General features: G+C 40.8%; 8 protein-coding genes and 2 long non-coding RNA genes across 15 annotated transcripts; 4 read left to right on the top strand and 6 right to left on the bottom strand.

The window, feature by feature from the left end:
- Window positions 1-12,084: 12,084 nt before the first annotated feature.
- LOC113463064 lies at window positions 12,085-14,430 on the bottom strand. Its single transcript, XM_026806705.2, has 5 exons — window positions 14,230-14,430; window positions 13,928-14,153; window positions 13,667-13,832; window positions 12,782-13,163; window positions 12,085-12,666 (listed from the first exon to the last, which is right to left on the bottom strand). Exons 1-5 carry the CDS (start codon window positions 14,428-14,430, stop codon window positions 12,085-12,087), a joined length of 1,557 nt encoding a protein of 518 aa, XP_026662506.2.
- A 4,518-nt stretch (window positions 14,431-18,948) lies between these two features.
- LOC103712421 (importin subunit alpha-1b-like) lies at window positions 18,949-24,235 on the top strand. The gene is made up of 11 exons (XM_008798938.4): window positions 18,949-19,333; window positions 19,486-19,582; window positions 19,722-19,813; window positions 19,906-20,037; window positions 20,169-20,354; window positions 20,446-20,609; window positions 20,696-20,774; window positions 22,577-22,705; window positions 22,982-23,109; window positions 23,215-23,593; window positions 23,693-24,235. Exons 1-10 carry the CDS (start codon window positions 19,121-19,123, stop codon window positions 23,588-23,590), a joined length of 1,596 nt encoding a protein of 531 aa, XP_008797160.1. The 5' UTR covers window positions 18,949-19,120; the 3' UTR covers window positions 23,591-23,593; window positions 23,693-24,235.
- Window positions 24,236-43,839: 19,604 nt separating this feature from the next.
- On the top strand, window positions 43,840-45,096 carry LOC103712422 (GATA transcription factor 15-like). The gene is made up of 4 exons (XM_008798939.4): window positions 43,840-44,088; window positions 44,219-44,271; window positions 44,374-44,490; window positions 44,614-45,096. Exons 1-4 carry the CDS (start codon window positions 44,022-44,024, stop codon window positions 44,911-44,913), a joined length of 537 nt encoding a protein of 178 aa, XP_008797161.1. The 5' UTR covers window positions 43,840-44,021; the 3' UTR covers window positions 44,914-45,096.
- A 1,729-nt stretch (window positions 45,097-46,825) lies between these two features.
- Window positions 46,826-55,922, bottom strand: LOC120105590. Its single transcript, XR_005507942.1, has 2 exons — window positions 55,735-55,922; window positions 46,826-47,628 (listed from the first exon to the last, which is right to left on the bottom strand). It is a non-coding gene; the product is annotated as an uncharacterized LOC120105590 (long non-coding RNA).
- Window positions 55,923-57,332: 1,410 nt separating this feature from the next.
- LOC103712475 (branchpoint-bridging protein-like) lies at window positions 57,333-57,845 on the bottom strand. Its single transcript, XM_008799006.1, has one exon. The coding sequence runs from the start codon at window positions 57,843-57,845 to the stop codon at window positions 57,333-57,335; it is 513 nt and encodes a 170-aa protein (XP_008797228.1).
- A 1,739-nt stretch (window positions 57,846-59,584) lies between these two features.
- Window positions 59,585-66,546, bottom strand: LOC120105589 (agamous-like MADS-box protein AGL65). Of its 3 annotated transcripts, none has more exons than XM_039118174.1 (11): window positions 65,820-66,546; window positions 65,309-65,368; window positions 65,193-65,211; window positions 64,965-65,029; window positions 64,871-64,886; window positions 64,707-64,768; window positions 64,004-64,100; window positions 61,930-61,974; window positions 61,651-61,805; window positions 60,766-61,123; window positions 59,585-60,105 (listed from the first exon to the last, which is right to left on the bottom strand). In XM_039118174.1, exons 1-11 carry the CDS (start codon window positions 66,002-66,004, stop codon window positions 60,085-60,087), a joined length of 1,083 nt encoding a protein of 360 aa, XP_038974102.1. In that variant the 5' UTR covers window positions 66,005-66,546; the 3' UTR covers window positions 59,585-60,084. The 3 variants fall into 3 exon arrangements, with proteins under 3 accessions (XP_038974102.1, XP_038974105.1, XP_038974103.1); XM_039118177.1 differs by having other exon boundaries at window positions 61,678-61,805; XM_039118175.1 differs by having other exon boundaries at window positions 64,871-64,883.
- Window positions 66,547-70,771: 4,225 nt separating this feature from the next.
- LOC113463063 lies at window positions 70,772-80,185 on the top strand. The gene is made up of 3 exons (XR_003386665.2): window positions 70,772-70,784; window positions 71,425-71,427; window positions 80,126-80,185. It is a non-coding gene; the product is annotated as an uncharacterized LOC113463063 (long non-coding RNA).
- Window positions 80,186-81,571: 1,386 nt separating this feature from the next.
- LOC103712425 (protein DEHYDRATION-INDUCED 19 homolog 2-like) lies at window positions 81,572-91,192 on the top strand. 2 transcript variants are annotated; one of them, XM_008798943.3, is made up of 6 exons: window positions 81,572-81,690; window positions 81,858-81,977; window positions 82,065-82,210; window positions 84,191-84,268; window positions 84,481-84,749; window positions 90,662-91,192. In XM_008798943.3, the coding sequence occupies exons 2-6, from the start codon at window positions 81,905-81,907 to the stop codon at window positions 90,762-90,764; spliced, it is 669 nt and encodes a 222-aa protein (XP_008797165.2). In that variant the 5' UTR covers window positions 81,572-81,690; window positions 81,858-81,904; the 3' UTR covers window positions 90,765-91,192. The 2 variants fall into 2 exon arrangements, with proteins under 2 accessions (XP_008797165.2, XP_017699610.2); XM_017844121.3 differs by having other exon boundaries at window positions 81,583-81,683.
- A 1,632-nt stretch (window positions 91,193-92,824) lies between these two features.
- LOC103712426 (kinesin-like protein KIN-14Q) lies at window positions 92,825-101,991 on the bottom strand. 2 transcript variants are annotated; one of them, XM_026806686.2, is made up of 21 exons: window positions 101,727-101,989; window positions 101,422-101,559; window positions 100,902-101,071; window positions 100,552-100,695; window positions 99,947-100,204; window positions 99,792-99,863; window positions 99,617-99,685; window positions 99,383-99,487; window positions 99,205-99,294; window positions 98,891-98,998; window positions 98,719-98,800; window positions 98,537-98,632; window positions 98,277-98,453; window positions 98,087-98,193; window positions 97,809-97,987; window positions 97,448-97,609; window positions 97,107-97,360; window positions 96,857-97,020; window positions 96,588-96,743; window positions 95,125-95,594; window positions 92,825-93,322 (listed from the first exon to the last, which is right to left on the bottom strand). In XM_026806686.2, the coding sequence occupies exons 2-21, from the start codon at window positions 101,537-101,539 to the stop codon at window positions 93,172-93,174; spliced, it is 3,132 nt and encodes a 1,043-aa protein (XP_026662487.2). In that variant the 5' UTR covers window positions 101,540-101,559; window positions 101,727-101,989; the 3' UTR covers window positions 92,825-93,171. The 2 variants fall into 2 exon arrangements, with proteins under 2 accessions (XP_026662487.2, XP_008797166.2); XM_008798944.4 differs by having other exon boundaries at window positions 101,422-101,991.
- A 12,313-nt stretch (window positions 101,992-114,304) lies between these two features.
- LOC103712427 lies at window positions 114,305-119,798 on the bottom strand. Of its 2 annotated transcripts, none has more exons than XM_008798946.3 (5): window positions 119,455-119,798; window positions 119,296-119,380; window positions 115,761-117,453; window positions 115,205-115,580; window positions 114,305-115,108 (listed from the first exon to the last, which is right to left on the bottom strand). In XM_008798946.3, the coding sequence occupies exons 3-5, from the start codon at window positions 117,448-117,450 to the stop codon at window positions 114,778-114,780; spliced, it is 2,397 nt and encodes a 798-aa protein (XP_008797168.2). In that variant the 5' UTR covers window positions 117,451-117,453; window positions 119,296-119,380; window positions 119,455-119,798; the 3' UTR covers window positions 114,305-114,777. The 2 variants fall into 2 exon arrangements, with proteins under 2 accessions (XP_008797168.2, XP_008797169.2); XM_008798947.3 differs by having other exon boundaries at window positions 114,305-115,023.
- Between the last annotated feature and the right edge of the window lie 137 nt (window positions 119,799-119,935).

Raw genomic sequence — 119,935 nt, 5'->3', positions numbered from 1 at the left:
TCTTGCAGGTTGAGAGCGAGTTTCACCATCTTGGTCCTTAAGATCGCATCAGCTTGGAGGACGAGTTTCAGAAAGGGTGATATATATTCCTTTTAAGGAGAAATTGATTCGGCGCCCTTGGTTTTATGGGGTGCTTGTTACGTACAATTGGTCCCCTGCACACAGCTGTATATCTTGTTTTCATGCATGTTTATGTGCTTCTTTAGAAATATTGTTCTCAAGGTGGACATCAAAATCCAAGAGAGAAAATATAAAATTGCTTGCAGTTTCTAAATGTAAAATAACAGTCAAATAAATTTTTTTTTTTTTCAAATAAAAATGGTTATGCCACCATCTTGAGTTTAAATTTAAGCTCTCTCTCTCTCTCTCTCTCTCTCTCTCTCTCTCTCTCTCTCTCTCTTCCTGTTAAGTAACTCTAAGACCTCTTCAAGATGCCTATTGGTTGGGAGAAGTCAGGTTAGCAATATGTTTTTCATTTAAAAAAATGACTAAATAAGGTTCTAGTTTTTTGCAAAGTAGATAACTTCGTATTATTTGCGAGAGAAGTGTTCAAATGGCTATGATAGTCTTAATCATACCAGAACTCAACCATAAGTTGCATTTTCTATCAGAAAGACAAAAAATAAATTGCATTGGTCACATAATAATGCTCCTATCTATCTTAAACCACCAGAGCAAAAATATTACTTTCATTTACTGAATGAAAGTGATTAGGCTGTGACCTAATCTTTCCACCAACAAAAAAAAAATGAGAGAAAATGGACAAACATTTATCCATTATACAGGGCATATCAAGTAAAAATGCATTGAATGCAATAATGAAAGGAACATCCTAAACTCATGAGGCATGACAACACCCCTACAATTAAATAGGAAAAATTAATTATTTATATATTAATAAATTAATTGATAAAGAATTTACCTATACTATATATTGAAGAAGAGTTTGTAACTTTTCAGCACAGACCAAAGTATCAAGCTCTGAAGGGAGCAGCATTTTTTTTTTTTTTTGGCTTCGAACCCGACGGTTAAGTGGACCATCCCCGCTTCAAGAGACGGCTTGGTTGCCTAACTTCCATGTGGCTCTGCATCATGGCATGTCTGCGTCTGGGTTCTCCAAATTAAATTCCGGATTAGATATTCCATATGCGCCGTCCAGTCGAGTGGGAGAGGTTAGGAAAAATCTTTCTTCTCCCCCCTTTAATGTGGCTCTAAATTAATTTGCAGTCAGGTGTCCCATGTACTCCATTCATCCGTACATCCTCCGATCTGCTGCAGAGTTATTGTGGAAGCTGCTCGGTGAGGTCACATCAGCTATTTGCTGGATAGATCTTAAGTTCTTATACAGAATCAAAAAATCTAAATCATACCTTCTAGCTAGTTATTTTGAGTGAGATCTTACATTGTTATAAATAGTATCAGGGTGGACCCGGCTTCTAACCTATATGGACTAGAAGACACTACAGCACAGATCTACTGGGACTGACTATGGGCTATTTATGGTATTTGTGATTAGATTTAAATGGATTTGATCTCTTAGCTTGACAAAGACATCAGAGTTTAAACAGGAAAAGTATGTGAAGTCCATATTGGTTATTCGCTAGGTAAATCTTGAGTACTTATATAGGATCAAAAAATCCAAATCATATCTTCTAACTAGCTATTTTGGATGAACTTCTGGATTGTTACACCCTCCTTTGTCTCCTCATAGGGATTTATCCTGAGTGGGCAGCCTTCGTTTCTTCCCACAGCTTTTCTTGTGTTAAAAAGAGGGTAGGGGGACTCATTGATCTGTATGTGGTGGTTGCTGCCTGGAAGTAGCCTTACTCTTTCCACGGCCCCTCATGCGGAGAAGGGAGGGTGATGTGGTTGAAATTTGGCCTGAAGGTGACCACGCTGGAGGAAGCCGAGAAGCCGCCGGCCGGGACGAAGAAAGAGAGTCACCTCCTGCGCTCCGATATACTTGCACAAAGTCTTGGTCGGAGATTCCGGCGAAGCCCCTCCAATGGCTAAGCTAGCAAAGTTTTTAGAGAGATTTCTGAGTGCCTTTCATAGCCTCTAATGACTTCTAATCGCTAAAAAATGTCTTATCAAAGGCCTTTTCCTATCCTCTTTTCATAGGATGAGGGTCTCGGCCGTTACCTGAAGTCTCAGGCCGAGCTGTGATCAGCTGGCCATTAGCCGTTACATGAAATCTCAGGCCGAGTTGTGATTAGCTGGCCATTAACTGGAGGTGACGCGAATCACGGAGATCAATCCCACGGACGGAGGATTCGGGAGATATCTTTCTAGATTTGTTTGAATATGAATTCTGAGGATCTGCGGAATCTTCAACGAGATCAAGGTTGATAGGGCCGAGGTCTGCTTGCCTCTTAGCGGGATCGAGGTCTAGCCTGCTTGGCTCTGAGGTTTACTCGGCTGAAATTGGGTAACTCCACACTGGAGTAGGACGATCCATTTTGTCTTCCATCATTTGCCCCCTGACTTACAAGTTTGACCCGTTCTTTGGCTTGAGCAAAAGAAGTAATCGAGTTGTCGATTGTTTTGTACTATAGCCACATATTTGTGAAGGCGTATGTGTTGAGTGGGGTGCACTTCTCGTATCATTGGAGCTAATGGCTTCAGGCCGAGCTTCCCAAGCCGAACTTGGGTGGTTTAAGTTGCCACGTCATTCCAAACGAAAGTAGTTAAGGGAGCTCTTCAATGCGTTGTGTGTGCGCTCCCTCTCGAGGCGTTACTTAATGGTATGTGAAGGGCCAATCATCAATGCCCTGCCCCCCGAGGCAGCCATCATAATGACTGGCTTTTAACATTGTGATCCAGGAAGATCTACTTAGAAAGCTTCTGGGTCTGCCACATGGCATGATTTGGCCGCTCGGCCATCTGGCAGGCCAATCAGAACCGTTGAGATAGTCTATATAAGGCTTTAGGGATGCCCTAGGGCCCCCATTTGACCTCCATCGCTCTCATTCTTCTTCTTTCCGGCCATCATCATCGTCGTCCTCAAGCTTTTCTTCGAGCATTCTTGGTACTTTCTGGCGAGTTTCGCAGCAGACTTCTCTCCTTCATCTTCTGTTTTCGGCGATCCTCTTTTTCCAGCTGTCTTCTCCGGTGAAGTCTTAGGTAGGTGTCTTCTTCCTTCTCGGTCGCTTGGAGAGTTATTCCTCTTTTCCATCTTTTCTATTCTTTTGTCTTCTCCTCCTCTTTCTTTGGTTTTCTATGAGCGAGGATAAGTCCTTGATGTCAGACGCAATGGGCTCGCCTGCGAGAGCTCCTGAGCCTAGTGCAAGTTCATCTCGAGCTCAGGTTTCTTTGGATGCGGAAGAGGTCAAGCTTGAGTTGGACCATGGTCCGAGCAGGATTGGCTCAAGTTTGACTAAGGAGGAGCTAGGCCTGGTTCGGTCCCGATTCTTCTTTTCGTGCGAGTTCACTCTTGAGCTCTCGGGGCCTGGAGCTTGAGTCACTGACCCTCCTCGAGGTCGAATCGGAGTGTATGTGGAGATGCTCTGAGCCGGACTGAGATTCTCTCTTTATGGATTCGTGAACGAGCTTCTAGCGACTTATCGCCTCGTTCCTGCGCAGCTCGCTCTGGATTCATGGAGCATGATCCTCGGCTTCCTCTCCCTCACCTCGGTAAACGTCTTCCATGGTTGTTTTATGTTAAAGGCTAGTCCTGCAGACAAAGGATGGTGGTACTTTTCTTTTTGGAGAGGCCATATACTCTTCCGAGGTGCTCCTTCCTCCATTCACAGGTGGAAAGATAGATTTTTCTTCCTTACCTCTGAGCGGTCATGGGGGTTCAACCCGACCCGGGGCTCGCCGCTGACCATGGTGAACAACAAAGCTTCCAAGTTGTCACAGTCCGAGCAGGAGACTCTAGACAGGCTGCTCGACCTAAGAGAAACTTCGAGGCTTCCTGACCTGCTCAGCGAGGAGGCCTTGTTAAACATCAGCCTGAGCTTGGCTCATCCCAAGGGTAAAGGCGATGCGATCATTTTTCTTTCTTTTCTTTTGCTCCTTTCTCATACTCGATTTTCATTAAGGTTCCTGCTATCAGAAATTGCAGGAATGGTCTTCAACGACGAGACCTTAATGGCCAAATATAAAAAGAGGGTAGCCACCTCGGGTGGAGCTCGGCCTGAGCCGAGGTTGAAGAAACCAAGGGCTGCATCTCCCTCCGGTGCTGCGCGGGGCGAGCCCACTCATGTCGATGCAACCAGACCTACTCGGCCAAAGAAAAAGAAGTCTCGAGGGCCCAGGGCAATGAGGCATCGCCGACCAGGGCCGAGGAGCCCTCATCACCTGGGACCGAACAGACCCTACCAACTAAGGCCGAGCAACCCACACTGACTGAAGAAGGAGCTCAAGGAGGGGCCACGATGGAACAGGCGGTCGCAGCGCCTGGCGGCAGAACTCGGAGGGCCTGCAAGGTTATTCGATTGCGTAGATCGGGTCCTGAGCCGGCGAATGGGCTCGGAGTCCCGGCTTCCTCTAGGGTCTCGACCTTTTCCGGGGTCCCGAGCTCATCAAGAGCTGACCCTGCTCCCTCCAAGCCTGAGAGGACACCATTCCTACTCGGGAATCATCTGTTCGTGGATGATTCGGCCCTTGAATCTGGCGACATCACTCGCAAGGTCGTCCGTTGCGCCCTGCTTCCGTCCGACCAGGCACAGCTGGAGCAGTGGGGATCGGCGAGTTCATCGATCAAGCATTGTCCTGGTGAGTGTGTCATACTCTCGTCTTTATATTTTTTCTAAGTGCTCAACCTCAGCTAATGCTTTGTCTCTTGTGCCAGCACCTTCACGTGGTCGACATGTTGGTGACAGCGGCGTCCAACTACTAGGAATGGGCGAGTCATATCAATCGAGAATGGAGGCTGTTGAGCGATGGAGGGAGGAGCCCGAGGACCAAGCAACGGCTGCCGAGCAACGATAGCAAGAGGCCGAGGAAAAGGCAGTAGCTGTCGAGCAGCGGCAGTAAGGAGCTGAGGAGAGGGTGAAGTCGGTCGTAGCTCAGATCACGGCTGGGCTCGCCCGGATTCAAGAGGTGGAGTTCGAGCATGACTAAACTCGCTCGGCGCTCCGAACCGCAGAAGGTCGCATCTCCGAGCTTGAAACTGCACTGGCCAGCCAGAAGTACGAGGCCGGAGTTCTAAGGCTGAAGGCCGAGCAGCTTGAGAGGTTGGTCGAGAAGCGGGTCTGAAAAGCCATCCATAGCTACTGCCAGTCCGAGGATCACCAGGACGAGCTGGCGGAGGAGGCAACTGACGGCCTAATCCAAGGTTTCGAGAACTGCCGCGATCAGGCCTAGCAACTCTGTCCCGAGGTCGACTTCAGCGGTCTTCGTTCACTTCTGTCTGGAGCCGTCGAGGCAGCAATTGTGATTGAAGTGAGTGAGCTGGTTGAGGCATGTGAGCTCGTCACCGACGTGGTGGGTGGAGATGCTACTGAGGTTGCTGCTGAGGTTGGAACTGAAGTCGTTGCCGAGGTTGGGACCGAGGCTACCCAAGCCACCTGAGCTTTACACATTTTACTTGTTTTTTCTTTCTTTTCTTCCCATACTTGTGAGGTTGGGCACTTAGGTCATTCTGTAGTCGACCATTTTCGTATTCAATCCGACCTCAAGGTCGGCACCTTTTGTACTCGGCCTTTGGCCTTTTAATATCAATAAAGCACACTTTTCTTGGCGCTTTGTGTTTTAAAGTTTTGCTAAGTATTTGAGCTCGTCTTGCTTTGTATCTTTTAGGCAGAAGGTCGTAGTGAGTTTTGATACCTTTTGGCCTTGTAGATCTTTTTAAACTTTAACTTGAGCGCTCGAACTAAAGTTGAGGCGCCCTCAAATTTTTCTTCAGATCGAGGGAGCCTCTTCAGCTCGCGGTCGACATAGTAGGGTGCCCCGAGCTCGGGCCGAGGCATCATTGCATGTTCCTACAGTCAAGGGAGCCTTTTCGACTCACGGACGACATTGCAGGATGCCCTGAGCTCAGGTTGGGGCATCATTTTTTCTGCGGTCGAGACAGCCTCATCGGCTTGCGGTCGACATTGCAGGGCACCTCGGGCTCAGGCCGAGGCATCATTGTTCCTGCGGTTGAGGAAGCCTCTTCGGCTCGCGATCGACACTGTAGAGCCCCGAGCTTGGGTCGAGGCGTCATTTTTCTTGCGGTCGAGGGAGCCTCTTTGACTCGCGGTCTACACTGCAGGGTGCCCCGAGCTCGGACCGGAGCATCATTATTTTTGCGGTCGAGGGAGCTTCTTTGGCTCGCGGTCGACACTGCAGAGTGCCCCGAGCTCAGGCCGGGGCGTCATTATGGCGTAGTTGTGGGCTCATGCCGTGAAATCAACCGAAGTGTGTCAAACCAATCAAGGCATTTCAAAAAAGTCGTCGAGGACTGTTTTCATTGATAATTTTACATCCTGAGATTTCTAGAATTCCAACTTCAAGGGACTAAAGTTCCATCCAAAGATTCCAATTTGTAAGCCCCAGGCCGCTGGACCCAGGCGACTCGATACAGTCCTTCCTAGTTCGGGGCGAGTTTCTTTTGTTCCAGAGGTCGGGAGGCTTCAGTCTTTCTCAAGACGAGATCGCCGACTTTGAATAACTTAACCTTAACTCTAGAGTTGTAGTATTGCGCTGCTTTTCGCTGGTACCTCGCCATTCGGATCTGAGTAGCTTTTTTTGTTTCTTCAAGGAGGTCCAGGTTGCTCCGGAGACATGTCGAATTGGTCGTGGCATCGAAGCCTTCAACCTGGGGCGAGGGTAACCCGACCTCAAGGGGGAACCTCCGTACCATAAGATAGGTTAAAGGGGGTCTCCCCAGTGGGAACTTGAAAGGTCATCCGATACGCTCACAAAATATTGTAAAGGTCATCGGCCCATTGCCCCTTCGCTCGGTCCAATCTGGGTTTTAGTCCTTGCAAGCTAGCAGCAAAATGATTGCAAACTGCCTGTCCCAGCTGCTCGAAAGATGAAACCGAGCCAGGCTTTAGCCCGAAAAACCAAAACGAGCTGCCTGACGAAGATTTGTCGGAAAGGCCTTGTAGAGCAGGGCATCTGTGGCCCTTTGGAGTATCATGAGGGCTTTGTAGCTTTCCAAATGATCCAGAGGGTCGGACGAGCCATCATACAGCTTGATTTGCGGCATCTTGAACCTCGAGGGGATTGGCTCGTCAACAATCCATTGAAGGAATGGGGACTTAGTTGTAAATTCGAGCTCGGTGTCGCGTTTTGGGCCTTGGTCGAGAGTGCCTGGATCTGCCGCTCCAACTCTTCAACTTTCTTGTCGAGCTCGGTGATGGGTGGGGCTCCTGTTGCAGCTTGGCATGGGGTGGACCCCACCTCCGATGGTTGTTTCCGAGCTCGGGGCTTCAGACTTCGACGTAGGCTCTCAGGGTGATGGCTGCGCGGCAAGCCCTTCGGGCTTAGGGATCGAGCTCGGTGGGATGTTCGGCAGTGGTGATGCTCCCTTTTGTCGGCCATCGTGTGCTACTTGGCAGGGGAATGACATCGCGAGCGTCCTATGGACTCGCGCCTGCGAGGAGGGGGTGCAGGCTGGGCTCCTGCCTGTTGCAGGCCTTGAACGGTCACGGTGAGTGTTTGGTCTTGTTGGATGAGCAGACTAAACTGTTATGGCAGGACCTGAGTAATTTGATCCGTCGGTGCCACAGAGGGTGGGCTTTGGAGCGAGTTGTCGAAAGTTGGTGCTCGGGGCCTTAATGCATTCAAAGCTCCTCAATCCTCAACTTCATGATCACGACTTAGGCCTTTCTTCTAGCGCCAAATATTATGGTTGAAATTTGGCCTGAGGGTGACCCTGCCAAAGGAAGCTGAGAAGCCGCCGGTTGGGACGAAGAAAGGGAGCCACCTCCTGCACTTCGGTGTACCTGCACAAAGCCTTAGACAGAGATTCCGATGAAGGCTCTCCGATGGCTAAGTTAGCAAAGTTTTTGGAGAGATTTTTGAGTGCCTTTTTATGGCCTCTAATGGCTTCTTATCGCTAAAAATGCCTTACCGAAGGCCTTTTCCTACCGCCTTTTTATAAAGTGAGGGTCTTGGGCGTTACCTGAAGTCTCGGATCGAGCTATGATCAACTGGCCATTAGTCGTTACCTAAAATCTCGGATCGAGCTATGATCAGCTGGCCATAGCTGGAGGTGGTGCGAATCACAGAGATCAATCCCGCGGGCGGAAGATTCGGAAGATATCTTTCCAGATTTGTTTGAATATCGATTTTGATGACCTGTGGGATCTTCAACGGGATCAATGTTGATAGGGTTGAGGTTGGCTCGGCCTTCGGTGGGGTCCGAGGTCAGCCTGGCCTCTGGCCGAGGTTGGCTCAGCTTTCAGTAGGGTCCGAGGTCTGCTTGGCTCTTAGTGGGACCGAGGTCTGGCCTGCTCGGTTCTGAGGTCTACTCGGCCGGAATTGGGTGGCTCCACACTAGAGTAGGATGATCCATTTTGTCTCCCATCAGAGGAGGTGGAGTGTAAAGTGGTAGAGGAAAAGAGGAAAGAGGTTGGACAGTGTATGGCGAGAAAAAAAAATGGCTAGAATTAACTAATTTTTTTCAAGGTGGGGGGGGGGGGGGGGGCGGACATGCGCCTAACGGGAGATTGCACTATATATATATATATATATATATATATATATATATATATATATATATATATATATGTTTGAACTGCTAAAATATGTTTGTGTGATTTTAGAGATTATGTAAAAATATGTATCAACTCATAATATTTCTTTTTATTAATATGATCATGTATTAACCTATATTATTTTTTTTTGTTAGTATAATTTTGCTAGAGTGATTCAGAAATTACTTAACAATCTGTATTTGCCTGTAATATTTTTCTTTGTTAGTGTGATCCTATATTCAACCTGTATTTTTTTTTTGTATAGAGTTTGTATACTAATATATACAACCCTTGAGATGTACTGAATGCGAGGAAAACAAAAAATATAAATTTCTCTTTCTCTCTCTTTTTCTCTTGTTTTTCTTTTGTTCTACATATATTCTAGTAAGATGAAAAGTGTATATATTAACTTGAACTAATTATGGGTCGAGCATAGGTACAAAAAGTATTAAATTTTAAATAAAGCTAGCCCGAAGTCCAACTTAAAATGAATAAAGTTTAGTCTCGAGGCTCAGCCAATAATTAGGTCTAGTTTTAACAATAAAAATAAGAGACGGTAATCACTTCTAATATATGATAATCGGCTAAATCATTCATTTGTTGAGAGGGATTATTTTGTCATAGTAAACAAAAAAAATTTGTTACACATATATGTTTGGAAAAATAGGATCATTTGGGAATTAAGTTGGAAAAAAAGAGTAATATATCAAAATCTCTTTTCTCCTTTGTTTTGTTTTTCGAAAACAAAAATAGCACCTTCCAAACAGGCCCTTGAGTGTTGATGAAAGTACATTTGGTGGGTGGATAAGAAGCATTCGGATAAAACACATTTCAACCAAGTACGCGATAAAAGAAATAAAAATAAAGATTATACTAATGTAGTAGATGTAACATTTCGTATTTTCATGTTTCGGTCTGTCTTCGAGTAGCCGTACTGCTTATCAACTTATAAAAACAAAGAAAATAGAAAATGAAGGCTATGGCATCCCATATTTCTTTATTGAAGAAAAGGAAAAAAATGGCAGTCTAATAAGCATGGCAAAATGTACCATTACCCCCCTTATATCAACAATATGAGGTAATATAATTTATGTGACGCCCGAGTGAGGTCACTGCAATTATTATTATTATTATTATTATTATTATTATTATTATTATTATTATTATTATTATTATTATTATTATTATTATTATTATTATTATTATTATTATTATTATTATTATTATTATTATTATTATTATTATTATTGGGAGGGGTGGGGTTATAAGGAGCGATATAATCACTATAATTGAAGGAAAGAAACACGTGCAACATTTGCTTGAAAAAGATGAGCTAGATGAGGAGAAAGAATGAGATCAATGCTTGCTTGGACGTGGCTTTAGTTACCTGGAATTAATTTGTTCTGTCCAATTTAAATTATACCTAAAGCCATGCAATCTTTATTGAGGGGGACTTTGGTAACCCCAACAGGATCATCATGGTGATCTAAGATCTCCGGTGATCCGAATACTGAGGTGATTTGATCCCCAGTGATCTAAGATCACTATGTTTGGTTGGCCATGGTCCAGTGATTAAAAATTTCTAGGTATCCATGAGTAACTTGTTTGGTATGGTACGGAGATCCAAGATCATCGATCACATAATACCACAAATACCCCTAAGATATCTTAGTTAGATTTTTTATGTGTTTTTAATTCTCATAAATCAAAAATGTAAGTCAATATGCTAATTCCTATAATAGCTCCATAATTTTGTCACATATTCTATTTTTAGTAGCCCTTAATAAGTTTCTTATGCTTATTCCCCTATAAAAATTCTTTTTGATTCTTTGACGACCATTCATGCTAATAAAATTTACTATAGAGACATGGACTGACCCCTTGAGAAAGAGAATGTAGAGACGAGGTGTGGCGGGAACGGATATGTAAATGTTTCCTTTCATCTCGTTTAAATACCAACATATGAAATGGATTAAGTAGCTCTTCAAGGCGTTGGAAGGAATGTAACAACTTCTCTTGTGCTCTTACGAAAAAAACCCGTTTCATGCCCTTGTCGGAATCTATCTAATAAATGATCCATGTTGGGGTGTATGCATGCATGTGAATTTGGAAGTAGAGATAGATTCAACAGAAGCCATGTTTGATCAAACAGCCTGAGTCGAAGCTATTGCACCATATAGTTCTGATAGCAACTTTAAAACTTTCTATAACCAAGACCATCAAGCCATGTCCTAATTTTTAAAATTATTTTTGTAAATTCTGAACAATGAAGCATTAGCATGTGAGCCACCTCCGTTTATACACCCCCATTGTTTCAATAGCACTTTTTCTTCATTATCAGAGGCCAACTTATTGTATAACAACATGATTGTCCTTTTTAAAAAGAAAAAAATCAATAAGTCAGTTTGAATTTTTCAGTTAAGATACCTCAAAAAGGCAGGAAGATCAAGCGGCGAATTTAGGTAAGTTATGCTCATGAAGGCTGAGATCAGATGGTCACATTTCCTCGAAAGTTGGAAGGACTTTTGGCAAAACAGAAGAACCTGCAGCAGTTGTAACTCCCTATTTGAATTTTTAAGGATCTTCTAACTATGCTCAACTACATTTGGCATGACGAAAGACCCCATCATGCAATGACTCTATTAGAACCAAAAGAGTTACAGCACCATGTTAATTGAATTAACAAAACAGGAAAGCCAAAAGTGTCAAATATTTGCTATTTTATTTTTTTCCAATCTCCCACCTTCATTTCTCTCTGCAGCCTCTCCAGTCAAGAATTTCACTGATAAGTATACAGAAGCTGCTTGACAAACTAGTGTATTAATGTAATACTAGAAAATTCAGCTAACTCCATGTAATGGAATATGTATAGTTTTGCGCATCAGCAATCAGCTCGAGTACTAATGGATGCAGAAGCTTTTCTCAAGGTAAGACAAAGCTGGTACACAAGATGGACATATTAGTTTGGAGCTATACCATGTTGTAGAGAGTTTCTTCCAACACGAACGGAATGTTCGGAAAGAGGGCAAGAATGCAGAATTGGCAATGACCAAAAGAGATAAATTACTTATGGACAATCAGCAATGTCCAAGCGATCTAGCGAAATGCCACACATTTCCAGTATGACCAATTATCCTTAATGCAATATGCCGCCAATTTTGGTACTGCAAAATTTCAAAATGAGCTATTGCAGCATATAATTTCCATTTGATCATAAGAAAAGAGAGGGGAATGGTTCAATGTCTTGGATATAATTTAGATAGAAAAGGCAAAACAACAGCATATATACTAAAAACACTAAGAATTGTAACACCCGAATCATTAAAAAGCCATAAACATCAAAACTTCACCAAATCCACAAACATCTAAAGTATAACTGTAAGGAGGTCTAGGTAGCATCACATTGGATCAAAGTCAAATGAGGGTCTATATGGACCGCCCTCTAACTGCTTTAGCACATATCTTCTCTTGAACTATTGAGGCAGGGTAAAAAAGAAGTCAATTTTGGACTTATCTTTGCTAATGACCCGCCAGCAATCAATATATCATCCTTACTCAAATCTTCAATCTTCATAATCTCCTCAAACAGAGCCATACGCCTCTCATCACTTTGCCCCTTCTTCTCAAAAAAGTTTGCAATTTTCTTGAAGTCTTCCCTATTCCCTTCACATGCACTGCTTATCCTTCCCATCTCAGTGACCAAGTTCTCTATGATAGTATCATTGTGCTTTCTCTTTTTACCAACTAAGCCTCCTTTCTTCTTGCCAATTATTGCAGTACTAGTACCAACGTCTGTAGGTTGGCAAATAGATGGTGGTGAATCTATTGCATTCGAAGAACCTCCCTTAGCATCCATATCATCTCCCAAACTTAAAGTATCACCTAAAGCTTCCTCCTCTTTCTCAATTTGTTCACAAGCATCAACTGGATTCTCTGCACCCTCCCCATTTGCTCTATCCTTACCAAACACAATTGACAAGTCTTCATAATAGGGGAAAGGCTTGTTTCTCAGGCCAGCTGCATGGGGATGACTCTGTCAACACAAAACAAAAATTATTAAACAATTTTAGAAATACAAACAAGGGAAGAATAATATTGAAAAGGCATAAGTTGAAAGCAAACTTAGAAAGCATATATTTATGTAATACCTTCATCCATAGGTCATAAACATCTTTGTCTGCCACCACACATTTATCTCTATCATTCCATCCAAATTCCAAGCAGTTTGGTCCTAACATTTCTGCAATTGCATTGTATTGCTTTTTTAGTAACTTCACATGATTTTCAACGTGTGGATTTCCTCTCAGTCGACAACCAGGAAGCTTTTTTTCCATCATTCTCTCCAAATGCTGGTGAAATCCTGGCCTAAATATGCCATTATCACCCTTCCAACCACCAGCATTCACTACCTTAATAAGGCACTCAACCAGCTTTGCATCTTCAGTCTTTGTCCAAATTCTTTTCAAGAAAGTAGTTCTGTCTGCCCTTGAGTTTGCTTTTTTATTTTCTTGAAGAAGTTGTTCTTCCATCCTAAAAATTAGACAGAAAGAATAATATATTGCACACATTGGACATAAGTAATTGTACATATTTAATTGAATAAAAGAAGTGACAAATAAATCATTGAATATTATATAGCAAACATAATAGATAAAACAACAGCAAAATAGATGATGACATTACAAAAATAACAGAAAAAAATTGTTCAAGTACAAATAGAAATTTCATTAAACATATTAGCTTATGCATTTCGACTATTCATCCATTGCTCGAACATATCATTCGCCAAATTCTTCCTGAAAGCAGCCCAAGCATCACTTGTCTCTACATAGGTTATTCTATCACTAACTTTTTCCTCTTATGAGCTAGTGACATCCTCAACAACCTCAATGTCCATTGGGTCAATAGGCATTTCTTCTTTGATAAAGTTGTGAAGAAGACAACAAGCACTTATGATTCTATATTGGGTTTTTACAGAGTAAAATGACTTAGACCTTAGAATTGCCCATCTTCCTTTTAGCAACCCAAAGCACCTCTCTATAACATTCCTAGCCCGAGAGTGCTTCATGTTAAAGAACTCATGAGCATTTGTGGGTTGTTGACTCTGTCTCCACTCATTCAAATGGTATCTTTGTCCTCTATAAGGAGCCAAAAAGCCTTCAGTATTTGCGTATCCAGCATTACATAGATAATAATAATCTATATATTGTAAAATACGATAATTACTTTCAAAATAAGTAATGCATCACTTGGTATGAGAATTTGGCTATTCTATTTATCATTTTTTTACTTACCTTGGGGCACCTTTAAGCCATTTCTCCTCAAAATGGCATCTCGAAGCAATCGAAAATCAGTAGCTGATCCCTCCCACCTAGGCAATATATAAATAAATTGCATGTCTCGAGTGCAAACACCAAGGACATTAGTAGCAATCTCACCCTTGCGGCATCGATACCTAGGCTTGTTGACCTCCTCTACATTGACCTTTATGTATGTTCCATCAAGTGCTCCGAGGCAGTTCTGCATTTATAAGATAGTTTATTTAGTTTAGTAGTATAATTTAATTGATACAACTAAAAGTAGTGGTAAAGCGTACCTTGAACAACTTCCACCTCTCATCTGTATAGTTCCCTGTCACAGCTTCAGGTTTTCGTAACAACATGGAATGGAGACATAGCACAAAGTTGAGAACAACATGAAATTGTCTACTTATTGTCTCGCTAGAACGGACGACTTGTCTCTTAATTATCCTATTCTTCACATCATGTGAAATTATATGTAAAAATATAGCAACCATTTCCTCTAATCCATGTTTTTAGAGGATTTGAGTCTTCCTTGTGCTTTTAGTAAATGACATAATTTGTGAAAGGCTCTCCTATCCATCCGTATATTTTCAATAGAGGCTAAGTCACTATCAAACACAATTTTACCCAAATTCATAGACCTTATGTACTGCCTACTAACTAAATCCATTTTCCATCTTAATCTCCAATTAGATTGATTCCTAAATATGAGAGTAGTAAGCAATTGTATGCTGAAGTATATGTGCTCCATCATTTTCATTCGAAAAAGTAAGACACCAAATAACTGCAAATGCCTTGACTTTGGAAATCAAGCCATTACTGTAAACAATAATGCAAACAATTTAATTTTATATGGCAAGCTTTCTTTTAATCTCAAAAGAAAAGTGTAAAATCTTTACTAGTTTAGTTTGGGCCTAGAATCATTGACAGAGCAAATGATAGAGCAACATCCTCCATTGGATGTTGAAGTGAAATTGTTCCTTGTCGCAATGGTTATATAGGTAAAGAAGAAAAAAGATTAATTAATAAAAGTGCTCACTACAAGGGGGAGGAAAACCTGCTAGCAACAAATAATAAAGCTTATAGAACGGTAAGAAGAAGGGGCCATATGTCCCCTTAGGCCTGCATGTATATGGCAGGCCAACATGTCATAGTGTCGCATATTATAGTGTGCTATATATCAGCATGCACCAACAAAAGAGCAAACATCTACATTATTCATATATTGTATGGGATACACAGATATGTGCTAATTAACCATGATATATGCACTTCGCTCATACTAAACTTAGATTATTGTTGGATTGCATCCCATTAAAGTAATACTAGGAGTTTTGGTTAAGTTGAAAATCATATTATGGTGGATTAATCTTACCTAAATTAATTTCAAATAATACTGAAAAGACTATCCATGAGCTATGAGAATAGTTTATACCTTAATGAAGGATACATCCAAAAGATTGGAAATTAAAGAACATATGAAAATTTCTCTCGCCTCTCCATAAATTATAGAAGATCAATGTTAGTTATGGTCCTTCTTAGCCTCCTAATAATATGTCTTTAGATGATGGTGGGCTACTACATGCTTGCGTACATAAGTATGTATTACATACATGTGAACGTACATAATATGTAACCTTCCTAAAGACATCAACGGCATTATGAGATGGCAACAATATTATTTGGAATCTTTGATTTATCCTAAAGTATGACACTTCAAAATGGGCCCACAAGAAGAAATTCTTAAATATTAGAGGGATCTAACATTGAGACACATATTTGCACTTGACATTCATACCCAAGTCCATGTAAATATCTGTACCTATGATAATCTAGTAAACCACATAAGGAACTTATTTATGAACTTATCTTTACCATGTCAAGCAAGAGCAGAATAGGAATAGGTTATCCCATGGCACTTCATGGTCAAGGTGAAGGAAAGAATTTGTTTAGAAAGGGACAAATTCACTAGAGAAGGCAAGGGCATTATGAGAAATTCACTCCATCTAACTAATAAAAATCTCATCCCACCATCTTCCCTTCGAGTACCCAAGCAGCAACTGCAACATTACAGCACAGCAACCATTCAACCCCTCAACCAGAAGGAAACTCTTTACCTCCCTTCCATCAAGGGGGAAGACTCGTAGCCAGCTCCTGTTCCTATTTTATATGGGCCCTTTGCTTCCTTTTGGTCACGGTCAGACACAGAAAACAGGGCAAGGAGCCTCCCTCTCCTCCCTCCCTTCCCCTCTGCACGCCAGAAAACTCTCCACCTCCCTTCCATCAAGGGGGAAGACTCGTAACCAACTCCTGTTCCCGTTTTATATGGGGCCTTTGCTTCCTTTTGGTCACGGTCAGTCACAGAAAACAGGGCAAGAAACCTTCCGACCTCTCTCTCTCTCTCAATCTCTTTCTCTCCTCTCTCTTTATTTCATCGTAAGTCGGTGCCTTTTTGCCTTCTGTGGTTATCTTCTCTTTGCCTCCCGAAAGATTTTTTTTGGGCGGAGGCCTTTCTTTTTTACAGATCAATTCAGTCAAAAAAAAAGATAAACAAGAACACGATGGAGAGCAGAGAGTACATGCCTGAATCTTTGAGACCTCTCAGATCCCCGCCAGAAGTCGCTGCCGACAGCCGCTTGTCGCCTTTGGACTCCTTTTGCGCTCGCTGGAAAGGAAAGCAGAGAGATGGGAGAGATCGGAGCGAAGATAGGGAAGAGGTAACGACTCGAGATAAAAAAAAAAAGATTGAGGGGTATTTGAATCTATAATTTTTAACTTAGGATCATTGCTATGGAGTGATCTTGGATTTCCGACCTCAAGGATGGATATCCTATCACCGGGTTGGGGGTGACTTGAGGAGTGGAGGTAATTTAGGATCACTGCCACGTAGGATCACCGTGGTGCAACCAAATATGGTGATCTCATCACCTCCACCCCCATCACCCTTGATCCTGGGCCGATCACCCCATACCAAACGTCCCTTGAGAGTTGTGACCTTGATCGGACTAATTAGCTTAAGCCATAAATAGATAAAAACTATATGTATATTTGATATTTGATCCAGTAACTACATATTTCGATTAATAGAGATTGAGAAAGGCAGGCACTAGTAATCCAAAACAGTGCAACCAGCGTTTTTTAAAAAACAATGAATACCATGAAAGACAAAAATCCAAAGTGGGCTTGAGCTACTTAAATGGGTCAGGTTCAGGTTGCTAGGTGGACCTTGGGATGGACCGATTATGCACAGAATTGGGTATGGCTTTGACCCAACTCAAACCCAGCCCACTTGACTCATTGGCATCTGAGACTGGAGTTGCCTCTAGTACCTACAGCCCGTTATCTTAACAAATTGGACTTTCAAGATTTTTTTGTTAAGTTAATATCCAATTTGATATAAGATTTTTGTTTTATTTTACAAAAAAGCACTGGAAAAAACATAACATGGAATAATAACCAAGATTCAGAATAGTTAACATGATTTGATAACAATTTCATTGTGACTTTTCTTGGTGCATCTAGTAACTTGATGTTGTTAATTTCAAGATCTAGTCTTGGTCCTAAAATCTAAGGCTAGGGTATTTGTCCAAGCGGCCTTCTTGCTTTGTTGGATTGGATCAAACTCTAGTTTTCATCCAAGTGAAAAACTATTATATGTTTTAGGCTTATACTTTTCCTAGGATATTAATGGGTTAATCATATAAAAGATGCCAAGGATGCAAATGGCATGATCTTTTTATTTTCTTTTTTCTTTTTATTTTATGATCGAACATAGCCGGCCTTATTAAATCAAAATATGGAGAAATGGGGTCAAGCCGATTATATCCTTTTAAACAATATGATATTATGCAAGCATGGAAATCGACATTCGCTTGTTCCAAACAGCATGATCATGTAATTTGGGAAGATGCATCTACTTTATAATTACTTGAATCTACATTTTGGAAATGTATGAGAGGTGTATACCCTTATTTGCAATAATTTGCAAAAATTAAGGTGAAGCTATTAATCATCAAATGATACTAACTAATTTTTAAACAGTGTTTGACTAGTTAATCAAATAATTGAGAACATAAATATGGTGAGTCCTGAGAAACTCTCGTCCTTTGAAAACTAACCCAAAACCTAACTCAAGGCGATGTCCAAGTTAATCCGGACATACGAATCCCGTCACAGCCCGGTGCTCCGTGTGAGTGTGTGACCGTCTAATAATTCAACCGGTCATCGTCAGTCTTCGACAAACATCGCACCTGAGAGTAACCGCAACCAGATTCCAATGGCAGTCTCCTCCACCGCCCAACCTGTTGCCATCCAACGGACGAGATTCCTCCCGACGTTCGTAGTTCGGTGGCGGTATCGTAAATAAATCTTACATCCGTGACTCTTTCCTATGTTAAATTTAAACCAAAGCGGGTCGAACTTACCCGAGGCGATGGTTAATTTGGCAAAATTAGGCACGTGGCACACGAGAGCTCGGACTCGAACAGCTTCTTGAATCAAAATCAGCAAATCAACACTCTCCACGTCTTCATGGAGTTTACCTTATTCTATGCCGAGAGAACACGATACCGCAATTCTTTCCGTATCCACCGTCCGTTTTTCACGAATCTGTATTCCGGACACCCACTTCTTCACCCGACCATTCTACCGCAAAATACAGCGGGGCCAACAATTTATAGTTGGGTTCCGACTGAGGTACTCACGTAGTCAATAGTCAATTTTGAGCTAATCAGAATCAGCCACGTATACAGTTTTAGGTTAATAGTCCTCCGCCTCGAGAGCACGTTACGGCTATTCGATCCACCGTCATCTAGAAATTTCGACCGACAACTCAGGAAAAACCCCCACTTCTTCACCCAACCTAAAATTGTCAGAAAGAAAGCGCGACCCACATAAAAGTGACTCCGGTGCATATCTAGGTGTAGAAATTGAGTCGCTTTGTCTTGAAATTATCTAAAAGTTCTAAGCCTTCTAGGGTTTCTTCGTCCCCCGTCGTCTCTTTCAACCTATAAAAAAAGGGACCATCAGGCCTTTTTCCTCTCCTTCTTGCATCTCTCTCTCTCTCTCTCTCTCTCTCTATCGAGCTCTGCTAGGGTTAGGGTTTTGCCCTCAGCCTACCTTTTCTTCGTCCAGGGTTTCTTTCTCTTCTAGGTCTCTCTTCTTTGTTCTCTGGTTTCCGGAGCCATGTCGCTGAGGCCGAGCGAGAGGGCGGAGGTCCGCCGGAACAAGTACAAGGTAGCGGTGGACGCGGAGGAGGGCCGCCGTCGGAGGGAGGACAACATGGTTGAGATCCGGAAGAGCCGCCGGGAGGAGAGCCTCCAGAAGAAGCGCCGCGAGGGCATGCAGGCTCAGCCCTTCCCCCCCTCCTCGATCCACACCTCCGCCCTCGAGAAGAAGGTGATTTACTTTGCCCTTTTGATCTGTAGTTCTAGGATCCTGGATCGCCAGATCGGCCCGACCGATGGGTTTGCTAGGGTTTTCCTAGTTGTAGGTCTAGGGTTTGGGATTTGGAGCTGGCGATCCCTTCTTGATTTCCTGTGAATTCGCAGCTGGAGAGCCTTCCGGCTATGGTGGCGGGGGTTTATTCGGACGACAGCACGCTTCAGCTGGAGGCAACCACACAGTTCCGAAAACTTCTTTCTATAGGTATTTGATTGATCAAATATTTCTCTTTTTCCTCATTTTTAATGGTTTCGTGGTACCTCGTCTTCAATAAAATATTCTCATCTGTGTGTTTTTTTTTGAGAATTAATTGTTTTAATTGTATTATTATATTTTAAAAAAGAACGAAGCCCTCCAATTGAGGAGGTTATCCAAGCTGGAGTGGTTCCTCGCTTCGTGGAATTTCTTACAAGGGAAGATTTTCCCCAACTTCAGGTCAGAACTTATTCTATCGAAACGAATTTGGTTTGTGCTGTTGTTTGATTTATTTATTTGATCCTTGTGCTTACTGGGTGTAATTTGGGCAGTTTGAAGCAGCTTGGGCGCTCACCAACATCGCCTCAGGGACCTCAGAGAACACCAAGGTTGTGATAGATCATGGGGCTGTTCCGATATTCGTTAAGCTTCTCAGTTCCCCGAGTGATGATGTCCGTGAGCAGGTACACAGGGATCTGTATATTTAGAATCTGGATTTTTTTTAATAAATAAATACATATGTTGATAACTCTCAACAAGTTTATTTTTTGGGGCTTCTAATTTAGCTTATTTGTGCTACTGTATTGAATTTTAGGCGGTATGGGCTTTGGGAAACGTTGCCGGTGATTCCCCAAGATGCCGTGATCTTGTTTTGGGCAACAGCGCATTGATTCCGCTGTTGGCTCAGCTGAACGAGCATGCCAAGCTTTCGATGTTGAGGAATGCCACATGGACTCTATCGAACTTTTGCAGGGGAAAGCCACAACCAGTTTTTGAGCAGGTTTGGCTGATGGTAGTGTGATTCTGTTGTTAATGATCTTGCAGTGTGTCTGTGCTTGCAGTGAAGGTTTGTGTTTTTTTTTTATGAGCAGGTCAGGCCAGCTCTTCCTGCCCTGGAGCGCCTTATTCATTCAAATGATGAGGAAGTCCTGACTGATGCATGCTGGGCATTGTCATATCTGTCTGATGGTACCAACGACAAAATCCAAGCTGTAATTGAAGCGGGTGTCATCCCTCGGCTTGTAGAGCTGCTTCTGTATGTATTACTTATTTGTTTAGAATTTTTATGGAAATTTTACTTTATTTTGAATGTTCTCTTAATTCAGTTGATTCTCTTTTCAGGCATCCTTCACCTTCCGTGCTTATTCCAGCTCTTCGGACTGTTGGTAACATTGTCACTGGGGATGATGTGCAGACACAGGTATCATAACAACCATTAATCATGTACTTCTTGTTATTGTTTTGCATTGTTTTATAATATTGTGCTTGATGCCTTTTGACAAGCATGTACTCTATAAATTGCTAAATAGAATTTTGAGAAGCATGCAAGGTGAGTACCTCTGATGTTTTTATGTTGTTTTTACTAACAAATCTGAATGATAATTTGGCATAAAACATATGATATTTCCCACTGTGATGCTTATAGCATGCTTTCATGTTTGACCATTGTTGGGAACCTTTTTTTGCCCTTTCAAAGATGTGGTGGTTGCAATGCTCTTGCTAATGGTAGTTTCAATACCCTCTATCACCATACATAGACACTTGGTTGGATTTACCCTATGTAACATCATTTTCTTGTTTGGCTTGCACTTACTTGTGTTGCCTTTTCCCTGTGGGTCTGCATGGTTACATTTGGACTGATTGGATTATCGATAATATGCAAATAAAGATATGTGAAAGGTTTAGGGATCTTTAGATGTGCAGCTTTCTGGTCATTACCTGTGTGAAAAACAAGATGAGCGTTCAGCTGAGGGGTTAGGAACTGGAGAAAGGGAGGAGTAGGGTAAATCAGAAAGACAGCCACCTTTTAGATGCATCTCAGATTCCTGTATGCCAATATGATTGGATAATCCCAAGTGATCACCATAGATGGGTGGTGTTTCAAATGCATTTTTCTGAGATGTGCAGATGTCATATAGCTATATAGTTGGGCTTCGATAAAACTTTTTGCTATGTCTTTAGAAGGATAGAATTCACTGATGCTGATGTGATGGAGGAGTTAAATTATAAACCAAGATCAAAGTGGAGCAAATTCTGTACATGTTAACAAGTTTTAAAGTAGAACTCTTAATATTCACAAAGTAATGATCTTGCTTTCAGTCAAAAACTTTATTGCGATTCTGGTGGTCACCTTTCTTTCAGCAATTCAAATTTCTGTAACAGGATTACAACATAATTTGTCTGCTTGGATGTTTCGGTGCTGCACTTTGGATGATTAGTGTACTGAAAACTAGAATAATATTGGAATTTGCTGAGAAGTATTCATGAAAATGTAACAATGCTTTGGAATAGCAACAAAATTTCTTGTGTCAGATGTTGTATATCTTTAGTTACTAATTAGTCTTTTGGGAGTAACTCCAAGCTGCTGGATTTTTATCTTTTCTGCATGTTATGTTACAAGTGGACACTTTCTCGTTAGCTGTGAAGTTCTTTTGGGAACACAAGTGAAATTAGTTAATGTTGGAAACTGAGATGTCTATTAGAAACGAAGAACGACAATAAGTTTTTTGTGTCACTTTGGTATCAGATGAATGAGTTGAAGAAAAAAATGTGGTTTAGTCCATGAAATTGTACAGATTTCCTATTTTTTATTCTGCTGATGTCTGAAAGTCAGAAAGCAAGCATATTTTGCATACTTTTTCTATGTGTAACATAACGTTACATGCATACTTTTTATACTTAATTTTCTTAAAATATCATTCATATATTGGTGATATATTTTCTTGAATTAGTATTTATTAGCTGAGGAGTTTGTTTCACTTTTAGCTTTAGTTGGGTTCAATTTGCTGTTTCTTTATGATAATTATGTCACATCGTGCTGCTGATGTCATATCTGCTTTCTCTAAATATGATCAGCTTTTCTTTTTTCACCTTAGCTTGCTGTATTCAAATGTGTGGGTTCTTGCTTTGAAGAAATTTTGCTTAGGATATGCATTGTTGTACTTGTCCTTCTAGTCTCGTTATCCTATGTCCATCATACAATATATTTTTTCCTCTCTCCAGTATGTTATCAATCATCAAGCACTTCCTTGCCTCCTGAGCCTCTTGACGCACAATCATAAGAAATCCATCAAGAAGGAAGCTTGCTGGACCATATCAAATATCACAGCAGGGAATAAGGATCAGATACAGGTACGGAAGATGAAAATGAGAGGCATTTGATTAGATACTAATTTCTTTTTTACATCATGAGATTGCCAGCAATATATTTGATGGCGTGAGAAGAGGCCACTTCTTGTGCTTATAGAAACATAATCATAATCTCTTGAGAAAACTTTGACTTTAAGGTTAAAATACGTGGAACTTTTATGTTTCATTGAATTATTAAATACTAGTGCAATGACCTTTTTTTTTGCACTACCAAATTTCCTTATCATTCTAAGAATAGTTGATATCACTGAATCCCAGGCTGTGATTGCTGCGGGTATCATTGGTCCTTTAGTGCACCTGCTGCAGACTGCTGAATTTGATATCAAGAAAGAGGCTGCGTGGGCCATTTCAAATGCAACTTCTGGGGGCACCCATGATCAAATAAAGTATGTGCTCTCCATCCCAAAAGCATTTATCAGTTACTTTTTCATGTTTGGAGGTTTCTTGCAGCTTTTAACTTGACATGGTTGGTGGTTGTGAACTGGGTCCAGGTTTCTGGTGAGCCAGGGATGCATCAAGCCCTTGTGTGATCTCCTTGTTTGCCCGGACCCAAGAATTGTCACAGTTTGTTTGGAAGGGCTCGAAAACATCCTGAAGGTTGGTGAAGCTGAAAAGAACTTGGGGACAACTGGGGGCGTGAACTTGTATGCGCAGATGATTGATGAAGCTGAGGGCTTGGAGAAGATTGAGAATCTTCAGAGCCATGACAACACTGAGATCTATGAGAAGGCTGTGAAGATCCTTGAGACATATTGGTTGGAGGAGGAAGATGATGCCATGCCTACAGGTGATGCTGCACAAACTGGATTCAATTTTGGGAACAACGAGCAGGTCCAAGTTCCATCTGGTGGATTCAACTTCAGCTAAAAGGTTAGATGGCGTGCATATGACCAATGCCTGAGATTAATTGCATATATGTTCAATTTTGTTGCGCTGTGTAATATAAGATTTCTTGAACCCAACTTGCAGGTTATGCAGACATTGGAGGATGGTGGCCCAGCTATGCTGAAGGGGCCGAGTCAAATGTCAGTTGGGGCGTCGTGTTATTGTCCGGTCGGGTCCAGTCGGTTCAGTAGTGTTGGGTTGGGGTGGTACCAAATAAAGAGGCGGGTTTTGTGGAAGACATCATACCGGGGTGCATTTTGGTTCTAAAACAAGTCTCTGGCTTCCTACCACCGGTGGATCTATGGAATCCAGATGTGGATCATTTGTTATCAGTTTATGAATACCAGAAAGGGAGAAGAAATGATTTTGGCCCATTTAATGTCAAATTATGTATTGTTGCAGGTGACTAAAAGCACAGGCTACAGTCTTTTTTACCTCCTGTATAGCATGAGTTTTCTTTTTGAGGTTTCAATAGAATTCATTCTTGGTTTGTTTATCTTGAAAGTGTCTTTTGTATGAGCTTTCTGTTAAGAGTATAATGTAGTATGTTATTAAAGTCCAGCAACTTCGAAACTTTGAGAGAAGGAAATGAAGTGTTTTACTGGCCTCTACTTTTATTGATGCAAATCAGATGCAATATCTCTCTTAAAATTGCAAAATGTTTAAAATGATCTTGCTCGTTGGGGATTTAGTTATAGTTATTGTTTGATACTTTGTTACTTCAGGCGGTGGGTTACTAAATCTACGATAATTTAGAATTGGCTATAAGTTGCGGATAATTCTGGCTAATTTTAGGTTTGATTTACCTTCTGTATTTTGTGTTTCTTTTTTCTACATTTGTTTCCCCTGTATTTCTTTGTAATGTTTGGCGTTTTGCTTTCTCTGGTGCGAAGTGATTCCTTTGGATCCAGAGGGTTCCAAAGTTCCTACGAGTAAATCAGTAATGTTGAGCTGGAGCTTCTCGGCTAAATGCTTTGGGACTAATATGCTCGAATGCAACTAGATACACGAACAGTTTGGTTTATAGAAAAGATATGATCAACCAAAAAGAATTTTCAAATTTTTTTTAATATTTTTATGATTGAAAATTAGATTTTTTAAAAAATATATTTTTGATTAGATGGTTGAAAAAAATATGCCCATGGATCCCAGCCGAAATCCAGCAAAATCTTCGATTAGATGGAAACCAAGGTAGAAAACCCCAAAATAAAAAGAAGAGAAACTAGGGGAAATTAGGGGAAAGATCGTACCTTGGAGCATTTGGTGGAGGGAGAGATCAGCATCTTGAATGTCCCCTTCTCCTCTCTCTCTCTCTCTCTCTCTCTCTCTCTCTCATCCTAGCTAGGGTTCCATCGCCTTAGCCTTTTATAGGGGCAGTTAGGTGGGCGGTGGACCATGGATTCCAACGATATTTTTAAGCGTCGTTTGGTCCAAGTGACCTAAAGGTGGTTAATCGGGGGAAAATTAGTGTTAATAAGAGGTTTTAGTAAGTTGGATTTCGACGTCACTTTTAAGCGTCGTCGGCTCCTTTCCCTCTTTGCTAGAAATCCAGGTTCAGAATCAAGGGTTTGGCAGAGTTGAAGGAGGGTGGCAAGGTGGGCATGGTTTATGGATAGCGGAGGCCATGACTGGGTCTAGGTGGGGGAAGGTGAGAGTGACAGGGGCGAGGGGAGAATTAACCCTCAAAGCTCTCGCTTGCGTTCTTCTCCTCGTTTCAGATACAAAGGCGTTTTCAGCTGTAGGATGGTAAGGATTGGTGTTTTGTGGTTCGGATCTATTCAATCTACACGTTGATGCTTGTTTCTGTGTGAATTTATGTTTTTTTTGTGAATTTTTTTGGTGTTTTTGTTTGTGATTTTTGGTATATATCTTTAAAAGTAGCAATGGGGTCTTTTTTTTCCTTCTTAGAAACTTTGAACCTCGCAGATCTATGTTCTTGTTGTCTTGAGTCGGATCTGAGAGTTAGGAGGTGATTAACCCTTCTGACACGTATAAGCGTCAGTAATGGGCAGCTTCCGGCAACGCTAACTAATGCGTTGGTGGAGCCCATTATTTGCTGACACTTTTTAGAATTGTCGGCAAGCTTTGTCATTGAGAAAAAAATGTCGACGCTTTTATCTAGTGTTGGCAATACCCCTTTTTCCTGTAGTGTATGCATGAGCTTGTAAAGGGGCTGATGTAGAACAAGTGCAGGGAAAGAGGAGAAGGAGGAAGAACAATGAAGGGAGAAGGGAGAAGGAAGAAGAGGTTATAGAGACGCAGGAAGAAAAGAAAGGGAAGAGGAGGAAGAAGAAGAACAAGAAGGAGGATAGGGTTTTTTTCATTCAATCATCAATTCCTCATACATGAGAGGGGTGGTCTTTATATAGATCTTACACATTGACCCAATTACATCAACCTAATTGACTAGGCTAATAACAAAATAACTGACCAAATTGACTTGACTAAGATAAAAGTAAATAATGCAATAAAAGAAAATGACTCGGACTCAAATGGACCAAATCCGGGTTTGACTCAATCCGGGGGCTCAGGATCATCCGGATGAAGGGCTCTGATGTCCCCATCAATTCCTCCCGGGTGGAAAAAAACTCGACCTCGTCGAGTACAGATCTGGCCGGCTGTTGTACTGCTTCAGAAGATCGGGGTCAAGGTGCTGCAACTGGGCTCTAGAAATCCACATCACGTCAGACTTTGGTCGACCTTTCCACCGAACAAGGTAATGTTGGTAACCACCATTCCTGGTTGAAATAACCTGCTCATCCAATATATGTTCTATTTGTTCTCTGCGTGCATGAAATTTGGGAGGTGGTGGCTCAACAGCAGGTAATAGGTCAGGGTGTCCAACATGGGCAGGTATATCAATAAAGAGGTCAGAAAGAATGAATATTGTTTTTTTGTATGGGACTAAATCTTCATTATTAAATATCGCACTAATCCCATAGTCATCAAGGAGATCCACAACATATGCATTCGAACTGATTTTCTTTAAGATTTTGAACGGTTCCACACTACAAGCTTGCAATTTCTTAAATGTTTCCGAAGAAAATCGTTCAAGCCTAATTCTTATCATGACGTAATCTCTTTCACTTAACTCTTTATAACGTCTGTGTAAATCAGCAAGGGATTTATATTTTAAGTTATTAAAGTGACTACAATTGCTGATTTCTTGATGCAATGAGTGTGGATGTGATGCAAATGATTGTGCAGACTCGAAGACTCTATACTGATGAGATATGAAAAAGAGGTCTATGTGAAGTGGCTTGGTTATTCGGAATTAAGGGTTAAGATTATTCAATTTAAGAAATTAGATTGCAATCAAGTTGTACAGTTGTTCTGATCCTAAAGTAATCTAATCGAAGAATGTTAACAAACGTCCAGTTGCTAGGGTGTGCTAATTTAATATCTAGATTTTAAAAGGCGAATAGAATGGGTTTGAAAGTAGGGGTTCTTTATTCTGAATTTTGACAACAAAAATAAGTTTCAAGAATATGGCTATCATGCAAGAGAACTAGAACATAATTAAATGAACAAGTCCAAGAAAGTGGAAACCTATCACCTGTCGTGAAGCAGACGACCAGAGTCGTTCGCTCGTGGGCTGGGGCGACGATCAGGAGCGCAGTTGCAGCTGATGGCCTCTTCAGTTGGCTTTAACTTGTGTTGGATCACTGCAATTGGGTGGGTCTGACCGTCCTGCAAACTGAGGGGACGGATGTAAACAGCCTGTATAGGATTAAGTCTGATGACGGCAGGGCCTATTGGGCCTTAAATTGAAGAAGGGGTGGGGAGGTGGTGGATCGGGCCTTTGTAGGAGCGGGGACTGTGGGCTTAGGTGAGATTTTGGTGGGGTGTTGGGCTCGGGTGAGTTGCAGTGGCCGAAGAAAAAAGGGATGAGGGGAGGCGGAAGGTGATGAGGGTTCGGGATGGGGACAGCCGGCGGCAGAGCAGAGGCAGGGGGATGGATCTTGGCGCTGAGAAGGAAGCACAGGGGTGGGCGGCTCTGTGGTTCGGTGGCAGCGTGCTAGGAGAAGAACGGCGGCACGACCGGCGCGGAAGCTAGGAAGTGGCGGCAGTGGGGGAGACCGAGGTGGTGGTCCTCGGGTGGCAGCATTCTAAAGGGGAGATCACGGAGGAGGTGCTCGGGTGGCGACGGCGGCGAGGCGTGCGCAGGCGATTCAGCTCGGCGGGGAGCTCAGGGCGGGGCGGCACCGGCGAAGACGGGAGGCGGCTCGGGCTTGGGCGGCGAGGCGGGAACCGAGCGGCGGTGGCGTGACGACGGTGAAGCGACGACGGCCATGGCTCGGGGAAGACGAAGAGGTAACCTTTTTTTTTTACTCTCTTTTTTTTTCTCTTTTTTTTCTTCTCTTTTTTTTTACTTTTTTTTTTTAGACACGTGAGGTCACGTGCATTCTTTACCTTGGATCCGGTCGGATTCAGGTTGTCGGGCGTGACCCGCTCTGATAACCCGTTAGTCCTCACATGCAAGGCACGGTTGTTTTTTTTTTTTTTTTGGACCCGGGTTACCGGGTTGTGGGTTAACGAGTTGAAAACTTGCCCGTTACCCTGATTCCTTCTTCAACCTCCCAACGGATTCGGGAGGGTGTCGATTTTCGCGGCAGTGGCTGCAGGCCGGGGCAAGGATCACGACGGCGGCTCCACGACCTGCAGCGGCGGCGAAATCACAGCCACGGCTTCGTGGCTTGTGGCGAAGGTCGGCGGCAGTCCCCTTTATGGACCCGACGCCGATGGTTGGTGGCAGACTCAAGACACTCGGGGTGGCAGCGCTCTCATGGGGACGCGACGATCTCTGGTGGCGAGTCGGTGGCGCTGCGAGGGGGGGCGGCAGTTGGCGTAGACACGGCAACGGGCAGAAGGGGAAATCTTCCGGTAGGGCCCTTCCTTTGTTCTCTGTGACAACCGAGAGGGAGGATGGGGACCTGACCTCACTTTGAGGTGGTGACCGCAGGTGGCCTGCGGCGGCGAGCGGGAGTGATGGTGGTCGCGGGTGTGATGGGCGGTGGAGGATCCCGCCGCAGAGGTTTCTTTTTTTTTCCGTTCACTGGTGAAACCGAGAGGGAGGAACCCCTTTCTTTTGAGTGAGAATCAAGGGAGAGAAAAGAATCTGGATCGTGGCTTTGGCAGCAGGGGCAAAGCCGAAGCTCTGATACCAAGTTGATGTAGAACAAGTGTAGGGAAAGAGGAGAAGGAGGAAGAACAAGGGAGGGAGAAGAAAGAAGATGTTATAGAGACGCAGGAAGAAAAGAAGGGGAGGAGGAGGAACAAGAAGAACAAGAACGAGGCTAGGGTTTTTTCATTCAATCATCAATTCCTCATACATGAGAGAGGTGGTCTTTATATAGACCTTACATATTGACCCAATTACATAAATCCAATTGACTAGTCTGATAACAAAATAACTGACCAAATTGACTTGACTAAGACAAAAGTAAATAATGCAATAAAAGAAAATGACTCGGACTTAAATAGACCAAATTCGGGTCTGACCAATCCGGAGGCTCAGGATCATCTGGATGAAGGGCTCTGATGTCCCCATCAAGGGCTCATGGCTTTTCATGCCTCTCATGTGTCTCAGGGGACCGACAGTGCGGCAGATTGGGTTACCTCCTTCGCGGCACACCATTCAGGAGAATTCTGTGGAAGAGTTTCAATTCCGTTCCTTCGCTCTCTGTCTTCTTCTTCTTTATGACTCTTATGGGTGTACTCATTCGTGCATAGCATGAGCTACTGCTGCAAAAAAGTAAAAAAAGAAAGAAAGAAAGAAAAAAAAAATAAAGAAGGACCGCTGGGGCCAAAAAAAGGAAAAATAAGAGCCGCCTCTGAGCGTATCAGCGGAAGCCTGCAAGAAAGCGGAGGATATATAAAAAAGAGAGGCACAACAAAGCCGGAACAAAATAGAGGGAATACGAAGCACCATACTGCCGCTCCTCAACGACGACGCAAGGGGTGGCGGTGGCGACAACGATCACCGAAAGGAGCTGTTCTCCTCTATCTGCTAGTGGCGGTCCCTCACCGAGTTCGATGGTCGTGGGCGGCCGAAGGTCTTCTCCTCAAGGGCTTTTGCCAGTCTAACTCCAAGGCTTCACATTGTGTGGGAGCTGGAGAGGCTAGCGGTGGTGGCGCACGAGTCGCTCGATGATTTGCGGCACAGGCTGCTTACTTATAGAGCAAGGGATCTCTGGTTCCCCGTCAGTGGGATCTCGAAGCAGGAGACCGACATTCCACCGGTCATAACGATATTGCTACTTGGCTTTGCGGGTTCGGGGATGAAAGAGAGAATGCCAAATTGAGTAATGGCAAGGGACTTGCACACCTTGTGTGGTCTGCCATGTATTTCATTTATTGGATGTAATTACAATATGTTTTTGAAAATAAGTACAATAAAGGGGAGAACATAAATCACGGGCCAATGATAATTATTTCCTTCTTTATTTACCATTCTTTTCTTCTCTAAAGGAGCAGAGGCCATGTTGAGCTTGTTACATAGCTTAAGAAACCATGGAGCAGGGAGAGGTTTTGTGAGGGCATCCGCAAGTTGATCTCGGCTGGAGAGAAATCGAATATCCAAAGCTTATTTTTGAACTTGTTTCCGAACAAAGTAGTAATCAATCTCCACATGTTTTGTATGAGCATGAAAAATCGAATTTGCCAAGAGATAAGGGGCGCCAACATTGTTACACCATTAGTCTGGGCAGAGAGGAGAACGAATTTGAAGTTCATGAAGCAGGAACTTCAACCACAACAATTTAGAGGCGGCATTAGCAACAACCTTATATTTGGCTTCAGTGGAAGAGCAAGCAATTGTCGGTTGTTTCTTGGAGGACCAAGAGATTAAGTTGCGGCCAAAGAACACACAATAAGGTCCGGTGGATTTGCTCGGGAGAGCTAGCCTAGTCAGCATCTGAAAATGAATGGTAACTTTCAAGTACCATAAAATCCATTTGACAATACTCTAATGTTGATCCGTAAATCAATGCATAAACTGACATACTTTGTTGACAGAGAAGGCAATATTCAGGCGGGTAAGAGATAAATATTGCAGAGAGCCAACTATATTGCGGTGAAGATGCAAATCAGAGAAGAAAACTCCATCAAATAAGGAAAACTGCATGAAGGATGACATTGGTGATTTAATTGGCTTGGACTCTAGCATGTTGGTGTGTTTGAGAAGATTATAAATATCTTGCTGCTGACTAAGCAAGAGTCCTTCAAAAACAAAAATAACCTTCACACCAAGAAAATAGGAAAGATTGCCGAGATCTTTCACTGCATAGCACGTAGTGTTTGAATAAAATCTGAAATTGTAGCATTGTTAGACCCAGTAATAATTATATCATCAATGTAAATAAGGACAAAAAGCTGAACTGACCCTTTTTGGTAGAGAAAGAGTGAAGAGTTAGATTAGAGTTGAGAAAGCCATAGGCAAGTAACCAGCCACTGAGTCTGGCATACCACGCCCGAGGGGCCTGTTTGAGACCATAGAGGGCCTTGTGGAGATGACACACATAGTTAGAGAACTGATCATTTGTGTAACCCGGAGGTTGCTTCATGTAGACCTCTTCACAAAGAACACCATGTAAAAATGCATTTTGGACGTCTATTTGATGCAAAGACCAACCACACGAAATAGCATAGGCAAGAACAAGCCTAATAGTAGGGGGCTTGATAACAGGACTAAAGTCTCGTCATAGTCGATGCCAGGTTGTTGATGAAATCCTTTGGCAATGAGACGAGCTTTTCTACGGCCAACAATCCCATCAGATTTTCGTTTAGTACGAATACCCATTTGTAATCAATAATGTTCATAGAGTCCGTGGGTTTGACTAGAGACCAAGTACCATTTTGCATAAGGGCTAAATATTCCATATCCATGGCAGCATGCCATTCGGGGTATTTGGAGGCAACCGAGTAACAACCAGGATCCTTTGGAATAGAGAAAATTTCAGCGAGAAAGGCATAGAGTAAAGGATACCGTACCATGCTATCCATGGGAACTTTCGGTTGAGTTGTTATTCTAAGATCTTGTGAACATTTTGTGAGTCCGAATCATAGGGAGTGAGTTGTCGGATTAAGCTTGATCCAAGGGAGAGATATCCGGGCCATTTAAGTAAAAGTGTAAGAGGTAGAGTCGGTTAAAATGGGGTTGATATGTGGAGAGAGATTTGAATTAATGGGGGCTACAAAATTGGTGGGATTATGTAGTGATGAGGGTTGGCTAGGAATCTTGGAGGATAAGGAAGTGTCAACCGAAATTGAAGGGGCTAAAGATGGAGAGGAATTCAGATTTATAGGAGATATGGAAGGTGCTAAAGAAGGAGAGGAATTCAAAATTATAGGAGATAGGGAAGGTGGAGAAATTATAGGAGATAGGGAAGGTTGACCATCATCTGAATTGAAAGGTGAATACGTGGATATGGAAGGAATAAAAGGAGAAACTGATTTGAGAAAAAATTGACCTGGAAGAATAGCATGCCGTGAGTCATTAGGTGGAGAAAAAATAGCACATGGATTATATTTTTAAAAAGAAAAGACTCATTCATCGAATATAACATGCCTAGAAATAAAAAGTTTTTCCATGGAAGGGTCGAGACAATTATAGCCATAGTGATTCCAACTAAATTCTAAAAAAATACATTGTTTTGACTGAAACTCAACTTTATGATGATTAAATGGCCATAAAAATGGGTAACACGCATAACTAAAAACCCTAAAAGTAGAAAGATTAGGAGGTTGACCCAAAAGTTTGCCATAGGGTGTGCCAAATTTAAGAGAGTAGTGGGAAGGCGATTAATTAAAAATACGGCCATTTGAAAAACATATTTCCAATAAATGTGTAGTATGGAGGCATGGGAGAAGAGAGAGAGAGAGAGAGGCCAATTTTAACAATGTGCCTATGTTTTCTCTCAATAGCTCCATTTTAAGCAGATGTGTATAGACAAGTAATGCGATGAGTAATTCTAATGGAACTAAAAAATGTGTTAAGGCTTCGAAATTCACCACCCCACTCTATTTGGACGGATTTGATTTGGCGATTAAAAAGCCGTTCAACATGTAATTGAAAGACTTAAAAATAAAAAGAACATCAGATTTACTTGCTAGAGAAAAAAACTAAACATACTTAGAGAAATCATCGACAAAGGAAACATAATATTTATTTTTTGAAATGGACATGACAGGAGAGGGTCCCCATACATCAAAATATATTAAATCAAGGGGGTCCACAAATTAAGACTCAAACAAATAAAAAAGTAAACAGTGACTTTTTTCTTGTTGACATGCAACACACACGACATGAATTTTATTATTGGAAATTGAAAGAGAAAATTGAGACACGACTTGCTTCACGATTTGATAGGATGGATGACCATGCCGCAAATGCCAAACCTCAAAGGGAACACGTTGGGCAACAAGAGCTTGGGGGCTATTGGCTTGGACGGAATTGGATGGAAAAGCATAGAGCCCTCCCTTAGTCTTGCCTTTGAACAGCTCCTTTCGTGTAAACTCGTCCTTTACAGAAAAATAATCAGAATGAAACTCAAGAAAAATATTATTTTATTGGTAAATTGACTAACAGAGACCATTTTTTTTTTAATCTCCGGTACATGAAGAACCTGATTAAGCCGAAAATTAGATGGGGATAAGGATAAATGAGTCGTACCGACATTAGAGATTTTTAAACATGTACCATCACCCTTTTGAATCTAATTAGTTCTATAGTACGGTTCAGCATGAAGATTAGGATTATGTAAATCATTGGTTAAATAATTGGTAGCGCCTGTGTCAGGATACCAACTATGATCTCTTTGAATTTGAGGCGTAGCAACATAGGCCACAATAGGAGGAGGAGGTGCACCTTGATAAGTGTCATCATACCGGTGGCAGCATTGGACTGCAATATGTCCAGGTTTGCCGCAAACTTGACAGGTTGGGCGAGGAGAGGAGGAGGGCTGGTCACGATCATGGACACGACTTCGTCTATGATTGTTGTTTTGGGGGTTGGCGCATTGCTGCTACTGATTGGAACATCCACCCCCTTCCTCAGTTGAAATCATTGCATGTAGCAATATTTGCTGAGTCGACATTCACCTCTGCAACGGAATGGAGGTGATCAAGATGGAGCTCTTGATCGAAAAGATGACTATAAATGTCTTCAAGAGACATAGCATTAACTCTGGTATTGATTGCCATAACTATCAATTTATAGGAAGATTCAAGTCTCGCTAAAAGAAATTTAACAACTTCAAAATCTTTGAGAGGTTGGCCAATAGCAGCGAGAACATCATAAAGAAATTTAACTTTCCGAAAATAATCAGAAATGGAGGAGTTGCCCCTTTTGATGGTCGAAAGCTGATAGCGGATTTGCATCACACGAGCCTGAGAGTGAGAAAAAAACATATGCTCCAAGGCCAGCCAAAGAGCCCGGGAACTTGTCAAGCCAACAACCTTGGCCATGACACTGTCGAAAAGAAATAAGGGTGCTCAAGGGGACTTGGTCTTGTTGGAAGTACAATTGAAAGGATGGATTAAGTGTACGGTCAGAGGGTGAGGAAGATGTGTTAGGTGACTCAATATATTGCGGAGGTATGGAAAAGTTTCCATCAACATAACCAAACAATTGTTGGCCAGGTAGGTAGGGTATGATCTAAGTTTTCCAAAGAAGATAATTGTCGGTGGTGAGTTTGACAGTGACAAGGTTGTGCATGCTGACCGGGGTAGAGACTTGAGGAAGGTTAGGCTGGCTAGTAGGAGGAATAGTGTTTTGAGTAGTGGTGAGTGAAGGTGTGTTTGGGCTGGAAGAAAGGGAGGACATGGTGACGACGTGCGTCGTTTAGAAGGCTCTAATACTATGAAAGAGAGAATGCTGAACTGAGTAACGGCAAAGAACTCGCATACCTTGTGTGGCCTGCCGTGTATTTCATTTATAGGAGGTAATGACAATATATTTTTGGAAATAATTACAAGAAAGGGGAGAGCATGAATTACAGGTCAATGACAATTCTTTTCTTCTCTATTTATAATTTTTCTCTTCTATAAATAGGGGAAGAGTTCGCTGCTTAATCTTATGTACTCCGTCTTTGCTCAGTCTGGCTATGTCCCCTTTGCCCACATTGCCTCTCCTGCCGGTACGTCTCTTCTGGAAATAAAAAAAAATCACAAAGATTAGAACTTTCGTAGTGGGTTAGCTTTGTTGATGTTATTGATTATTTTTCCTTCTTATTTAGTTGTTTTTCTCCAGCTTTTAAGCCAAAAACTCTGTTTTCTCGGACTTGATTTGTGTTATTCAGTAAAATTTTTAAACTTTCGACGGGGTATAAATCGTTTTTCTCCAGATTTCTTCTCAGAAGCTCTGATCTTTGAAACTGCGGCTTGCGTGAGCTTCAAAAATTTAGAGCTTGTGATGGGAGTATGATTTCTTTTTCCCCTTCTTGGTTGTTTTGCTTCCTCAAAAGCTCCGAATTTTTGAACTGAGATTGCATTATTTTGCAAATAATTCTAGTGATTTTTACGTGTCATGTCTCCTGTTCTTTTCCCTCCAACTCTGTGCTCCAAAACCCCCGCCGCCAAAAAAAAAGCCTCAGTTCTTTCCGACAATTCCCTGCAAAAAAACGAACATTTCGGAGCAACGCCCACCTTAATATGTGTAAAAAAGAAGAAAAAGCCTTTCATGGATATAATTCCTCATGAAAGCACCAACTTTTCGAACTAGATATGCGTTTTCTTTAAGAAAAAAAAGTTCATGATTTTGGATCTCGTTACGGTATACATATTTGATGTCTTTTCTTCATATTTCCGATTAGAAGTTTCGATTTTTCGAGACATTTATCATGGAAATCTCTTCGATTGATCTAATTTTTTTTCCCTTCTTCCTCTGAATTTCTCGGAATCACAGGGAAGGACGGGCGGACGCAGTACTTGGAGGAGCACACCGTTTTGAGATCGATGCGGAACGGCTTCTGCGTGTTCGATTCCCGGGGTCTCGAGTACGACCCGGTGGCGCAGGGTCTCGTCGAGGTGGCCGAATGGATGGAGGATGGCGTCCGCCACCGCCATCCCTACCGCGGCGCCGCCCTCCCGGACCCTGCCTCGCTGCCTCCACCGGCCCCTCCTCCTTCTTCCTCCTCCGCCGCCGCCAAGCGGTTCGTCCGGCGACGGGTCAACTGCACCATGGTCGTTGCAGACCTCTCGGAGCTCCACCGCTCCCTCGTCTCAGGCGACTTCCGGCCGCTCGAGGCCTCCCGGGAGCTCTTCCATTCCCCCGCTCTCTCTCATTCTCTCTCGCGCGCGCGCGCTCACGCTCTCCGTGACGGCCGTTATAGCGTTTTAATAGGATAAACGTAACAGGATTAAATAATAATTAGTTAGAGATATAACATGGTGGTGGTTGTTTTTTTTGCCCTCATGATATCTAGCATATAGACCTGCAATAGAAATGAATAATTGGATTGCTATAAAATTCATGATTTATATAAAAATCTATTCATACCTAAGTTTAGTAAAAGAATTTATGCTTAATTGTACACCTAGGGTAGCTGTTAGTAGGGCAAGAAGTGGGCTGGGTTGGGTCGGGCCAATGCCCTATCCAAACTTGGCCCGACTTTTTTAGGGGTTTTGGGCCAGATTTAGGCCTAAAAATTATTTGTTTGGATGAAAAGTAGATTCAGCCCGAATTCAATTGAAGTTTAATATTTCATAATATTGCTTTAAAAGTTCTTATGACAAATGATATATTATTCTCAGCTAAATTCATTTTAATTTGTCCTTTACTTTTTCATTATTCTCTCTAAATAACAACATACAAAAGTAAATTGATTCGGGCTCGGACTCGGGCCAGACCAATGACATACCTGAGCCCGGCTTGAAAAACAAATAAGCTTTATATTTAAACTCAAACCCAGTCTATACTTTTTCTGGCCTAGACCGAAGTCGACTCAGTCTGATAGGCCTTAGACTGCTCGAGCCCATTTCCTGCCCTAGTTGTTAGTTCTACTTTACTAGTAATTAGTGGTTCGAGGAGGGGGTGGTTGAAATTGGCTACTGTAACAACCACTATTTTAGCTACTCTAGCTAATATAAAACTTAATGATTAATATAAAACTGACTCTTTTTTTTTTTTGCCCAAATCACAACTCATTGAGTCAAAATCTGTTTATATATCTAGCTAACAAATTTAAATTTTTAGAAATAAATAGTGAAATCTAAAAATCGACTTGTTTACTTTCCACTAGAGCGTTAAAACAAAATAAGACTTAAAAAAGGACTGTTGTTTTGAAGCTTCTGTTGGCAAGTATCTCACATTTTTGCCGACAGGGGTCTTTTTTAAGATTCTTATCGCTTCAGGATATTTATAAGCAAGATATGCTTTGAAAAACTTACATAATTCTCTTGTCTATCTTTTTAACTGTCACTGAAAAGCAAAGGGATCATAAATCCTGTCTTAAGGAGAATTAATTGAATGAAATCAGCCTAGAGGCCCTCAAAAATTGCTAAAAGATGATTAGCTAGGGGTGCATTTGAGCTGGCTTTACCCATAGCATAACCCGACCGAATCTATCGGTCTGATCGAGTCGAGTGAGTTTGGACTTCTAGTCTAACACAACCCTAATTTCCCCTGGATTCGAAAATGTTGGATTGATTCCCGAGTCGAGGTGGAAATTTTGCTGGTCGGGTTAGACTTGGGCTGGTCGCTAGACTAATCCAAGTTGTCCAACTTGTAACATGTATTATTAAAAGTGTTATTATAATTGTTAGGGTGGTATTTGAAGGGTGTGTGAGTTTTGATGAGATGATTGGAAGCAGTGGTGTGAATAGAGAGGGGAGAGGTCTTCTCGTCTGATCAAAGCGATTCTTTTGTTCATTGTCCAAAGTGTCGTCGTGATGCTGCTGCTGAGAAAGAGATATTCTTGTATGTTCATCTCTAGCTTATTTATTTGTATGTATTATAGTTTATTTAAATGATTTTTAATTAAATGTTTATGTGAAAGGTTTTTTCATGTTGTTATATATTCGGCCTCCTATTGCTGTAGGCTTGGGGGTTTTCATCTGAGCCATGGTCTTTGCTTGTATTGGGATTTGTCACTTATACACAGAAAATCTACAGCAAATTTTTGTTTAATATTTATTCTAGTAAAAATTATAATTTACTCTCGTGCATCGCGTGGATCATTTGCTTGAAGAAGAAGAAGAAGGGCTATCTAAAGTGCGTTAGGTCCATGCTTGCTGAGAGCTGATTCGCTGCAATACTAACCTCACATCCAAATCCATGAAAAGTGCATGTTTGAATGATGTACTCGTGCATGGCAGGTGACGTACACTTTCCACAAATAGTATGCCAAAACAAGTTGTGATACTGCACCGAATCATCAAATGGTCCCATGCGAATGGATACATGATAGGTTCATTTGTGGGAGCATGACATAAATACTCTCCTAATTTTAGGCTTTATGTATTATATGCGAAGAATTTACTAGACTCAATACACAACAGTGTAGGATTAATAGTCTCCATAAGATTAGTTTGAGCGCTTTTCTTTTAATAATGAAAAAAAGAAATGATTTAAAATATTTTCTTCCGATCGATTCAGAGTCGGGTAGGGCTAAGTAACTAATAGGAAGATACAAAGTAGACCTATATAGTTATAATCAGATTGAGCTAGATTGGGTCAAATTTTATGAAATTCAGACCGAACCAAAAATATGAAACATGTTTAACATTTGAACCCAACCCAGCCCATGAATCTTCAAGAATGAATTAGGTCAAGTCCAACCACATCGAGTCAGGTCAAGTCACGATCCAACCTCACTCATTTGCAGCCTTATCTCTACTATCTTTCTGTTGGGGGAAAAATGGACCACCCCACAAATATAATCAGAACATCCGAATCCGACAGCAAGGTCGAGCTCATGCAGATCAAGCTCAGAAGACCGAGCTCACGCAGGCCAAGCTCAAAAGATCGAGCTCATGCAGGCCGAGCTCCGAAGGCCAAGCTTATGTAGGCCGAGCCAAGCTTACACCGAGCTCATGCAGGCAGCTCATGCAGGCCGAGCTCAGAAGACCGAGCTCAAAAAACCGAGCTCATGCAGGCCGAGCCGAGCTCATGCAGGCCTTGCTCCGAAGACCGAGCTCATGTAGGCCGAGCTCGTCGTCCACATATTGCGGCCACGCCCTGCAGCAGTCTCACCGCGCACCATGCTTTGCTTGCCGGCCACGCCACGGCATACCAACCAGGGACTATATCCTGCTACGACAGTCAACAATTAAATGCGCACGATCTCCACGGACCTCCAGCCAGCCCAAAGTCTCAGGCCATCCACGGCAACTCGTTGACTCACTCAATCCCGTCCAGTCATCCATGGCAACTCATTAATGCGCCACCCGTCTTGTTCAGCTACCCACGCCAGCTCATTAATGCGCACGACCATGCTCAATCATGACGGTAATTTATTAATTCGCCCAGTCACATCTCAGGTAACCTGGCACAACTCCTATAAAAAGGGGAGCTTCTCCCTCTAAAAAAGGGGCTTCGGACTTCTACATACAGTCCATCTCCTTCTCCAAAATTAAGCCCCCCCTCTAACTTAAGCATCGGAGAGCCGGCGCCGGAAACCCCGGCCACCGGCTTCTTGCAGGATCCCTAGAGGATGCCGCCCGCCGACGCGCCACCAGCCAGAACTCCTCCTTCTCAGCCAGTGGCCGCCCCCGAGTCCAATTTCCAACAACACTTTCATTCTTAATTTTTCTTGTATCTCCTTTTCTAAATATTATATAATACCTTTAAGTCCATATGTTGGACAAACTAGATAGTTTGCTTCACCACTATACCAAACTTCTTAGGGACATTATTGATGCACGACTTGCATACGGGGAGTTATTCGAACTTACATGCATCATTGATCGTATATAATATGCACAACCACGCCCAATCATGATGGCAATTCATTAATTCGCCCAGTCACATCTCAGGTAACCTGACACCCCTCCTATAAAAAGGAGAGCTTCTCCCTCTAAAAAGGGGGCTTCGGACTTCTACATACAGTCCATCTTCTTCTCCAAAATTAAGCCCCCCTCTGACTTAAGCATCGGAGGCTGGCGCCGGAAATTCTGGCCACCGGCTTCTTGCAGGATCCCCGGAGGACGCCGCCCGCCGACGCGCCACCAACCAGAGCTCCTCCTTCTCAGCCAGTGGTCGCCCTCGGGGTCCAATTTCCAACAACAGTTGGCGCTAGAGGAAGGGCCCAAGTCGTGGCCATGAAACTAAGGAGCAGAAGAGTCACTGATACCTCCCGGCATCATGCTCCAAGCCTCGGACGCTCAGCCCAGAATTCACCACCAAGACCTCCGGCAGATCAAGTTCCATAAGTCCAACCCGAGCAGTTCGACGCGCTGGTGTAGCAAGTCCAAGTGCTAGCCATTGCGGTCCAAAGCCTGCAACAAGTGGAGGCCCCTCCTGTGCCGCCTCCACGGGTTTATGCTAAGTAGAGGAAGAAACTTTCTCCCAAGCCATCTCGAATCAAGCACGGCTCCCGCTGCAATGACGTGGGACGTGGGGGCAGCCAGAAGTAGTAACCCGAGTCTCACGTCAACAAGTTTGAGAGAAGAGAAATAAGCTGAGGTCAGGAGGAGGAGAGTTATGGAATTTTAAAATGGGATTGTGAGCCTCTGTGGCAAAGGATACAGTCCCATTAAATTCCATTACCCATCAAACTCTTCTCTATTGTTCCGCGATCAGGACGAAGGCTACGTGTCCCCACTTCCCTCGTTCGGATTATCAAGGCCTGCAGCAAGTAAGAGACCAGCATGTGCTCCCTCCTCATGGGTGTAAGTCCGCAGGACGGCGCTCGATCACCAGGCCAGGAGGGCCCTTTTAGTAGCAGGACTAGATCCCGCACCAAAGGAACAAAACCATGCGAGGGCGTAGTACCCACGCGGACCCTCCCAAAACGGACAATACCTCACGACGCAAGGCCTACCTTCGTTTTCCGCAACCTTAACAGCTGGTGCTTTCGTTGAGAGCCGAGCTTCGAAAATCGAGCTCGGAAGGCCGAGACCAGAAGCCCGAGCTCAGAAGGTCGAGCTCAGAAGGCCGAGCTCAGAAGCTCGAGTGCAGAACGCCTCCTCCGAAGACCGAGCTCAGGAGACCGAGTTCAGAAGCTCGAGCTCAGAACGCCTCCCTCAGAAGGCCGGTGCTGAGCCAAGTCCTAAGGGACTTCGAAGCTCGAGAGTGATTAAAATATCTCCAAAAAGTACAGGACGCCACTTTGGCTTTAAATAATTTCAATATTTTATCTATCTCCAGGTCGGAGAATGCAAAAGACGACCTATGGGTATCTCTATCTCCAACGTCGCCCCACTTCAGGTAGGGGTGCACGATCGCCAATGGACAAGGCCATCTCCGGTCTCCATCTCCATCAAAGACCCCGACCAAGCTCGGGATGCCCCACTGAGTCGACAGCGAGCCCAAGCTCCCTCGACCTCGGGAAGCATCGCGGGATCGACAACGAGCCCAAGCTCCCTCGATCTCGCGCATGATCCCCCGACTAAAGTCGGGATGCCCCGCTGAGTCAACAGCGAGCCCAAGCTCCCTCGACCTCGAAAAGTATCGTGGGGTTGACAGCGAGCCCAAGCTCCCTCGACCTCGCGCATGATCCCCCGACTAAGGTCGGGATGCCCCGCTGAGTCGACAACGAGCCCAAGCTTCCTCGACCTCGGGAAGCATCGCAGAGTCGACAGCGAGCCCAAGCTCCCTCGACCTCGCGCATGATCCCCCGACTAAGGTCGTGATGTCCCGCTAAGTCGACAGCGAGCCCAAGCTCCCTCGACCTCGGAAAAATATTCGACGATACTTCGACGACATTCGATGACACTTCGACGACATTCAACGACACTTCGACGACATTTCGACGTCATTCGACGCCTCCTACGACAACACACCCCGATCTGAGTGGGGGCATCCTGCTGAGTCGACCACAAGCCAAAAAAGGCCGCTGAGTCGACCTGAAGCACTTAGCTCCAACTGCATGAGAGGTACACCCTACTTGGCACGTACATCTCCTTAGACATTTGGCTATATTACAGGATGATCAACGACTGGACTACTTCCTTCGCTCGAGCCAAAAAGCAACTCGAACTCGGAAGTCGGGGGTAGTGTTGGGGAAAAAATAGACCACTCTACAAATATAATCAGAACACCCGAATCCGACGGCAAGGCGAGCTCATGCAAACCGAGCTCAAAAGGCCGAGCTCAGAAGACCGAGCTCCTGCAGGCCGAGCTCACACAGGCCGAGCCGAGCTCATGCAGGCCGAGCTCAGAAGACCGAGCTCATGTAGGCCGAGCCGAGCTTATGCAGGCCGAACTCAGAAGACCGAGCTCATACAGGCCGAGCTTAGAAGGCCGAGCTCGTCGTCCACATGTTGCGGCCACGCCCTGCAGCAGTCTCACCGCACCATGCTTTGCTTGCCGGCCACGCCACGACATACCAACCAGGGACTATATCCTGCTACGACTGCCAACAATTAAATGTGCATGATCTCCACGGACCTCCAGGCAGCCCAAAGTCTCAGGCCATCTACGGCAACTCGTTGACTCACTCAATCCCGTCCAGTCATCCATGGCAACTCATTAATGCGCCACCCGTCTTGTTCAGCTACCCACGCCAGCTCATTAATGCGCACGACCATGCTCAATCATGACGGTAATTTATTAATTCGCCCAGTCACATCTCAGGTAACCTGGCACTCCTCCTATAAAAAGGGGAGCTTCTCCCTCTAAAAAGGGGGCTTCGGACTTTTACATACAGTCCATCTCCTTCTCCAAAATTAAGCCCCCCCTCTAACTTAAGCATTGGAGGGCCGGCGCCGGAAACCCCGGCCACCGGCTTCTTGCAGGATCCCCAGAAGAGGATGCCGCCCGCCGACGTGCCACCAGCCAAAACTCCTCCTTCTCAGCCAGTGGCCGCCCCCGGGTCCAATTTCCAGCAACACTTTCATTCTTAATTTTTCTTGTATCTCCTTTTCTAAATATTATATAATACCTTTAAGTCCATATGTTGGACAAACTAGATAGTTTGCTTCACCACTATACCAAACTTCTTAGGGACATTATTGATGCACGACTTGCATACAGGGAGTTATTCGAACTTAGATGCATCATTGATCGTATATCAAATTATGAACAGTGCTATAGTCTCTCTAAAAAATAAGTAAAAACAACATTAGTAATAGCAGTAGCAAGATACTCTCAACATTAATACATACATACATACATACATACTATATATATATATATATATATATATATATATATATATATATATATATATATATTATATGGCAAATTAGGATAGAGTTCATTGCTTGCACTATTTAATCTCCCTCCATGGATGTACTTTGGTTGGCAGGGGAGGCCACCTAAACTGCATCCTTAGTGAAACAAATTGTTCTACTTGTTTACATGACTACTGTGACATCACATTCCTCCCCGCCACACGGTGGACGCGGGCCGTACATCCGGTCGGACCCGTCTGCCGGCTCGGTCCGAGACCATCCCAACGGTCGATGCCCCTACTCCGCCGCCCCCCATCCCACCGTCCGATCTCGATCAGACCGTCATCTGATCACCCAACCCAAATGCCTGAACGCACCCCACGCGTCGCCCCTTGCGCCCGGTCCGCCGGCCGAGGTTTCCTCTGTGGCGCAGCCACACAGCGGACACGCAGACAACGGTCAAAAATTTAAAACACCGAGGGCATTACCGTCATTTCGTCGAAACAACAAACCCTAGGGTTTTTGTGGCGGTGCCGCGGCACCCCCTCAGGTGACAGATCAGCTGTCTAACTTAAAACAGAAATCCATCCTCCAGCCAGCTTTCCATAGTGGGGCCAACGTGTATCTCTTCTCAAAAAGTCATAAATGGCAGCCACGTTGGGTTTATGAGCTCCATGCTGTTTGAAGGTTTGCAGGGGATCTAGAATGTTGTCCGACACTACGTCGGTGGATACGGTAACTCGCGCCCGCACGAGCAGATAAAGAAAGGCTGCACCGCGCCCACAGAAGCTTGGGGCCCAAGCCTTGTATTTAATTATTAATTAAATCTAATCCATTGGTATTTGTGGTAATTATATTGTATTATAGGTTCAATAATTGGATCCCTTTCTCCCTAATTCCTCTGCTCCTATTTTTTTTCCCCTTTCCCTCCGCGCCTTGCCGTTTCCCTCCATTCTTCTCTCTCTCTCTCTCTCTCTCGATTTCCCTCTCTTCTCTTTGCTCTCTTTCTCTAAGCTTCCGAGGTTATTTTTTTTTCCTTTTTCTTGTGAAATCCAGAAGAGATCAAAGATCTCACGGAGGTTGGTGAGGGGGAGTGTGGGGTTTTGTTCTCTCCCGGCGGTGTTTTCTCTTATCTCTCATGTTTTTCGAAGATCTCTACGTTTTTCTCTGTCAAATAAGCTGGGATCGAAGATCTCGCGAAGAGAGTGAGTTCGAGTGAGGTTTTGTTTTTCCGCCGCAACCCCTGCATCGGATCTGGGAGAAAGGAGCCATTTTGGAGCCTATCTTTCTTTCCATCTCTCGATTTCTATAATCCAAAGGTGCCTCTTTTTTCAGATCTTCGAGAAAGAGCGATTTTGGAGCGAGTGATGGATCTATCGGGCGAAAAGGTGAGATCTCGGATCGATTGATTCCAGTTTGATCTCTGATTTCTTTTGTTTTCTAATGGATTCAAGTGCGCTGATCTGTTTCTCGCTCTGATTTGGCTTCAGGAAACCGGATCTATAGATCTGAGCGGCGGCAGAGAGGGTTCAGGGGAGCCAAAGAGCTGCGCGGATTGCCGGACAACCAAGACGCCTCTTTGGCGAGGCGGCCCCTCGGGCCCTAAGGTACTATCGATCGATCTAAATCCTAATCCACTCGGAGAATTCGATTTCAGTTCATTTGCTGGGGGGCTCTCGATCTCATCTCTTGCTGTTTGCTTTTGCTTTTGCTATTACTTCTTACCGCAGTCGCTCTGCAACGCGTGTGGGATTCGGTACCGGAAGAAGAGGAGGGCAGTGCTGGGGCACAAGGAAGGGGAAAGGAGAGAAAGGAAGCAGAAGAGAGAGGACGATAGTAGCAGCAGCACCACCACCACCACCACCAAAGAGTTGGGTGGGGTCTCGGTGAAGCTCAGGATGTTGGGGTTGGGAAGCGAGGTGTTGGTGAAGAGAAGATCTATGCTTGACAGGAAGAGGAGAAGGATGGGAGAAGTGGAGCAGGCTGCTGTGCTTTTGATGGCTCTCTCCTCTGGATTCCTCCATGCTTAGCTTTACTCTCTTATATTAACCTTTGTTAGTGTAGAGAAGAAGAAAAGAAAAGTTTTGGATGGTGTTCTTTTTGTGTTTCTTTTCTTTGGTTTAAGAAGTGGGTTGGTGATCAATCAAGTGTAATCCCATCCCTGTTCTAATGTATAATGTTACCATAAATGGAGAATTTTGTTGGCTTTTCTATTGTGTTTCATGTTCTCTTTCCTGATGCACTCCTTTAAGCACTGTGTGATTGTGGTTCCATAATCTTTGTTGGCTTGGACCTGCAAGCATGGCTTCATCTCCAGGCCTTCCAGGCTGTGCTTGTCTATGGAGAAACTAAAGCTTTTCAGGCTGTGCATGTTTACAGAGAAGCCAACGAAACTGCGGATTGAATGATTTTGTATATAGCCGACCACTCTGAGAATATTCTATGGGTTAGGATGAGTGAGCTGCCTAGTGTGTTTCCAGATATATTCGTACTTATATTTGTATGAATCATTCATGGCTTCATTGTTGAGACAAATATGGTTGGGCATCAGAAAAGTGTGATCTAATGTCTATTGATTGGCTGTTTCCAGGGGGGAGAAAAAAATCTATTGATTGGCTGCTAAGATATTGGCTGACGTGTGATTGTTTTTGTACGCTTTGAATCTTCTGTAATGGATGCCATGTATTGGTGGACTTATTAATTTGTGATGGGGTGTTATGATTAGAATGGTGGAGGAATGTCCCGTGAGCGTTCGGGAATTTGTTATTGGGAAGGTCTGCGACTGTCGGTAGGACCACTAAGCTTTTCAGAGTGATGGAATTGTGAGGGCCAAAACAAAAAAAAAAAATGGTGATCAAAGAGATGATGTCCTCAATCATCAGGTGCTTTATTTGTAATTCTCTGCCAAGGTTATGCACCAGTTGGTTTAATGATGAGTCTTGATGGTTTGTTGTCTCCAGGAAGGTGGCATGATGATCACAACAAAATGATTGGTGGACCATTTGATTGTTGATGAATCTTTAATATATATTGTTCCATCCTTTCTTTAGAGGGAAGGCACTTGTCCTTTATGTTGGCAATCTCTTTCCTTGGACTTGTTTCAAGAGAGAGAACTTGATTTGTTGGCTTCCTGGTTTGAGTTTGAATTAATTAGAGAGTGAACAAATTGATCACACATTTATGAAGAAATCTTTGGCTGAAGGATTTATTGTTGAAGTAAAAAAAAGGGGCTCAAGTTAGCATACACATTACTTACCTTCATGTGTACTCTTGTGGATACGCAAGAGTATAAAATAAGAAACTATTGTTAAGAAAAAGAGGTTTGATTTAGTAAGAGTCAAAATAAAATTATATAAACCACCAATTTATAACCTTTTGAATTACCACCAATTTTCTTCTCTCCGATCATGTCACCGTGATCTACCAATTAACTCAAAATTGCAGCAGAACTCTCATTTTATTCACTTATTGAGGCTCATGTGTCCTCTTTGTCTGTACTCATTATGTTGTTCTTCAAATATTTGCCATGTACTGTTCCCAGTTAATTATATAAATAAATTTTCTTCTGAATCTTAGAATTTGTTATATTAGAAGATAGAGCAATGAAGCCGAACGCAATTTCATTAATTTTTTTCAGGATGGAAAGATCACTTTTTATTTAGAATTTAGGCAGTCAAGTGCTACATCAGAGCAACAGAATCTAAGGATAAATAAAAGATCAACTGAGAGAAATTCTATAAATATCAAATACAATTCACTGTCATGCTCATGCAACTTACGGCACTTATCCGACCTTGGTTAGGCAGCTATCAACTCAGAGATGAAACTGGCTGATATGAATTAGCCTGTTCAGTTGCAGCCACTCTTATTTTCTTTATTTTTCCTTTAATTTTCTTCTAAAATTTAGGAACTTTCTCAGAAATAATAAGAATTACAGCAAAGTTTTCTTTTAAAAAATCCTGATATTATATTCTGTTTCTGAAGACAGAACATAAGAAATTGAAGATGTGTAAATAATCAAACCAGTCCCACATTCTTAAGCCAAAACGAAGCAGCCTCACCCACATACCTGAAGCTGATCAGACAACAAAACCAATGGCCCTCTACAGAAAATAATTAAATAAACAACGAAACTCAAAGCTCACTGAATTGAAGAATTTTACCCAAAATCCTGGCTACGAGCTACCATTAATCTGTCTGAAGGCATGGCTTTCCACGACCTTGACCTTGCACCAATTTGTTTCAAGACCTACAGCATCGGTGATAAGAGCTTTGGTGTGCTTAATGCACCAAAACACCATTAATAACAAAATCCATACTTGTTATCACAGTTCCACACAGCCATGATATACTTGAGATGGGAAATCAGTTGTATTCTCGACAATATCATCTTGCCTTTTAATATCTCAAAAGCAGGCAATAGTCTGTTGAACTTGAAACAATAGGATTGGCAAAGTTTTTCTTTTATTATTTTTGAAAATCTTAGTCACTTTGTATACCACCTTCCACAAACTATGAGAAGATGTGCCTGACAAATGAACCTTCTGAGATGAAGTTGTGGGTGGTAATATGATAGGTACCAGCAGCCTCCTGTAACAAACTTCTGCATCATATTGAGTTCAACAAAAAAATCTTCCTCAAGCCATTTGATTTTATCATTCTGTGTTTGCTGACTTTGACCTTGTAAGACATGAAAATTTCCTGATTCGTTCCTGGTAAGGCAACACCATATGCAGTAAGCAGCCCTATCAGCAAAAGGAAAGGTGTAAGATTAAAAAAAAAAAAAAAATCAAGTACAGTGTAGGGAAATTCAATCTGCTAAAAAGAATTAGGTTTCTCCATCCACAAGATGAGCAACTACAACCTTTCAATCTGAAGCTTGCATTTATGATGCCAGGACTTGCGACTTTTGGTAAATTTCATAAATATGAACATCCCAGTTAATGGCATTAGCAAGACAAGTTGGAGAAATAATTGACAGCTACTCTTGCAAATGCACTTGTCAAGAGGACTTATATGGAGCTTTAGACTACTTCCACAGAAGCGACCCACTATGAAGGCAGCGACTATATGGAGCGTGGCACCTTCAAATCTGAAAATTTCATTGATTAGGTCCTCGGATAACAGTGGACCATGGAATCCCAGGTCACTCTATATACCAACTGTAATAGCCTTTAATTGTGAGATTTCCTCCAATTTACTGTAGGAAATCATCAAGAAAAAGACAATCTTGAGATCCATAATCTCAGCAATGAAACCAATAATGGTTTAAATTTTAAGAGAGAGCCCCTTTAAAAACTAAGTGCAAAGAAGCCCTATACTTCTGAAAACTGGCTAAACACTCCTAAAAATAAAATTAAACAGAGAATTATACCTAGGATTTTTACTCTGTGATCCCAAGTTGAACTTCCTTTATGCCAAATTCCGGACACTCAACAGAAACTGCATGCACTTGCCATATGGCCGCATATCCTGCCTATCAGAACAATTCTAACTATAGAATTTTAATTTCATCATTCTTCTCACATTTCCAATAGGAACTCTAATATAAATGTGGAGATGAGTGTCATATTCCTATAAAGATGGAGAGTGGTGTCAAGTTCCTCCAGCCCTCCAAAGGAAGTCTTTGTGCAGTCCTACAATGCATGTGTAACTTTCTGGGTGTTTTTGGTGTTGTTTAGTTTATCTACAATGTCCGAACTAGGTTTCGTAATCCAAAAGTACATTAGCTAATAAAGTGCATGTCATTGCCTAATCTTCATTCCTGGACATCTTACACCACTTTAGTATCCGTGTAATGATAAAAATGCAATTTTTTCCCCCCGCATCTTTTTGATTTACTTTGATATCAGTGAAAACAACACAACCTTTCAATAACAACATTCTTGAGTATCCTTTCCTACTTTCACATAGACTAAATTAGACAACAAACACTTAGAGCACCTATTAAAGGTCTCTAAGCATCAATTTGATAAGCATCCTATATAAAAATCAAAAATTTTTATCCATTGAGATTTCTTATATCATCTCTTCATTAATGATGACAAATTTAAATCCTGCAACATTTGTTAATATTTTTGTGAAGAACTACTCAATATCGTTTTAAACCATAACTAGGCAATTGTAGATGTGTTCAAAACCTTGCCTCTCTTCTCATCATTTTGAAAAGATCCTGTTTCTACCTTATACAAAATGAATCTTCTCTTTTCATCAAGCCAAGAAAGACAATCTAAAATATGTATTGGGTGACTACATGATAAAAATATCTTCTATTTCACTGTTCTTTTTATATTTTGTGAAAAATTAGCTTTGAGAAAACAGTATATGAACTACACCAAACAAATTCCATTAACCCTTCATAAAAAGGAAAGGATCTGCATGAGTGCATTTACCAAGTCAGACTTTATCAGGCTTGATAGGTATAATATCCAAACTTCATTTAAGGATGATCTGTATACGTCACTCAGGACAAGTGAAAGCATACATATTCAACTATTCATAACAACAAACAAAATAAATAGTAGGAACCAATGTAATAATACAATAATAAAAATAGTAACATAGCTGAGCCGCTATAGCAAAGGTACTTTGAGCAGAAATAGAAAGAACTCTCTACAAAGGTCTCAGGGTACTCCTAACAAACTTCGCTTTAGCACTGTCCTTTAACTCTTGCAGAAAAGAACATAGGAATTTGCATTTGACTTTGCCAGGCTTTCTTCATTCACCGACCATTTCAAAACACTGGCAAAATTATATTATCCAGGAGATGAATGAAGGCCTAAAATTGTTTCTAAGATCATATTTTGCAACTTTAGACCCGTCCACCATGATGATACTCCCAAAGCCACCAGGAACAAGATTTTCACAGCTTTAGATCCAGTAGGGACCACAAATAAAGCAAGCATATGCTAGCTTGATTCAATATTGCTTGTCCATATTCTCCCCAAATCCTATGCAGTTTTCATCTATTGAGTGCAGATAAGAAACAAACTCAACCTCATTCTTAAGTAAAAACATGAAAAAAAAGGGGAAAGTACATTATGACTTAAACATAGAAATCAGAAAACAGATTACAAATGAATAAAAGCCATTCAAGTTAAGAAATCATTGGCCTTAAGAAACTGTATTTCCCACTATAGTACAAATTGAGTTTCAGCTAAGATGAAAGTATAAGCATATGATAGAAATATGACAACAAGCTGAAGAAGAAACTAGGTTGTCAGTGATAATTTGATGTGATTATTTAAAGAGAATGGAGACAAAGATAACGGCATCCAACAAAGGAGAGCAGAATAGTTAAAGCGGTGAGGTTCTTCAGTGGGGTCATATGTCGTAACATGAACCGAGGTTTATTATGTTTTGTATGATTTTGCACAAAATGTTTAACCAATAGAAAGGTTCATACAAATACGATGAGTGCCATGAAGATAAAGTATAGGTTTAAATTGTCATGCTTTGTGAGCCAACATGCATAGACTTACATTGGCCAGTAAAGAACATGTAGGCCAACATGTTTACATGGTGTAAAGGTTGATACAACTGACATCTATAATGAACCACACATACCTCAACAATTTTTGTTCATTCAAAATGCACCAAAAAGAGACTTTTCCTTGCCTAAACAATGAGCTAACCAAAATAAAAGCAGAAACGGCAAAATTTGTAATGTTATCAGCAGTTCCTTTGGATCCTAGAAGCTTTTTTTTGTTGTTGTTGATTAAGACTAAGCTCAGTTCCAAAATCATGCCCGTGAATGTATACGTTCATACATGCATAAAGACAAACACACATACAAGCCATAGATCGTGACTCAAAGTAAAATAAAAATCGAAGTGATATAGATAAGTTGCGGATCTCCATTCTTCTTATGAAAATTGTAGTTTGAACCATATTGAATCTAAGTCCAAGGTGTCAAATCCCATGGGATAAAGATGTTCTGGTTTGTCAATGGAATGGAACGCCCCACTATCTCTCCTGTTTGAGCATCTTGATATGTACCCTCTATTCTGTCCCCTTCTTCTTTTCGTTATTTCTTTCTTTCTTTCTTTCTTTTTTCTCTCTCCTTTCTTCCTTGGTTCCTTCCTTTTTTTTCTTTATTTCCTTTTTCTTCTTTTTTCTTCCTCTCTCCTTCCTGTATTTCTTTCTTTTATTCTCCCTTCTTTTCTTTCTTTCCTTTTTCTTCTTCTTTATTTTCCTTCTTCATTCTTTTCTTTCTTTTTCTACTCCTTTTCTTTCCATTTTCTTCTTCTTTCTTTCCCTTCTTTCTTCTTTCCTTTCTTTCTTTTTATTCTCCATTCTTTTCTTTCTTTCCTTTTTCTTCTTGCTTTCCTTATTTCCTTCTTTTTCTTCTCCCTTCCTTCATTTCTTTCCTTTTTCCTTTTCTTTCTTCTTTCCTTCTTTTCTTTTTTCCTTTTTCTTCTTCTTTCCTTCCTTTTTTTTTTCTTTTTCTTCTTCTTTCCTTCCTTTCTTTTTTCCTCTTTCTTCTTCTTTCCTTCCTTTCATTTTTCCTTTTTCTTCTTCCTTCCTTCCTTTCTTTGTTTTCTCTTTCTTCTTCTTTCTTATGTGGATGGATTTGGGAGTCCTGCTCCTATCCCAATCCCATTTTCTCATAAGAACAAGATGGGATGGCAGGGATGCCCCCCATTCTGCAAAGACTTAAAACATTGTCTAAGTCCATACAGATCTCTCGATTTGCTGATATTGGTCTAGGTGTTATGTACCGATTCCATTAATTGATATTTGATATATTCACTTTTTTTATTGAAAATTTATGTTTGTGGTATCTCTAGTTTATTACTCTTGGGTTTCATGGACAAGGGAGATGTTGGAATTTGACCTTTCTAGTTAACTATTTATTTATTCTGAATTATAAGTATTTTTTCCTCAAATTCTTAAAATTTCAAATCTTTCATTTGACCTTATTCTTATCTCTATTTAATAAGTCACCATTGTCAGCATTGGTGAGCTGTTGAGATATTTGTGGGTCTGTTGTAAAACCTGAGATCAATTGGAGAAAATCTTTCTTCATGCCATCAAGGCCTAACATTAGCATGGTTATATATCAAAGTGGTCCTTTTGTAAGTGGAATACAATCACAGAAAGATTTGAAGTTCTCGAACTCCCACACTCTATTATCTTGTGCGATTCTCTTTCCATCAAGATTTCTCTCCTGTCCAAAATTTGTTTCCTTCTTTTCTAGGAAACCGAGAGAAAAATGATTGGTTCTATCGCCTTCCTGTGTTCGTGCACATGAAGTTGTTCTGTGAGAGCACATAGGGGAGGCAACAATGATTTTAGGGGGCAGCATTCTCATGTGCCTCATCCTAAGCTAGACATGTTTCTTGTAAATTTCTTCTAATTTCTAACATGTGATATACGATTGATTGCTAATATCTCAATTTCTGACAAAACTTATATCTTCTTATTTTGGTTTAAAGAGACAAGATTGAAAGAAATGAACATTGCAGTCATTCACTTTGGGTAATGAAACCTATGACACGTTTGAAACAAAATGAAGAAGTAAAAACATAGTGGTAAGATCTGCAAAAGGAGAAAAAAAGAATGAAAATCAATACATGCAAGGTATCCATAACACTGAGTATTGACACATGCATACTTAGAAACCCACTTCCAAAATCTTACATCGAGAATCTGTTAGATGTATGCCCTAGAAGCCAATCTGGCGGACACATTATTAATTCTGGGACATAAATTTGTACTTGCTTTTATTATTATTGAATAATAAATGGGCATCTTTTCATTCATATTGTTTATGTGTCTATGAATCGTCCAAGGAATTAATAAGATGATGATGCATACTCTCAAGAGTTGAGAATTTGAGTCATGTATCATTGGTGATTAATTTCTAAATGCTCCTGATCAATGGATCATCACGAGGACGGTGATCGATCCGATCAGTGCACAGATCGCTTTCCTTATGGATGGACGAGACTCGAGTCCATAGTGTAGGGACACTGAAGTGAGAGTGCCGGTGCTTGTTAGAGAACAAGGGTACTGAGCGTGACCAAGACAAGAAGTCACTTGGATGTCTATCCACTCGTCAGTGACTTACTCGATGTTGCAGTAGTGTGACTGGTCCTTTGACCTGCGGTGCTTCGGCTATTCACAGCGAGGTTATTGTAGTTTGACTGCACATATATATGGTCTCTAGTCATATGGGTCCTTTTTGTGTAGATTGGCTGCAGTAGGTTCACTGTAGGAGTAGGGTATGCACTTACATGAAATCTATCGACCTTGATAGATGAGGAGTGATCCTATGTGATTTATTAGACTGAGTTCTAAGACCTTGGCCAGGGCAGAATATATAGTGGAAAAGAGTTTTCTACTCTCGAACTCAAGTCAAATAAATCTAGACATATGACAGACGACGGGGTTTGACGAGTTATCCATGACCTCCGGTCTGTAGGGATCCACGATAGAAGGACTATATCATACGATAACTGCACCTAGAGGTTCATCATTCTATTCTGCTGGGTAGCCACTACATACTGCTAGGTGTCACTGGTGGATGGTGAGACTCATAGGGATCATCTTGATGGTCGATAATCCCTGGTGAGTTGAGTTGAAATTGTTTCAACCCATTGAAAGAAGTTTTCAATGATATTGTGATAGAGATCGCAATATATCTCACTACCAGTCAGAATAGAACCTATGGGGTCACACGCATTAGAGGTATTGACCGATCCGATGGTTGAATGTGATTAGAAATCACAAATAATCAATTAGATTGATAAATGGATAACCCGCTAAGAGTTAGTGGTTAGAAGAAGGAATAATTGCAATCGGATTGCAATTTAATTTAATTAATTGAATTTAATTAATTGGATTTGATCATGAGTCCTACTTGTTGTGGGATTCATGAAGTTCTAATTGGATTAGGATTTCAAATTAAATTAGAGTCCTACTTAGAATAGGATTTCTAAAGTCCTAATTATCTTAGGGCTGAAATTTGAACAAGTCCTGATTAGATTAGAATTTTCTCAAGTCCTAATTAATTTTAATTTTAATCTAATTAATTAAATGACTCCTAATTGGATTAGGATTGAAGAGTTCAATTGAGTCATGGTTCAATTAAATTCTAATTGGATTAGAATTTGGAGAAATTAAAATGGGTGTACATAATCCTATTTTGAATAGGATTGGACCCATCCTTTGGACCCAACCCTCCCTACTTGATTTGATCAACTAGGGGCTGACCATATGGGAGAAGAGGGAGGGGCCCATGCCTCTCCCTTGGCTGGTAGCGTGAAGAAAAAAGGAGGGGCCATGCCCCTCCTATTTTGAATTCACAAAGGGATAAAGATGAACTCCTAAAATTTAGGAGCTCATCTCTATCCACACACCATAAAAGAGGGGTTCAAAGGGGCTACGAATTTTTCATGGTTTTTCCTTGGGATTTTTGGCAGCAAGGAACCTCCTCTCATTCCTCTCTTCAGCCACAAGAACAAGGGAAGAAACCAAGGGCGACGTGATCTCTTTCTTCTTCTTCTTTTGGTTCTAGCGCAAGGAAAAGTAAAAGGCTGCGAAGAGCCTTCGTTTCTTCTTTCTTGGCACTTCCTTCTTCTTCCTCCTCTCAAGGCAATCAAAGGTTGATTCAAAGGAGAGGACTTCAGCCATCTAAAGCCATCTCTGCAAGGGAGCTAGCACCCCGGGGAGATCCAAAGGCTTCGATCGAATCACTACCTCGTGTGGATACCTGTAGAGGCCGAACGCGTGTACGGCTTCCACTGAGCCATCATCAAATACCACGTAAATCAGATTTGCGGAGACCATCTACCCGCACAAGGTGAAAATCTGATCTTCTTAATCATCACATTAAAATGGTTTAAAATAATTTAATTCTAATCTATTTATAAACGAAAGGTTTTAAAACACGTTCATGCGATGAACGGATCCCGCATATGTTTTTCCGCTACAATCTGAAAATTATTTCGAAATTTTCATGGCATATGAGGGATGCTAACAGAATCTAGATGAAAACTGCAAACTCATTACAGAGCATGCAAGCAACAAAGTTCAAGTTATAGTCAGTATCAAACTTCTTGGTCAGCTCAATGAACATCAGAAACTGAAGTATAAATGCTTCAGCAAAGATAGGATGAAGTGTAGCATCGAACATATACATCAGAAAGAAGGTGCCAAAGATGGATAACATTACCAATGGTTTTAACCATAAGTCATGCTCCAGTGCATCAATCAACCAGAGGTTGAAAATCCTATGAGAAGGGACAAGAATGAAAGAAACCCAAGAAAGAACTGAGTAGACGGTAAATCAAGGATGTTGGCAACCAAATGGAAATGAAACCGCTCTTTTAAGCTAAAGGGAGGAATGGGAAAAAAAAAAAAAGCTCCTAAAATGTAATATAATGAAGTATCTAACTACTTGGTGAGCAAATCATCATTATGAACAGATCAAGGAACAACAAACAAATTCATGTAGCCCAATTAGAAATCACCGAGAAATAACTATAAAAAATTGCTGGCAATGACTGCAGCATCTGATAGAATCAAGGTTGAATTTTTCGAACAAATTTGTATCAAGAACCAAATATTAACAGAAATGAGACTAGAGGAAATAGAACTAGTTACCTCGCTCCGATAAAATTCAGCCCCATTGTCTTACCATCATCCTGCCCTCAAACAAATAAAATTACTAGAATTCTAGCTCACTCCAATGCATCTAAGAAAACCCAAATAAATAAACCAATCTAATAGGGGATGGAAGCTTGGTAGAAGGAAAGAAGGGGCGAAAGATGAAATTTTTAGAACAAAATCTGAGATTTACAGAAACAGGCAACAAAAGTCGGGATTTTGAGAATAGATTGCGGTACCTGACAACAGATTAGAACAGCTAAAGACCAGCGGCCGAAAGAGAAAGAGAGAGAGAGAGAGGAGGCAAAGCCTTGATGTGGCGAGTTTCCCCCATGGCCGGCGGTGGCGAGAGGAGGAGGACGAGCGGAGATTGGGGGAGGATGGGAAGGAGTCGATACTCGATAGGGACAGGTACCGAGTTCCCGTAAAGGCTGATACGGACCGTGGACCTGGATATAAGTTTCTTACAATATAGGGATCTTTAAATAAGTTTGGCCGAATCGTAGTAATATCTCGTGAAACAAAAATTTCCGATACGCCCCTCACTCGGTGCACAATTATGTACAGGTACAATTCTTACGTCAGTTCCCATGGGATCGCAGATTTGTTTCTGCGGCCACGAGGTCCACAACGTGAAACTTTTGACGGAAAATTTATATAATACCCTTACCATTTCTTTAATTATGTTTACGCCCTTTGTTTGCGTTTCTGCACATGAATTGCAGATTCCTTTATGCGATGAATTATTTTTATGTACCTATACAATTCTTTAATTATATGTATATCCATCTATTCGTCTCCTCAAGCTATCAACTTCGTCAAAGCCAAAGAGCAGCAGCAGCTGTAGAGAATCATTATATAGGCTCTAATAAGCCAAGCTAGACTTAGACAAGTTATGGCAAAAATTTGCATGACATAATGGGATCCCCTGATAGTTTGAGCCCACTGATACATCTTGTATAATAAGGGAATGCCTCTTCATGGGTGGTATCATGAATGCTGATCAATCCAACTGAACTAATGACATTTGTGCTTTGAAGGTTCATAGTCGAAATGGACGGAATTTTACTCCTATCTGAACAAAATATAGAATGATGAAACCATAAACATTATATACAATCAGTAATCGTGATGCCTAATATGCGACATGAAGCAATGTCATCGTCGTGACCTCTCTCTCAATATTCTCTTCTACCAAAGGAATATGCGCATGGACCTGATCGAACAAGAGTCGAGTCGCCTCGAGCTTTGGCATCATAATACTAAATTTTCATCAGATGATCTTAATTTCAGTCATGTAATCAATGGTAGATGGAAGCCTGTGATACATGTTTTTCACTGGCCAAGCTGAGCCAACTTGCAGCATGAGGTAGAGCCATTAGTATACATTTGAGCTAAGTAACAACAAGACAGCATCCACAGAACAAGTGCTTTCTTAGTAAACAACATTTAATTACTTGACCTTGATGCCAATTGTAACATCTTTTTTCCATTTAATATACAAATTAATTATAACTATACTTTAGGCAAGGAATATAGCTTCCAAGCGTTTGTAATCACTAAATTCCCCTACTTTCTCACCCCTGTACTTTATTCTGAATAATACCCCACTTACAATAAGAATCACTTATCACACTCAGGCAGTATGCATGGAGATAACCAAAATAAAAGTAGACCCAGAAGAACAAGAAAGCAATAGCACGAGTGACCACGTAGTGCTGCTCTTAACTTCTTAACTCTGAAACAAGGAGCTCCTTTTGGGAATACCCAGTACTAGGAGAAGATCACCTCCAAGGATAGAAAAGGAGGGCATGCATACTGGGAACAGCTGAGAGTTCTACAACAGAAGACAAAGGGAGAAGAGGAAGGAGAGAAGAAGAGAAGAGACGAGAGCGAGAGGCCCCACCTGGTGGGACCCAGAAGGGAATGACGAGGGGGAGTAACAATAGAAGCAGGGAACTAGAGGATTGGGCGGCGGTGGAGGGCAGTTGCTCCCGGCGGAGGAGGGAGGAGGAGGAGAGGCTTCCACATCTGGCTGCGACGGCGGTGGAGGGGAGTAGTAGTAGACATCGGCCGGAGGGGAAGGCGGTGGAGGGCACTCGGTGGAGGGTTCCGGCGGCGGCAGCGACGGCGGCGGAGGAGGAGGGGAGGAGGGGAGGGGCTGGCAGGGGTTGTCACAGGCGGCGCATACGGTGCAGGCCACCCCGTCTGGGGGAGGCGGGGTGGTGGCCAACGGGTCTTCGTCTTTGATCACGACCGTCGCTGACGAGATCGACGGCGAAGAGGCGACGAGGAGGAGAAGGAGGAGACGGCGGAGAAGCGCCGGTGAGTATTCGGGAGGTGTCTCCATCGCGGAGGGATCAGAGAAATCGGAGCTCGTCGTGCTCGCCTATTATACGAGAAGGTTGGAGTCCGGTCACCGCGGTCTAAGCGGGATAATAAAATATATTAAAATAATGAATACGTTACGGGAAGTTGTAATAACGCTGACACGTGTAAGTACTTTTTATTTATTTATTTACTTTCCGGTGGCGTCAACGTGTGGGTGCCGCGACTAGCACGTGTTGGGAGGCCCCGAGGACGGGTTGGCACGTGTGAGTTTCTTCTGACTTCTCCATTCCCTAGCGGGGCTTTTGAGTGATCCAAGGAAGAGGTAGCGTTTAAGTTAAGAGACGGTGGGTTGACTGGATGAATACTGATGAGCCCACGGTTAGGGAAGGAACGGTCGTGATTCAGTGCTGGTACAGCAGATGTGGGTGGATATGGGAAGCGTTGGGGAACACACGATGACCCGCAGTGTATTATTGCTGGGGCGATGGCAAAACTTGGCTTCCACTCTGCGACGTAAACTATGTTTTGAGTTGTCGGTAATTGATCTTACTAGAGATTTGCACGAGGACTTTGAGGAGAGGAGTATTCGACGTTCACATATTTCGGTTATCCAAATAAGAGATCGTGGTTGTTCACATCTTGGCATCCGGCGACCGTTGGATCATCCACTGTTTGCTTTGAGATCTATGCAGCGAATGAATGATGGAATTTGGAGCGCTTTAAGATCTGTGTAATAGATGGTAAAAAAAACTCTGATGGTACATTCTTGAGTTGGATAGAAGGATTAGAAACAATAAAGACTTGTTTGGATTTTAAATCTAAAAACAAAGACCCATCCTGGTTTGCTTCTCTGATGGTACGTTCTTGGGTTAATATGGTTAGGATACAATGGAAAGAAGAGAAATAATAATAATGTCATAGTTTGTCTTCACTGTTCCGGTTTCGTTGATACAGCCAAGATGGTCGGGGCATCAATATCCTTCGGTTATCTTGGATCCCGGTTTTTCATACAGTATTGATTGTGTCATCCTGTTTTGGCAGGAATTAAATCCTTGGTCACACTCATATTGAGGATAGGATATTCAGAATACTCTGTTTCAATGTCCGCATAGCAACAGAGTTTGGATTGCTGATAGGCTTTTGTTTATCTTGGCAGGTAGATGCCTGCAACCGAGATGGGAGGAATACAATATCCAAAGGAGGCTTCAAATATGGCAGCCCCAGCACAAGTGAATGTGAGAGCTGGCTATATTCTTTAGCTTGGCTGGCCAGCATGCAATTTTCAGGGCAAACTTTTGGGATCACACTTGAGTGCATGAGTATAACAATGTCCATGAAGGTGGAGCAGTAGCAGGATTTTTCTTGCTATATCATGGTGGGCTGCTCATAGCCATGGGGCCAATTTCCATTCCTACTCAATTTGACCCTGTGGCTAAACTTACTGCTGCTTGCTAGGCTAACAAATTTGATATTCACTCCCTTTAGGTAGATTGAATTTGGGAAGGAGGCTCTTTGTTTGTCATTAAGGGCATTAAGGATGTTGCACTCTTTTCTAGCTCAACCTATGTTAAAGATTTCCGGGCTAATCGACTGCTATCTAGGAACATGTTAATTTGTATGGTCCAAGAAAGTAAAAACTGAATTTTTCATTGGAGCAATGCATGCCTGAGAAGCCAGACCCAGAAACTCACTAACCATAGCCATAGTTGATGATAGAGGTGGGACAATGCACATAGGATAACACATGTTTCATGCATGGTTAGTCCATCGACCATCATCGTTGGAGAGAGTGGTGGGGCAATGCCCATTGTTCAAATAAAATTTACAAGGCGAATTGTTACAACTGACCTGAACATAATGGCAAGGTGGGGCTCATTAACCATTATATCTACCAAGAATTTTCTCTATGACATATTTCGTAGCTACGACTATTTTGTGTCAAGGTAAGAATATACATCACATCTTTATGTTACAAATGGCCTCTGAGTATTGTAGTACTAAGGAAACCATGTCAATGGCTGCTGAAGATTCATGCAAGTATGTAGCTTCTGTGGTACATGTTCTATGGGATGAATGCCACCAAATGACCTGAGAAGCCGACTAGAGATACTGATAAACAACATGATTTGTGAAGTCTTAGTTTGGTTGCTGCAAGAAACAGTTAAAGGGCTTCAACACGGCTGAAAAATATTATAGCTCAGACAAGTCCGCAACCATCAGCAGCGAAAACCAGAGGCTGATCATATCAGTAAAACGGTTTAAGGAAAACCATTTTGTGCCTGTCCCGAAATATTAAAGTTGATTAATTAGGTCGTATTGAAATGTTGTTGCCAGAACTGAAGTAAATAGAAATTACCAAGAGAGCTGTGCATAAAAAAAATTTCAGAGTTGGTAGTACAATATTTGATCTTAAATTATGATGCCAATTTCTATTTTGGTTTTCATTCAAAGTTTCAGAACAAATATGTTTCAAATCCTTGTAATTCCAAATGTTCAGAGTAAATGCATGTTTAAATTACATAGGCAACTAAACAAGCATCGACAGGAACAATACAGAAACCTTGAATTGCCAAAAGATACAAAATCATGAGAATGGAAAAAATAATAATTAGGAAATATGATAATCTTCCATTGCCTCCAATATTTTGAAGTCCTAAAGATAAAGTAGCAGCATCCCTGAAGAGCGACACGATTTATGAAATGGATTTCTAATTTATTTATGCAAAGCTTGATATTACTTCTCAGATGATAAATTTTAAAATGCAGCACATGGCTTGTAAGGTTTTCCTAAATCATGCAATTATGCTTCTTGAGATACTAAAATATCCTGCTTCCTACTTTTATTGCCTTTCAGTATAGTTATCACTGCTTCTGGTTGCTAAGCCTAGTAGAAATGTTCTAATCTCATTCAGAATGAGTAAAAAAAATCTTGAACTTACTCGGGAGTATGACTGGGCATCATATATGGTAACACCACATGTCCCAGATGTCGAAGCCCAATTCTGAAAGCTTGCATCATATCCAGGCCTGGGTGGCTCAGAGTGATTAACTTGGTAATCTATAGTGCTTTCTGGTAAGCTATTTTCTGCATCGGGCTTGAATGTGTTCTCCCCAATTAAATTCTGGCAATAGGGCTGGTAAGGGTACTGGCCTCCTAGCTGCAGCCTCAAGCATGCATTTTGGCTGAACTCATGCAAAGAATCCTCTTGTAATTGTTCAGTGGCCTCTGCTTGTTTACCTGTGTTGAAGTAACCAGAATAACTTTGAATAGATGTGTCTGTGGAGCATCCGATATCTCTACAAGACAAAACAACCACATCCATCACTTTAGCAAATATACTGGATAAACCATTTCAACCAATTTAAAGGCGATGAGAATGGTGATATGCTGAAAAGATTATTAAGGAGTGTGCAGGTAATTTTAGTGCATATATCCATTTTCAAAAATGATTCTGACAAACCAAACCCAATGACTATATTACCATATTGCAGGTTTAGGTAACGTAATATATGCTTGGAACCTTTCACAAAAGGATCCATCCATGTTTTGACTAAAGGAACAAGTTGATGCACCAAAGTCAAAGAAGTCAACAACAAGAGATTGACCTTACCAAAACTTTCGTCCACAATCTGGCATGAGCCAGAAAGAGTTGAGTTGATACATTTTCAATCATTCATAAAACTTTATGATCAAATTTAAGTTACAAAAAGACTCTGATTATGATAAAAGTCTATAACAATCAGGAGACCCTATTTTGACTAGGAAAATAGGTAATAAAATAGTTTACGCATAAGAGGAATTAAAAAAAATTGATCTTGTTCACCTATGAGGTAGTAAATTGCCTGCCCACCTCTGAGGTAGTAAATGAGGGTCTTCTGGAAGCATCATTTGTTGGCCATCATTGCTATGAAGCCATGCTACAGGCGATGGACCATGCTCACCGCCTAATCCCAAGGGTAGATGGATGTCATTTTGAAACTAAAAAATCAGTGTGATATCATTAGATAGCTGCTATTGATAAAGAAAGGTGAAATCTTTTTCTAATTTAAGGCAGCAAATGACTGGAAGCAGACCCATATATTCCACCAAGAAGTGCTTTTACCTGGCTACTGCAATCTAGAGACACAAGTTGCTTTCCAAGGTTTTCCTGTCATCACAAAGAACAGATGATCAACCATTAAGATGAGGAAAAGCTAAATAAAAAATTATTACAAAATGTGTGTTTACTATAGTAAAAATATTTTCTTCTCCTAATCAATGTCTTGTCTATAATATTAAATTTCTATCAAAGTGATGATTCAGATATCTGTACTATTGTTTTATATATTAGGGGCAGAAAGTACTTGCATAAAGCATGAGAAAATCAGCTATCTAACTTAAAAGGTTAGCTCTTGGTAAGTTAGAAAAGCTCCCGTAAACGAGTAATAAATCTAAATCCTGAAAGCTTTATCTTTTTGGTCCATAAGATGTGCAGCCTCAAAGCTGAACATCACTTTTGGTGATGAAACAGTGATCACTAAGTTAGCTAGAAATACATATCTTTCAGATAAACTGTGCTTAGCTCTTTCATTCTATATATTGGGAGGTATTAGCCGGTTCTGCAATAGTATCATTCAGGTATGAATAAAATTGCTAATATCAATGAAACACTGTCATTAGAGCAAAGTAGATTAATGTAGATGGTGTTAGCCTTTCTGTAACTAAGTATAAACTCATAGAACTAGTAAAAATATGCAGGCAAAGCTATGCATGGTTCACCATACCTCCCCATACTTGGTGTACTGAATTGCATCGGTATGATACCAAGGTCTAGTACGACAAAGGAGCTGAATCAACTTGTACCAGGTGGAATCAACTGGTACCCCCCGGTTTCGGGTTGTACCATGGCTAGGAGTGAGAAAAGGGCCTCTTGACCTTATATTGGTACAAGAGATATACCATATGGTAGCAGGTATACCATATAGTATCAATATCGGTACAGTACCGATACAATGAACTTTGAGGTCAGATGGTTCTATACCCACTAAGGCCCTGTTTGGCAGAGCTGATGACAGTAGACCTTTCAGAAGTAGAGCTTTTTAAAGTAGAGCTTTTATAAAAAGCTATTTTCTATTTGGTAATTATATTTCTAAAATGCTGTAGAACTTTAATATGTGTTTGGTAAACAAACTAAGTACTTTTGGTACGACAAAATGACGATAAAGGACATTGCATAGTATTATATAACATAACATAATAAAATATAATATGTATTAATATATAAATATATGATATAGTATAATATTACTGTAATGCAATATAATATTATTATAATATAGTAATATAATATTGTATACTATAGCATGATAATATAACAAAATTTGATATTATATAACATAATATATCAATGCAGTATGATATAATGTAATATAATATTATATTTATAGTATAATACAATAATAAAGATATAAAATATTATAATTATTATCATTATATATTACTATTTTATTAATATAATATTTTTAGGAACTAATTTTTGGGTTCCTTGTTTTATTTGTTGGAACTTCTGCAAATTTCTATAATATAAAGGAATATTTTCTATAATTATAATATTTTATTATGGTATTTTGGTCCAAAAAGAAAAAAATTTATAAATTAAAACAGCCTTTTGACGCATGCTAAAAGTGCTTTTCCAAAGAAGCTCTATTTTGGAGCTTCTCCCCAGGAGTTGTTTTAGCTTTCTGGCAAAGCTAAAACAACTTTCTGATATTTTTATCAAACACCTCTATTCCATCCAAAAGTATTTTTGGAGGGTCAGAAAGTGCTTTCTGGCCCACCAAAAGCTCTGTCTAACAGGGCTTAATTCCCATCTCAACCAAGCCCATGCATGATAACTTAGTCCCCGAGGCTAGCATGTGATGATGAAAGAGTGCTAAAATTGTCATCTAGCATCCCACTCTAGAAATATTGGATGATTTGTAAGTAATATAATCATGAAAAACAATTAGCAAAATGAGTTGGTTAATTAGGCCTAAGGTCCCCTGCATAAACCTGTGCATCTAAGCTATGGTGCTATATGTCATTTAGAATCATTATGCATACAAGCCACCAAAATATGCAACAAATATGAAAAATGTTAATAAAATGATCATTTAATAGACAAAAAGCAAATGTCCAGAATGCCAAGGAAAACATACCTTATGCACCTGTATGCGGCTGAGAGATTCCCTGAGAGATTGTTCCATAGCCCTAATATGGTCTATGTCATTAATCTTATCAGGATCAGTCCAATAACTGAAAAGGAACAGCTGAATGTTAAATATAACAAAAATGAATGCATTAATAATACTGGAAATTAGAGCAGCTCAGTGATTTACTTGTTGCAGTGCCATAAATGGCTATATTACTGTAAAGATCCAAAAAATTTTAGATGTGCATCTTCTAGTGTAATGCAATGAAATGTGAAGGTAAAAAAATTTTTTGCTTTTTGTATTTAAAGGGAAAATGCTTGCAAATACAGATTTATTCCATTTCCCAAGACTATCTAATGCTGGGTGCACTTCAATCATCTGTCCATGCTCCACCCTCATGCCACAATCAATAAATACAAGAGAGAGCCCTAGGATTGAAAGGCAACAGGACACTATATTCCCTCTCTTCCCCTTTCTTTGTAACATCTATCCTTACTTTCTTCTTTTCCTTCCTCTTCTCAATGTTGCTAAAGTGTTTGTTGAAATTGCATGATTATGCTTTGTTCCGTCATCTTATCTAACATGGTCGTTCATCTCATAAACGGTCTCCCTCTGTTGTTAGGTACTTAGAAGCATGCTTCTCTAATCGTTTGGCATTTTCTTGATATCCAAGAAAAGAAAGCTGCAGGTCAAAGTTCAAAAATATTACCTCAGTCTCTTCTGTACATCTGATAGTTGAGCTTGCAATGACCGTAAGTGATTTGTTAAGTCCTGTACAAGGGATTCAATCAAAACCGTGTATACAAAGAGAGAAAAGGCAATTCTTATAGAATAGAATGTTGAATTTGTAAATGTGATGTTTGTGATGAGCACCTCAACCGTTTGGCTGCTGCAATAAAAACAAAAGAAGAATATCAAAATTTTGAAACTTGAGTTCTGCTATCCAAATAAATTTAAGATTATCTACCTTGAACCCATGAAATCTTGAATATTAACATCATGGTCCAGTTTCTTGAATGTCTTCTTCAGTGCCTATATTCTCAACAAGGAAAAAAGAATAAAATTTTTCAAATATGCATAATATTGATCCAAGGTTGCTTGAGGTCATACTGAAGTATGAAACCATGTTCCATCGAAGGAAAAAAAAAGAGTGTAAACTTTTGTTCAAATAATGGCTAAATGATGGTGGACTTACTTCGAGGCTCTCCAATTTCCTGTCCAAATGATGTAGAAACATTCATTAGAAGGGTTATAGACATTTAGTCTGAATGCAAGGAAAAGGGTACACAGGTCAGAGGAATTCTATTTTACCTTTTTGCTCTTTCTTGTGGAGTTAGTTGGGCAAACTTTGCAACAACCTCCTCAATGGTGCTGCATAAAGCAAAGAATAAACATCGAAACGGAAAGAAAATTGTGGCGATTATCTAACTTCAAACAAAGCATTAGTCGAAAGAGGTGCTGCAACTAGTAAATACATAGTAACCATATGATATAATGCAAAATAGCAATAATCCAACTAAGATGAATTATCGGTATAAAATGTTGATTGAGCTAGTAAGCCATACTTTTTTTAATACTTTTTTGAAGATGCTAATGGTTCTCAATTTGATGGCTGAAACGGTTCTTACTAATCCATTCTCCAAAAAGGGCTACGAGGAACAATTAAACAACCAATCTTCAGGATCTCTTAGAAATTACTTATGGTCCTACAGCCTAAATAAAGTGCTCTAATTCATTTCAATTCTACAGCCAATTAAATATTTGATAATTGCATTTGAAAAACCAAGAATAGTTGAAATAAAGATGAAGGATTAACAGCTACCTCCGGTCTCCGACACATAATGTCGGCTTTCCAGTGGGTGAGAACATGAGAAGGATGAGATCGATGTCACACAATATCGATAGCTCCTTAGCCTTTTTCAATATTCCGGCCCTCCGTTTCGAGTAGGTGACCTGCCGACCACTGCTATTCTCCAATTTTTTGATCTTTAGCTTCACCCTCCCCATCCTTCGATCACCAGCAGCAATGCTCTAAATTATCTTCCAATCCTCTTCCCTTCAAATTATTGCAAGTCCTATAAAGAATCCATCTTTCTTTGAGAAGTTTCTCCAGAACTAATTTGAGAGTATATCGATGCAGGAATCAAAGCCTGGTGCCTCAAAATCCAATTTTGATATTAAGAATTGAATCAGAACAACCCAACTGGCATCTCGACGAGGAGATCCCAATAGAAGAGAGAACCAAAGAAAGATCAGAATTCAAAGATTGCGTGCCGTTCGCTCCCCAAGATCCAATTTCTATATCTGTTAATCCAAAAAGAAATCCAACGAAGACAAGGAGGAAATCACCAGACCCAGATATCAGAACCCATCCAACTCCAAAATAGAATCGATTTCTCCGCGCCCATTGCGAGTTGAAGCTAAAAGGGCGCCGCGATCGATCGAAATGGGTGAAAAAGGAATCGTGATGGAAGCCGAGAAGGGCTTAAAGAGAAGGAAATGGGGAGAACCCAATGGACGAAATCGAGAGAGAGAGAGAGAGAAGCGGGAAGGCGGGGTCAGCGAGTCCGTCCAAGAGGAGCTGCTTCCCTAATAAATCTCTCGGGGCGGTTAATTGGCCGGACCGGGAACAGGCAGTTGAACCGGGTCGTTTTAAAATCACTGGTTCATAATAACGGCCGTTGCAACGGTTTCAGAGGAGACCCGTTATGCGATGATAGATGGTTTCTCGTGGATTGATGAATGATGACTGATGGGATTAGATGAAGAGATTCTTTTGCTATTTGTTGTAAATGATCTATAGATGTATTGTTGTTTTAATGTTCCACATATGTTGTTTACTGTATACGAAGGCGAGGATGCATAGAGGTGATGGTTGGACAAACATGAAATGTGTTACATAGGGATAAAAGACGAAGATAGGGGAATTTGGACTTGTAACTTAAGAGTAAAAATTGTTGGTGGAGGCCTGAGGGGCCGAGTCAATGTTGGCGGAGGCCTGAAGGGCCGAGTCAGTCCTACCGCCTGCCAACGTGGATGCGCTGGAGGAGTAGGGTGGGTTATACCACTAGGAGGTCCCTGAACCCACTGGCGAGGTCCTGTCGGAGTCCGGAGTCGGATGAGGCTTGGTCGGAGTCCGGAGTCGGACGAGGCTTGGTCAGAGTTGACTCTTGGCGCTATGGGCCCTGTGTTGGCCCGCGGGGCTTTGCGGTCCCAAACCCCGCGCCAAGGTTGAGGATTTGCCGTGCGTTGGGACCGTCTTGAAGTGGGTATCTCTCTTCCTTCTTGCTGCCGATGGAACCTTGCCTATGCTCTACCTCTATGGGCGCTCGGCAAAGGGAAAGAATCAATATATGGGGGTGAATTGCTAAAAGCAAATGACTTTATTCCAATCAAGCAACGATTACATAGGACTCTTGGCAAGATTCGGAAGGAATCTTGCGACACCTAAACAATCTAAGGGGAGTGATATTCTCCTCCTTAGCCCAAGCTTTTCGGCCGACAAACAAAGGGATACAACCCTTGACACAACTTGAAATCAAAGCTATTGGTAGATGATAGATGCCGGACTAAGGGCCATAAAGGCTCCTTTTGTAGGCCGAGTGCCTTGGCTTATTTGGGACTTAATTCAAATTCAAATGGCTTCCTTGTTTGGGCGTCAGGGGCTGTCTAAACTTGGCTCCCTTTGGCCATGTGCTGCAATGAGGTGGGCACTCGAGATTTGCTATCGGTGTGGCTTGTGCGCGTGTCGTGAGCTGAGGCTGCCATCTGCCCGGGCGCGGCCTGATTTGGTTGCTGCGCTGGGTGGCTGGGCTGCGCTGCCTGATTTGCTGTGATATCCCACCCGATTTGTGGGGATTTGCTGTTGTCGCCCTTGCTCCCTTAGATCGCTGGCGTGGCCTCCTTGTGCGTGTTCATTCTGCGGCGTGTTGCATCCTGGCTGCCAGTGTCCTCTCCTGCCGGATCGCTATGGAAGAGCCCGCAGGCTCCTTCTTTGATTTTGCACGTGCGCTTTCCTTGTTTGCTTCGGTGCTGATGCCTGGCTGCTTGCCAAGTGTCTCTGTCGGTTGGCTTTGGCCGGGCGCAATTTGGTAATGACTTTCCTTGTTTGCTTCCGCGCGCTGATGATTGCCACTTGTCTCTTGGTTGCGCTCCTGGCTGGGCTGACCATGGCTTTTCATGTTTGGCCTTGCGCGCAGATGGTTGCCACTTGTCCCCGGTTTGCGCTCTTGGTCGGGCTGACCGTGGCTTGCCTTATCTGGCTCTCGGGCGCGCGCATGCTGTCTGGTCCGGGTCCGATGTGCGCGGGCTCGGATGCCTTGTTGTGTCTTTGGCTGGGCTTGACCCGTGCGCTAACCTTGGATTGGTCTGGCTTGGGAGCGCTCGGCCGGATGCAGCCTTAGTCGAGCCTTGTGCTTGCTGTGCCCTCTGTGCGTGTGCTCCCAACTGCGCACGCATGGGCTGGTGCCCCTGGTTGCCGCCCGTGTCCATGCCCATGTCTGGCGTGCGTGCAACCCATCGTTACGCGGGGGCTAAGTGCTGGCGAGGAGCGGGGAGGCGGCCTTGCTGTGCACTGGCCGTTCCTGGGCCTGGCGAGGTTCGGGCGCGCTGGGCGTGCGCGGGTGCAGGGCGCACCGGGCGGGCGCGGGCGCTGGTGCGTGGGGCCCTGGGTCGGCCTGGCGCTTGGGCATTGGCCGGCCCGAGTTCTGCTCGGGTGCGCGGAGGCCTGCGCGCGGCTGGGAATGCGCGCACAGGGCTGCGCGCGGCTGGGCGTCGGCCTCATGGCCGCGCGCGGGCGGGCGCGCGGGCTGGATGCCGCGCGCGGACGGGCGTGCGTGCTGGAGGTTGCGTGTAGGTGGGCGCGCGAGCTAGAGGCCGTGCATAGGTGGGCGCGCGAGCTAGAGGCCGCGCGTGGCTGCGTGCTCCTGCGGGCCTGCGCGCTGGCCGCGCCTCTGCAATGGGCGCGCGCAGTGGGCTGCACGTGCCGTGGGTCGCCTGGGCGCGCGGTTGGCCGCGCGCTGCTGTGGCTGGTCATGCGCGCGGTCGGCCGCGCGTTGCTACAGTGGGTGCAGAACCTCGCGCAGCGCCTGCTTGGGGCTGCGCCGGTGGCTGAAATGGTCGGTCACTGCTTGGGCAGACCTCCAAACAGTGGATTTGACCCGGGCGATGGTCTTGGCCGAGGTTGGCCTCGGCCAAACACTTGAAATTTTGGCTTGGCGGGCTGAAGTGTCTATCATCTCCCCCTCCCTGGAGAATACCCTTGTCCTCAAGGGTGCTGTCGAGCAAGGGACTCCCTTCCTTGCGAGAGAGGGCGTTGGCCACCTTGTTTTCCCTCCCTGGTTGGTACACAATATCATATTCAAAACCAAGTAACTTTACCAGGAATTTTTGCTGCTCCGGCGTCACAATTTTTTGTTGTAGAAGATGTCGGAGGGCTTGTTGGTCGGTGACAATGGTGAAGCATCGTCCTAGCAGGTACGGTCTCCAAACTTTGACGGCGTGTATGACCGCGAGTAGCTCCCTTGCATATGTGCTCCATGCTTTTTTCTGCGGCCCAAGGGCTTTGAAAATGTATGCTAAAGGCCGCTTGTCTTGAGCTAGAACCGCGCCATATCCTTCATTGCTTGCGTCGGTGAAGACTTGGAAGGGTTTGCTGAAGTCGGGTAATGCAAGCACCGGGGTTTGGATCATGGCTCTCTTGAGGTCTTCAAATGCTTGGCGTGCGGCTGGGGTCCATGCAAACCCATCCTTTTTTAACATGGCCATGAGGGGTTTTGCAATAAGGCCATAACCCTTGACGAAGCGTCGGTAGTAGCCGGTGAGCCCTAGGAACCCCTTCAAGGCCGAAACATCCTTGGGCAATGGCCAATCTGTCATGGCTTCTACTTTTCGGGTGTCAACTCGCACACCATTCCCGGATACCACATGCCCAAGGTAGTCAAGCTCGGTTTGAACAAAGGCGCACTTGGAAGGTTTGATGAAGAAGTGATGTTCTTCCAAAGTGCGCAAAACGAGATCTAGGTGCCACATGTGCTCTTCTATGGTGTTGGAATAGATCAAGATGTCATCAAAGAAGACAATCACAAATTTTCTTAGGTGCGGCTTGAATACCTGGTTCATGGCTGCTTGGAAGGTGGATGGTGCATTGCAAAGCCCGAAGGGTATGACCAAGTATTCGTAGTGGCCAGAGTGGGTGCGGAATGCCGTCTTGTGGACATCTTTGTCGCGCATCCGGATTTGATGGTAGCTGGCCCGGAGATTCAGTCTTGTAAAGTATTTGGCACCGTGGAGTTCGTCGAGCATCTCATCCACGGTCGGGATTGGGAATCGATCCTTGATGATGACCTCGTTCAAAGCCCTGTAGTCAGTGCAAAATCTCCAAGACCCGTCTTTTTTTCTTACCAAGAGGACCGGTGATGAGAACGGGCTGGTGCTTGGCCGGATAAACCTTGTTTCAGCATGTCTTCGACTTGTCTTTCGATCTCTTCCTTCTGAAAATGAGCATACCTATAAGGAGGCACGTTGATTGGCTTGCTTTCCTCCTTAAGACGGATGGGATGATCGAAGGCGCGTTTGGGCGGAAGTGTTGTCGGCATGGCTAGAACTCCTTGGTGCACTTCAAGTAATGACCGCACTTGAGGTGGCAAGTCTTGCAAATCATCCTTTGGTTGAGGTCCCTTTGCAGCCACTCATTGTTTGGACATCACGATGGCGAAGCAAAGGGCTCCCCCTCAGCACAAGTGCTCGATCATGTTGGCTTCGCACGACCGAACTTCTTTGTGGTTGAGTGCTGTCCACATCTTCTTCCTTCCATTGAGCCGAAATTCCATGGTCATGGTATTGTAGTCTATCACTACTTTACCAATGCCCCGAAGCCATGCGTTGCCAAGGACTACATCCAAACCTACAAGTTGTAGCACATGCAAATCTGCATAAATTCTAACCCCTTGGATGTTGAGCCGAACATCTTTGACAACTTCTTGGCACTTGAGTCTTTCGCCGCTTGCTACTTTGACTTCGAATGGCTCGGTGGCTGCCCCTTTGAGTCCTACACGCTGCAAGGCCCCCAGATTGATGAAGTTGTGGGAGGATCCGTTGTCAACGAGCAAGGACACTTCATGCTTGCCTATCCATGCCGTCATCCGCATGGTTGAAGGTCGCTGCACACCGGTGAGTGCATGAAGGGATAGTTCGGCGTCCTTCGGTATGGGGCTGATGGGGTGGTCTTTGATGGGATCATCCTCCTCCGAAGAGCTGCTGGCGGTGGCGGCATCATCATCTTCCTCTCCGCTGCTGTCAATGTGCAGTACATAGGATTAGCCGGGTTTGCAGCGGTGACCCTTTTCCCACTTGGTGCCGCACTTGAAGCACAATCCCTTCTTGATGTACTCTTGCACCTCATCTCGGCTGAGCCTCTTGACATCAAGGGGGTTGCTGTTTTGAAGTGGATGTAGCGGCCGGTTGTGGCTTGGAGGTGCTTGCCGCCGGTTGGTATTTGGATGGCTGCGGTTTAGAGCTCTCCTTGGTCGGCCGCCGGTCATGGATGTTGGCTTGATCAAGGATCTCTGCCATCCTCATGGCTTCTTGAAGGCTAGAGTTGGGCATCGGGCCGTGCCGGGCCGGCCCGACCCAGGCCCATCGGGCCCGAGGTCTAAACGGGCTGTGCCTGGCCCGGCCCGCTTATGAAGCGGGCCGTGCCGGGCACGGCCCGTTCAGCACAGACCGGAAGCCCGGCCCGGCCCCAGGCCCGTCTATTGGCGGGCCGGGCCGGGCACGGCCCGCAACGGGCGCAAACGGGCCGTGCCTGGCACGGCCCGTCTGGAGAGGGGGGAGAAAAATAGCCGTTTCCAACGGCTATTTTGGAAAAAAATTCCATTTTTACCCCTCCCAACAGTCCAATAACGGCTGAATTGAGGGGTATTTTTAAAAAAAAAAATTTTGGGCTTCTATAAATAGCCCTTTCCTCCCTCATTCTCACCACACCAAACCAACTATTCTCTCCTTCTCTACTACTATTATTTCTCTCTTCTAAAGTGCTCTTCTAGCAATTTAATTTTTAGTTTGCATTTAGCAAGTGTTCAAGTGCTACACAAAAGGAGGTTCCTGTTGAGAAGAGAAGGTCACTCCTGTTGAGAGCACAAGAGAAAGCTCAGAATCTCGGCTCTGCGGCTCTGCCTCTGCCCTCCGACCCTCTACTCAATTCCTCCAATCCTCCTTGTGGTTAGTTTTTATTTTTTGAATTCATCAATTTAGATATGTCATCTTTTGAGGAACGTCAGTTTGGCATTCCTCCTGTTTCTGAGGGAGAAGAAACTAATCCCCAACCCCATGTTCCTAGTTCCTCTAGAACTAGTGAACCGAGTGAAGATCAAACCTCTTCTCGTAAGAGGACTAGTGCTGTATGGAATGAATTTGATAGAGTTATGGTTGATGGAGTCTGGAAAGCTAAATGTAAAAAATGTGCCAAACTTTATAGTTGTAGTAGTAGTGGGGGAACAGGGCATTTAAAAAGACATCAAGAGAGTCATAGGATGCATGATTCTCATGCTCAAACTCAAAGTACCCTTAATATACAAGGAGGATTACTTGTAGGTAATTTTGCATATAATCAAGAAAATCAAAGAAAAGCACTTGTAAAATGGATAGTTAAGGATGAATTACCTTTTAGTTTATGTGAATCTTTTAATTTTGAAGAATATGTTCAATTAAACCTACAACTTGCTTACAAAAGAACTAGTAGGCGTACATTTAGAAGAGTAGCTATGACTAACTTTTTAGCAATGAGACAAACTTTAATTGAAACACTTTCTACTTTAAATGTAAAAATTTCATTAACTTCTGATATTTGGTCAGCATCTGTAGGTAGTAATTGTTTTATTGCCATTACTGCTCATTATATTGATAATGATTGGCAATTAAATAAACGTATTCTTGCTTTTCGTGCTTTTGATTTTCCACATTCTGGGCAACAAATTTCAAATGTCATTTATCAAACTGCATGTTCATATAATATTAATGATAAAATTATGTCTATTACTTTTGATAATGCATCTAATAATAATTCTGCTATTACATTATTAAAAGACTCATTGCATCCCATGTTAAATGGAAATTTATTGCATATTAGATGTGCATATCATATCTTAAATCTTTCTGTTCAAGCTGGCATGGGCATGATTCAAGATGTGATTTCAAAAATTAGAAATGCAGTTTTTTTTATTCATGCTTCAAGATCAAGACTTCAAGAATTTAAGGAACTATGTATAAATCATAGTAAACGTTTTAAAAAATTTAAACTTGATGTAATTACTCGTTGGAACTCAACATATAGCATGATACATGATGCATACCCATATAAAAACTTATTAAGTGCATATATTAATGATCGTGGATTAGGCTTTACATTGACTGAAACTGATTGGAATAAAGAAAAAATTTTGGAAGATTTTTTGCTTAGTTTTTATAATGCTACCAATGTTCTTTCTGGTATTTATTATCCAACTTCATGTTCATTTTTACAACAAGCATATATAATTAGTCAAAAATTTGCAGAACATAGATATGATGATGTGTTAATGCCTATTATTGACCTAATGGAATCTAAATGGAATGAGTATTGGGACAAGATATGTCCTATGCATAACTTAGCTGCTGTATTTGATCCTAGAGTTAAATTGAATGGCGTGCTAATTTTACTTGATGCATACAGTAAAAATATGAATCAAGATCCTGAACCTGCTAAAAATGAGGTAAAACAACTTCTTAATGATATTTATGCTATATATGATGAAAAAATTCGTGGATCTAGATTTTCCGTACAAACCTCTATTTCTTCTTCTAGTAGTTCTCGTTCGTCATCTATTTTTTCATTCATTGCACAGAGAAAACACACACATGCTTCAAGTTTATCTTCATCTTCTTCATCTTTAAGTAGTGAACTAGAATTTTATTTACGAAATGATCTTCAGTCTGTATATGATGAAAATCAAATAGAGAATCTAGATGTATTATCTTGGTGGAAGAGTGTTAAAAATCAATATCCTGTTATGTCTGCAATTGCACGCGATATTTTAGCTGTGCCGATGTCCACGGTAGCATCGGAATCCGCTTTTAGTGCAGGTCGGCGTGTTCTTGACGAAAAGAGAAGTAGGATGACGGGCGAAACGGTGGAGATGCTTCTCTGCTTCAAAGATTGGTTGGATGCTGAGGCAAGACTTCAAGATAAAGGTGGACATAATACAACATCCTCTGATGATGATGATACAAACACTACTGAAGAGTGAATACTGATTCACTGAATCACTGATGATTAGTAAAATTTCTTAATTTTTTATAATTGTACATTTTTATTGTATTCTGGAGGTCAGACCAAGGTCCAAACCTCGGCCCTTTCTTATTGTATTCTGGAGGTCAGACCAAGGTCCAAACCTCCCTTCATGTACCATTTTGATTTAAATTAATAAACTGGTAGGGGTCTATGCCAAACCCCCCACCATTAAGGTGGCTTTATATTAATAAATCCTTAGTTTTCAATATTTATTAATTTATTAAAAAAATTTATGAAGCATTAATTTTTATGGAGACGGGCCGTGCCTGGCCCGGCCCAGGCCCTTATGGGCCGTGCCGGGCTGGCCCGCGGGCCGTGCCGTGCTTGGCCCGCGGGCCAAGATCGGGCCGTGCCAGCCCAGGCCCGAAGCGGGCCGTGCCGGGCTCGGCCCGCGGGCCAGAAACCCGTGACCCAGCACGGCCCCCTTAAATGGGCCGTGCCAGGCACGGCCCGGTACTGTAGCTAGCGGGCCGTGCTAGGCACGGCCCGCTTCGTGCCGGGCCGTGGGCGGCCCGGCCCAGTGCCCAACTCTGGCGGGTGGGCTGCTTGAGCTTGATTTCCTTGGAGAGCCAAGGCTTGAGCCCGTCCACGAAGATGCCAAGTAATGCCTCTTCCGGCCAACCCTCCACCATGGTTTGTAGTTGGCGAAACTTGTCGATGTATACTTGCACCTTGCCTTCTTGCTTGAGCTTGGCCAATTAGCCATGGAGATTGATGGTTGGTGAAGGCCCCCATTGGTTCATGAACTCTTGGACAAAGGCCGTCCACCCCAAGTAGTTCCCCTCTTTTTCATAAATATTTCTTAGCCACCTTCACTACCTATTGGCTCTCCCCTCAAGATGGTAGCTAGCTAAGGTCACCTTCTCTTCTCTGGGGACTCATATACTTGAAAATATTGCTCGACTTTATCGAGCCACTCATAAGGATCCCCTCCTCCAAATGATGGAAACTCAATCTTAAGTTTTCGGATCCCCCTTTCATTTGGACCGAAACCCCTAGCATTTCCTTCATGGTTCACCCGATCTTCCCCCCTTCTTCCTTCATGTGCATGTTGGCCATGAGGCCTCCATGGATTGGGACTCCTCACGGGTTCACTCATGTGTCCTTCCATGCTCCTTGGCCGATCCTCCAAAGGGATACCATCGGCCCATCTATCAACAATTGTTTCTCCACATTCAACTCTTCCTCCTCTCCTTCTATCTTCTCTCATTTTTCTTTCTCCTTCATTGACATTGTTTTCATTTTCTGCAAACCGCCTCTCTAGCCTCTCTATGTTGGCATTTCCCTCTCTTCTTATGACGGCCAATGTGGTCACCAAATGCTCCAACACCCGGCTAACTTCAGCATTGTTGTTTTCAATGGTTTCAAAGAGCCGTTGCGGGTTAAATGATCCACTACTCTCAATGAAAGCACCAGTGTTGGCCCGCGGGGCTTTGCGGTCCCAAACCCCGTGCTAAGGTTGAGGATTTGCCGTGCGTTGGGACCGTCTTGAAGTGGGTATCTCTCTTCCTTCTTGCTGCCGATGGAACCTTGCCTATGCTCTACCTCTATGGGCGCTCGGCAAAGGGAAAGAATCAATGTATGGGGGTGAATTGCTAAAAGCAAATGACTCTATTTCAATCAAGCAACGATTACATAGGACTCTTGGCAAGATCCGGAAGGAACCTTGCGACGCCTAAACAATCTAAGGGGAGTGATATTCTCCTCCTTAGCCCAAGCCTTTCGGCCGACAAACAAAGGGATACAACCCTTGACACAACTTGAAATCAAAGCTATTGGTAGATGATAGATGCCGAACTAAGGGTCCTAAAGGCTCCTTTTGTAGGCCGAGTGCCTTGGCTTATTTGGGACTCAATTCAAATTCAAATGGCTTTCTTGTTTGGCCGCCAGGGGCTGTCTAAACTTGGCTCCTTTTGGCCATGTGCTGTAATGAGGTGGGCGCTCGGGATTTGCTGTCGGTGTGGTCTGTGCGCGTGTCGTGAGCTGAGGCTGCCATCTGCCCGGGCGCGGCCTGATTTGGTTGCTGCGCTGGGTGGCTGGGCTGTGCTGCCTGATTTGCTGTGATATCCCACCTGATTTGTGGGGATTTGCTGTTGTCGCCCTTGCTCCCTTGGATCGCTGGCGTGGCCTCCTTGTGCGCGTCCATCCTGCGGCCTGTTGCATCCTGGCCGCCTGTGTCCTCTCCTGCCGGATTGCTATGGAAGAACCCGCAGGCTCCTCCTTTGATTTTGCGCGTGCGCTTTCCTTGTTTGCTTCGGCGCTGATGCCTAGCTGCTTGCCAAGTGTCTCTGTCGGTTGGCTTTGGCCGGCGCAATCTGGTGATGACTTTCCTTGTTTGCTTCCGCGCGCTGATGACTGCCACTTGTCCCTTGGTTGCGCTCCTGGCTGGGCTGATCGTGGCTTTCCTTGTTTGGCCTTGCGCGCGGATGGTTGCCACTTATCCCCGGTTTGCGCTCTTGGTCGGGCTGACCGTGGCTTGCCTTGTCTGGTTCTCGGGCGCGCGCATGCTGTCTGGTCCGGGTCCGATGTGGGCGGGCTCGGATGCCTTGCTATGTCTTTGGCTGGGCTTGACCCGTGCGCTAACCTTGGATTGGTCTGGCTTGGGAGCGCTCGGCCGGATGCAGCCTTGGCCGAGCCTTGTGCTTGCTGTGCCCTCTGTGCGTGTGCGCCCAACTGCGCACGCATGGGCTGGTGCCCTTGGTTGCCGCCCGTGTCCATGCCCATGTCTGGCGTGCACGCAACCCATCGTTGCGCGGGCGCCAAGTGCTGGCAAGGAGTGGGGAGGCGACCTTGCTGTGCACTGGCCGTTCCTGGGCCTGGCGAGGTTCGGGCGCGCCGGGCGTGCGCGGGCGCAGGGCGCTGGGCCCTAGGTCGGCCTGGCGCTCGGGCGTTGGCCGGCCCGGGTTCTGCTCGGGTGCGCGGAGGCCTACGCGCGGCTGGGCATGCGCGCGCAGGGCTGCGCACGGCTGGGCGTTGGCCTCATGGCTGCACGCGAGCGGGCGCGCGGGCGGGCGCGCGGGCTGGATGCCGCACGCAGATGGGCGTGCGTGCTGGAGGTTGCGCGCAGGTGGGCACGCGGGCTGGAGGCCATGCACAGGTGGACGCTTGGGCTGGAGGCCGCGCGTGGCTGCGTGCTCCTGTGGGCGTGCGCGCTGGTCGCTTCTCTGCAATGGGCGCGCGTAGTGGGCTGCGTGTGCCGTGGTTCGCCTGGGCGCGAGGTTGGCCGCGCGCTGCTGTGGCTGGCCGTGCGCTGCTGCAGTGGGTGCAGAACCTCGCGTAGGCGCTGGGCATGGCCTGCGCGGGGCTGTGCCGGTGGCTGGAATGGTCGGCCACTGCTTGGGCAGACCTCCAAGTAGTGTATTTGGCCCGGGCGATGGTCTTGGCCGAGGTTGGCCTCGGCCAAACACTTGGAATTTTGGCTTGGCGGGCTGAGGTATTTATCACCCTGCGCTAGTTTAAGGAAATAAAGTTGCGCCATCACTAACTCCTGCGGGTTTTCGTGTAATGGTAGCGCTTGATCCTGATAAAAATTAACATAATTCCCAATATTTTTGATCTTCTTTTCAATTGACTCCTTTTGAAATAAGTTAGTAAACTTTATGGAGATTTATCGATATTTATTTTGAGAAATAATGGATAAAACATGGAAGAATAGTATTGGTAATATATCGCATGGACTTGTTGAATATAAGAAATATGTGTAAAGATTGACAAAGACTCAGTGACTTCCAGTTAAGTTAGACATAGAATGCATTCACTTGAAACCAACCTAAGTTTGATTGAAATCCAAGAAGCTAACTTGTTTTAGCTAGGGTTTTTTTATTCTTGAAGATGACTTTCAAAAAATGCATTGGAGTTTTTATTACCATGTTAACTTTTAGGCCCCTGCCCTACATCAGTAATATATAATAATAATTTTTGATGAAATAAACTTATAACCAATTTCATTGAACCTGCTATTCTTGTTTTAAGGTGTAACAAGTTATAATAGATAAAGAACAAATATAAAATCTTGTGAGAGTTAAATTTCATCTATCAAAACATTATATGAGATGAATATAAGAAATTATCTGCCATTCAAGCAATATAGCATATTACGGTATCAAGATTTTGCTAAAGAAGATTTTCATAGTCATGAATGATATTATGACTTGAACAAGGAGAATCAATGCATTATTATAGAGCTCATATTTAAAGAAATCAAATATACATAGCCTTTCTTGCTATCAATTCAACCACTTGAATAAAAAAGGATAAAAAAGTTATTTTAATCCACCTTAATAGCAAACATCCATCTCCATCACCCTTAATTCCTAAATATATCGTCCCATCCATTATATCTTTCCTCCTCATTACATAGTGTTCTAATCCTGGCTAAGCAAGCAATAACATCGAACTATGATTTGTTATATTAAAGGCGTGGAATTTAGTTATACCGGTACAATTTGGAGCATCCAATCTATTAAAACCTAGAACTGCAAGTAGGTTGGTTTAAGTCTTTCTTGTTCGAGCAAGCTCTAAATTTGTGAGGTAGGTCCAATTCACGCAATTATAATGCAAGTTAGAATCAAAAATCCATCCATATCCTATTGGGTGGGGTCTAATTTCACGAGATACATACTGGACCCATGGTTGGATATCTTCATTTGAGATCCAAAGTTTGGTTTCAACTTTGGGCATGGTAGCCCAGGCACGTAGCTAATTGCATGCATGGGACATCCAATGAACGTGCATGCATGTGATTCAAAATACATGCCAACTTTGGGTATGTCAGGTCTAGTAGCCCAGAGATATAGCTAGTTGCATGCGTGGGACACTAACGAATTATTAGAAATCCATGCACCCACACCTCAATAACTACTACAACTGAGTATGACCGTTACCTTGTCCCGTTATCTTATCCACCACACCATAATACAAAAGCCTTCTATTTGTCTCGGCTCTCTCTTTTCATTCCTCCATTGTCGATCCCTCACTCCACCAGGTATTAATCTCTATAAGCAGTCATCTCGAAGTCCCTCTCTCTCTCTCTCTCTCTCTCTCTCTGGGATAAATCTTACTATTTTAGCTCAGTTGTTGTTCTACTTTTTCTCGAATTGTCATCCAACTGGTTTGAGGAAGTTTATATACAGTGCGGAAAAACTCTGTTAGAGTTAGAAGATTTATTAATTTCTAAAATTTGAAGAAGTTTGTGCCTTTTTTTTAAGTAAAAAAAACATAGCAAAGCCTTTTACATTATTTCATGTAGGGCTGCAAATGGGTCGGGTCAAGTTGGATCCTGAGCGACCCCGATCCAATTCGATTTTTTGTTCGGATCCTAATTTTGGATCCAGATCCGATCCGGTTGAAAATCGAATTGGGTGGGATTCATGCCTATAAATTTTGACCCGACGGATCATTCGAGTCAGATCCAGATCGGATCCGGATCTATGCATTTTTATATTCAAAGTTTCACGATATAATAATAAATAATATCAAGCAATTATTGTCCTAATTCCTTTTGGAAAAGGAAATAGATATTTTACTAGATAAGCTATATTCATATGTTCAAATTCAATATTCTCTAAATTCAACAAGTCGGTCCCAAACATTAATGCAACATTCTCTAAAAGAAAAACTGACCCAAAAAAAATAGGTCGGATAGTTTTTTCATCATGCCGGTAAAGGATTTTCCAAGATAAAAAAGGGTCCGTGGGGCACCTAATCGTTATGTCATAATAGATCCGAACACTTGCCTCGAATCGACTTTAATATCATAATTACTCTAGTGAATAACTAAATTGAATAAAATAGATAGATAGGGGATAGGAAAGAAAAGGACTAATCATAAATAAAATATCTATCTTTCAGAGGTTCACTAATCGGGTCCGGATCGAGATTAGGTGGACCTGATCCGACTTGAAAAATAGAACGGGTCCAAATTTAGGGCCTAACCCGGCCCCGCGGGTCCTAAAATTCGGGTTGGGTTGGGTCGGGTCACGGGGCTATCCGACCCATTTGCATCCCTAATTTCATCCGTAAATAAATGGAAATATTGTCCTTGGATTTATCCACAAAAAAAAAAAAAAGGCAAATGGTCCTCTTTTTTCACACGGAGGAAAAGGGAGATTCACAAAAAAAAAAAAAAAAAAAAAGGTTTAAAACACATGTTTTGAGAGAGTCGATTTGAGGACCTCTTGGTTATTAAACGGGAATTCTAACCGAGCGAGCAAAGAAGCAAACCGTGTGCTTCCCCCATATGTGTATTAAGTCCCTCGCACAAATCTGAACACATATCCTCACCTTTTTCATCTGTGCCACGTGGGCTCTTCCTCGCCGCACAATCAGCACGCTGCAACAAGATATGCTATCATGTCTACCTCAGAGAACAGCCCATCCAGCAAATTGTCCCATGTAACCTAATCAATTCAAACGGCCCCACGGGCCTCCTGCATTTCTATCGGCTAAATCAGCTGTATGCTGCACAAAAGCTCATACTCAATCCTTCCCGCGTAGCAGGGTTAGAAAAGATGGTCGCGGATGACTTCCACCGCAAGCTTGGGGTCGGAATCACTTCAACGCCCCACGTGGCGTGTCTGCGAACCACGAGGAATGAAAGACGAAACTTGATTTCCGAGGGTGCGCATAGAAACTAATATGCGAATACCAAAATCTGCCGCCCGATCCACTGGAAAGAAAACGCGTTTCTCGTAAACGCCACGCGTTTCCCATTCCGATAGCGTATATCATCTGAGAAATTCGTTGAGAAACGCTCAGTGCACGGTTCGAACGTCAAGGACCTGACAATATTTGGGTTCCCTTCCGTTTCCTTTATGTATGCCGGGAACCATACACCTGCCACTAATAAAGGAGGGCGGGAATCTTTGGAGAAACGAAAAGCCAAGACCATGGAATATATTTCTATCGTTTAGCAAACCAGTTATCCTAGAAAAGCTCTATGCGGAAACAATTGCGCCGTCCAATTTGATCTAAACCTATCACCAGACGCATCTACGTCCGATCTCGATCCCCGCATAAACACACCTATCCAAGTTTATTATGCGTGCAATCCTAGCAACCGTTTCCCGCGTGGATTCCGACCCAGCTGAATGATACCATTTAGATCAGCTACCGGTCGGACAACGGCGGACATTCTTATGGACGATCCATATTTCACCACGTGCAGCAGATCTAGTGGCATTATCGTCGTTCCGCGGGCTATCGGGACTATTTGTAATTCCAGTACTGGAAAGCTCACCTTTGAGGCTTCGAGGGTCGGTGCCCCTCGGCCCTCGTAGTGTCGTCTTCTGTCTTCTTATCTCTTCTTCTCCCACGAGAGTTTTTGCCGAGCTCTTTCGCCCCCTTTTTCTCGCAAAAAAGGTTTCGGGTATCTCTCTCATCCGTCTCTCTGTCACCGTCTTCTTTTCTTCTTCCTCCCCCACAAAGCATTGCCGTGCTTTTTTGCCCCTTTTCTTCTCTCGTATCGCCCTTGTAAATTTATACGAGGGTACGAGGGATCAGTGGTTTCTTGATCGGTTTGTACGCGCTTCCCAGGGGAACTGAGCCTTGGATTGGAGCAGCACCGGAGGGAGAAGGAAGCCATGGAGGCCGATTCATGGAGCCGCTTCTCTGCCGCCTCGAAACGCCACCAGTCCGCTGTTCAGCCTCGATTCGGTGAGGATTGAGTATCTGGTTGTGGATTATCTGAGTTTTGGTTTCCTTTTGTGAGAGTGGGGTTTGATTGGGTGTTTTGGCTGGTAGATCTGTACCTTGGGTATGAGGAGATCGATGGAGGGGAAGAGGACTCGAGAGCGGAGTTCCCGTGTCCATTCTGCTCCGAGGATTTTGATATAGTGGGGCTGTGCTGCCACATCGACGACGAGCACTCGGTTGAGGCTAAAAATGGGGTATTGTCTCCTTTCTGGTCCTTTTGAGATTCGAAGATGCACCAGAGCTGCTTTTGTTTTCACATGTTGAGGGGGAAAGAGTTTTTTTTGGGGGGATTTTTGTGTAAATATTTGATCAAAATTGGATTTTTATGGGGTCTTGCTGGGAAAAGTTGGATTTTGAAACATCTTCTTGATGGAATGAACGGTAGTTAAGGGGAAAAAATGGATTTTTAAGTTTTTGGAAGTGATATTTATTACGTGCTAGGTTTTTATAAGGTTTTTCTGTTGTCTGATTCTGAAGCTCTTGTTTTCATTTATCTGTAGCTAGATTTTTGTTATTTTCTGTACTCATTCTCCAATGATGCTAAAAATTTTGTCATATAGCTCCTTGCTCAGTTGTGAATGGTTCTAATTTTCTATCACTCGTATATGACAAATTGATTATTTAGGATTTCCTGTATGAATGCATTGTCTGCCGAAGCTCTTTTTGGAAAGCAATTATGTATGCAATCATTATGAATGGATTCTGATATTTCCCCTTGATTATGACATGAGCTTATAGTGAGCTTTTAGGTAAATTAGGGATTCAAGGTTAGTCTTGTATAACATCGTGTCAATAGTGGTTCTTGCTTGCTTGCTTCGTTAGAAATTGAGTAGGCATATATGGTAATTTTTGTTGTCTTTTTCCACCTCTTTGACAGCTGCCATGAAGTGTACAGACAAGCAAGCATGGACTGGGATGCTGTTACTGATGGTCTACCATGTCCATGCTGCTTTAAGAGTTTGCTGGATAAGCAGGGTGGTCCAATCTTAAACTGTAAACTGAAATGGATTTTATAGATTGCTTTTCTAAGTTAAAAAATGTTTGCATTTAGTGAACCATGGTTGGATAAAAAACTACTACACGAATCATTTTTCAAAATTCTATAAAAAAAAGAGTAAATTTCTCTTGTTAGTCATTGAAATACTATATTTCCTTTTGGCCTTTAGATTTGCATCTTTGCTTTTAGATCTTACTGATATATTACAGAAACAATCATTGGACATATGTTGGACAATGCAAAGGGACTTTCGACCATATCCATCATGTGCCATGCACCTGGAAAGTGGGGGATGGTTGTAATGAAGAGATATATTAGGAAGTGAATAAGGCAGCAAAAATGACGTTTTTATCTTCTATTTTGATTTATGATTTACAGACACAACCTACTGTGCTTTCTGACGTGCATAGCATGTGCTTCATTCCAGTTTTCAATGCTAATGCAGTAAAGTAGATGTTGGTGTTGCCAAAACTGTTTTTTTTTTTGTTCTGGCTCCTGTTAAGCATTTTGGGTTGGTTTAGGTCCTTCACAGTAAATCTGAAAAACTTGGAATTATATGTCTGAGATCATTGGGTATCTATACTCCAATGTTGTTATATGAAAAAAAAAAAAAAAGGCACAGTTCTGTTAGTTTAAGCAAGTTTAATCGATCTATTGTATTTTATTATATGAGTCGACCTACAAATTTTGAAGCCACAAAGTCTTCATCACCTTCTTTAGTGTGCATCAAGTCAGATATTGCTTGTTGTGCATTAAAGGCCATATATATTTGATATATACCTGTACTCTTTAGTGTTTCAATTTTCAGGTATGGAGTCATCAAATTTTAATGTATCTTACAACCCAGAAATAGAAGTAAAATTCTGGTACCTTTTAATATAAGTTAGCCATGTTTTAAAAGTTGCTTTTGTTTTAATTTGGTTGTACTTTTAATCAGAGTATGACTTTTTCAGGTTATTTTGTTTATTTTGCTTTCCTATGTGTTGGTAGGGATTGGAAGAAATCTTTTTTACTCTTATCCTTTCTTTGTTTATGATTTGTTAAAAAGGCTAGGATCTTTGAACCCACATATAACAATCTTAGCCAATCATGGTATTGCTGTCTGTTTATGTTTTTAATTCTTGGATGTGTAGCGGACTTTATTGTTGTTAGCATTGGATGTTGTTTCTTCTTTCAGGTATGTCCTGTTTGTGCAGCTAGGGTTGGGATGGACATGGTTGGGCACATAACTGTGCAGCATGCGAATTTCTTCAAGATATCCTTTCTTTACTTTGATTGTGGAGTGTTATATATGTTTCTCCCTTTTCTTTTTTGTTTTGTATCTAGTGGCACTGTAATTTCTTATTATTCTCTAAACCCTGCTTTACAAACTGAACTGTTAAGTCAAGCTATCTTTACTATGTTCGTTTTGTGCAAATGTCCTGTTTGATAGAGTAATATGGTTTGAGTTCCTTAATAATAGCTAACATGCAGCGTAGGAGGAGATTCCGTAAAGGTTCATCAGGATCCCATTCTACACTCTCTTTGTTGAGAAAGGATCTTCGAGGGGGGAATTTGCAATCTCTTTTTGGGGGGTCTTCCTTTACAGTTGCTCCCTTGAATGCTGCGCCTGATCCATTGCTTTCATCATTCATTCTGAATTTTCCTGTTGCTGATTCATCAAAAGATGTAAAGCCTGAATCCTTGGATGATGGAAATTTGATTAACAAGACTTCAGAGGAGAAAGCAGGGGAAAGGTATGAAGCTTTGGCATTTCCTCTCAATTACATGCTCTTTTTCCTCACTGTTTTGATAATTCCCACTGCTTCTCCAATAATTGAATGAGGGTTGGTTGTAATCCTTTGAAACTTCCCTGAGTTCCACATAATTACTTTAAAAACGTTGTGATTTTTGTAACATGATTAGAAAAATGGTTTAGAATTACTTTCTAGTTTCTACTGTTTCTGATGAGTCATTTGTTTGTATAAGGACATGGCATGATATAAATTTGGTATATAAGAGGATAAAATATAACTTCTTATTTACAAGTGGCTTTAGATTCTAATAGTGCAGATACATGTTTAACTTCGTTTGTACCAATGCTGTTAGAGTTTCTAATCATACCTTGCTGTCAAATAAATTAATTATTCTCTCTTGTTCTGGTGCAGTCAGTTCTGATTACTTCCCGTAATTAGTAAGTCTGTTGTTATTATCTAGTTCTATGGTTTGTATTCTTTCTAGTGAATTTAATATGAACTTGTCAGACATTTTTCTGAATGTGAAGTCCTCACGTAATTGTCATTTCTATGTGGAATTTTTTTATTAGTTGAAGGTGGAAAATGTTTTTTTGGTTTGTAAATGTTTTATTCTGGTAATGAGGTATTTTATCCAAGTAAGGAGCAGTCATTATATAATTGTCTAGTTGCATTGTCTGTGCCTCTGTATTTTGCATCCATTCACTGTGCCTGTGACATCTCCTTTTAATTTTTAATGGTATTGTGTAGAGAACTTTGTAAGTTGTCATACTTAAGGTCTGGTCCACCAATCTCGATTTGATCGAAGATGCCTACAGCCCTTAAATTTGTACTTAGTTTGAGGGCTTTGATAGATGAAACAAATATGAAGTAATAAGGAAGATAAACCAAGGAGGAAAAAGAATTGAAGGATAAGAACCTCCAGCACGCAGTTTTTTTTTTCTTTTTTTTTTTTTTTTGGGGGGGGGGGGGGGGAGGAATGAGTTAAGGGATTTCATTTTCACGTGCAGAACATAAGGTTGCTTGTAATGTATTTGCATACTAATTTTCATATTACATCTTCATCAGGTTGCTGAGAAGAAAATGTTATCTCTTACATTTGGGTTCAGCTGTATAATTTCGAGATTTCTTTGAGCCATTATTCTGTATTGATTCTCTGTACTGGATCTGGATTCTGACTTCCTCGAGAAGATTTTATGGTAGTCCTTTTGGGGATTGTGATCTAGCCTAATCAGTGGATTGTTAAAGTTATCTAGTTATTAGACGACTTCTCTTGTTGGGCTCCTTTGGCTACTCAGGCTTACAGCAAATATTATGTCCAACCTGCTACTAGATAAGCTTATAAATTTTCCACCTAGGTGTGCCATGAGATCATTTATCAGATCTTCCAGTTGCATTACAGATTCTGTATTTTGATCCTATCATCATAGTTTTATTGTGCATGTTCTTCGAGGAAAATATTTTAGGAGTCACAAATTCTGGTTCTTCCTTAACTTGAAAACCATAATTGTTTTGCTGATATTTTTCAAATAAAGCCTGAAAATCCTGCTTCAAATTGAAAATTCTTATTCTTCTTGTTTTTATCTGATTCTTTTTAACTAACAAATGCTTGTATTTGCTCCATGTAAACTTCATGTAAATCATTGTGCAACATCATGGGAATGGTTGTCATTGCTACCCTTAAGTAGAGACGTAAATGATATATAAAAACTCAATTGCACGACCTGACTATTTTATAGGATCCAATTTAAGTTGTTGATGACCATCGAAGATGGAGTTTATATAGATGATCTGATTCTTTATTGGATCTAACTTGGACGTAGCTATATGAAAATACGACAACCTGAATATATATACACATACTACACACACACAAACACGTAACTCCCCTTTTCCATGTTTGGATTTGTGCTTTTTTTCTCATGCATGCTCTCCTTACTCTCGCTCACTGCCGTTTCAGTTCCAAAATCCCAGCTGACACTTAGGTTTTGATGTTTCACAAATTGAATATAAATGGAAATTTAAATATGTTTATGAAGTATTTAGATTTTTTTTGGGAAAACCAATCATTCACTTGTCATATCATGCTCCTTTTCCACTGCAATTTGCCAGCATCTCGCTATATGGAGGGCTATTATGATAAGAGTCCTTTCAGTTTTGGGAATTGCTATCTCTTGGCTTGTTTTCCTGCTGAAATCATGTGCTGAATTGAACCTAAAGAAAAATAACTTGAATATGATTATTAATCAGTTTTTGGTGTGAGTTCAAGTTTACTTATTTTTATGGATCCAAAATCCAAATCCTAGTTCAATTTTTCATATCAAGTTTGGATGCAGATACGCTATGGATCCGACCTGATTCTGGCCCCATTTACAGTCCTACCCTTAAGTCACTTAACAACTAACTTATGTGCTGTTCAATTTTGCAACAGTACAGAAAGGATTCAAAATAGTCCACCCCATATATCTGCATGTTCTTTGGTGACTAAACGAACTTTTATTTTGTTACCTGATTGTTTAATGAACATGGTCAGTCTGTTCCATGGCTAACTTCCATCTCTCGGTGGGTAGAGCTTCTTGGGTAGACTCAATGCTAAAGTAAAACTAAAGTGAGAGAAAGTTCAAATCAGGATTCAGAGTGCACAGGCACATGCTTTTTTCCAAAGACAGAGAAAATAGACGGAGAAAATTATCCTTATACATATTGGAGACTAGTGTCAGTAGAGTTGGATAATTTGGTTTTTGTGATATTTGGACCGACCTTGTTTATGCTGTGAAGAGGAGACACCTGTACTTTATGAGGAAGTGGAATAAGTAAACTAGACTTAGTTGGATGGATCATCTGCTTGCCTTTCATTTCGGAATCCAAAGGTATTGCTAAACAAAGTGAAACTATTTATTACAAAATAGTTCTCCGATTTTGGATTATCCATTTGGAGTTCAGGAATATCTCATGAAGAAACGGATGTAGCCCCAGTGTTAGGAATACATGGATTATAAGAAACAGATTGTTATCCTACTTTTTTGCGGCAGGTTTGATATAAATTGGATTAAATAACAGGGGATGGAGAGGAGATTTCTTGGTCCTTCAGGCTTTAGGGGTAAAAGGACATCAGTGACTTGACAGACTCAGGTATCGAGGGCAATGCATAAGACAGGCTTCCACAGGTAAAACGTGTCCCAAAAAAGCAGGTAAAAGACCTGCTGTTAGATGTGATTATATGAAGTAAGATGAAAAAGAAGTATGATGAAGGTAATGATAGGGATCTATAATTTGAAGGTCTAGTTACTGTATGAAGATTCTATCTAAATAGCGATAAAATGAGATGTCTCTTGGTCTGGTTATGTGGAGCTACGGAACAGATCTGGGGTTCAGATCTGTCACTGATTTGTCCATGAAGTAAGAAAGCAAAAGGAGGATGGGAAAAAAGAGTGAAATCTAAGGCTGATCATTTACCTTTTTTCTTTGAAAAAGCTAAGCAGATGGCCCACACCCCCCCCCCCCTCTTTCTCTCTCTCTTTACCTCTCCTCTTTTCTGATTTTGAAGCAGCCAGTCATAATTGCAAGCTTATATTTCAGGGAAGATATAGAGGAATGAGATGTGGGTGTTGGTGTAGTTTTTCTAGTAGCTTCTGCATTTGATGGACTCACATGGAATTTTATGCTATTGAACTAGGATTGTTACTATTGTCAGGTCTCAGTTAGTGATGAATGAACTACAGCACTTGTTTTGGGCTCTTCAATTACTAGGGCAAGAAGCATGCATGGTAAATAGATAAGAGAAACCAGCAGAAAGTGCTTCTTGTGAGTAATTTGTCTTTAGCTGGATGTATTGCGAATGTGAATGTTTATCTCATAATGATGCTAGCGAATTTGTTGTTTTACCAGCTGTGTCATTCTCATTTGGAGAAACCTTTCTTAAGGGACTGGATATGGAGTCAGGTGTAGTATCTTTGTTATAGTTGTGAAATTTAAGAAGGTTTGATAGAGAAAAGGTAAGCTCACTTTTATAGACCAAGAGAATAGCAGTAAAACAAAATTAATGTCCTCTAGCAAGTAGACATCTTTTTCCCTCAGTCCCCCTACTACACAAACAGGTGGTGAAAATAGAAAGAAAAAGAGCATTTTTTATTGCTTTCCATCTTGAGCTGATCAATTTTTTTTAAGAAAAGCAAGCACTCCTTTTGCCCCCTGTCAAGTCATGGTTGTATTAAAAACAATTAGAGGGTGAATTTTAGGCCTCCTTTTGCTTAGTCTGCACTTTATTTGCAGTTTATAGGAGTACTACAGCTTTCTCTTGGCAATGGGACCAGAACTTCCAATGTGAACTTACAACAAAGCATACTATTTCTTATGGGTGTAGTCAATTGTCAATTAGAAGCCGAATAGTGTTCCATGCAGTGTAGAATCCTCGTGTTCCTGTACAATGGATTTTTCCATATTTATTTGGACACCAATGTTTAAACATGAAGAGGCTTTTTGATTGTTAATTTCTAATTATTCAATCCTTTTGGTGTTCTGTGTCCAACATAACCTATATGATGCAGTATAGGAAATCATCATCTTGTTTACCCATTTTCATCTTCCCCTTAAGAAAATTGTTTCACATTCCTAAGCATATCTCACCACTGCAGATCCACTAGAATTACCTGTAGGAGCCCAATCATCCCAGGCCCTGTAGAATATCTCATTCTAGTATTTCTCACTGATGTTTTTGATTATTCTGTCTCTGTTAATGCTTTTAGAACACCTTGATCAGCTCCTGAAACCCACCAATAGCGAGCTGTCTTCTTTATCAATAGGCTCAATTCAGACTCAATTCAACATGCTAATGCCTTTTATTATGCCCTAAACATCTACACATGATAACAGAATGCAAGTGAAAATGGCCTTCACAGGATCAGGCAAGTTGTCTCCCCATCTTTCCTAGGCAACAAAGTGCAACAGATGGTTTTAAAAGCTGGTAACGGAGTCTGTACCAGTTTTCTGAAAAACAGGTACAGTGCTGGGTACCAATGCTGGTTTTTTGCCAGAATGGTACCGTAACATTCATACCTCCCCATGCTGATGGTTTTTAAAATCTAGGTTACAAGTATGTTTGTTTTAACTCTCACTTGTAGCAAGACGAGTATTATATTGAACAGCCCTGTTCTCTGTTATTCCCTCATTCTGTCTCCAGTGCTACTCCGCTCTGATTTCAGTTAAATTCACTTTTGTGGTTATTCAATTTTAGCCCAGTTCCCCAATCAAAGTAGAATGATAAGGATTTGGTAGAAACCAAATCCTCTAAGTCATGTGTCATAGTCATTAAATATAAATATAAGTGAGTCATCCACATATCACAAATTCACAACTGGATTTGTGGGACAAAAGGTGGTCGGCAATTGAACCTTGACAAAGACCTTGCTTGGTCAGAATGTGCAGATGTAATAAAATCCTATGAAAGATTAAACTAATAAGACCTGGGATCATATACAACCTTTCTCAAAGTTGAGGAGCTTAGGAGTACTTGGGAGAGTGCTGCTGCTTAATTTGTAGCCAAAATTGCCTATGTATCTAATCTACCACACACACACATTATCAAGAGCGGGGAAAAGAAACCTTGTTCCCGTTACCAAAACCAGCAAGACCCATTGCTCAGCACTTAAGATTTTGCAAGAGGTCAAGACATTTTTTAATGTGCATTTAGCATTTTACCTTTCAAGCTGCTAAACACTTGGAAAATGGGAAATCTTGCTTGCATTATAGTGCCGAATGAGAGTTTAGGAAATGTTCAAACTTGGATTATCCACTGTTGAATTATTTGCTTAGACCCTGGCAAAAAAGGCTTTTCTTTCCACTCTTCTTGTTACCCAATTTACTTGTAGAAGAAAGTTTTACTTTATTTGCCTAAATCTTTGTTTGCCCTCTGCCAGTGTTGAGCCATCTCTATCCGAGAAAGATCAAGTGGAGAGAGCTCGGAGGAGTCACTTTGTGCGGGAGCTTGTGTTGTCCACGATATTTGATGATCCCATATGAAAAGAACCTTTTATTCTTGGTGACAATAACAGCGGCGGCGGCGGCGGCGGCAGCGGTCGATGTTGATGATGCTGATGATGATGATGCTGATGATGATGATCATGTGATGATGATAAAGCTTAAAGATGGTCCCCAGGCAGCTGCATTGTTGTTATCATGACACACCGGCCACTTGGACAGCAGGTTTATTTGGGAGGTGTATATTTAACCTGCCTTATTACTCTGGAGAGGAAAGCATGGAATGTATTATAATTATCTATTATTAGTATCTAGATTTGGAAGGATTCTTAATTCTCCCTTTAGTGGGCATAGCTATGCATATATGAAAAAACTATTCAATCGAGCTTGGTCAAGCATTTTTTTCAGTTTCTTCATAAAATAAAGTTTTAGACCTGTCGTCTTGATTTAATGGAGTATGCTTTAAGGGAGTATGCGTTTGCTCAAAAGATTTAATGGACTAAGCTGCTCATTGTTCTGGCTCTTGCGTCAGACCTTTTGCCACTTGTGTTAATGTTACCTATCAGGCATATGATTCCAATGTGTGTTTGGCTATATTTTACATACATAACCATATATTCTGGCTGGATATATGCGGTGTAATGTTTGAGATGGTTGTGAGAATTTGTGTTACTTTGGGAGATATATCTGAAACATGAGCTTGGTTTGCAGGTGTTGGAGAGGCCATCAGCCTGCTAAGAGTTCACTGAGGCTAATTGTCTGTTGGGGGAGTGGTATTAGCCATGATGTCTAGTTTTTAAGGTGCATGCACTGAACGACATCGATTTCTGATATAACAGCATGCGAGCTTGTAAAAAAGTTGGAATCAATCAATGGATATAGTATTTTATTGGAGTGGTTATGGTAATGCTGAGCTTACAAAGAGTTATATTAAGTTGATATATACTTAAATTTTGTCAGGTAGGTATTTCCTTCTACTCTCTTACCTTGCTGATGTGATCTGTAGCTGATGCCTCAGTTTCTTTGTAGATCTTAAGCGTAGACCCTCGTTATCACCATTTTACCATATCTTCTCTCACTGTATCTTCTATAGTCTAATTCTTAATTTGGAGATAGAACCATTACAAGTATGTCTCTCAAACTCCGGAGTGTCCATTAAACTATGTAATGTTGAGGGATTGTGGCTGTTGTGGGATGGGGTTCCCAGTTTAGTCCCACATCGGATAATTAGCGGAAAGGTCTGTGCCTTAAATGGGGGGTGCAAACACCTCTTCTTACCGATGGCCCTTTTGTAGGATAAAACCGTGAGGGTAGGGGTAGTGCGGGCTGGTGTCGGGGTTCCGACCCCACATCAGTGGTAATCCATGCTAATTTTCACTTGCATTTTATGCACCAGACTTAATAGAAATATTGATGGTCTAGATTTAGGTCAAGTCAATATAAAATTTTCAATAGGACTAACTTGATGGCTCAGATCAAATCATGATAAAACCAGACTTACAATGTTTGGGTAGTTGCCATCCCCATTGATATATTCTACACCTTGCTGATGTTTCTAGATACGTTTTTATTAGCATTTTTTGGAAGGCTATGTTTGACATCTGCCTGAATTCAGCTCCAGAGTGCAGGCTTTTATTAGCATTTTTTCCAGAGCTATGATGTTTCTAGTTTTGCCACGGCCAGAGCATTGACTCCAATAACAAGTTTGCTCTGTTATCTCATCTGTCCAATTTTTTCATGACCTGCTAATGAGTCTACTGAGGCCCCACATAATGTACTGATAGCCAGCATATGAAAGGTAAAAGCTAGGGTAACTTACATGGTGAACGATCGTGCATCTACTTCATAATCTGGACATACTCCTTGCTGTTGATGTATGAAAGAAGTCTATCTTTGAAGTGATAATAACTGTGGGATCGGAGGTGTGTTTGTTCTGGCTTGGTTTTATATAATGGCCTCTTGGATTATCCTAGGTTCTTTAGTCTTTAATTTGGAACTGAACCAAAGCAGTTCGATGAGAATTAAGTAAAACTACAGAAGAATATGGGTTTAGGAACTTGAGTCGAACATAAAGATCACATAACTCGAAAATAGAAATGCCATGGGGAAAAAATTTGTAGTCATTAGCCTTGTTATAAACATTACACCCGAGTTTCAGACTTTTGCTTCCCTTTTTCCTCTTTTTTGTATTCCTTCATCAATATTCTTTTCTTCCTGAAGCGTAAATGGTACAAACAATGAAGTGAGTTATGGATTACTGACACTTCTCGACCAGCTTGAAAGCAAAGCAGAAGGGTGAGACAATCCTCCTCTTAGGCGCCGATCAAGATCACTCTCCATACACACAAACACGAGCAACTAGAATTATTGCCACTCACTATATGGGGAACAAGGCCCTCAATCTCTTGTGTCGTGTCATAAAATGAAAGCCTGAAAATCTCTCACCTTTCTAATGTAAACTTTGCTTTCCGCTTCCTACCTTTCCACTAACTGACCGCTTTCCACCGATGCCACCGGAAACGGGATTCCTCCCTGGCCGGCTGGTTGTTCGGCCAGCTCCATTGGACACTTTCCGCGACGAAGATGGGATGAGGGAAGTCCTGGTGCATGGATGAGGAAAGAAAATCATTAGAACAATAGAATATTGTAGTTCCAAGTTAATTGTGCAAACAGAATTAATAAATCAATTGATTAATTAAGAAATAAAGTTGTGGTTAAGATGCAAAAATGGGAAGCCTAACCAGTGTGAAATGAATTTCGAAGGGATATCAAATAGTTTAAACCTAGTAGATTAGAAAAGAAAATAGCATATTAGTTAAGATTATACTGAGAAACTACATGATACCATACGTATTTTATCTCAATGATGAGTTGCCAATAAAGAAGAGCGAAGTTGAGACAATATTTTAGGCTGTACCACTAAATATAGTCTTGAGATTTAGATACATGCAGCGTTCGTTGTACCACCCTGAACCGCCCTATTCGAGAGATAAAGTTGTGGTTAAGATGCAAAAATGGGAAGCCTAACCAGTGTGAAATGAATTTCGAAGTGATATCAAATAGTTTAAACCTAGTAGATTAGAAAAGAAAATAGTATATTAGTTAAGATTATACTGAGAAACTACATGATACCATATGTATTTTATCTTAATGATGAGTTGCCAATAAAGAAGAGCGAAGTTGAGACAATATTTTAGGTTGTACCACTAAATATAGTCTTGAGATTTAGATACATGCAGCGTTCGTTGTACCACCCTAAACCGCCCTATTCGGAAGATATTGAACCATACCGAGGGCGAATCGGCATGGTTTCGCACCTCAGTTCGAGAAATCAAGCAAGGGAAGTAGAGATAGAGAAGGAGAGAGGAGAAGGGAAGGAGAGAGAGGGAGAGGGAGGGGGTAGGGAAAGAGAGAGTGGCCGAGAAAGAGGGAGAGAGGCAGCTCAGAAAGAGGAGAGAGAGGGTTTAGAAGCCCTCCCTATTTCGAAACGTGGGACCTGTTTATTTTGTTGCCATGTTTCTATTGAAGTCGGCAAATGGTTTGCTGACTTGCTACGATGAAGTCGGCAAATCATTTGCCAAGATCAATTCAAAAATTTTTAAAAAAAAAAAAGTTCGCTCCGGAGTAGTACGGTACATACCCAAACCATACCATTCTGGTCATTGCCCAATATGAGTCCCTATATCGGTTCAACGAATCTTGGATACATGGATTGATCTGATTTTTTAAAATGTGCTGGTCTAGAACTCTTGTTTGAGGATGATGTGGTAAAAAAGCTAGGAAGAATGAGTTGAGTACGCAAAGGAAACATAATAGCAATGGTGGAGGATCTAGAGCATCAGAGAACTAACTGAGATGGCACACAATAGAATAAAGATCTGAGAAGAATCCAATAAGTGGCTCAAATTTATGTAAATGCATCAAAAGATGGAATGAAGATCTAAACCAAAAATGTATGGAAGTCCTAATTATGTATTTATGAATGCTGGCAAGGTCCCCTAGTGCAGCCATTGATAATAATGTATGGTTAATTAATAGGTTATATTAATCTGCATTATTGCATTATTAGAGGTAGATCAACAGATTAAACCAGAAGAGTCCCTAACAAGCAGAAATATCTGTTACATGAAATGAGAAATTTTTATTCATTCAAAAAAAGAAATAAGCAATTTGTAGGAAGCTCTATATCTTTAGAAGAGGTTCTTCCCATACTATGATGAAGTACAAGCCAAAATCATTAGAATTAGATTAAACTATATCCTGCTGCTTCGGAATGATTCAGTCATGCCAATAACAGCAATATGTTAGGAACATGCTCAATTTCAGATTAGAAATCAGATTCTATCTTATATCTAGTCATTTTGGATGTATTAGGGCAGTAATTTTATCACAAATAGATTACCTGACATCTGGGCTCTTTATTGTCTTTGTTTGAGGCTTCTTAATCCTTGATTCTACCACATTGATTGCAGCACTAGGTTTTGGAAGATTGAACTGCCATGACATATCTGGTTCTGAAGAATCACTGGTTGCCAAATCCAGATCATCCGAATCATCGGTCGCTACAGACTCGGCCCGGTTTCTAGGCTGATCCCTGTAAACTCTTACATCAGGAATATATCTTTGATAAAAATAAGCAGGGAGTTGTGTGCCATCTCCTTCCCAATCTCTTAGCGAATCTTCATCTCGAGCGACAGCTTCATGCTTGTTAATAATGACCTTGTCAACCCATTCTCCAGAACTTGTTTCTTTGTCATCTGTTTTCTGGAGTCCAGCACAGCTCTCCGGCCATGGAGAAGGATTGGTTTCCATCAGTAACTCTCGGATATCATAGTTTGCCCCCTTTTGCATCAGTGCAGAATTACTCTGGACCTAACTCAGATACAGACAAAAGCAAACAAAAAGAATATGAGAAGAAGCAGGAATACCAATCAGACTGAATATTGACACTGTCATACAGCAAAATTTCCACCATCAAGCTCAACAGCTGGTTATATATTAAATTTCATGAACACCAATAAAAGCAACGACGATATTTAGAAGGAAATAAACAGGAATCAGGAAGTTGTCTACATTCAAAAGCACTGATGAATTACTGAAAAGATTACATATTCTACACTCAAACCATTTGGAAAAACTTCATCAGAAAGTTATCTACTTACTGCTACCTATTTGCAAGTGAACGATAAGCTAGATAATATGCACAATAGGAATTGTCAGCAGTAACTAATCAACCTTCTTCACAAATTATTAAGCTGACTGATGATACTATCATTTAACTGCTAGTATTCATGTGTATACAAATATCTACAATTTGTAGGATCAGAAACAATTGCCAAGATAAGGAAGTTTCTATGAGGCTCATAACCTTTGTAAAAATGATTACAGTAAGCGGACATCCACTTTCTAGCCAGGAGAAATAGTAGTAACCTCCACAGATTTTAGACCAAGATCCTAAAAGGCCAGGGAGAATGGTTACATGTTCAACTCTCGGAATGGAGATATAAAGGAAATTTTCTCTACAAATATCCATAACCAAAATCCATTTCTATATAGAAGATTTATTATTGGCTTGTGTTCTATAAAAAAAAATTGCAGATGCATTGTATATTTAAAAGCTTGTCAAGTCAATTCTATATCATGATTTTTCCTTTTCATCTTGTAGCTTGTCCTCTACTGATGGCATCAATGCAATGTTAAGCACACAAAGATTAACATTAAGCATTCCATTCTGACTGAATACTGGTCATCCACCATGCATTGCAATTAACACAAAATGCAGTCATAGACAATTTATCATCTGCTAATTATGCAGAAATTACCAACTCCAAATCACAGAGAAAGGGTTAGTAAGAGTGTAATTACCTCTATGTTTCCAACATCCTCCATTGGCTGCCTGAAGCTCGGATATGATGGGGAGATTGCACCAGACTTCATCCTGTATATATCAGGGCTGGACATTGTACTTCTTATGTGAGTTTCTCCTTCTCTCCTAGCTAATGCTGCCTTAAGACTAGCTATCTGAAATTAAGGGGGGAGAACATATTATTAAGAAAAGCTACAAAGCGGTGTAAATAAATAATGTGCAGGGTGTATCAACTGATGCAGCTGAAGAAATGCAATGAAGGTAAAACCTGCTCTCTGAGCTCTTTGACTTCTCCATTATCTTTGTTCTTCTTGGCAGCACCTAGCTCAACAGTGGCAACCCGCTCGGCAAATTTGAGAGTGCTTAAGGTCTCACCAATGGCATCCATCTCAGGGCTTATGTGGACAAACATCAGCGTTTTGGCTTGCCCACCTGAATAGTAAAAGCTGAACATTTAATGCTATCACGATAGCAATAAGATAAGTTTGTCTGATAAAGTCTAAAATATCATGTCTTACCAAGAGAGTCTTGGAGTAATTGTGTGAGTTTACTATTCCTATAAGGTATATGCGTGTTCTTTTGTGCAAGGGCAGATATTACGTCTCCTAATGCTGAAAGAGATTTGTTTATATGTTGTGCCTCCTTCAGCCTGTCTCCTTTGACCTCAGACTTGTCTACTCTTTCACTCCCTGCCAAATCAACTAGATGCATGCATCCTCGAAGGACATTCCCAGATGTCAAGTCTTTTGCTTGAACATGAATGGTTAGGCAACTGCAAATGAATCCATCAATAGTGCATAAGAAAGAGTGATCACATCTAATTGCTATTTGAACAAGAAAATTTAACTCAAATTCAAACCTATGAGAGCGACTGCTACGGTCATTCATGGCTGTTGAAGATACTGCCCGATTCTTTTGACCAAGGTTCATCAATTCGATAACATCCGAAGTTGATACAACAGGGATCAAGTTTGCATCAGGTACATTAAGTCCTTTTTGTGAGCTGTTACGAATTTCTAATGTATTTAAATGTAAAGGAAATCCAGCATGTATGAAAATTGTGGAGAAAGGATGTGACTGAATAGCACCGGCAAAGGAAGCTCATATTTACTAAAGCATTTACAATTATGTAAATGATATGACACGACACTATTTTAAGAAAAAACAATATATATAAATGCATTTACATATTAAAAAGAAAAGATAGTTCAAAAGGATATCTTCTGTTACCACCATCATTTGCAAGGAGATCTCTCACTTGTTCGTTATATATCTCAATCATCTGAACAGCAATTTCATAACAAAATGTGTCCTTTCTCTGTTCTGAGATATGAAATAGATCATTTAATGCCCTATAATTTACACCAAGACCTTCCTCAGTAAGTTCTTTAGGTCCACTCTGCATGACAGAATTAAATTAAATCAACCAATATCCATTTTTACGCTCAAAGTTTCATGTACTTTTAATGCTCAGGGTAAGGGTTTTATCAATCCTCACCATTGTATAAGTTTTTCCTGATCCAGTTTGGCCATATGCAAAAATACAGACATTGTAACCATCAAGAACTGAACGAATAAGAGGTTGGGTATCTGAAAAGACCTCTTCTGCATTGATTGAAGAAGAGTGCTCAGTAGTTGAGGAATATAATACGGCATGTCTAACTAGAAACAAACATGAGTTCAAAAACCTTGAGTTGCAGTTGGGCCAAAGACTTTGTTGAAGGTAAAAGATTTATGCCCTTCTTTGCAGTACTTTGCAGGGGTGATGACTGTAATATTTCCATCATCAATATGACTGACTGCGCTCATGCTACTAAATTGTCCAGGAAGGAAAGGTCTCACACGGCAGTAGACCCTAATATTTCCTAATAAAGAATAAAATAAATTGAGTATAGCAATACAATGTTTTATAAAGAAAATATGATAGTTAAGATGCTGGCAATGTCACCTTTAAGATCTTGTACTTGATTGTATAACTTTCTATTTTCCTCAAGAACTTTATGATAACCTGAAGCAGCATGAGCAAGGATCTGCAAATGCTTGCCTATTATGAAAAGAAAAATAGCCATGAGACTAGGTTCAACAAAATCCAACGACCAATAAAGACATGAACATCATGCCCAATATTACCAAGATTGCTAAACTCTTCAGAGTACTGTGATTTCATGAACTTTATACCATCTTTAGTCCTGTGAAGAGTATGTTTCAGTTCCTGTAGAGAGCATTGTCAAGTATCAATATAGATAAAAAGATCTAATCATCAAAGCTGTCTTCAAGAGAACAATATTGCAGCAGATTATACCTGAATCTCTCTTTGTTGTCGATAAATGATCTTGTGTTGCTTTAGGACCCTCCCATTTAGAGCATCTTCATCTTTCGAGCTCACATGAATGTTCTTTGCCTTCTCCATGTAATACACAATAAAATAACTAAATATTTAAATTACATCCAAATTCATCTAGATATATAGCTGTCAACAGCCACATTGATATCTAACATATGATGAAAAATTATTCCAGAAGGCACTCTACACTACTGAAAATATTCAAGACAAGCTTGAAATTGAATTACTACTTCGCATATTCAAGCTTTGCGGAGCACAGATCCAGACCGTACCTTTGTTTCATTAGAAATAGAAGAGACCTCCGTTAAAACATTCGGTTCAGAGAAGGAATTATTGTTATCAGTCTTGTCAGCAGTCCAAGCCTACGATTAATTGCATCAGATCCAATTATAATTTCCATAATTAAGCATCAAGCTGATGTATTTCTTGAAGTAAAGATCCAAAAAGTACCTTTGTTTCATCAGAAGCAGATGAGTCCTCTGTCCAAACATCCGGTTTGGAGAGGCAACCATTGGATATATTACCATCTGCCAGATCCCTCATAGTTGTTTTCACCTGTCAAGTTAGCAGGATCAGTATAGGTAAATGTGGTTATCAATGGAGCTCAAATTGTCAAAAAGTATAAAAACATGCTCTCAAATTGAATTACAAATAAATAACACAAAAATGCAATTAAGAGCCTACCATCTCATTTTGGCTTGCAATACGGCGTTCAAATTCTTTCATGACTTTACCTAACATCGATTCCACAACCTACAAAAGAGATAAATAGTTTTTCATCAAAAAAGTGCAAAGGTATGTTGTTTCCTTCGCATCCACTGATAAGTTCAACCAAATAACATGACAAGCATATCCTTACAGATGGAACTTCTTCAGGCTTCTTATCTGATAAAATTGTACGGACAAGCATATTCAGCGAATGCGAAGTTGTCTGTGGAACCACCAGACATTGCTTAGCTGAGCTGGGTATGAACAAATTAGTGCAATAAATCCAGAAAGATTCAGTTTACCAACCATTTCAGAGGATTCTATTGAAAAGTCAACACTTAAGTTCTGCTCCAGTGATAAGCCATCCTGGAATTTGTCACCTGATAGGGTCCTAGACAAGGAATTCATGAAAGGTTCTGAGTTTTTCCTTACGAAATATTTCCCTGAGCTGGCAGGTTTCAATATTCCACCATATTTCCAGGAATAATTTCTGCCTGTTTGTTTGCATTCGTGGTAGGACTTAAGAGCTAGGACACTGTTGACAACCCTTGAGCCCTTACCTCCCTGTAATTCCATCCAGAGAATAAAGGAAAACATGAAGATCTTGTTTGGAGGCCAACAAAATAAAATAGAATAAAGCAGGCATATTTTTTTTTCCCATTTTCAAGAGCGAAGTTAGGTGGATATCTGTATAAAAAAGAAGTTCCTATTATCATGCAGTTTAAGAATAAATGGGAACTGCTAACCAATATTAAAGAATGCAATACCATTGACTGAGATGAGAAAATAAAAAGGTCACTTATCAAGATTTTTGTATTGGAACAACAGAAGCGTATCACTGTTTTGAAGTTCATAATTTAAACAGAAGGAGAACAAATGCTACTGATTAGCTTAAAAATTAGAAAGCCCACCTTCTCTAGATCAGATGCCTCGAATGTGGGGAGACCCATCTCTTCGAGTGCACAAAGGAAGTTCCTCAAGTTTTCAAAGTACTGATATGCTGACAAAGCTGCTCCATCTGGGAGCACAGCAAAATCTGCAGGAGCTTCTACCACCTGAACACAATAATCATTAAGAGATACAAATGAGATCATTAAGAAGCAACTAGAAAAATCAAATAAAAGGGTAAAAAAGAAGTATACTAATCATTAAGGGATACAAATCATATCATCAGGAAACAATGAGAAGAATCAAATAAAAGGTAGAAAAAGAAGTATAGCAATAATCTATTATGCCCCTGTCCTTGGAAGTTGGAACCAACCTTTGGCACTGCACCAGGTTGAACCTTGTTGAGCGCATTGCAAAGAATTATCCCATTTCTCAAGCCAATCCTGAATTCCTCCTCAGAAGGCTCTTCCGGCAAATCTTTAGCACCACCAATGACCCCAACCATCTTCCTCAGCCAACCGGCTGCCTCATACCTTCTCGTCGCTGCCATTACAAGTTAAAACCAAAGAATTTTATTCCGTTATTCTTCATCAATGCTTCCTTGGAATTTGTTAAAAAAATCAACAGAATTACTTCGAGGATTAAATTAAAGAACATCAAGTCTACAGATTATTTTATTAAATAACCAAGTGAGCTTGCAAAATTATTTCACTGTAATTGTTTTTTTTTACAGAGGAAAAATTCAAAATCTTGGTCAAGAAAAAGCCATAAATCAGCATAAATACATAACAAATTTTACAACAAAATAGAGCATTGTAGAAGAAATTGACAAGATCATCAAAAACTACCTTTTTTTCCAATAGTCGAAAAAAAAGATATGGAAATAAACCCACCTGCTTCCTCTGCCTTCCTCGAAGCCAAATCGATGTCACTCAGCCTCGACCCATGCTGCTTCAGCACATCCTCCACCACCGAAGCCACCGATATCGAAAGAATCCCCTCCGACGCCATCCCCTCCCCTCAAAAATCCACTGAAAAAGAAACCCCAATCAAAGAACAGGCACCCTTACCCAAATCACACCAAATTCACCATTCCCCAATCATTCTAGACCCAAGAAACACGCCAAAAAAACACAAAAGAAGGGGTAAACAAGCGGAAAGATACGATTTTGGAGAGAAAGGAACACTAAAAACGGACCCGATCACAAAACAGAGCCACCAGACTCGATCACCCCAAACTCACGAATTCCTCACCATTCCTGTCCCCAAGAAAACGCCGGAAAAAACCCAAGAAAACCGGGGAAGGGGGAGGGAAAGGTTTGATTTTGGAAGCACGGGGGTGGAGGGGTGGCTCTCTTGAGGTCACTCCCCCGCCGTGGAGGGTGGGAGGTGGAGAAGAAAAAGGGGAGGAGACGAAGGGGCGGAAGGAGAGAGCTTTCGTCCTCCCTCTCCTATGATGCCCAAAAGAAAAGGAAGCCAACGGAGACCCCCTCCGAGCCTCTTGGCTCGGGACGGAAGCCGTTTCTGGTTCGGTGGAGGGCGCTAATTGTAATAAAAGAAAATATCGAGGATCGACCTGGAATACAAGAACACGGGGTGTTAGAGCTATTTTTAGTGCTAGACTCTTCTTGACCGTTAGTGTTAATTTGGCTCTCCTTTTCCATTTATTTTTTTTTTCTGTATGCCCCTTATAAGGTGGGTTAATGAGATTGTTTTGATCTCCTTAGGATGCGTTCTTTTAACTAATTTGACTGGAGAATTTGTTGGCTTCATGACAGCCCTGAGTTTAACCAATAGTATCTAAAAGAGAGTTTTTTTAGGAGTTTAACTAATTTAAATGGTGTCTGTTGGCTCCATGGTAGCCCTCCATTGTCCACCCACTATTGGTTCCAAAGTTTCACAAAAGGGTTGTAGAAACTCTAGATTGTTGCTGCATAAGCATGGTGCCCAACAATTGCGAGCACTTAATCTCTTTCTTTTGTTTTGATTTTTTTGAGACAGCTTTTTTTGTTATTTTAAGGTGGTAACTATGATTTAATGGTATATTTGTATGGTGAGAATAGAATTCGGAAGACATTCTATATTGCTTCTTCTAAATAAGCTACTAGTAGGATCTTTTTTTTCTCTTTTTTCCAGCTTTGATAGGGCTCAGCTAAGTATCAGAATATGGAACTTGACATGGTTTGATGAACTCAAGCATAGAAGGTTGTATTCTAAAACTGTGTTGATGTGGGCATGAGATGATATGGTGCATTTCTTTCTAATGTGTCTATCCTATTATTTCCCATGCGAACTCCCACTAAGATATTCTACCTATCCCAAATAAATGATGTCAAATGGCAAGTTAGATATTTGCAAAAGTGTCACTATAGGGTTTTTCGCAGTTTCAGCTCTAGTTTATGAGCCATGCAAGGAGTGTGTAATTGGATTTATTGGAGGTGAGTTGTGATATCCGCCATTCAAGGTAAATGAAATATAGCATTTATATTCTCCTTTCTTTTTGCCCTAGTGAAGACTGCAATTTCTTAAATCTTTTTTGTTAATAGATCAATGAAATAATTAAAATATCCTTAACAACAAAGAGAAAAGGAGACAAAGCCTTAAATTTACTTGGTGCCAAATTTAGTAATTCAAGTAAATCTCCCATCCACCAAATCTAACAATAGATGCATCCATGCTAAGGAATGAGAAAAGTGGAAAGGGAACATTTATTTCCTTTTTATTCTAGAACGGAATGACTTTAGGGTTGAGAGTATTTTTGTCCATATGAAAAACGGGAAAGAAGATATGAAAAACAGGAAGAAAGAATATACGGCTTTATTTTAGCCCTCTTTGCAATAACTATTTCAGAAATAAGCAAGTTTGACTAAAATAGCAATTATGAAAGCATAATGAAATCTTGAGATTTTGGTCTCCATGTATCTTTCCATGTCATTTTACAGTTCAAATATTTGGAAGTTCATCATATTGTTAGCCCTATATCCTTTATGATTCTAGAGCCATTAGCTTATCGTTAACTCTGAACTACATCTTTGCGCAAAAAAGTCGAAGAAGGACATTCATTCCTCTTGAAATGGTTTTCCATAAATTTTTTTTTTGGGGAACTTAACATCCTATCCTTTCTTTAATGGACTCTAACACATAGTCCTTTGACTATTAACATTTAATTTTAGTTTTGCACACACTTATAAAAAATTTGCAAATACTTATATTGCACGTTCTTATGCTAATTCTTGTACATAGTTTAATTATCCATGCATATATTTACATTCGTGTGTGCACAATTATCTATAACTTTGTACATAGTGGGGTATAAGTGTATACAACTATTAGGGACCAAGTATAAAAGAAACTTTGTAACTTGGGGTCGGTATTAAAGTCCCAGTCCATAGGGATTAAAAGTTATAGTCCAATCAATGGAGAGATCAGTTATCAATTTATAAATTATTTTTTTGTTTTTGTCTAGCCATTTTTTTTATTAATCTCTAGCATAACATTCAGGTGAGTATACTTTTGCTTGTAAAAAGAGGTCGGAATAAAAGAGGGCTTTACTCTAGGCAGAAAGTTATTCCTACTCACCTTTGGAATGATTATTTTGAGGAGCAAGCAGATATCACCAGAATAACTATTCCTTCCTTATTCCAAGAGTTAATAAGAATTAAGACTTATTTCTACTTTATTTTGAAAAAAATAGTATAAAAGTATGTAAATTCAAGTTGAAAATAAATTAATCACATGTCTTTGTAAAAATATTCAATGGCTTTGGGTGGTCTTTCACTACCAAGTGCTACTAAATATTGCCAAACTTCCTCTAAGGAGGGGCTACAATTCAATGTTACATAGTCATATTGCATAGTCTGCATTGTCATCTAGCAATTCGTTAATATTCATGTCTCTTCCCTTGTTAATGTACATTTTTATAGGAATGTGAACCTTAAATATTGGATTTAAAGCCTATAATATCAAACATCAAGTTCTCTAGTGATTCTCATTATGCATGGTTTTGTCTTGCATGTGACATTGCATGAATGATCTGCATTGCACAAGTAGAGTTTCTTGCTGATTTTCCTACAACTTGGTTGAGATCCGCTCTTATCGAGGTTTGGTAGATTGCCCTCTCTTTTGAAGTCCTAGATCATCTCGGCATAATTCGAATGCATGATCTTTTATAAGCCATAAAGATTAATTCAAATTTATTTCATATAACATCACTCAGTATTGGGTTTCATTTCATATATCTAGATTTTTTTCCCCATTATGGTGATGCTAAATTTAGGATATCTTTAAAAGTGATTAAAAAATCAAAAGATCAAGTAAGAAAATTTCTTGCATACTCATTTTGGTGTCAGATTTTCTCACAGCTAGGTTGAATGGCATCACCTTCCAATCAGTTTCCTTTCTTTCCTGCTAGAAAAATCTCACTCTTTTGGGGCTTTTCTATATGTGCAAGAAGAAAAGAATAAGAAAAAAAAAATCGAAGAAAGTAAACTTGATGGACAAAATGTAGTTGCCACATCTGGAATGACATTAGAAATATAGATCAAGAATTTGCCTTCCTAAATGCAAAGTGATGATCATATAGAAATTTCATGGACACCCTTCACGAACTAGTGAAGGATAATTCTCTGTATTTTTTTTTTATAGGCTCTTCAGCTCATTCCCTTATTCCATGCATGCAGATGACAACAATTATCATGCAGAATGATTAATCCGACAGACTCTGCTTCTTATTGGTAGAAATGTTAAAATTCAATCTAAATAAATTTTATTCAACTTTTTTTTTCATAATGGTTATTACTAAAAAATTGCTAGTTTTGATTGTGTATCCTCACTTTATGTGTGACAAGTAAAGGAGTGGCTTATGAAGTAGACTATATTTAAAGCAACAAACAAGTATTAAAACATATGAAATAAGGATAATTTAAGATCTTATCATCTATTTGGAACTTAAGTATTATTTACAGAAACTATTTTATAAGTAATGGTTCATCATAGAAATAGAGGTACAGATAGAAAAATGAACATGATCTTCAGAAGTACAATTTTGCTCAAAAAGAATTTCCTAAAGTACAATTTAATTGAAATGCCTCTTTCATTTAAATTACCTACCCATCGCCACTTCCCTATCCCTCTGATAGCAAATTCAAACGAGTCAATATAAACTCAATTCTTCATCTAAAAGAACTCCCATAAGTTCGGCAGAATATTGTAAGCTCAGAGAATAACATGTCTCTTTCTTACTGACTTTTCCCCACCCAAGATATATTTAAGTTCTATTCAATTTAAATATCACCACCTTGTTTCATGAGAATCGGTCCTTCAAATTTAGCCCAATTCCCTTAATGATTTGGCACCAAATATAAAATACCGAGCAAATGTCTCATCATTGATTCACGTCTCCTTCATATAGCTATGCATTTAGGTTGTTAAGCTTATTACTTTATTTCCAAGGTAAGAATGGTGTGATTTCTTTGTATGTAATTTGAAAAGAGGGGGGAGGATGGCAGCACATCAGTGTCAAGCAATCAATTAGTTGTTAAAGATGGTTGCCAACTTATTTTATACATGCCACCATAGATCTAAAATTTTGGACACAGATGGTGGCATCACCTCATGAGTTGAATGCCTTTTAGTTTAGTTTTAGTTGAATGTTATACTTAGGTGTCAATTTAGGTAGCATGGATCCTTCATGCCATCTAAGGTTGGAAGTCGATTAACTGATGGGCTTACTTGCTCCAAGTTCAGTAAATATGGTCCTTTTTCCTACCTTACATTAAAAAATTTAAATAGAAATGCGGTAGGTATAAGTCTGAAATATTTTACTTCAGATGGTACCGGTATGCGATTTACCAAAAGATATTCCTAAGGATCTGCCATTTGGAAGTATGGCTTTGAGAAGGTAAGGCTTACAATTATAAAACAAACACATTTTGAGTAGCTCCATAGAGGTGCTTCCACTAGGTTTGTTTTTGGAGAAAAAAAAAACAGAAAAAAAAGGTCAAAATCATGTAACTCCTGGATTGTGGGATTTGGTTAAATTTATCCAAAATATTAACCATTCTAACGTGACTTTATATATAATAGATACATGCAAGATTTTAGCTCGACCTGTAGAATCTTAATGAAATCAATAAAATAAAAAAACACCAAGCAAAATATACCCATCAATTTTTCTGATAGAAGAATCTAATTGGTCTTCAATAGTCAAGACAATAATCTCATGGTTATATAAATGGCATTTAACCTGTAAGAGAAAAAGAAAAAAAACTTAACAAGGTATACTCTCAAGCAGAATATCTTCAATTCAACTGGGTTTGTTGAATTGGAGCGTGTTTGTATGATTAAGAAGACGGGGCGCCCGTCCTCGTTCAACGGTCGAAAATTTCAAACTTTAGGCTCGGGTTCCGAACCTGGGCGGTTCGAGAGTTTGACCGGATCAATTTCGGCCCAGAGTCCAGAGAAGAGAGAATGCGCGGTCTACGAGGGTGGGGGTGCAGTGGGACCCGCTCGCCGCATCAGGCGACGTGGCATGGCTAAAACGAAAGGCTGCCGGCTGGTCACTTCTGGGGAGCAAAACTGGGTGCATTGGAGACCGGGCCAGCTAGGAATTGGAGAGGCACGTCGTTGTGGAGCTTTGGATCCCCAGTGAGTTATTTTCTCACTTTTTCAAAAAAAAAAAAACTATTTTAGGTGTGAATTTTGTGTAAGAAATGTACTTAATAATTTGTTTTGCAGAAAAGATGGGGTTATATTTTTAGAATAATATATAGTTTAAAATCTTTGAACAATTTTCCTCTAAATGTGCATATGAGATGAATGATACACATTTACAACTTACAAGATACATATTTATTGGATATCTGATGCACATATTTTAAATATTTAATATATATTTTTTAAGATTATTATCCATTCCTACTTAGATCGTGAATAAAATTATGTAGAAATTAGTAGATATCTATTGTAAAAAAATAATCTAATATTTTTTTGATTTTCTAGGCAAAATCTATTATAGCGGTTTAGAATAATTAAGAGTTACTATTAGGGATCTAATAAGGAAGGTTAGATTCAACTCCCTCGGCATCCATGAAAAGTGTATAAGAAGATTTTGTAGTAAAGAAATAGAATGTAAAATTTTGATTATCTAAAACTTGAATGGATAATGAATTCATTGAGATTTAAAAAGAAAAAAAGAAGGTAGGAGAAATCATGCATATTTCTTTAAATTTTCAGAAAAAAGTATTATATAGCATTGAAATAATTTTATGGAAAGGAATAGAATGTTTAGCAGAATATAAACTACTTAAAATGTCAATGTTCTTTAACACTAACAAATTATTGTACAAATAGGTTCAAGTAAGAAAAAGATTGAACAAAGTTCCTGATCTAAGTCTTAGCTAGTGCGCCTCCAAGTATTTTGACCTAGATAATCATAGTATGGCGAGATCTTTCTCCCTTTCTCCCACAAAAATAACAGTGAAAAAATAAGAAATTCAAAATTTGGAATATGTAAAAGAAAAATATTTGTACGCAAAAATAATAAAAAAGTTGTAGGTAAGTATAAGAACAAGAATGATAGATCACACTCACAATTTATTAGTGTACAACTTTCCTCAGAAAAAATGTTGATATACAACATCATTCAAGTAGACTATGTAATCTCATTAAATAACAAACTATCTAAATTCAAGCTTGACAAATAGTTCGATTGATTAGGTTAAATTTACTAGATCATTTGGCCCTAATTTGGGAAATTTTCAGTAAAAGTATAGAAGGTATATTGTATATGAATGTCCCCTTTTTTTCTCAACCCAATTGATTGGGCCATCTCTGGGCTACATACCACAGAAGAGAATGATTAGACTACCATGCAAGTAATTAAATAACAAAAAGGGTTCAAGCATCTCCAGCACAACTTATTTACTAGGTTATCTCATGTCATCCATCCACCATGCTAACACAATCATAGTGGACCTATCAGATTAATGGTCCATATGGATGACAAAGATCTCTTTAGGTTGGCAGTACAAAGTATGTATATATTACGAGATTGATTGGAAAAGTCAAAATTTCATTAGTGCCAATAAACTTTGTTAGTTAAGTGTAATGATCAGAGCAACAAGAGGCCCAACAATGAAGAGAGATAATATATGATGCATAATTAAAAAAAAAAAAAGGAAGGGGAACATTGGGCAAATATCTAAAAGAAATTTAAAGGTTAAAGAACTAGGTTGGCAGCCTTCGAGAAGAAAGGTATTCTACAACAAAAGTAATATGGAAAGATTTCATATATTCTTTCTTTAATAAAATTATATTACTTACATTTGAGGTGGCCATCAAGAGCAAGCGATTTGCTAAAGTAAGAACTTCTATAAATGAAAAACTAGATGAAGCAACTACTATAATTCTTTGTGATTTTTTTTAAAAAAAAATGTAGGGTATTTGATCAAATGATTGCATTCAGTTTAAGATGGTGGGTCTCCAATCAAACTTCACAAATTGATTTTGTTAAGAGTGGTGCTCATCTTGAAGAGCTTTGTTTATGCATTAAGGTGGTCTTCAATTGATGTAATCATCAATTCATATTCATGAAACATTGTTGGAGCAATTAACAATCAGGTAACTTTACATTCTAAAAGTAACTTTTTATTTATTAGTTTTGTCAAAGGTATTGCAGAAGAATGTAGCTATACATAAAATTCTACTCAGGTGCAAGCTTGCTATAATGTTGCCCATCAAAACAATGCCATTCGTCTATGCGAAGCCATACTCGAAGTATCATTTTTTTCCCATCGAGCATGAGATAGTATATGATTATGCAACCCGGCAAGCACTAATGTAGATCCAGAGCTTGCACATAAATTTCAATGTGCTTTAAAATAATCTTTGTTATATTATATCAAAATTGCAATTGTGCATGCGATATATCAAGCTCGGACTATTGTTGGTCGCATGTCCATGGTGGATTCCAGAATTGGGTGGCTTCAGATTAGTGCAATGGTTCTCTATGAGATGCAAAAGGACCACCCAACAAATGCATGGCTGCCCAATATATCGTAAGAGGCAAACATATGCATGTTAGATGTTTTTGTGGATAACTTTTCTTATAGTAACCACGTATGGTGCTTTTGTGGCTTCTTGCAATGAATTAGAGTTATCTCCAATGTACAACAAGAGTGAGATCTAGCTGTTACCTTTAGGAAAAACAAAAAAAAAGGCCTAAAGTGCAATCAAGTTTGATCTGATGATGAGTGACTCTACAAGAAAGAAGCAGTGTGACTTGCAGACCACCATTTGAAGAAGGAAAGAAGAATAGATGCAAAAAAGTGGCAAAGATAGAAGGTGGCGATCTCTGATGGGGGCTATGTCCTTAAATGAAATCATGGAGACCTCAAAATTTCATTTAGAAACATGTCCAATAAGAGAGTGGTGCCTATTTCATTGTGCTGTTGCTCCACTTGGGTCCACAAGAAACAGTTGGGTGTCGATGGAAGGGAGCCCCTTTTGTTTGGGCCCTATAATTTAGTCTACCTTCTAACTTCATAGTATTAGAAAGCTGCTGCTTCTCTACCCTGCAGTTTCTAAGCTATTAGCTTGTCAAGATGAAGGTATATGAGGCAAAAGCCTCAGGCTGAGAGAAAGTGAGTGATGGAATAAGAGCAATTGATCTTGTGAAAGTTCTACTCCATTTTATTTTGTGGTTAGGTAACATGTTTGATTGCCTCCCCCTTCTCTGAAATTTGAAGTGACTTTTACCTGTTTAGAACACCTCTGATCCACAAGGGCTGTTTGATTGCCTCTCCACCATGCTGCTCATGCATGAACCATCTCAAATAGTTCTACACATCCATCATGGCTCCTTTATGCCTATGGGTCTCCTCGCCATGGCATGCTGAAAAATAAATCAGATACAGCTGGTCGGATAACTTTTTGCTCGAAAACTTAAAGAAGTTTGTTGATTTCGGAAACTTATAACTATCCACTATCATGTTGCAAAGTGTGATCATAGAATAAGCTGAGATTAAGAAACATTCAAGCAAGCACCTTTAAACAACCATGTCTAGAAGATATGGTTGGATCCATTTACTCTATACCAATGTCTCATCATCATCGAATCTCTTTGGACGTATGGCTCTCATTTAGCCTCAGAAGTTTGTAGGGCATAATCATATGCACTAATGCACCAGAAAGGCTAGCCGCCGATAATTCACCTACTGAGACATATGCCTCCCACAAATAGTTGGTTAGGTATTAAGGATAACCCTCTCTTATGTGAATTGTCAACAACCAACACAAGATAATGGAGTGTCGAGATGATTACAAGACACGAAATGCTCTTATGATCTTTCTATGTAGCACTAATCTGAGATGGAGCAGGCAGTGGCTATTAACTCAAAGGCCTAATCCCAATGCCTTCTAAGTGGGGTTGTCACCTTTCAGCACATTCTCTTACTCATGAAAAGATAGTAACAGCTTTTTTTCCATTGCCAGAAAAAAAGCCTTGTCCAACCTATGGCCAGTAAACTGGAGATATGATGCTATGCCACACATAGAAGAAAGGTGGGCAGCAAGGCATGCGATTATCCAATACAAAGTATGTTGAGATGTACAAACTAAACTTAAAGGAAAGCTGCTTTGCTTGCAGGAAAAGAGTGGTGGTAGTAGGTACTTTCATGGCCAGTAATTGGTCCCGACGACGCCAGAGTGGATCATGTTTAATAGGTCAGGGCACAAGCATAGTGTATAGTGTGTGTACATATGTATCTTTCTTCCCTTTTTGACAAAAGATAGTTCCATTAACAATTTATATACAAGATGGATAGAAGAAAAATAACATACTAGGTTCTGAAAAAACTCTAGATTGTTGATCTCTATGTATTACACTGATTAGATCTGAAGCAATGTGGATTACAATCTAACCATTATATTATTACTGGAATTCTAAAATAAGTTTCATCAAAATATGCCAGGAATGGTTTGTGAGCCAGATAAAGAAAAAAAAAATGCCATGCTCCTTATACCTTTATGAATGAAGCTCATTAGACAGGGTCTACAGCATGAATCCTAGAGATGAGCAAAGAATCCCTAAAGGACAATGGCACAGTGAGCACAGTGCAGATAGTGAGATAAACAACTCTCTCACCATAGGGGGGGTCATAAGGGAGCATGCCATCTGTGCAAGGAAGTTTCACAAGAAGCTATCCATGGGTGTCATATTTGCAATTGATGGCTCGACAAAGCGTGCAACGATCCCCTTTAGAGGTTCGTTACAATGTACTTTTCGAGTCACAAGATTGAACAAGTGTGTGGCAGAACCATCCGTACATAGAGATCTTTTTGGTTATGTGCCATGATCATACTATTGAAAAACTCATCTTGTTGAGCTGAGTTCCTAAGAAACCTATAACGGAAGCAAACCTAAGGTTCATTTTCCCATTGCTTGATAAGATGATTCATCCAATCCAAAGAATGGATGGCTTTGCTGGTTAGCACTTCCATTGGTAAATCAAACTTTGGTGGGTGTATTATCGAACACCTCACATCAAGCTAGTTGACTTCAGAAATATAATAGTCACTAAAGACCTATTTGAATATTCTTATAGGATTGGGTTGAAAATTCTGTAAGATTCGTAACTTAGGTTGTTCATTTAATCACGGCCCTGTATCAACCAAATACCACCCAACCCAAATCATATGGGAAGAAAAAAAAGGTCTGCAGCCCAAAAGCTAGGACCTAGGTTAGGCTTGGACAGGCTCTTAGAAAATACAGGTTATATGGGCCAACAGGCCTGATTCCTACAGCATTTTCAACCCAGCCCCGTAGGAATACCCAAATAGGCCCTAAATGGTTAGATAAAACCAATAGAGAAAAGGATGGTTACTAAGATTATTTGAAAATATTCCTCAAATAGGAGATTTTTTTACCTAAGCATGACTTTCCTCGCCACCTTGTAGTGTTCAAGTCGATGCTAGGTTTATTTAGCCATTTGGATCAAAATAGGAGGGGGAAAAATAAATGGAAGAAACGAGAGGAGAAGAAGAAGAGGGTTGCATCATTTCTCCCAGAAGCACCTTCAACAAAAGTGTTAAACTGAAAAAAATACTTTATGGCACCATTAAGTGCACATGGATAGATCTTTGAGACCACCCATACTAGTTTTATAACTCAATACTCTACCACCCCGTGTGTTGCATCAATTTCTATGAGCTATATCGAAAGCCCTTGAACTGAATGGCAAAAGAACTTTTCGTCTGCATGAAATCAATGCCCATAGCATTTTTGGTACAATATATGAAGGTGCTAATTTGAGTTCAAAATGCCAATATTGCCTATGATGATTCCTGAAAAAATCATAGTAATTTACAGGAAGTTGGGCACAACACATATACATTGTCGTTTCCTCTTTTTTTTTTAATTAAGAACTAAACAGACTTTTGTTGATATTAATTGTGAATAAAGATTTATTGCAATATATACCTACTGGTATGGTATATATTGCATTGGTTTGGGATGGCAGGGATCACTATGGTGCTGGTTAGAACCATCCCAAGGGCAAGTTATACCATGTATTGAGCAATACAATATACAGCTTGAGTTTTTCATGATTCAAAGCGAATAAAAAAGATGCATATAAATGTATAGTTACATAAGCAATGTTTTATACCTACCTATGCTGCTATATAATTACAAAAAGAGTCTATCCATGCATTGCATGAGATAGCATAATTTTTAATATAACAAAGTGCCTTACATACCCCTCTCTCAAACAGTTTCCTTTTGGTGAAGCATAGCCATGTTTATGTGCATTTCAAGTACTAATTTAAGTTGTTAATTGTAGCTCAATGCTCATCCCCAAGCCTGATAAATACTTCACTTCTGTCATATTACATTTATAAGTTGATGTTTATACTCCACGAATTTGAAATACGTGAATGGTAACTCTCCATATGAATTTACTTCCAGAGCATTTGAAACTTTATCTCCTTTTCTAAGATAAAATAAACACCCAAAACTTATATGTTCTATTTCATCTGAAACACAAGCCGCTGAATCACCTAAAAGCAGATTCACTGCCCTAATATTCTCATGTCAACACAATGCTAGCATATCTCATATTCCATCCCTCTTATGCCAATGACTTCCTTGTATCAAGAGAAGCATCCAAGCTCTTTATATTCAAGAGATTCTTTTTATTCATATTCCCCTAAATCTAGCACTTATCAACCTAGAAATTTATAAATTTGTTTTTTTTAAAAAAAAGAAGTCTAACTGAAGAAATATCTTTAAAAGGCTTGTCCAATCTACTTCAAAATTACAAAGGAAATAGCAGATAATTAACAAAACACCAGATAACCTAAAATATTCTGGTCCATAAATCTCTACATGCAGAATTGTCCAGCCTACTTCAAAAGCCTTGTTTGAACCAAGAATTCTGGATTCAACATTCTTTAAGCAAACAGGGAATTTTTTGCAAAAAAAAAGGGGTGATTGAGGCATTTAAGTTGAGATCCAATGACCACTACTGATAACCTGCTCCCATAGAAATGCTGTGTTCTAGATGTTTGTTTGTTATTTGCTGAAGGTGTACTGAAGCCCAGTTCATAGTATATTTTTGAAAGGTTACCGAGGTCCATATGACTATCGTCCCAGGTCCAAGCAGATAGATTTTAAAGGAAATAGAAATATCAAAGGAACAACACAATTCAGAGGGAAAACTGAGACCAGAAGGAAAGGAGGTAGATATATACATACATAACGAGTTCAAAGTAACATACTGGAAACTTGACCTTTATCATTGTTGAACAATTTTTTTTCTGAGAAACATGATGGTTACATTGTTAAACAAATTTCAATGTCATGCGCCAATATTTTGGAAAAAATATGTACAAGTAATGCTAAATTCAACAATCTTTCTAAATTCTCAATTTACAATACAGACACACATATTCAAGTGTCAGAAAGCCACCAAGTTTAAGAATGGCTGATAGACAGGTGAATTACACTAGTATATTCAAAAGAAGCAACAAGAATCAAGAAAATAAAAACAACAGAGATCACATTGTGTATTACACATTAGTGACTTTGAGGAGAAAATGAATGAGATGGAGGGTAACAACAGCTTTAGTTGGTTCTATAATCTTAAGGAGAAACTTCTGGCATCTTTGATTTTGACCTTTGTAAAACTAGTTGACATGAAATCTTCTCATCCTTTATATACCTTCAAAAAGAAAGAGGGAGAGAAGGCACATTACAAGAATTTCTTCGTCTTCCCCTTTGAATCAAGCCTACTACTACCACCAGCTTGGCCTCCTCTCCCTCCTCGCCCTTCACTTGCACGCATCCTAGTGATCTGACTTTGTTCGCCACATTGATTGTTGCTTGAAGGAACATCTTCAATAATCCTTAAAAGCTCTTGTATAGGATTACTAGAGTGAGCAACTTGTTTCAACAAGGAGTCCTCATCATCGAGGCCCATGAAGCACACATCGTCCCACTGTAAAGCAGATTCATCCATAAGAGGAAGCTCTGGACATATATCCCATTTTCTATGCGGACCATACTTATAATTTGAATTAAACCTAAACATGTATAAGTAGATGGTAAGAAACTATACTGGAAAAAGGAGCAGCATCAACATTCAGATATAAAGTTAAATTAGAAAAGAGGTGCTCTACCTGGATAGTAATCTTAAATTGGAATGTATATACATCAGGTCATCAGCACGGCTTGCATTTAGCCTATTGCGCTTTGCATTGTGGATATAGCTATAGGTACTCCATGGCCTCTCAACAGATAAAGTACTAATTGATTGTGCAAGCACTCTAAATGCCATATCTCTCAACTCCTTTGTATCCCCTCCATGAAACTTCCACCACTGCAAAACATTGATTTTCGGATTCCTTGCATCTCTTTTTGCTGTTGCAGAGGAGAACTTTCCCTTCTTTTCTACAAACGACATGAACTGCACACGAACAGTATCTGCTTGATCATCATTTGGGTGCATTTTGACTATTGCATTCATGGCACTTTCAAATATGTCATCATCTCGGTCTGTCATTATGATAAGGGAAAATATTATCGACATTTTGAAGGCAGGAAATATGCCTAATATGCAAACATTCTACCAATAGAGTCAAATGTGGTAACAGTAAAAGGAGAATGCAAATTCAGTAACAGACAAGAAAGAAAGGAAAAGAAAGAAAGCAAGAAAGAAAAGAAGAAAAAACCTACCTGGAGGACATCTCTTCCTACCCCCTGGAGCTGGTATTTGGAGGTATTCTTCATCATAATACTTCGGCGTAAGGGCGTATGCTAAACATTGCAAAGGAACGCTTGCCTTGTTCCACCTTGAAAAGACCTTTTCCCTCACAACCATAAAGATGTGCTCTTGTCCTCTCAAATTATCTTTGATTTCTCCCAACATATTATCCATTCTCTCGCATACCTCTCCTATAAGGGGGCCATCTTGATCAGTAAATTTAATCATTTTATATATTGGTTTTATTATAAAGAGAGCCAACTGTACTGCCTCCCAGAAATTATCAGACATGACCCCTGCCTTCACATCATCTCCAGAAAGCTTTGCTTTCTCATCTAGGTTTGGAAAACTAGCCCATTCCTCCCATAGATCGGATATGACAGCAGCCCTTAAAACTTCCCTTACGTCAAGTAGAAGATGAAAAGTAATACAGTGTGATGCACACCCTCTGGCTGCAACTTTCAATAATTCTAACTTCGGATAACTTTGGAAAATTTCAGCAGCTTGGGAATGATACAAGATATATTTCACTATACCTTTGGCAGTCGTATAAGTCTTCTCGAGCCAAGGAAGGGCCCTTACAGAGTCCTTCAATATTAAATTTAGCGTGTGAACCATGCAAGGATTCCAGAATACATAAGGATATGCTTTTGCCACTTCCTCACATGCAGCTCTACAATCTGCAGCATTATCTGTAATCAACTGAACAACATTATATGGTCCCACCTTTTCAATTGCTTCAAGCATATAGTCGGAAATGCTTTTCTGGGACTTCTCAACCAATAAAAAGTCACGAGCATGTAGAAACATAGAGCCAAATTGATTTGAGGCCAAGAAGTTTATCAAGGGTTGATTCTTAAAATCAGTCCAACCATTTGACATGACTGAAACTCCATATTGAGGCCACTTCTGCTTGAAATCGTCTAGTTCCCTTTCAACCCTATCCCTTTCATTTTCCAGCAAGACAGTCTGTGCTCTTTCATAAGATGGGCTTTTGTAGCCCAATTCTTTACTGATTGCTGATACCATTTCTTCCCAATATGGTGAACTTAACACGCTTAAAGGGATGCCATTAGCACACAAACAGCGTATCACTTTAGAATCAACATCACCTCTATCTTGAGTTGAGTAATCTTTCTCAAAAGCACCAACATAGGAATGGGCTAAAGAGGGTCCGTGTGATGTCGTACCAGAATTTGTGTTGAGCTTTGACTTCTTCAGTGGAACAACGTTCGGTGAGCTCTCAACTTGCTCAACTTCTCTCTTTATTTGCATTTGTAGATTTTTGTCTGCCTTTACAACAGAACAATAGCCAATTCCTTTGCTTTCACCTTTTTTGTGCCCCATTAAATGTGCATAAACGCGTGTATAGGTGCCATGGTATAGCTTCTGGCAATGCTTGCATTTGAAGACATGAGAACCCCCATGAGCATTTCCACATTTTTTTCCTTTTATAACATGTTTCCACAACACAGTTGCACTAGCATCAGATTGACTTTCTTCCCCTAATTGTACCTCAAGTTCATGTTGTACCTGATCTTCTTCACTGTAAATTAAACTATCCTTGTCAAACACTATGTGTCCATCAGCAATAGCTGGAAACTCCATGCTCCCATCATTGGCCCCCATATGTTCTTCATCAAAAGCAGAACTTCGAGACATCCTCTGTAAAAACAATACATTTTGATAATCAAAGAACTGAAGACTAGGAAAAGTATTATGTAACTATTTACAAACAGGCATCTTGTTTTCTAGTTTAATGAAAAGGATCTTGACCTCATCCGTTTGATACCCTGAAATAACTGTGCAGGATCAACAAACATGGAAACCATTGCTACACAACACAGACTAAGCAAATATCGAAAATTGAAAAAAAAAAAAGAATTTCTTAACATGGTTGGCAACCAATCTGACTAGTCTTCTGATTATGATGATAAAGAAAGGATTGTTCACTCGACCACTCAAATGGTACAATTTCAAAGTTCATGGGCCACTTTGATTAATTGTTGTAGCATACTTGTAAGAATAAATATAAAACCCTTTTGAATAACACAAACCAAGCAAACATTCAGCTAGTGAGGATTTGCCCTGGACAATCCTACTTGTGCAAACACGCACTAAGACCACACCCCCTCAACTTATTTTCACATAGATTAAAGGATTGAAGGCAAAGTTTAATTTTATTTTTTAATTACATAAAATTTCATAACATTTTTGTAATTTTTCACTGTAATGCATAAAAGTGTTTCTTATTTTCTCTTTCTTCATCTTATCTATAAAATTTCGATTGTTTCAGTGCCCTCCCTTTTTTCTCCCTTTCTCCCAGAAAATCACCCTTGCTTGTCTTGTGAATACTCACTTAGTGATAATGAATATACAAAGGAAGGAGACAGAACAGGGGAAAAAACTCTACAAGGGGTAATTGACAGTATCAGTTTTACTACCTTGTACTAAGCAATTAAAAAATATAAGCAAAAAAAAAAAAAACAAAGTAAAAAATGAACAGAGATCAGGAATTTTGCAGTTGTGATTTATCAACATGCTCTTTTTCGAACAAGCTTTTCATAGATAATCAAACATAATCAAACTTGTTCCAAGATCTTACATCTTTTTATTTAAACAAATTGTAATTATTCTAATCCCCCTTGACCATCTTTAATTCTCATCACAGCAACTACATAATCAGAAACTTCCCTCGCGAAAAAAAGAAGTGAAAAACCAATAGTAAGTAATTATATGAGTAAAAGAGCTAAAGCAGATCCTGATCCGTGAAACTAAGCTTAAACAGAAATGCAGAATTCATAGAAGCAAAATGTCCTCAAGTCCATCGGAATGGAGAAGATTGTCATTACATTCATCCTTCTACTTGACCATCGAAAAACATTTATAATAGACCATTTATATAAGAATTACCGACTGCTAACAATTATCAATAATACCTTCGTGCACGATAAAATATTGGTAAACTCTCCTAAATTACCAATTTTGAGCTACATGATGCTGATTCTAGTCCAACCTGTGCCAAGAAATTTAAGAACCGTGGAACATATCCAGAGAATTATGCTTGTTGGTCTCTACACAAAAAATATTATTTCTAAATCCAAAAATTTCTCCTCCTGTACCTTTTTTTTTTTTGCAGTCCTTTATTGACAGAGTAAAAGATGGAGCCAATGGTAGTTTAAGGACATACACAGCTTAAAGATACAAAAAGTTACGAAAATAGCGCGGTCAAATCTTTGGAAGATGGAAGTCAAGAACAATATGTGAAAAATGAAATTATTAAGATGGATAAATGTACGAGAAGGACCAGATATCATAGGGAAACCACAGAGAAACCAGTGGAAACCAGACTTACAGAAGTTTCCCTTCTTGTTTCATAGGTTCAACCATGTTTCCCATAGGGGTTTCCCAAGATTCCCGATAGCCAGATTCATAAACAAACTAACACCATATAATTAGAAGAATTTTTTTTTAAAAAAAAAGATAGAAAGAGAGCAATGGTGGCACCTGTGATACTATTTTAACCACTCGAGGGATCGAATCCTCCTCTTAATCAAATCCAACGCACAAACGCAAAGAATAGCAATCCACCCTGACAAAATCTCATTCAATCGAAACCCCCAAAAAAGGAATAAAATCTAAAAAAGGTGAAGTCTTTGAGGTTACCAGAGCCCAAGGAGGCGGCGCGGAGGTCGAGATCCCTGTTGCCGGCGGTGTTGGGCTCCACGCGCATTGCAGGGACTGGAGCCCAGGGAATCAAGGAATTAGGGTTCCCTCTTGGGCGATAGCGGAAGTCTGAGGTCCCATGGCCGGAGAGGGATCGGAGCGGGTAATGAAGGGAAGGGATAGGGTGGTGGGAGGCGAGGAGAGGAGAACGACGCCATTAGAGCTCCTCTCTCTCTCTCTCTCCCCCCGAGCTCCCTTTCTCTCTTTCTCTTCTCAGTCTCGCTCGCCCGCCTTCCGTTAACGGACTCGGCGACGGACATAAGGGGGCGTTTGGTAACCCCAACAGCATCACCACGGTCATCTAAGATCCTGATGATCCAAATGCTGAAAAGATTTGATCCTTGATGATCTAAAATCAATATATTTGATAGGGCATGGTTCAGTGATTAAAAATTTCCGAGTAACTTATTTAGTATAATAT

Source organism: Phoenix dactylifera, unplaced genomic scaffold, assembly GCF_009389715.1.
Source record: "Phoenix dactylifera cultivar Barhee BC4 unplaced genomic scaffold, palm_55x_up_171113_PBpolish2nd_filt_p 000316F, whole genome shotgun sequence".
Classification (NCBI taxonomy): Eukaryota; Viridiplantae; Streptophyta; class Magnoliopsida; order Arecales; family Arecaceae; genus Phoenix; species Phoenix dactylifera.
This window is presented reverse-complemented; position numbering and strand designations above follow the sequence as displayed.

What these genes read in the sequence shown, in the direction of transcription:
- LOC113463064 (XM_026806705.2), bottom strand. Translation starts at nt 14,430, where the DNA reads ATGGTTGCTATATTTTTACATATAATTTCACATGATGTGAAGAATAGG. An exon ending in AGAGGTGGAAGTTGTTCAAG is followed by an intron (nt 14,154 to 14,229) that starts GTACGCTTTACC and finishes TTATAAATGCAG; the next exon opens with AACTGCCTCGGAGCACTTGA. An exon ending in GCTAGGAATGTTATAGAGAG is followed by an intron (nt 13,164 to 13,666) that starts GTGCTTTGGGTT and finishes TCTAATTTTTAG; the next exon opens with GATGGAAGAACAACTTCTTC.
- LOC103712421 (XM_008798938.4), top strand. Translation starts at nt 19,121, where the DNA reads ATGTCGCTGAGGCCGAGCGAGAGGGCGGAGGTCCGCCGGAACAAGTAC. An exon ending in AAGATTTTCCCCAACTTCAG is followed by an intron (nt 19,814 to 19,905) that starts GTCAGAACTTAT and finishes TAATTTGGGCAG; the next exon opens with TTTGAAGCAGCTTGGGCGCT. An exon ending in GTGATGATGTCCGTGAGCAG is followed by an intron (nt 20,038 to 20,168) that starts GTACACAGGGAT and finishes ATTGAATTTTAG; the next exon opens with GCGGTATGGGCTTTGGGAAA.
- LOC103712422 (XM_008798939.4), top strand. Translation starts at nt 44,022, where the DNA reads ATGTTTTTCGAAGATCTCTACGTTTTTCTCTGTCAAATAAGCTGGGAT. An exon ending in TCGAAGATCTCGCGAAGAGA is followed by an intron (nt 44,089 to 44,218) that starts GTGAGTTCGAGT and finishes CTCTTTTTTCAG; the next exon opens with ATCTTCGAGAAAGAGCGATT. An exon ending in GCGGCCCCTCGGGCCCTAAG is followed by an intron (nt 44,491 to 44,613) that starts GTACTATCGATC and finishes TTCTTACCGCAG; the next exon opens with TCGCTCTGCAACGCGTGTGG.
- LOC103712475 (XM_008799006.1), bottom strand. Translation starts at nt 57,845, where the DNA reads ATGGAGACACCTCCCGAATACTCACCGGCGCTTCTCCGCCGTCTCCTC.
- LOC120105589 (XM_039118174.1), bottom strand. Translation starts at nt 66,004, where the DNA reads ATGGGGAGGGTGAAGCTAAAGATCAAAAAATTGGAGAATAGCAGTGGT. An exon ending in CTCTAGATTGCAGTAGCCAG is followed by an intron (nt 61,806 to 61,929) that starts GTAAAAGCACTT and finishes CTGATTTTTTAG; the next exon opens with TTTCAAAATGACATCCATCT. An exon ending in GGCAATTTACTACCTCATAG is followed by an intron (nt 61,124 to 61,650) that starts GTGAACAAGATC and finishes TTTGTCTTGTAG; the next exon opens with AGATATCGGATGCTCCACAG.
- LOC103712425 (XM_008798943.3), top strand. Translation starts at nt 81,905, where the DNA reads ATGGAGGCCGATTCATGGAGCCGCTTCTCTGCCGCCTCGAAACGCCAC. An exon ending in CGGTTGAGGCTAAAAATGGG is followed by an intron (nt 82,211 to 84,190) that starts GTATTGTCTCCT and finishes TTCTTCTTTCAG; the next exon opens with GTATGTCCTGTTTGTGCAGC. An exon ending in AGCATGCGAATTTCTTCAAG is followed by an intron (nt 84,269 to 84,480) that starts ATATCCTTTCTT and finishes ATAATAGCTAAC; the next exon opens with ATGCAGCGTAGGAGGAGATT.
- LOC103712426 (XM_008798944.4), bottom strand. Translation starts at nt 101,539, where the DNA reads ATGGCGTCGGAGGGGATTCTTTCGATATCGGTGGCTTCGGTGGTGGAG. An exon ending in TGGCCCAACTGCAACTCAAG is followed by an intron (nt 98,194 to 98,276) that starts GTTTTTGAACTC and finishes CAATCAATGCAG; the next exon opens with AAGAGGTCTTTTCAGATACC. An exon ending in AGGATGTTGGAAACATAGAG is followed by an intron (nt 95,595 to 96,587) that starts GTAATTACACTC and finishes TATCTGAGTTAG; the next exon opens with GTCCAGAGTAATTCTGCACT.
- LOC103712427 (XM_008798946.3), bottom strand. Translation starts at nt 117,450, where the DNA reads ATGTCTCGAAGTTCTGCTTTTGATGAAGAACATATGGGGGCCAATGAT. An exon ending in TAGGAAGAGATGTCCTCCAG is followed by an intron (nt 115,581 to 115,760) that starts GTAGGTTTTTTC and finishes TCATAATGACAG; the next exon opens with ACCGAGATGATGACATATTT. An exon ending in AATTTAAGATTACTATCCAG is followed by an intron (nt 115,109 to 115,204) that starts GTAGAGCACCTC and finishes ATACATGTTTAG; the next exon opens with GTTTAATTCAAATTATAAGT.